This window comes from Cryptomeria japonica, chromosome 6 (genome assembly GCF_030272615.1).
Source record: "Cryptomeria japonica chromosome 6, Sugi_1.0, whole genome shotgun sequence".
Taxonomy (NCBI): domain Eukaryota; kingdom Viridiplantae; phylum Streptophyta; class Pinopsida; order Cupressales; family Cupressaceae; genus Cryptomeria; species Cryptomeria japonica.
The window spans coordinates 117081798-117225976 of record NC_081410.1 but is presented as its reverse complement, the minus strand read 5'-3'; the positions used below and the strand labels follow the sequence as shown (position 1 = coordinate 117225976).

The 144179-nt window shown below is 37.3% G+C and overlaps 2 protein-coding genes across 6 annotated transcripts; one reads left to right on the top strand and one right to left on the bottom strand.

Moving 5' to 3' along the window:
• Positions 1 to 84339: 84339 nt before the first annotated feature.
• LOC131074809 (phosphoglycerate mutase-like protein 1) lies at positions 84340 to 134773 on the bottom strand. 4 transcript variants are annotated; one of them, XM_058011498.2, is made up of 12 exons: positions 134468 to 134773; positions 134138 to 134215; positions 125141 to 125227; positions 124881 to 124941; positions 123399 to 123506; positions 122727 to 122806; positions 122358 to 122520; positions 121956 to 122030; positions 121665 to 121753; positions 96852 to 96971; positions 85071 to 85115; positions 84340 to 84938 (listed from the first exon to the last, which is right to left on the bottom strand). In XM_058011498.2, exons 4-12 carry the CDS (start codon positions 124938 to 124940, stop codon positions 84815 to 84817), a joined length of 864 nt encoding a protein of 287 aa, XP_057867481.2. In that variant the 5' UTR covers position 124941; positions 125141 to 125227; positions 134138 to 134215; positions 134468 to 134773; the 3' UTR covers positions 84340 to 84814. The 4 variants fall into 4 exon arrangements, with proteins under 4 accessions (XP_057867481.2, XP_057867480.2, XP_057867478.2 ...); XM_058011497.2 differs by lacking the exon at positions 134138 to 134215; XM_058011495.2 differs by lacking the exons at positions 134138 to 134215; positions 134468 to 134773 and adding an exon at positions 125543 to 125853.
• Positions 91167 to 92929, top strand: LOC131074810 (uncharacterized). Of its 2 annotated transcripts, XM_059207208.1 has the most exons (4): positions 91167 to 91313; positions 91409 to 91641; positions 91735 to 92388; positions 92528 to 92929. In XM_059207208.1, the coding sequence occupies exons 3-4, from the start codon at positions 91999 to 92001 to the stop codon at positions 92927 to 92929; spliced, it is 792 nt and encodes a 263-aa protein (XP_059063191.1). In that variant the 5' UTR covers positions 91167 to 91313; positions 91409 to 91641; positions 91735 to 91998. The 2 variants fall into 2 exon arrangements, with proteins under 2 accessions (XP_059063191.1, XP_059063192.1); XM_059207209.1 differs by having other exon boundaries at positions 91167 to 91641.
• Positions 134774 to 144179: the final 9406 nt, after the last annotated feature.

Genomic DNA, 144179 nt, shown 5'->3' with positions numbered 1-144179 from the left:
GCTACTAATCCTAGCAAATATCCCTCACCCTACTCATTATAGCAAGGGTAGGTGTTTGCCTCATGCTTGTCCTTCATCTCTAGATCATGTATCTCAGTCTTTGAGGGAGTCTCCCATTAATTTGACTGTTAGTAGAGCGAAACAGGGAAAGGTGTCTATGGTTGAGCCTATAGTGGAAACTCTTGCTTCATCGGTTAGGCCTTCTTCTCTACTACTTATGATGTTGATGGCCTCTCTTATGGAGAAAGATGATATTTGTTCTTCTCAAATTTCTCTTCCTACTCCCCATCTACCTCAGAACCAACATGTCTGTGAGTGTAAGCATCATCGACAGGCAAAGGCTTGAGAACATGAGGTATCTTTGAAAGATGCAGGCAAATCTTTGGTGTCTGCTTCATCTGTGCCTACTTCTATTTTTGTTTCTCCCACTACTAGCTTAGCATATACTTCCACGCCATCTTATATGTTGCTTCTCACCGCTCTGGGATTATTGATGAGACTCACCATAAGTGAATACAGGTTTTCATCGCTCTATCCTTGGAGTTGTTTCTCATCACCTCGCTTTCAGATATCCCTTTTTTTTCTCAATTGATCAACATGTTGCATACATAGGTTGTGTCTAGTGCAACATTCTCTAGTCCACTTGCTCCACCTCCACATCTTCATCATAGCTTTCTCAAGGTTCTTAGACCTGCTATGGTTGATGTGAGGCCTTCACCAGAGTCACCTAAACACATGTTTAAGAAAATCCATGTTCTAACAAAAATAAGTTCCTATGACCTCTTTTTCTTCTTTTATACTTGTAGTGGAGAAGGCTCTGCCTTCTCCAAAAGTTACCACTACCCCTCTTTCAAAGGTTGACAATGCAACTCCCATTTCATCACCTTGGACCAAGTCACCTACCTCCTCTATGAAGGAGTTCTTGTTTGAATGTTTAGAGGACATGTTGACGTTATCAACAATCTTTACATGTGTAGCATCATAAATTGTACACCTTTAAAATTAGAATGTCAAATTCCATACTCTCCTAGCACCCATTTTAGTATTTCCCATTCCTCTATGAGTTATAAGACCTTTATTGCAATTAATTAATATTTAGTTCAATATTATGAGTCTTATTCCACTTTAATACATCATTGCACTCTTGTTGGGGTCCTTAATTCTAGGTGTGCCCTTTATCTTCTACTATCCTATTCTATCATAGATAATGTCCTATTTTAAATATCAAGGCATGTTTCCCTAGCCTATATATTATATATTGTCACACAAACTTAATTTTAGCACTAGAACCCTATTATCTTTCATTCCTAAAAGGTCCAGCTGAAAGTGTCAGAATGAGGTTGCTAAATGCCACATGATCCTACTCTTTTTGCCTTGAATTTCATGAGGATAATAAGATAGTCCTATCCTATTCAAATCTAGCTCCATGCAAAGATATGATAATTCTAAGTTATCCTTATGAAATCCGTATATAAGGCATCCCTCTCAATTCATTTCAAAATCTTATTCTTACCTCCTCATTATGTTATCATTCCAATTCAAGAGCAACACTTCAAGAGCAAATCTGATTCAAGGAGAAACAAACTACATCAAGGCATCTTCATTTATGTTACAATTATGATTTCATGATGGATTTTATGTGATTTATCATGTTATTGCATCAACACATGGAGAACCTATCCTAAGGACATTGCTTCATCAATTGAAGGTATAATCAATTCAATTGATGTATTTCAATTCAGATTTAGCCTTGTTGGATCTTGCTAAGAGATTGCTGGAATGATGTGTTGTCATTGATGTCAACATATTCTTTTGTGTATTCCAGTATTGCAATCAGATTAAATGAGTTGGTTTGGTTAGTGTGTTGCAGTTGAGTTGATGTGGTTTAATATATTTTGAGATAAGTATCTCTAGTTGATTCAACATAATTTTTAGTGGTCTGTGTGATGTTCTGATCGAGTTATGAGATCCAGTACTGAGAATGATATACAGTTGTTTTTGTTATTCAGTATTCTAGTTTGTGCTCTGAATTAATCTGGAATTTCTATATCTTTAGTTTTAGATGTATGGGATGTGTTCTGGACATTGATGTGTGTCATCGGTTCAATTGGTTCATGATTTGGATGTCCACAAACAAATCTTTCATGTTGACAATCTGTTTTATTGTTGTTCTTGAGCTTCAATGATGAGATGATGATGATTCTAGTAATTCTTGTTGTTGTGGTTCAATTCATGTTGCTTGTGACTATTTCTAGATCATGTTCTATGAGTATTGGTGGTCTGCATTGATCGTTGTGCATGTTATTGAAGATTTTCTTGGTTCGATGGTGTTCTTCGTGTTATGCAACATTCTTGGTGGTTGTAGCATGTTGCAGATGATTGAGGCATAATTATTGGAAGTGTTGCGAAATTATGGTGTTGATTTGGGTCCAGACTATGTCTTAGCCAACATTTATACGGTCTGCATATGTTGTTGTAGCATGTGAGGTTATTATTTTATAATTTGTATGGAGGATTTTTGAAATATAGGTTGATGTCGTGTATAAATAAATGTAATAATCATGTAAGATTGAGAGTCTGTGATCCTTGAGTAAGTGTATGATTGAATTGTATGTGTGAACAAGTAACTTCATCTTTCAGAAGTGTGAAGGAGAGAAGAGAAGCGTTGTAGAGTAGACTGTGTGCTTAACCAAAACTATACTCAGGCATATGCATATGCTATTTTTGTAGTTCATGTAATTTGGATTATTGTCTGAATGCTTTTGTAAGTTAGTGAGACTTAATGTAAGGTAGTGAGCCTTCCCTTGTGGTTGTAGTCTTTATTGGTTTCTTGTTTGAGCAGTGAGCTCTAGGCAATGAGCATGAATGCATGTGCATTCCCCATTGTAATATTTCATTTACTCCTAATAGGGTATTATCTCATCGTGGGTAGGTTCCCACCATGGTTTTTTCCTTAACTTAGTTTTCCATGTCAAAAATATTGGTGTTATGCGTGATATTGGTGTGGTGTTGCTTTATGTTTTAATTGTTAATTATCAAATCTGATTTGTGGTATGTTATAGAAATTTTTTGTGCAAACTAATTCACCCCCCTATATTTGTTGCATGTTACCAACAATTGGTATCATAGCTAGATCCTCTGGAAGAATCTTGACCGCTTGAGGAAGATCCAAGATGGCAACCTTTTCTTTCAAGAAGGACAACCCGAGGTTTGATGGAATGAACTACATTCTTTGGAAGACCGGGTGCAATTTTATTTAAGATGCATAGGATAAGAGTACTGGAAGGTCACTAAGAATGTATACAATGTTCTGCAGAATGGTCCTACTACTCTGGACAAAGTTAAGGAAGCAGAATATAACATTAGAGTGAAGGAAGCATTGTTGAGTGCCTTGTCAAATTTCAAGATGATGAATGTAATGGACTTAGAGACTGCACATGAGATCTGGGTAAAACTGGAAACTTTGCATGAAGGAGATAGTCATGTAAAGATTGCTAAGCTACGGAGCTTGAAAGGCAACTATGAGAACCTAAAGATAAGTGAAGATGAGAATGACAACTCTTTTATGTGGAAAGTAAACAAGCTTGTCTGTGGAATCAAATGTGTCAGTGGAGTGCCAGAAGAGTCAAAGATTGTTGCTAAGTTACTGAGATCCTTGCCTCCTGCATATAAACATAAAGTTGTTTCTATCGATGAGATCCTGACTGTGACAAATGTAACAAGAGACATGTTGAATGGTAAACTTGTTACTTTTGAGCTAAGCGAGTTTGGAGACTCCCTTCCTAAGACTGAATATGTATTCAAAGCTACTGTTTCTAGGAAGCGGAGATATGATCCGGGAGAAATTTCTATAAGAGTATATAGATATGAGAAAGAGATGGAAGATAATGCAGTCGAGGTAGGGAGATCCAATGAAGGACATCCCATCCTTGTAGCCTAACACAAACATCATGCAAGATATACCGAAAACTGGTAACACAACACCAGATAAAGCAAAAAGAACAACCGGTTGTATATGGTGAAAATGGATAACAATAATAACGATATTGAAAGGCTAAATGAATTCAACCACAAAACCCTAGCCTAACAACAACAAAGATCCACCATAACATATGAAGATTACCTAAGACAATGCAAATCAAATGAAATCACAAAGATTATACCATCACATGTCCAATAGGGTTTGGATCTCCTTTCTTCCTATCTCCATTGATCTTGCTTGATATATTTGCTCTCAGATTTTATGTGCACAAGAGCTCAACAAAGAACGGAATGTGGTTGCAAGTAGGATCACATATGCCAAGTAGTCAATTGATCAAGTAGTTATAATGATTGATTAGGGTTTGATAATGAAGGAAGCATCTCCTTATATAGAAGACACAATATAAAATGGAGGGATAAAATTGAGAGGTGTAAAAGGAGGTCGGCTATGATTAGAGGGTAGGTAAAAGAAATAATAAAATAATGAAAGGGGTAGGTAGTGTATGAATTAAGAGATGAATGACATGTGTCATGGGTAGAAAAGGTTAATGAATTAATTAAATAAATAAAGATTTATTTAATTAATAGAAGAAGTGGGATAATTAAATAAATAAGATATTTATTTAATTTAGGAAAAGGATAATTTAAATAAATAAATTTATTTATTTAAATGAGAAATAAGGCTAGAAGAGGATAAATGAATTAATTAAATAAATGAAGATTTATTTAATTAATAGAAGAATTAAGCTTAGATAATTAAATAAATAAAATATTTATTTAATTAGACATGACAATTTTAGGTGTTTACATTTTGCTCCTCTTTGAGACAATGTGGCTTGTCGCGTTGTTTCAAAGAAGATAAGATGAACTGATATAGAGTTGCCCCAAGATGGGAATGATATGCCCCCTCGAGAGATTGGATGAAAATGTCTGAAAATATTGTAGACAATCTCTCGATAAGAAAGAGAGGCTAGAATGGACTGACTAGATAAAGTGACAAAGTCACGGGATAACGAAGACTGACATGGGAAACGAGGGCTAGGGGTAGTCTATAAGATAGACCACGGGGGAAAATACATCCTCATTGTCATCTACACATCCATGAGAGCAAAGTGCAGAGCGAAAAGAGAGCAGTAGTAGTCAGCAGCGATGGCCTTCGTTCACAGATTCGACCGCGTTCGTCAATTCCAGAGGCCAGCAGAGGCAGGAGAGCCGGTAAGTATCGCAAAACCTCCTCGTACTTTGTTGCATTTATTGTTGTCATGAATGCATGGTAGATAGGGCAATAAATGCGCTTAGAATAGGGTCCAAAAAAAATCCAAAAACGTCTAGGCGCGTCTGCGTTGGTGCCAGGTGCGTCTATGATCAGGAGGCGCGTCTGTGTTTGTGCTAGGCGCGTCTATGTTAAAAAATGCATCTGTGATCAATGCGACCACATCTGTGATGTTTAGGCACGTCTGTGCCAAGAAGGCACATCTATGTTGCCCAGGCGCGTCTGTGCAGAGCATAGGCATGTCTGTGTTTGTCAGGCGCGTCTGTGTAGTCTTCAAGCGCGTTTATGTCAGGTAAGCGCGTTTGTGTCCAAAAAATGTGAATTTGTGTCTTCTAGGTCAAATCGGCAGTTTTGTGATGAACATACGTTGTCGATTGGATAAGCTGCTGAGAGGATACACTCAAGCAGGTCCTCTAGGAAAGACTAGAATAGATCAAGGCACTTTGTGATGAACAGTGAGTACCAAGATATAGTACTTTGTGATGAACAGGGAGTACTAAAATATGAGCAGCACTTTGTGATGAACAGGGAGTGCAAATGTGAGCAACACTTTGTGATGAACAGTGAGTGTCACACGTAGTACTTTGTGATGAATAGGGAGTACCACTAGGATAGAAGCAACACTTTGTGATGAACAGTGAGTGTCACTAGGATAGAATGCCATATGCATTTAGATAAAAAGTAGCATTTTGTGATAAACAGGGAATGCCACGATGACTGACATGATTGATTTGCTTGACTGCAGGAGTATTTGCCTATGTTGGAGTCACGGGAGAGATTCCCATCGACTCAGAGGTTGCAACCTGAGCTGATAGCCGAGGAGCGAGCTGCGATCGAGGCTATGGGATTGAGACATGTGTTGTATGTGCCTGAGTTTCGGGTGAACATGGGACTTTTGACTGCACTGGCGGAGAGGTGGCACTTTGAGACTTGTACGTTCCATTTGTCGATGGGGGAGATGACAGTCACCCTGGAGGATGTATATAGGATTTTGCAGATACCGATCGACGGGGAGCTAATCCCATATGATCAAGATGGAGATAGGGAGGCCCTGAGATGAGTGTTCCAGGACCCAGGACTAGAGATGAGGGCAGGGCACGTGGCTTGGGACACTATGACTGCTACAGGATTGGTGCTGCCAATAGTGATAGGAGGAGCGATCAGTGGGTTCTTGTGTCCTAATAGAGCGACACGGGGGTTGGCTGTAGGCTGGGGAGGTGCACTAGAGACACTGGTGACACAGCACACCAAATATGCTTGGGGACCGTGTGTGCTGGCACACCTCTACTATGAGCTGCATCAATTTGTATACCATGGATCAGTGGGATTGGACTGTGGGGTGACATTGTTGCAGGTGTGGGCTTATGAGCATCTGCCAATGACAAGACTGATACACTTTAGAGGCAAAGGTCACGAATGCAGTTTTGTTCACTTATACGACATGATCACGTCGCAGCCACGGATTGGCAGGTTGGAGCATTGGCGGCGAGTGATTGATGATATTGATGTGGTCATATGGAGGCCATACTTGGGATGTGAGCAGTGGGAGGATGATGCGATAGAGCTACCCTACACCTTTCGAAGCAGGTACCTGATTGGGCGTATGCCCTATGTGCTAGAGAGGCAGCTAGTGGACAGGGTTGGCAGGCAGTTTGGCAGGATTCAGCAGATGCCATGGGGTTCAGGCATGTATGCACGGACTGTGAGAGATCAGGCCCAGTTTGGGCCCCTATTATCATATGATCAAGTTGTTACACAACTGGTAGAGATGATGCCCCTACCCTAGGACATGTGGCCAGAGATTGAGGATGCCAGCATGGATGCCGAGTGCACAACATACTGGGTCGAGCATCCATTCCCATGCCTGACGGATCCAGGAGAGTTATTAGATGGAGATGGTGGTGGGGATGGGGATGATGATGGAGATGATGGTGGTAGAGGCCAACGGAGGAGGAGGGGAGTAGTTGGAGAGAGGAGGGTTGCACTGTGGAGGGAGGGTGGAGAGGACAGGCAGGCTCAGGTGGTGAGGGGTCGCGATGGATTGCCGCTACACGTGCCAACAGCATAGGGTCCCAGACAGGTGCAGGTACAGGGATAGGTACAGGGATAGATATAGGGACAAGTACCAGTACAGGCACCAGTACAGGTACCAGTATAGGCACAGGCACAGGGGCAGGCACCTATACAGTGGGAGCCACAGGGGGCTGAGGCCAAGGAGGATGAGTTGACGGAGCTGAGGGAGATCTGCCAAGGATAGGCAGATGAGATCCAGGAGTTGGAGAGGGAGAGGGATAGGCTCAGGAGGCAGCTCCGAGATACTGAGCGAGAGTGAGACCAGGCCATTCAGCGCTACACAGAGGTTGAGACAGCACTGAGGGCTGGGAGGCAGGCAGCAGAGGACACAGGGGCCGGATATGCCTATGTTCTGTGGGCCGGGGAGAAGATTGCCTACTAGTGAGATCTTTATTATGGTGCAGTGCCAGCGGATTAGCGGGTGAGGAGCTTCCATTGACCATCGCGGACAATGACAACTACGGGAGGGAGTCGGAGGAGACAGGCATCTAGTGGTGGGGTTATGGGTCCTCCACCACCACCAGATAGAGGGGACAAGAGGGATGATCCTGGAGCGGGTCCTTCAGGGGCTCAGATTCCATCAAGGCCAGGTGGCTCCGAGGGAGGGAGTTCATCATAGCTATAGAGGGCTCCCTATGTATCAGTATTGTACCATTTTTGTATGATGATGTAGACACCTTCGGGTGATTGTAGCCATATGATTTTTTTGACATCATTGTATCATGACACTTTATATATATATATGAGATGATTCATCTTTGCGGCAGCTATATGCATGTGTACCTATGTGATGAGATGTTCTTATGATGTATGTTTTATGATATGGATGCAAATATGTACATGATGCAATGCAATATATACTTTTTTTGTTCTTTTATATTTTATATGTGTATGCATGATGCAAATGTGAATGTATGAAATGCAGATGAATATGATAATGCAAATGTAAATTGTGCTAATAGGTGTTGTGTGCAAGTTGTAATGCAGTTGTGATATCTATATGTATGTATGAAATGCTTAATATGTGGTAATGCAGGTGCAACTACATGAAATGCAAATGTTTTTGGTGTGTCATTATACTTAGTCATGTGATAGCAGGCTACGCGGACTCGAGAAGGGCGATGGAAGTCAATCAAGAAAGGGGGATGGAAGATAGAAGATATGAAAGTGAAAGAGCTTCTTGTGCGTTATCATCATTAAACTTTATTATGGCAAGTAGGTTATGACAATCGAGGTATATGTTCGACCTAGAAAGTCATTGTACCTGTTTGCATGGAGATAAGACAATCATAAACAAGGAATGCCCCAGTTCACACTAGACTCATAGTGTCCTCATATCCTTGGACAAGTCATAGCATTACTAAGAGACAATCCACAGACAACAAAAAAGAAAAATAGGTGACGATACCCCATCCTCGCCTTTCTAGTCAAAGACATCCTGGAGATAGAATCTCTAGTCAGAGACATCTCGGAAAAGCTAAAAGACATGTCACCAAAAAAGATGAAATCAAAAGAAAACCAAGACTCGACACCAACATCCACTGTAGCCCTCAAGTTTAGTGTCTCTTGTCACTTCTATAAGTCTTATTTGATTGTGGTCACAATGTTTACTTTCATAGAAAGGATAGATAGCACTGAACCATATGTTGTCTGAGTTTGTTGAAAGATTTGATTTGTTAAAGCCCATTGTTGTTGCTGTGTGTCATCTGAAACTGATTGAATCCATGAAACTGATACTTTATTGTGGAGAAGATGAAACTTTATTGTGGATCTGTGATGCAAATGTTGCTTTATTGTGGATTGTGTGCGGATAGACTGAAGGAAGCTGGAAGAAACTGTACTCCTCGAAACATTTGATGTTCTTAGTTCCACACCCATCACTAGACGTAGGATTTGCCTTAGCCACAGATAGGATCTGATTTATTATGGATGGAAAGGGAGGTGAAAAGGGAGGTTTATTATGAATGGCGAACCAATCTTGGGTAGATCAATAACAAGCCATGATGGAATGGGTAAGTTTATTATGAACGAATAGGTTGTGAGTGTGTGCAAAGTGAAAGGATGAAAGTGAATCCTGAAGGAGGGAGGAGCAATGTCTCTACGCATGGCGCTGGTGACCCAGTTTTCACCATGGTACTTGCCCAGGGTGCCACCGAAGTGGTTTTCACCATTGGACGAAATTATTTCTCTTTACTTTTTTTGATTTTTCAATATTTTTTGTGTCACAAGGCGCTTGTTTGTCAGGTTTTCACCAAGTAACGATTTTTTTTTGTTTTATAATTTTTTTGTATTTTTGAATTTTTTGATTTTTTTTGTATTTTTTGAATTAGGATACTCTGAAGAGCTATGTGTAAAACTTGCGAAGGTGCATGCTGTTGATAGGATCCTCCAAAGGTTCACCTTCTGTAGTTGAGAGCTGATATGCCCCAGATCCATATGCTGCTATAATGATGTAAGGACCAAGCCAATTTGGTTCAAACTTGCCCTTCTTCTCTCTGTCTTGCTGATTTTTAGGATTTTCTCTGAGAACTAAGTCACCTACCTCAAATGTGCGAGGCTTGACCTTGTGATTGTAGCTGTGACTCATTCATTGTTGGTAAGCCTTGAGATGATTAAAAGTAGTTTGTCTTCGTTCATCCAGTAGTTCCAGTTCTTGTAAGCGAGAGACCCTATAGTCTTCATCACTGATGATGTTTTGCAAAGAGACTCGTAAAGAGGGTAACTCGACCTCAATAGGCAAGATGGATTCAGCGCCATAGACAAGTGAATAAGGTGTAGCTCATGTAGGTGTGCGGACACTTGTGTGGTAGGCCCAAAGTGTAGGATTAAGTTGGATATGCCAATTACGGCCAACATCGTTGACTGTCTTCTTTAGGATTTTAAGGATTGTTTTATTAGACGCCTCAGCTTGATCATTACCTTGGGGGTAATATGGTGTGGAGAAACGATGGGAAATATGGAAGTGGTCACAAAGTTCACAAACATCCTGATTTTTGAAGGAACGCCCGTTATCAGTGATAATGGAAACAAGAATACCGTATCGGCAAATGATATAGTTGAGGATGAATGTAGCAATCTATTTTCCCGTGACTTGTGTGAGAGGCACAACTTCAATCCATTTTGTGAAATACTCTGTGGCAATGATAATGAATTTATGACCATTGGAAGAAGGAGGGTGAATCTTGCCTATGAGATCGAGTCCCCACTGACAAAAGGGCCAAGAAGACGCAATTGGTTGAAGTTCTTGTGCTGGCGCATGTATGAGGTCTCCATGAATTTGACATTGCTTACATTTCTTGACAAACTGATATGAGTCTTTTTCCATATTGGGCCAGTAATATCCAGTCCTGATGAGTTTCTTGGCCAAGGTAGGACCACTAGCATGTGGAGCACATATCCCTTCATGTACTTCACGTAACGCAATCTGAGCTTTGTCGCTTTCTAAACATCAAAGAAGAGTGCCATCTAGACCTCGTCGGTATAGGATATCAGCTAAAATGACATATCGAGAGGATTGGCGAATGAAAGTGCGACGTTGGTTATTTGATAGATCAGGAGGTAGGGTATTGTCATGAAGGTATGTGAAAATGGAACCATATAACTGGGACTCAGGACCGACAACACATATCATCTCAGTAGGCATGATCTCATATGAAGGAACCAAAAGGTTATCCACCAAGAACTCATAGCAGGTCTCATTTGGAGGTAGATCGATCAGTGAAGCAATTGTAGCCATGGCATCTACAGCGCGATTCTGCTCTCTTGGTATCTGCTCAAAATCTATCTTGGTGAAGTGTTGTTTCAGGTCATCCACCATTTGTTTGTAAGGCATTAATTTTTCATCTTTTGTTTGGTAATCATCAGTTACTTGACGGATGACAAGTTGAGAGTCCCCCAAAACACGAAGTTCCTGGATCTTCCACTGAACTGCGATCCGTAATCCAGTTGTTAATGTCTCATATTTCGATATATTGTTAGTGCAAGGAAATGATAAGCGGTATGATTTTGGTATAGAATCCCCTTGACGAGTTATAAAGAGGATGCCAGCTCCTGCCCCATGTTGTGTGTATGAGCCATCAAAGTACAGTTGCCATGGCTTTGCATGTGACATTGTTAAAATAGATTCATCTGGAAATTCTGAACTTAGAGGAACATCATCTATCATGGGAGCATCTGCTAATTGATCTACAATGGCTTGTCCTTTTATTGCTTTTCTGTCCACATACTCGATGTCAAATTCACTCAGGATCATTACCCATATGGCTAGTCGCCCAGTAAGTGTTGCTTTATTGAGAAGGTATTTCAATGGGTCGATCCTTGCAACCAACTTGGTCTTATGAGTGAGCATGTAATGTCATAATTTCTGTGAAGCAAAGACCACGGTGAGACATGCACGCTCAATTGGTGTGTAATTTAGCTCATATCCTACCAATGTGCGACTGATATAGTATACTGCTTTTTCCTTGCCCTCAGCAATTTGTTGTGCTAAGAGTGCCCCCATTGCTATTGGAGTAGCTGATATGTATAGTAACAGAGGTTGATCTGGAACTGGTGGCATCAAAACTAGTGGATTCAGAAGATAATCTTTGAGTGTCTGGAAAGCCTATTGACAATTATCATCCCATTTGAATTTGATGTTTTTATGTAGTAGGTGCTGAAAAGGATTACACTTATCTGCAAGTTGTGCTATGAATCTTCGTATGGACTAGAGTCTGCCTTGTAAGGATCGAAGTTGACTGATATTTCTTGGTGGTTGCATCTCCAAGTTGGCCCTGACTTTTGCTGGATCAGCTTCGATTCCTCTTTTGGATACAATGAATCCTAGGAGCTTCCCGGAGGTTACTCCAAAGACACATTTCTTGGGGTTTAATCTTACTTTGTATTTTTCCAACCAATCAAAGATGACTGAAAGTATGTCTTAATGTGTATTTTTGTCTATTGATTTGCCCAAGAGGTCGTTGACATAATCTTCCATGGTTACGTGCATGAGATCATGAAAGATAGTAGTCATGGCTCTTTGATATGTAGCACCTGCATTCTTTAGCCCGAAGGGCATGACATTCCAGTAGAAAGTTCCATAAGGACAAGTGAATGATGTTTTATGTTGATCCTCGGGCACGATCCTTATTTGATTATAACCAGAGAATCCATCCATTAATGATAACATTTCATGACCTGCTGTGAGATCAACAATCAAGTCGATATTTGGTAATGGGAAGTCATCCTTTAGACAAGCTTTGTTGATGTCTCTGAAATCTGTACATATTCTGATGTTGCGATCTGGTTTACTGATAGGCACCAAGTTGGAGATCCATTCAGGATAATCAATTGGGCGTATGAATCCGACGTCCAATAATTTCTCAAGCTCTGCTTTGACTAGTAATGCCACTTGTGGATGCATCTTTCTTAATTTTTGTTTCACTGGTTTTACCCCCGATTTAACTGTCAAATGATGCATTACCAAATCCGGATCCAATCTTGGCATATCAGCGTATGACCAGGAAAAGTTGATTTGTCATTCTTTGAAGAAACTTATGAAATTTTTAACCTTTCTGACTCCGTCAATGATTGAGCCAGGAATATGTTGTGTGGAACCTCTTCTATACCAATGTTTGTTTTGATAGTCTCCTCTACCAACATGGATGACTTTTCCTCATATGATGCTGGGAAAATGTCGAGCCTTCCATCTTCGAGTGCCTCAGAGAGGTTTTTGCCCTCAGATACGTCCTTTCTTTTTACTTTTTTGGGGTCAGACAATGCCACAGTGTGGTTTTCACCATAAGACCCTTGGTTTGTTCTTATTTTCACATTTTTGCGATTGGAAGGTCCAACACCCTCACCAAAATATGCCACGCTATTGAGTTCTATAGTGTATCCCACCTTATGGTCCCCATGGGGGGAGATCATCTCGTATGCCAAGATAGTCAATAAAAGCTTCATCATTTTGGAATGTGTCAAATTGTGCAGGTCCTTCATGATCCTAGTCAATGAGTTGGTGGTGAACAAGGGGAAGGCCTTCAATGTCTTCAAAGTTAGCAGGGCTAAGAGTGAAGATGCAGTTATATTCGGGTATGTCAAGGTAATTATCGAGGTCATCGATGGCACTCTCCTCATCAATCTCGATCGTGAGCGAATCCAAATTATCATCACTAGTAGCGCATTCTGGGACAAGTGTTCTCATCCTATGTGATTTCAACCTAGAACCTTGAGACAAGGACTGTGTGGAATCCTCATGGGTTATTTCTTGACCAACTCTGAACTTGTTATAAAATTCCTCTTCTTCTGTGGGTTCATCTGGCTCTCTGAATGTCTCGGTGAGCTCGTAGTCACTGGAGGAGTTATCTGAACTCCATTCCCATTCATTGGAGTCTGTGGAATAGCGATCCTCTTGTTGAATTTTGGCATCTTTGATTTGTAAGGCTTCTTCTATCCTTTGAGTGTGGACCTTGGAAGTCAGGAAACCAAGTCCTTTCGAGCGTTCCTTTTTAAATGTCAATTCAGGTTGTAAAGGTTCAATGATGCCTTCCTTTCGTAACCCAAGAGGGCTTTTTCCATCATACTCGAATTTTTGTAGAATTTTGAAGCCTTTGCCATATTTCTCACATGGTAGATTGATGTGATCTTGTGTGTCATCTCCAATGTCTTTGTAAAGCATTTTGTATAGATCTTCCTCTTCCAGTTCGCCCCATCTTTGAAAGGTAGTAGGGTCCCATTTAAGTACCATGATGAATACTTGCTTGTTAGGATGTGGTCTTCCATATTCTTTTGGGGAACTCATGACTTGTCGTAAGTACATGGTCTGATTTAAAGTGTATTCCCCCATGCCTTTGTCTTGAAACTTGCCTTTAATCTCACCTTGTTTTGATGTCGAAGGTTTTAATGACTCAGGATCAATGTATGCCAAAGAAGGAACAACTTCGTGATTACTGGGAATGATGGTCTCAGTTTTTGATCTAAGATTATTGCAGTATATAAACGGATCAGGATCACCATTAACTGTTACTTCCACTCCATTGTGAGGAAACTTAATGCATTGATGATATGTAGATGGGACTACCCTCATTTCATGAATCCAAGGACGTCCTAGCAATATATTATAAGTGAGATCTAGATCCAGGACTTGACAAACCACATCCTTCGTAACTGGCCCAACTCTGAGAGGTAAGGTGACTATGCCCTTGGACGAATGTTCTTCATCATCATATGCCTTGATGGTGATTTGATTTGTAGAATTCACAGCTTTATCAGAATATCCCAATTGTTTAATTGTGCTCAATGTACAAATGTTTAGACCTGCTCCTCCATCTATCAGGACTCGTTTGATTCGATGTTTGTGTATGAAGGCTTCAATGTGTAATGGTGCATTATGTGGCTGACTTACGGAGGCGTCATCGGCTTCTGTGAACGTGAGAGAGTGTGGAATGGAAAGGTATCCCACCATGGCTTGAAACTAGTCCACATTTAGATCAGTAGGAACGGCAGTGTCTCTTAAGATTTTGTCAAGAATGGCTTTATGAGCGGGGGATATGCATAATAGCTCAAGGATGGAGATGAGCGTGGGTGTCTTCCTTAACTGTTCTACAAGGTCATACTCAGGTTTGGTTGACGAAGAAGTAGTGTTTTTAGTTGGAGCACCTTGAAAAGTAAATTTACCTCGGCGAGTTGTGACATGACATTCAGAGGTAGGTTCGGAAGAAGATCCAACGCCTTTCAGAATGATCCTGGGTCTCTAGATAGAATTATCAAGGGTTTTATCCTTGATGATAATGGTAGAGACATAATTGTCCATCGAGATGTGATTGATAGTTGAATCATAGTTGTAGGATGCTCTGGTATAGTTGGTTTGGTCCTCTATGGCTTTAGCTTTTCCCTTGTCATGCTTTGGAAATGGTTCCTTGAACATTTCATGTTCTTGATTAGATGAATGTCCCTCAATCTCAATATCACCTCTATCAATGAGATCTTGTATGATGTTCTTCAGTCGATGACAATTTCCTGTCTTATGACCTTTGCTCTTATGAAATTCACAATACTCATCATCATTCCACCAATTTGGTTTAACCTTTGGCTCATATGGAGGAAAATCTGGAACTGTGATTACCTTGTTTGCCACTAGCTTTTTGAAAACTGACTCAAGTGGTTCTCCCAAGGGAGTGTACTTCCTTCATGATCTGGAAGTTGTTTGAGTATTCACTTGATTGTTTGTAGAACTTGATCCCGAAAAGATGAATTTGGGTCGCACTGTGTTGGCATCAACAACACCATCATTGACTGTGTTCTTGTTTTTGTTCCAAAATCTCGGCTTGTCTTTTCCCTTAAAGTCATCTTTGTTTTCCTTGAATATCTTAATGACTCCTTGTTCAATTAGGACCTTCTCTTTTGCTAAGCCTTTTTCAATGACGTCCTTGAAGGTGGACAAACAAGCTTTCCTTAGATCATAGCCAATGTCTTTGTTAACATTCTGGGTGAACATTTCTACCATTTGTTTTTGTGGAATTTCACAAGAGCATCTGCTGGCTAGATTTATCCATCTTTGTAAGATGATGCAAAAGACTCTCCCTCTTTTTGCTTGGTGTTGCACAAAGTAGTGACCGGTATGTCTGTCTCTATGTTGTAGGAGAAATGTTGGATAAATGCCTCTGCTAAGTCACCCCATGACTTAATTTCAGGTGGGAGTTGGGAGAACCATTCCATAGCTTGATCACCTAGGCTTTGTGGGAATAACCTCATCAAATATGTCTCTTCTGCTGCTACCTCAATGCAAGCTGTGAAAAAATGTCTTATGTGTGCCTTAGGATCCCCTTTTCCTCTATACTTATCAAATTTAGGCGTCACAAAGTGTGTAGGAAAAGGAGGCATTGGAATGCTCTTGTCAAATGGATAAGGACATATGTCTCTCATTGTGTATGTTGGCTTCGGTGTATTTATGTCCTCCATTTTCTTTTGTAAATCCCTGATTTGTTGTTCCAAATTGCTCTTAGGTGGACATTGACTTCTTGGACCATACCCCCTGCTTGAGGCACCAATTGGAGGAGGAGCATGTTGCATATATGGATGATATTGATCATACACATGTTCATATGGAGGAGGTCTATAGTGATGCTGCATATATGGACCACTTGGTATAGATTCATGTTGAGGAATGCCATATCTATTTTGTCCGTGTATACCATACTCTACGGGCATGTCATGTTCTAATGTGTTGCCCCCAAATTTGACACGGGGTTTCCTTGTGTCCAAATTTTGAGCATGCCTTTGAATATCCAATTGCTTTGGTGGTTGATCCTTAGCATTGGTATGTGATTGAGCATATCTGTCTGCATAAGACTTCCATAATGGTCTGCGAAGGTGAGTATCATATACTTGACCATGTGTATGTAGGACCTCTAGTTTTTGAAACAAAGATGATGGTGATTCAGGTACCATATGTGGTCCTCTATTGCCTCCACTATTAGGCCTTCTTTGATCCATGTTGGAGTGAGGTTGTTGCAAAGGTTGATTTTCCATTATTTGAGACATGTCAAAATCATGATGTATCTTGGCTCCACTTTGTGCCATCATTTGTAAGAAGTATTGTCTATCCCTTCTCATTATTTCCTCAACCAATCGATTGAAATGGGGATTCATAATGGAGTCTTCCACATCTACTGAATGTATAGAAAATTTGTCCATATTGTCATTATGTGTAGCATTGTTGTTTGTAGTGTCCATGTTCTCAACATTTGGAATGTTTCTATAGGCATCCATGTCAGGTAATGTAGTATGATCAGAATTGAAAAAGATATCATTCTCATACTCATAAGAACTCATGTTTGCGGACTCTTGAGCCTCCTTAGTTTCTCTCCTATATTTTTGAAGATGGGTTTCAACCATGAACTAGGTATTGACCGAGATGTGTGAGACTAGATGAAAAATGGAAAAAGTATGGAAGACCAAGAGTTGGATGGAATGTAAATGAATCTGAAGTGTACTTGCAATGTCCAAAGTGTAAGACCAAGTATGTATGTAGTAGAGTAGGTGTGACTTCCAAAGAGAGGATAGTTTCTCTTGATGAGGTAAGTTAACCTTGACTCTAAGTAAGACCAAATGAGACCCAAAGGTAAGAAACCTTGATGAGGGACCACTTAGCAAAGTGTTGTTGTATGTAGTGTGTTGACAAAGTATAGTGAGGACAAGCAAGTGACCTTTTGATTCAAGTTTAGACAATTGTGAATGTAAAGTGAGATGTGAAGAAATGATGGACTTTGTGAGACCCAAAGACAGGTTGAATGCTAAATGAAACCCTGGAGAAATGACCTAGGAAGCTCAAGAATTTTGAAACTGACTGTGTTTGTTTGCTGGACTGTAACAGTTTTTCAATTCTGAACACAGACGTGCCTGTATACTTCACAGACGCGGTTTCCTGACATAGACGTGGCTTTGTTCAACATAAACACGCTTCTGATTTTTTTTGCAAAGTGTAATGTTGATTCTGTAAACACAGACGCGTTTCTGCCCTTCAAAGACGCGGTTATACAACACAGACGCTATTATGTCAGACACAGACGTGTTTCTGCAAAATTTATGCAATCTTTTCCAATCTGTGAAGTCGTTTTGTTGTAACCAATTCTGACTGTTTGACTTTTTTTCGTGACAAGAGGACACAGTGTTATTGAAGACCTAATGTTTGCAAGTGTCTAGACTCCAAAATGACTCCAATAAAAAGTGTGTTGTTTGATGTAAAAATGTTTTGCATACACTTGAAGACACAAAAGACACAATGTTTTGCTATTTGGTCTTGAATGTTTTTGAATGTTTAAAATAAGTCAAGCACAATTCTTATGGCTGGCCAAGACAATAGTTGTTAATCCCACATGGGGTTTTACCCCCGAGGCTACGCTATTCAGAGCGGATACTTACATGCTTGACCTCACTGGCTCCACCCTCGGCACTCACTTCTCGGGTCAGCCAAGCATTAGTCCCCATGAAAACTCCCCGTGGCGAACTTTGTATCTCTACTAAGAACTGTATGTGTGTGGGCCGCTACCAGAGGTCCGACCTCCTGCCCCAACAACTAGAAGGATTTGGGCTTCTAAAACAAAAAGGTGCTAGTAAGGGCATCTGCTCGTGTGGCCATACATGTGGCACTTTCAACTCTATAAATACAGAAGGCTCCCAGCCGGTAGGGGTTACGCCCTACAACTGATCAAATAAATTTGATCAAACGGGTTTATGGGGAGACATAGTGTCGGTATGAACTAATCAGCACACGTTATTCATAGTTTTCACCATGAATACATTATTTATAGTGGTTCAGAAGAGGTGGGTTTTCCTCACTACCACTTGGGTCGTTCTCTTCTCACTAGTAGTCCTAATGACCACACAGGAAGACAGACCCTCTAAAGATTAAACAAAAAGAGCCTATTGCTCAAGACACAAAAGACAATGATTCAATTTTAGCGCACCAATTGAAGTGTTTGCTAGTCTATGAAAACAAGGCACACAATAAAAATCCAAAAAACCCTTGCCAAGGACCTGCAACAAAGAGTTGTTAGTAGTTTGGATTGTTTCAAATAATCACCCCTTCCTGCAAGCACACAAGTTAGGTAAATTTTAGATCCAAAAGACTTTGTGAAAATAGGGGCCTTCAACCAAACGATTTTGCTTTCAAGACAAGCTGCACCAATTTCGTTAGCTAGATTTGAAAATGTTAGCTCCAAATAAACCGGATCTGAAACTTTAAATGCAAAACCCAAAACTGAATCAATAACTCAAAATTTGAAATCAGTGAACATAGACGTGATTACCCTCAACACAGACGCAACTTCCTGACGTAGACGTGGTTCTGTGAGACACAGATGCGGCTCCAGAATGCAGACGCGACCTCTAGACACAGACGCGGCTAAAAACACCGCAGACGCGACTTAATAACACAAACGCGATTCTCGGAACTTGCAAAATAAAATACTGCCAATAACACAGACGCGATTCCAGATGTCGTAGACGCGCCATAAAATAAAAAATGCAATCCGAAAGTACGTAGACGCAATAATATCAAAATGTTGTCAAAAACGTCAGATCTGCAACTTCAAAACACAAAATCTGCAACAAGGATGTTAAATGCAAAAGGGACAAGAGTCCCACCGGGCGTGCCAAAATGTATATGGTGAAAATGGATAACAATAATAACGATATTGAAAGGCTAAATGAATTCAACCACAAAACCCTAGCCTAACAACAACAAAGATCCACCATAACATATGAAGATTACCTAAGACAATGCAAATCAAATGAAATCACAAAGATTATACCATCACATGTCCAATAGGGTTTGGATCTCCATTCTTCCTATCTCCATTGATCTTGCTTGATATATTTGCTCTCAGATTTTATGTGCACAAGAGCTCAACAAAGAACAGAATGTGGTTGCAAGTAGGATCACATATGCCAAGTAGTCAATTGATCAAGTAGTTATAATGATTGATTAGGGTTTGATAATGAAGGAAGAATCTCCTTATATAGAAGACACAATATGAAATGGAGGGATAAGATTGAGAGGTGTAAAAGGAGGTCGGCTATGATTAGAGGGTAGGTAAAAGAAATAATAAAATAATGAAAGGGGTAGGTAGTGTATGAATTAAGAGATGAATGACATGTGTCATGGGTAGAAAAGGTTAATGAATTAATTAAATAAATAAAGATTTATTTAATTAATAGAAGAAGTGGGATAATTAAATAAATAAGATATTTATTTAATTTAGGAAAAGGATAATTTAAATAAATAAATGTATTTATTTAGATGAGAAATAAGGCTAGAAGAGGATAACTGAATTAATTAAATAAATGAAGATTTATTTAATTAATAGAAGAATTAAGCTTAGATAACTAAATAAATAAAATATTTATTTAATTAGACATGACAATTTTAGGTGTCTACACCAGTAACAACACAAAATACATAACCGGTAAATAGTATGAACAATTATTATAGCAGTTTGAAGAATTACATATGTCATATGCTAGATCGTGGTCTAGGATACAAACAATTCTTCCAACACGCATATAAGATCTGCAGATCATCTACACATCAAATCAGCCTTCGGAAATAGTCTGTCGATTCAACACTAATCCAGACCTCAGCCCTTCCAGCTTCAGTCCACCTGACCAAAATCTCACCCGTTCTACATCTTCACTTAATCTCTAAACTCTATCTTCTATCTTCTATCTTTTTTCCTCTCAAATGATTCACAAAATTGTTAGGCCCAATATGGAAAGCTAATGTACTGAGAGGGGAGGGGTGAATCAGTACTTCAAATCCTTTATTCAACAATAACTTTACTATTATGCATAAACCACAAACTATTGTAACATAACATAAAGCTAAAACAAATAAATAACAATCATACATGATTCACTCCATAACACATATATTTTGGTTACGCAGAAACTCTTGGTTAGAAAGAAAAATTGTGGTGGGGATGGCCCCCACAACTTCACTACTGCAATAATAAAGGTTGCTCGGTTAGAGCTACATGTTTAGCTATTTCTGATAGCTTACCCTGTTAGGAGTATCAAGATCGTTAGATCTACCTTGCTAAAGGATTTTACAACACTTATTCTAAATGTTGCACCTGGTTAAAGGCTCTACAATTTATAGACTTTGTTAGAGTCTTTTACCCTGTTAAAGGTTTCTCTTACAACTCAAAATATTACAATAAAATCTTTACAAATATCTGCAACTTTACATCTGAAATGTTATAGCAGATTCTATGTGCCCAAAATGAGATTACCTTGCTTATAGCATACCTCGGTAACCCGTAAACCCTTCTGTTTACTCTGTTCCTTGACTGTTCTCTGAAATCCTTCTCGGTGACCTTTGTGTCTCTAACAGTCACAATACTCAGTGCTTCCTTGCTTCATATATCTCTCTATTTGATCCTTATATTATGTTGTATAAATAGATCTCTTATGTCGGTGATCTGTTCATTGCATCGATCTTACAAACATGATTTATCGAATGAATAACCATACAAAATATTTCATTGGATAGATGACCTCAAGATCATACAAAATCTTTAAGTGCAATTTCCAATGTGATAACGGTTCTTTGTTCCTCGATCTTGTAACACATTTCCCATGTGTGTCTAGGTTCAATGAATCTGGTAACATGTTTCACTCGGTGTGTATTCACTTGGTATATCATTTTTGTTGCTCAGTAGACATAGAGTGTTACTTGGTAGACAGCTCAATGTATACTAGGCTTTGTGACTACTTTATTCTATAACCGACTGCTCTGTGCTTACCGACTGAATATTTTGGTAGTAGTAACCGACAAGAGTATATAGTGTTTATGGTGAAAATGAAAATAACAATATTGAAAGACTAAATGAATTCAACCACAAAACCCTAGCCTAACAACAACAAAGATCCACCATAACGTATGAAGATTACCTAAGACAATGCAAATCAAATGAAATAACAAAGATTATACCATCACATGTCCAATAGGGTTTGAATCTTCATTCTTCCTATCTCCATTGATCTTGCTTGATATATTTGCTCTCAGATTTTATATGTGCACAAAAGCTCAACAAAGAACGGAAATGTGGTTGCAAGTAGGCTTGATTGCATATGCAAGTTTGAAAGCGTAGTCAGGGGTTGAATGCATAGTTGAGTAGAATGATTAGTTAGGATGCATAGGGTTGATAATGAAGAAAGCTTCTCCTTATATAGAAGACACCATATGAAATGAAGGGATAAGATTGAGAGGTGTAAAAGATAAATGATCGGCTATGATTAAAGGGTAGGTAGTGTATGAATTAAGAGATGAATGACATGTGTCATAGGTAGAAAAGGCTAATGAATTAATTAAATAAAAAAAGATTTATTTAATTAATAGAAGAAGTGGGATAATTAAATAAATGAAAGTATTTATTTAATTTTGGAAAAAGATTATTTAAATAAATAAATGTATTTATTTAAATGAGAAATAAGGCTAGAAGAGGATAAATGAATTAATTAAATAAATAAAGATTTATTCAATTAATAGAAGAATTAGGCTCAAATAATTAAATAAATAAAATATTTATTTAATTAGACTGGACAATTTTAGGTGTCTACATTTTGCCCCTATTTGAGACAATGCAGCTTGTCGCGTTGTTTCAAAGAAGATAATATGAACTGATACAAAGTTGCCCCAAGATGGGAATGATATGCCCCCTCAAGAGATTGAATGAAAATATCTGGAAAGATCGCAGACAATCTCTCGATAAGAAAGAAAGGCTAGAGTGGACTGACTGGATAGGATCGAGTGACAGAGTCACGGGATAAAGAAGACTGACTCGGGAGACTAGGCTAGGGCTAGGATAGTTTATAAGATAGACCATGAGGGGTTGACATCCTCATTGTCATCCACACATCCAAGAAATCAGAGTGCGGAGAGATAATAGAGCAGCAGCAGTCAGCAGCAATGGCTTTGGTGCATAGATTCGATCACATTCGTCGATTTCAGAGGCTAACAGATGCAGGAGAGCCGGTGAGTACCGCAAAATCTCTTTGTACTTTGTCGCATTAATTGTTGTCATTAATGCATGTTAGGTAGCGCAATAAATGCATGTTTAGGTAATGTCAAAAATGTGTAGCCGCGTCTACGTTGGTGCCAGATGTGTCTGTGCCATAAAAAGCGTATGTGCCAAATGTGAGCGCGTCTGTGTTATGCAGACGCGTTTATGTTATGTGGGCACGTCTGTGCAGGATAGGCGCGTCTGTGCAGGGCATAGGCACGTCTGTGCATTTCAGGCGTGTCTATGCAGAGCAGGCGCGTTTGTGTCAAAAATGTACATTTATGTCTTCTAGGGCAAATCGACAGTTCTGTGATGAACATACATTGTCGATTGGATAAGCTGCTGAGAGGATACACTCAAGTAGGTCCTCTAGGGAAGACTATGATAGTAGATAGGGCTAGGATTGACAATTCTATGATAGAACATACATTGCCAATCAGGAAACTACTCAAGAGGATACACTCAAGCAGAGCCCTAGGATAGGATAGATTGAGGCACTTTGTGATGAACGGGGAGTACCAAGACATAGTACTTTGTGATGAACAGGGAGTACTAAAAAGAGCAGCACTTTGTGATGAACAGGGAGTGCAAATATGAGCAACACTTTGTGATGAACAGGGAGTGCCAATATGAGCAGCACTTTGTGATGAACAGGGAGTGCAAAACATGTAGTACTTTGTGATGAACAGGGAGTACCACTAGGATAGAAGCAACAATTTGTGATGAACAGTGAGTGTCACTAGGATAGAAGCAACACTTTGTGATGAACAGTGAGTGTCACTAGGATGGAAGCAACACTTTGTGATGAACAGTGAGTGTCACTAGGGTAGAAGCAACACTTTGTGATGAACAGTGAGTGTCACTAGGATATAGTATCATAAGCACTTAAGATAAAAAGCAGCATTTTGTGATGAATAGTGAATGCTACTTTGACTGACACAATTGATTTGCTTGACTGCAGGAGTACCTACCTATGCTAGAGTCATGGGACATATTCCCATTGACTCAGAGGTTACGACCAGAGCTAACATTTGAGGACCGAGCTGCCATTGAGGTTATGGGTTTGAGATTCATTCTGTATGTGCCTGAGTTTCGGACGAACATGGGATTGCTGACTGCATTAGCTGAGAGATGGCACTTTCAGACATGCACATTCCATTTGTCGATGGGTGAGATGACAGTCACCTTGGAGGATGTGTATAGGATACTGTGGATATCGATCGATGGGGAGTTAGTACCCTATGAAAAAGACGGAGATAGGGATGCACTAAGACGAGTGTTCCAGGATTCGAGACTGGAGATGAGGGTTGGACACGTGGCTTGGGATACCATGACATGAACAATATTAGCACTACCAGTAGTACTGACAGAAGTGATTAGTGGGTTCTTATGTATCAGTTTTGTACCATTTTATAAGATGATGTAGATACCTTCGGGTGATTTTGTAGCCATATGTATTTTGACATCATTGTATCATGACACTTATGATTATATATATGAGATGATTCATATTTGCGGCAGCTATATGCATGTGCACCTATGTGATGAGATGTTTCATGATGTATGTTTCTATGTGATGGTTATGATATGGATGCAAATATGTACATGATGAAATGCAATATTTTTTTTGTTCTATGTTTTTAATATGTTATGCCAATGCAAATGTGAATGTATGAAATGCAAATGAATATGATAATGCAAATGATTATTTACATGATGAAAATGTAAAATGTGCTAATATGTGTTGTGTGCAGGATGTGATGCAATTGTGATACCTATATGTATGTATGAAATGCTTAATATGTGGTAATGCAGGTGCAACTACATGAAATGCAGATATTTTTTGGTGTGTCATTATACTCAGTCATGTGATAGCAGGCTACATGGACTCAAGAAGGACGAAGGAGGTCAATCAAGAACGGGGGATGGAAGACAGAAGATATGAAAGTGAAAGAGCTTCTTGTGCGTTATTATCATTGAGGTTTATTATGGTAAGTAAGTTATGAAAATCGAGGCATATGTTCGACCCAGAAAGTCATTGTACCTGTTTGCATGGAGATAAGACAGTTGCAAACAAGGAATGCCCCAATTCATACTAGACTCACAACGTCCTCATATCCTTGGACAAGTCATAGCATTACTAAGAGACAATCCACAGACAGCAAAAGAAAAATAGGTGACGATACCTCATCCTCGCCTTTCTAGTCAAAGACATCCTGGAGATAGAATCTCTAGTCAGAGACATCCTGGAAAAGCTAAAAGACATGTCACCAAAAAATAAAATTAAAAGAAAACCAAGACTCGACACCAACATCCACTGTAGTCCTCAAGTTTAGTGTCTCTTGTCACTTGTATAAGTCTTATTTGATTGTTGTCTGAGTCTATTGAAAGATTTGATTTGTTGAAGCCCATTGTTGTTGTTGTGTCTCATTTGAAACTGACTGAATCCATGCAACTGATACCATATTGCAGAGAAGACGAAACTTTATTGTGGATTGGTGATGCAGATGTTGCTTTATTGCGGATTGTGCGTGTATAGACTGAAGAAAACTGGAAGAAATTGTACTCCTCGAAACATGTGATGTTCTTAGTTCCACACCCACTACTAGATGTAGGATTTGTCTTAGCCATAGATAGGAGCTGATTTATTATGGATTGAAACGAGCGAAAAGAAATGTTTATTATGAATGGCTAACCAATCTTGGGTAGATCAATAACAAGCCATGATGGGAATGGGTAAGTTTATTATGAATGGATAGGTTGTGAGTGTGTGCAAAGTGAAAGGATAAAATGGAATCCTGAAGGAGGGAGGAGCAATGTCTCTACACATGGTGTTGGTGACCCAGTTTTCACCATGGTACTTGCCCAAGGCACCACCGAAGTGGTTTTCACCGTTGGACAAAATGTTTTTCTTTACTTTTTTGATTTGATTTTTTTTTTTTGTCACAAGGCGCCTATTTGCCAAATTTTCACCAAGTAACGATTTTTTTATTTTTATGATTTTTTTGTATTTTTGATATTTTTGATTTTTTTGATTTTTTGAATTAGGATATTCTGACGAGCTATGTGTAAAACCTGCGAAGGTGCATGTTGTTGATAGGATCCTCCAAAGGTTCACCCTCTGCAGTTGAGAGCTGATATGCACCAGATCTATATGTTGTTGTGATGATGTAAGGACCAAGCCAGTTTGGTTCGAACTTTCCCTTCTTTTCTTTGTCTTGCTGATTTTTAGGATTTTCTTTGAGAACTAAGTCACCCACCTCAAATGTGCGAGACTTTACCTTGTGATTGTAGTTGCATTGTTCCTTGACTGAATGATGTGTAGCTTGAGTGTATGTCTTCCTTGATAAAGGAACTGAGATAGAATTACTAGTGTGTGGACTACACAGGCCCATATGTGTGTCACCTGAAGAAGTTTGGGCATCCCTAACAACAAAGTCCCTTGAGGAAGCTCCATTAAAGGTCCATGATGTATCACCAGAAGGGAAAGGATGTACGAAACAAGTGGATGAGTGATAAAGGCTTATGATTGCAAAAAGAAGTGAAAGTAGGATAGCATGATGGAGACTTAGGATCAACAAGTATGCTTTTTGACTTGAAATTTTAGAACTTTTGCCCCTAGTTATTTTGATATTAGGGGAGATCAACTCTTGTTCTTTTTGCTTCATAGGATTTTTATCCTTGACTTTGATTTTTGGAGAGTTCAATAGCTTTTGATTTTGATTTAGACTAAAGGACTTTTCTTTATTTTTTACTTTTAGATTTTTCTTTTCAAAGCTTGATTCTTGATCCCCAATGAGTAAGGGTTTTTGTAATTCTTGTTAATCCAAGTTTGGAAGTGGAGTGGAAATGGAATGAGCAGATGATATGGTAAAGCTATGTGAGTTATCAAGAGGGCTGGTGATATGCTCAATAGATTCTTTGCTGGAACACTCTTAGGACTATTGATATCAAGAGTTGCTTGCACCACTAGAGGAGATTTGCATTCAGACTTAGTAGCCACAACACTAGGTGGTTCACACCCAATTCCTTGGTGTTGCAAGTTGTTTGTAGGTTGTTCTTGTAGACTGGATACCTTAGGAGATAGTGGGAGTTGATCAACATGAAAGATATACTCACCACATCCCATGTCTTTAAACTTGAACTTTTCTTTGATCTTTACTTGTTTTGATGTAGAAGCTTTTAAGGATTCTGGATCCACATATGCCGATCAAGGAATAGCCTCTCGATTGGCTGGAATTGTTATTTCTGATCTAGGTTGTAGATTGTTGCAATATATGAATGGATTTGAGTCAGCTTTGATGGTCACTTCAACTCCATTGTGTGGAAACTTGATGCATCGATGATATGTAGATGGGACTGCACTCATTTCATGAATCCACGGGCATCCCAAGAGTATGTTGTATATGAGATCGAGGTCTAGGACTTGACAAACTACATCTTTCGTAACTAGCCCAACTCTGAGAGGTAAAGTGATTGTGCCCTTGGATGAACGCTCTTCATCATCATATGCTTTGATGGTAATTTTGTTTGTAGAATTCATAGCTTTTTCAGAATATCCCAATTGTTTAATAGTGCTCAATGTACAAATGTTTAGACCTGCTCCTCCATCTATCAAGACTCATTTTATTCGATGTTTGTGTAGGAAGGCTTCAATGTGTAAAGGTGCATTATGTGGTTGGCTCACGGAGGCGTCGTCGGCTTCTGTGAATGTAAGGGAGTGTGGAATGGAAAGGTATCCCACCATGGCTTGAAACTGGTCCACATTCAGATCAGTAGGGATAGTAGTGTCTCTCAAGATTTTGTCAAGAATAGCTTTATGTGCAGGGGATATGCGTAAGAGCTCAAGGATTGAGATAAGCGCGGGTGTCTTCCCTAATTGTTCTACAAGATCGTACTCAGGCTTGGTTGATGAGGCAATGTTTTTAGCTGGAGCACCTGGCAAGGTGAATTTACCTCAACGAGTAGTGACATTACATTCAGAGGTAGGTTCAGAAGAAGATCCAATGCCTTTTAGGACAATCTTGGGTCTTTGGGTAGAATTCTCAGGCATTTTGTCCTTGATGATAATGGTAGAGACATAATTGTCCATCGAAATGTGATTGATAGTTGAATCATAGTTATAGGATGCTGCTTCAGTATAGCTGGTTTGGTCATCTGTGGGTTTAGACTTTCCCTTGTCATGCTTTGGGAATGGTTCCTTAAACATTTCATGTTCTTGGTTGGATGAGTGTCCTTCAATATCAATGTCACCTCTATCAATAAGATCTTGTATGATGTTCTTCAGTCGATGACAATTTCATGTTTTATGTCCCTTGGTTTTATGAAATTCACAATACTCATCATCATTCCACCAATTTGGTTTAACCTTTGGCTCATATGGAGGCAAATCTGGAATTGTGATTATCTTGTTTGCCACTAGTTTCTTGAAAACTGACTCAAGTGGTTCTCCCAATGGAGTGTACTTCCTTCGTGACTTTGAAGTTGTTTGAGTATTCACTTGATTGTTTGTAGAGCTTGATCCAGAAAAAATGATTTTTGGTCGTATTGTATTGGCATAAACAACACCATCATTGACTGTGTTCTTGTTTTTGTTCCAAAATCTTGGCTTATCTTTTCCTTTAAAGTCATCTTTCTTTTCCTTGAATATATTGATAACTCCTTTTTCAATTAGGACCTTCTCTGTTGCTAAGCCTTTTTCAATGACGTCCTTGAAGGTGGAAAAACAAGCTTTCCTTAGATCATAGCCAATGTCTTTGTTAACATTTTGGGTGAACATTTCTACCATTTGTTGTTGTGGAATTTCACAAGAGCATCTACTGGCTAGATTCCTCCATCTTTGTAAAAATGATGAAAAAGATTCTCCATCCTTTTGTTTGGTGTTGCACAAAGTGTTGACTGATATGTTTGTCTCTATGTTGTATGAGAAATGTTGAATAAATGCCTCTACTAAGTCGCCCCATGACTTAATTCTAGGTGGGAGTTGGGAGAACCATTCCATAGCTTGATCGCCTAAGCTCTATGGGAATAATCTCATCAAATATGTCTCTTCTGTTGCTACCTCAATGCAGCCTATGAAAAACTGTCTTATGTGTGCCTTAGGATCCCCTTTTCCTCTATACTTATCGAACTTAGGTGTCACAAAATGTGTAGGAAATGGAGGCATTGGAATACTCTTGTCAAATGGATAAAGACATATGTCTCTCATTTTGTAAGTTGGCTTCGGTGTATTTATGTCCTCCATTTTCTTTTGTAAATCCTTGATTTGCTGTTCCAAATTGTTCTTAGGTGGAGACCGACTTCTTGGACCATATCCCATGCCTGAGGGACTAGGTGGAGGAGGAGCATGTTGCATATATGGATGATATTGATCATACACATGTTCATATGGAGGAGGTCTATAATGGTGTTGTGTATAAGGACCACTTGGTATAGAGTCATTATGAGGAATAGAATATCTGTTTTGTCCATGTATACCATACTCTATAGGCATGTCATGAGTTTGTTCTAATGTATTACCCCCAAATATGATGTGGGGTTTCTTTGTGTCCAAATTTTGAACATGCCTTTGGATATCCAATTGCTTTGGTGGTTGATCCTTAGCATTGGTATGTGATTGAGCATATTTTTCTGCATAAGACTTCCATAATGGTCTGTGAAGGTGAGTATCATATGCTTGACCATGTGTGTATGGGACCTCAGGTTTTTGAAAAAAAGATGATGGTGATTCAAGCACAAGATGTGGTCCTCTATTTCCTCCACTATTAGGCCTCCTTTGATCCATGTTGGAGTGAGTTTGTTGCAAAGGTCGATTTTCCATTATTTGAGACATGTCAAAATCATGAGGTATCTTGGCTCCACTTTGTACCATCATTTGTAAGAAATATTGTCTATCCCTCCTCATTATTTCCTCAACCAATCGATTGAAACAAGGATCCATAATAGAGTCTTCCACTTGTGCTGAATGTATTAAAATGTTGTCCATATTGTCAATGTGTGTATCATTGTTGTTTATAGTGTCCATGTTCTCAACATTTGGAATGTTTCTATAGGCATCCATGTCAGGTAATGTAGTATGATCAGAATTGAAAAAGATACCATTGTCATACTCATAGGAACTCATGTTTGCGGACTCTTGAGCCTCTTTAGCTTATCTCCTAGATTTTTGGTAACGGGTTTCAACCATGAACTAGGTATTGACCAAGATGTGCGAGACTAGATGAAAATGGAAAGAGTATGGAATACCAAGAGTTGGATGGAATGTAAATGAATCTGAGGTGTACTTGCAATGTCCAAAGTGTAAGACCAAGTATGTATGTAGTAGAGTAGGTGTGGCTTCCAAAGAGAGGATAGTTTCTCTTGATGAGGTAAGTTGACCTTGACTCTAAGTAAGACCAAATGAGACCCAAAGGTGATAGACCTTGATGAGGGACCACTTAGCAAAATGTTGTTGTATGTAGTATGTTGACAAAGCAAGATGAGGACAAGCAAGTGACCTTTTGACTCAAGTTTAGACAAATGTGAATGTAATGTAAGGTGTGCAGCAATGATGGACTTCGTGAGACCCAAAGACAGGTTGAATGCTAGATGAAAAACCCAGAGAGATAACCTAGGAAGCTCAATAAGTCTGAAACTGACTATTCTTGTTTGTTGGACTGTAATTTTTTCCAATTTGTGAAATTGTTGTTGTGACCAAATCTGAATTTTTGACTATTTTTCATGACAAGAGGACACAATGTTGATGAGGACCCAATGTTTGCAAGTGTTTAGACTCAAAATGACTCAAAGAAAAGTGTGTTGTTTGATGTAAAAAATTGTTTTGCATACACTTGAAGACACAAAAGACACAATGTTTTAATGTTTGGTCTTGAATGTTTGATAGTTCAAAATAAGACAAGCACAATTATTATGGTTGGCCAGGACAATAGTTATTGATCCCACATGGAGTTTCCCCCGAGGCTACGCTATTCAGAGCGGATACTTAGATGCTTGACCCCACTGGCTCCACCCTCGACACTCACTTCTCAGGGCAGCCAAGCATCAGTCCCCATGAAAACTGCCCACGGTGAACTTTGTATCTCTACTAACAACCGTATGTGTGTGGGCCGCTACCAGAGGTTCGACCTCCTGCCCCAACAACTAGAAGGATTTTGGCTTCTAAAACAAAAAGGTGCTAGTAAGGGCATCCGCTCGTGTGGCCATACATGCGATACTTTCAGCTCTGTAAATACAGAAGACTCCCAGCCGATAGGGGTTACGCCCTACAAATGATCAAATAAATTTGATCAAACGGGTTTATGGGGAGACATAGTGTCGGTATGAACTAATCAGCACATGTTATCCATAGTTTTCACCATGAATATAGTTGTTTATAGTGGTTTGGAAGAGGTGGGTTTTCCTCGCTACCACTTGGGTCGTTCTCTCCTCACTAGTAGTCCTAATGACCACACGAGGAGACAGGCCCTCTAAAGATTAAACAAAAAGAGCCTATTGCCCAAGACACAAAGGACACTGGTTCAATTTTAGTGCACCAATTGAAGTGTTTGATAATCTATGAAAACAAGGCACACAATAAAGATCAAAATAAAATCCTTATCAAGGTCCTGCAACAAAGATTTGTTAGTAGTTTGGATTGTTTCAAATGATCACCCCTTCCTGCAAGCACACAAGTTAGGTAAATTTTAGATCCAAAAGACTTTGTGAAATAGGGGCCTTCAACAATGTGTTTTGTTGACCAATTCAAATATCTGATTCATCATTAAAAAAAGACCACTTGTAAAATTTCAAGAGATTTCCAGAAATGTAAGAAAATCCAAAAAAATTGCTAATTTGCTCCAAAAATTATTTTTTTATGAAAAATCATAAAAAATTCATATAAAATGCAAAATCAATCAAAAAAATCTAAAATTTTTACTGGAGAGTCTTGATGGTCTTCCAAACCTATATAAAAAAATTTCTACAACAAATCCAAGCAGTTTGTGAGATATGAGTAAAATAATGCAAAGCTCTAATTTTCAAAGATCCAATTTTTGAGGAATGATTTTGCATCAAATTTAAAATTACAAAGAATAGATCCTATGCATAATAATGAGAGATTTCCAAAAATGTAAGAAAATCCAAAAAATTCACTCATTTTTTCTCAAAACTAATTTTTTATGAAAATTCATAGAAAATTAAAATATGCTCCAATAAATCTAAATTTTTCTTTGAGAGCTCTTGATACTGTCTTCAACCTGCAAAACAACTTTGGTACAAAATTTTCAAGTCGTTTGTGAGATATGATTGAATCTCTCCAAGATCTTGATTTTGTGTCCAAAACCCTAGCTGCACAAGGTTATTCTCCAAATTGTTTTACAAAACAACAATATAGGGTTAGAAAAATCTGCAAAAAAAACACAGATCTAACAAAAATCCATGTCCCACGGGGCGTGCCAAAATGTTTATGGTGAAAATGGAAACAACAATATTGAAAGTCTAAATGAATTCAACTACAAAACCCTAGCCTAACAACAACAAAGATCCACCATAACATATGAAGATTACCTAAGACAATGCAAATCAAATGAAATCACAAAGATTATACCATCACATGTCCAATAGGGTTTGGATCTCCATTCTTCCTATCTCCATTGATCTTGCTTGATATATTTGCTCTCAGATTTTATATGTGCACAAGAGCTCAACAAAGAATGGAAATGTGGTTGCAAGTAGGCTTGATTGCATATGCAAGTTCAAAAGTGTAGTCGGGGGTTGAATGCATAGTTGAGTAGAATGATTGGTTAGTCAAGATGCATAGGGTTGATAATGAAGAAAGCATCTCCTTATATAGAAGACACCATATGAAATGAAGGGATAAGATTGAGAGGTGTAAAAGATAAATGGTCGACTATGATTAAAGGGTAGGTAGAAGAAATAATAATATAACGAGAGGGTAGGTAGTGTATGAATTAAGAGATGAATGACATGTGTCATAGGTAGAAAAGGCTAATGAATTAATTAAATAAATAAAGATTTATTTAATTAATAGAAGAAGTGGGATAATTAAATAAATGAAAGTATTTATTTAATTTGGGAAAATGATTATTTAAATAAATAAATGTATTTATTTAAATGAGAAATAAGGCTAGAATAGGATAAATGAATTAATTAAATAAATAAAGATTTATTCAATTAATAGAAGAATTAGGCTCAAATAATTAAATAAATAAAATATTTATTTAATTAGACTGGATAATTTTAGGTGTCTACATATAGAATGACTTTGGACATAAAACTAATGGCAACTTAGTAAGTAGTAACAATCTCCCGTTTTGACATTAGTTGAGATGTTTGACAAAACTTCTTTCAAAGTCATAACTCAAAAATCTATATACTTACAAAATTTGACTAATCAAACAGTATATACATTTGTCAGTATATTCAGATATACTCCCCTTATCAATATACTGTACAAAACTCTGATTATGCATGCGCTGTGATCAATATTTTGTATTAACTGCTTAGTTCACTGCTCAGTTTGTCAAAATTAACTGTGCATTTGGATACTTTGTTCTGCTCGGTATACTCCCCCTATATACTACACTCCCCCTTTGATACTTTCATACTATACTCCCCCTTTTTGACAAACATCAAAAACTTAGTTACCATTCGGTGGAGGCAACTGGTCAAAAATGGATTTATACTTTGTCCTTGCATCGGTGAGAGCTGCAGAGAGGGCATCCTTGACACTATCCATGAGTGAATTCTGAGTTGTAATGTCAGCTAATAGTGAAATTAGTCCATCTAAGGTGCTTCCCTTTGGTTGAGTGGATAGGGAGGTGGCCTTGTTGATCTGTTCTTGGACTGAGGACAAGTGTGGAATGAATAAGGTTTGAAGAGTCATAATATCCATTCTTATTTTGTGCTCTTCATTCCTAAGTTCCAATTGTTGAGCCATGAGCTTTTGTAACTTTGTATAGAAATGCTTAATAGAATTAGGCTCAATGGTCAACTTATTTGAGAGATCGGTGATCTCTTTCTCAATCACTTCTATTTTAATTTTGATATCTTTAATGAATAAAGAGAATGTATAGAGTTTCTGAAATAAATAAAGAATGTGCTTGAGTTGAGGGGACAACTCAGCAATAAATTTGACAAGTTTTACTTTGCCAATAGCAATAGCTTTCTATACCTCTTCAATCATTTTTGCAGTGAGCTCTTTGTCCTTTAACTTGCTCAAGTATTCAGATGCGTCTACTCCAGATGTCTCTATTTTAGTTAGGAGTTCATCTAGTTGAATATGGATGACTGCATCTTTTGTCACTGTAGCTTCAGGTAGCATATCTGTTAATAGTGCTTTCACCTTCTGAAGTACCTTGTTTTTCTTTTGAATAGCCATTTGTTTTTCCTGTTCTGCTTTGGCTTTGCATAGTTCACCGAATTCAATGAGTGCTTGCCCTTTTAATTTGGATATGTCTACATTTGGCAACACTATTGATTTTGACAAATCTAATTTGAAACTATGCTTTTTCATTTTCTTTTCTTTTCTTTTCACCGGTTGAACTAATACAATGGCTTGGGAGGCTTGTTGACCCTCGATAGGTTGCTTGGTAGAGGCAACACTTTTGTCAATTTCTTGAACCGCTGATATAGCCTTCGATGAATCCTTGCTCGGGGTCTCAGTTGTAACATTTTCAGTGCTAGAAGGAGCTTGAGAAGTCTGTTCCCCGGCTGCCTGAGAAGTAGCTTCTCCTTCTGTAGACTTGTGACCCTCTGTACCTTGTTCAGTATCCTGAGGGGCCTCGGTTGAAATAGGCTGAGTGACCAGAGGGTAGGGCTGAACTTGTTCCAAAACTGACTCACTGGATACCAGTTTGGCATATGCATTCCCTTCTATCATTTCTTGTTCTTGTGCCTTGGTGTCCATGATATCCTCGTCAATTTGTATAGTGTCAGTAGGGTCTTGCTCAGTGATATAAAGATCTTGCTCGGTGACATCAACTATTTCAACTTCAACTTGCTCACCAGCATTCTTGATTCGAAAGATTTCCTGCCATTTTTCCTTGGTCTCATTCTCTACATCCAGATAAAGGCCATTCATCAATTTCAAGGCTCTTTGCTTGACTAGGAAGTTTGTGTGGTAGTTTTTCAGATGTTCATTGATCTCATCTACCGACATGTCCGGAAAGAGATGTACCAGACTTCTTTCTCTCATCTTATTTTCTGATTCCATGGCATATTTCCACCTGTTATCAATATGTGAATACAATTCTTTTGGAAGAGAATTAGTTACTTCCAATGGGACCAATCAGAAGTTCAGAAGAGTGCAGATTATGGCTTCTTCAATTTGTCTCTTTTCTGCATCAGATTTGGAGTCATATTTTACATATCTGAATGCTCCAAATCCACCATATTGCTTCAGATTAGCACAAAAGTTATCAACACTATGTTCTTCTTCCTTTTTACTATTGACAATCTGAAATTTACTTTTGTCTTCAGATTCGGTGTCACTGGACTCTTTAGTCAAAATGAGTCTCTGAGTAGATTTCTTATAAGTTTTTGTTACCTTTGGTGCGGCAACATTCTTTGGTTTCTTACTCAGTGACACTGCAGATGATCTTGTGTTTGGGCGCTTTACTGAAGGAGTCGGTGATACCTTTGATGTATCTTGTTTCTTCCTTTTCAAAACTTTCCCTTCAGGCAACTCAGTGCTCAATGTAATAGCTGCCTCTTGGGCTTCAGATTCCTCCTCGGTGATGACTAGAGTTCCCTTGACAGGTGTGGAGGAAGAACCTTCTCCAAATTTCTCCGTTAATGCCTTGATCATTTTTGTTCCTTTTTTTGTAGCCTTGGGTACTACAATGCTCATCTTAACTTTTTCTTTAACTTCTTCATAGGTTCCATACCTAATTTCTATAGCATGCCTTGGAAGTGTAAGAAAAGCATCTATCTGATGTTGTGTGATGTCAAAATCAATCTCATAACCCATAAGTGGCAAAGATTGAGTTCTCGGTTCCACAGCATTAACATAGCAATAGTCGGTGTCTACTTCAAAGCATATATCATCCTTGTATTTCTCTACTAACTGGGGTGGAATTCTATACCTGTTATGCATATTTTCCTGAAACTTGCTAAAGTAATCATCCATAATATCATTAAAATTATCACCTAGCCATTTGATGAAGTCATTGATTTGATGGGTGATTGGTCGGTGTAGCTCCCAAACTACATTACCGACTGATGGAAAGAATTTCTCAAAATAGAAAAACATGCATACCAAAAGTGATCCAAACTTCAGTGTGTTAGCTGAGTTGTTCTTCTTCAGCTTCCTTATGGTGTTTAGATTCTCAAACAGGTTTTTCAACAATACTTCGCATAGATCAATTTTCATTCCCTTCTTCACAATTTTATATGTTAAATCGATTGCTGCATAGGGTACACTGTTTTCCCTTGCCGATTGAAAGAAACAATAACTTATTACTCTAATGGAAAACTTCAGCTCTGCATCTATGACATTGTTCAATTTCAGTCCTCTGCAATCAGATTCAACTCCGGTTAAAGTCATCAATTCCTTTTGTGATATCATTTTCTGAGCTCGGGCATGATAAAAAATAGGGTAACCGGTGATCAAGTGAATGATTTCCTTGGTGATCTTGAATGGTTGCTCCTCTAACCACATGAAATCATCATGAACTCTGCTCAGAGCAAACTTGACCCACTAGGGTTTGAAGACTCATGGGTAGGTTAGGGATTCAGTCAATCCCTTGATTTTAATGTGTTCATACTTGCTATCCAATTTCCCATCGGTACACAATTTATCATATGTGTCCTTGATCTCAACATGACACTTAGTGAAGAATCTGACATCCTCAACTAGTAAAACCCTATCCAAAATGAGTGAAAATATAGTTTTATCATTTGATTCAGATGCTACTTTGGGAGTTAGAGAGTATTTCAATGAGGGCTTTTCAATGTTCTCAACAACAACAGGCTTCTGGATCTTAGGTGCCATTGCAGATTTTGGATAAATACTTAACAAAAGATCCTTAGGTTTGAAAACTTTTAAATGGCAGATGCTTTCCACTTAACAAATGTAAAACAAATATTCACAACTGATATGATCGGTAAACTAGCTTGACAATGCATTGTGATTGATGTAAATACCTTGAATTTCACTTCGGAGGAGGTTCGATCGCCTTTGAATCACTTTGCTCTGCTTTCTTGAAAACTTGGTAAGTGTAAAATGACCGCGCAAAAGCTTTAAGTACACAATATACCTTATCAGGCTTCGTGCAGTTAGGTCAGAAAACATTAAATGCACTCGGTACTACTTCCTTTTTATGCTTTTACCGAGTAGCCAGACTTCCTGTACTTACCGACTAGACAGGCTTCCAAAAGACTTGATAAAATTTCAAATTTCCTAATGCATCTTTAGTTATGCAGATTTTGAATTAAGTACATGACAAAATAGGAACTGTTAAGATTTAACCTTGAGAGAATGCAGTCCCTTCATACCTTTACCGATTAATTTGGAATAGGTGCACCTAACTCGGTAGATAAGGTGCTTTCTTCATTTGACACAATTTCCTTCTTTTTCCAAATCATCTGTAATTTGCCTTTTATTTCCTCAGTGTCTCCTCTAGGTTGATCTCTGCAATCTCTAGCCAAGTGTCCAACTTTGTGACAATCAAAAACATGCCATACCAGGATTTCTCCATGATCTTCGGTTGTTCATTCCAAACCTTATAAAGCAGTCAGCACTTATATGTCTATATCTTCCACAGTGTTCACACCATATCCTTGTATTGTAATCCCATGGTACTGTAGAATACTATCGGTTAGGATCTGTGTGTGTTCGGTAGCCTCTAGTATTTGCTCGGTGTGCAGACCACATATAGTTATTTTGCTTAAACCAACACTTCTCGGTACTATGTCCATATCTATTGCAGTTTTTACAAAACCCTTTGAATTTCACCTGCTGATAATTGCTAGCAGACTTTGTCCTACATTGGTTAGATGTGCAACCATATTTATTGCAATTGTGACAATAACCATTAGACCTAGTGACATTCGGTTGCTTACCTTTTCTGATTTGGCACATATTAGCAGTATGTCCTTGTTTTCCACAGTAGTTGCAAATAAGTTTCTTTCCTTTGATGTTCTTCTTGTTTCCAACTTGCTTTGATGATTCTCCTTTCTCAGTAGTGTGGATTCCCTTTTAGGTAGTCTTTTCCTTTGTAACCGAGTCCTGCAACTTTGTTGGGTCTTTTTGTATTCAGTTGTTCATCCAACATCTTTGATGCTTCATAACTCTTTTTTAGTGTTTCTTTGGATTTCTTCTCTATTTCAAGTTCATCGGTCAATCTTGATAGTTCAAGTTTTAATGCTTGATTCTCATCATCTTTCAGATTTGCTTCATGATGTGCATAACCCAATTGATCTGACAGATTTTGTTGAATCCCAGTCAACCTTGTGATTTCATCATTCTTTTCAGATACTAATGCTTCAAGCTATTGTTTTTCTCTTTCTAGATCTCTTACTTTATCCTCGGCTGTCCTCAATGCATCAAGATTTTCAGTCATCTGTGTGCTGAAATGTTCATGTCCTCTTTTCATTTCTTTTAGTTGATCAGTCAATGCTTTGTTCTTTTCTTTCAGTTCTCCAATCATCTCTTCAGTCTCTTCAGATATATTGTTCTCAGATGATGTCTCAATTTGTTCCACTAACTCTTGAGAGTCCTACAAATCATCAGACAATCTTCCTCTGACTTTCAATGATTTTTGCATTTGTCGTTGCATGTCTGCAATCACATGATTAACATGATCCAACTCTTCTTGCAGATACACAATTCTCTAAGATTGTTTATAGCCTTCCATTGATAAGATCTTTTTCTTTAGGTTGTTAATCCCTTTTCCAATATTGAAGCTCTGATACCAATTGTTAGGCCCAATATGGAAAGCTAATGTACTGAGAGGGGAGGGGTGAATCAGTACTTCAAATCCTTTCTTCAACAATAACTTTACTATTATGCATAAACCACAAATTGTTGTAACATAACATAAAGCTAAAACAAATAAATAACAATCATACATGATTCACTCCATAACACATATATTTTGGTTACGCAGAAACTCTTGGTTAGAAAGAAAAATTGCGGTGGGGATGGCCCCCACAACTTCACTACTGCAATAATAAAGGTTTCTCGGTTAGAGCTACATGTTTAGCTATTTCTGATAGCTTACCCTGTTAGGAGTATCAAGATCGTTAGATCTACCTTGCTAAAGGATTTTACAACACTTATTCTAAATGTTGCACCTGGTTAAAGGCTCTACAATTTATAGACTTTGTTAGAGTCTTTTACCCTGTTAAAGGTTTCTCTTACAACTCAAAATATTACAATAAAATCTTTACAAATATCTGCAACTTTACATCTGAAATGTTATAGCAGATTCTATGTGCTCAAAATGAGATTACCTTGCTTATAGCATACCTCGGTAACCCATAAAGTAACTCGGTAAACCCTTCTGTTTACTCAATTCCTTGACTGTTCTCTGAAATCCTTCTAGGTGACCTTTGTGTCTCTAACAATCACAATACTCAGTGCTTCCTTGCTTCATATATCTCTCTATTTGATCCTTATATCATGTTGTATAAATAGAACTCTTATGTCGGTGATCTGTTCATTGCATCGATCTTACAAACATGATTTATCGAATGAATAACCATACAAAATATTTCATTGGATAGATGACCTCAAGATCATACAAAATCTTTAAGTGTGATTTCCAATGTGATAATGGTTCTTTGTTCCTCGATCTTGTAACATGTTTCCTATGTGTGTCTAGGTTCAATGAATCTGGTAACATGTTTCACTCGGTGTGTATTCACTCGGTATATCATTTTTGTTGCTCGGTAGACATAGAGTGTTACTCGGTAGACAGCTTGGTGTATACTAGGCTCTGTGACTACTTTCTTCTATAACCGACTGCTCTGTACTTACCGACTGAATATTTCGGTAGTTGTAATGTTAGTTAACAGATTTGTCTTTTATACATTATATTCTTAAATCTCTATATGCCCATTAATTAAAAGACAAAAGAAACTAACAGTTGGATAATTCTAGGAAATAATTATCCTCTGCATACAGGTACAGCTCCCCAACAAAGAATGATTTTCGATCAGCTCTAATTTATTGTAATTTAGTTTGCATACTTTTTACCCGAAAGTACTTAAAGGCAGATTTATATTCACTTGTCAGCACACAATGAATATATTCTCAATTAATAACACCAATTCTGTTATGAAGTTTACAGACTTCAAGCATTTGTTTTACAGAGGAAAACGCATTCTATGTGCATTCACATATAATGAGAAGAAAAGTAACAAACTCCTTATTCAAACTAAATCCACACAGAGATTATCACCTGAATCTATTAAACTCACAGATTTAATACTACAGAACTTGCAACAATTTTATTCATAAAAACTGTTCTTTTCTTTCTCAAAACATCATGAAAAACATATTTTTATCTATTGCATTCCTTTTCCCCCCAAAATCTTTCGGACCATAACAGAGTCTTTTTCACCCCTTATATAACCACAGCAAGGCTTACAATAAAAGCGAGAAACACCGAAAAACTAACTTTCCACCTCGTGAAGTTCAACAAAATTTACCAAATGAAACTGTCTTTTCCCATTATCAGAAAATAGAGCCTATTGTCTAGAAAACATGAAACAATTCTAAGAAACAGATTCTTTCTTCCAATCAGAAAATGTCGTAATGAAGTGTTGGATAACAGGCTTATGTGGAAGCCCCACTTGTGCTATACGTTGTTTCCACACCTCCTTTTCCTTGTGAACCTGCGCAACCTTATCGGAGTGGCTATCTAGATGTCCAATGCACAGGAAGAGAAGTGACTCAATTTTAGCGATAGTGGTTAGGTCATCTGAGACCAAACCTTTAGCCTCCTTCACATAGTTAATCTTTTTCTCAAAAGATTCTATTATTACTTCGACGGTTTCTAGTGTCCTGTCACTTTTTAGGCACTTAATTCCAATGCATAAGAGCTCATTTCGCATGGAGGTGGTTAACTCTGCACGTTGGTCTGCCAATTTTCTGAATTCTTCATATGCCTGTTTTATCAGTGAATTCTTCCATTCAATGTTCTTTTGGCAGACATACAAGATGCTATCATCCAGTCCTAGCACTGGTTTCTCAACTAGGAATTTCATAACTCCGTAAGTCTATACTTCTCGCATCTGTGTAGTCTTTGTTGCCCATTCCACCTCTTCATTTTTCTAATTACTTATTTCAGTCTCCAATTCCCTCATTACTTGTATTGCCCCATTATGGACTTTACTCAGGTTCCCAAAATACTCAGCTCCAGATTTCCGCATCTACTCCAACCACTCCATTACGGTCTCTATTATCAGTCTACGTTTCTGTATTTGTTCCAAGGTTTTCTGATTGACCGGGGACTTTGGATCAAATGATGTAGGCAATTGTGACAAGGGTTGAGGATTCGGACTATTTATTGCCTCAATGTACTCTGCCATTCTACGCAACATCTCCTTCATTTGATGTTTGTCCCTTTCATCTTTCCAGGTCCTTGTGATAATCTTCTTAGTTGAAGCCTCAAGATGAAGGATGTCTGTGGCATGAGTTGCAGTCCCTATGTTCACTTTTTCAACAGTAAAATCTTGAACTATAGGATTTTCTATCTTAGCATCTGTCAATGGATGTGCAATCTCTGCCACCCGATTTCCACTATCAACATCAAAATCAATTTTTGACACAGTCTTTGATTTCTTGGCTTTGAGAGTCTTTCCCAGGAACTTACTCACTATATCTTCTATCGAAATGGAGGTGGGGACTATGTTTCTCTTCTTGTTGCCAAGCATATTATCCAACCAGACTGGGCCTATACAAACTGGAGTCTTTCCAAAATTAGTTCCTGCATCTTTTCCATCTCTTATTACCATGATAGAGTCTACCTGATAGGTTTCTTGTTCTTGATGGCCGGTTTCCTCATTATCTAGATTTTGTTGCTCTGAACCTGGATTATCTTGAAGGGCATCCATTTCAAGATCAACTACTACTGTGTCTGGAGGAGAGGATCTTCTTTTACTCCTGGTTCTAGAGCGGGTAACTCTAACAGGAGTCAATTGCCCTTTGCTTTGTAATGCCCTGCTCTTCTGTTCACCTTTATCCCTTTGGTGAAAATGACTTGCATCACAAGATTGAATAAATGTATTAGAAACCAGGCTCTTAGAGGATGAAGTTGAACCCTTCTGCCAACTTTGCCTCAATCGGTGTTGCTTAAGCCATTTCTCCGTTCTTCGTATAACCATGAGAGTTCTAGTCTGAATATCTTCCTCCTCATTTTTCTCCCAATCTATCTCTTAGATTACCTCTGGCTGCTTATCTTCAACAAACTGTGAATCAATTAAATCTTTTCCATTATCCTCAATATGAGCAGTGTTTATTTCTAGGCCATACTCTCTTACTTGTTGCACAGTGAATCTTAGGTGGGCTCTTCTTCGGACCTCATACTCATCCTCACAGTTTACCCAAAAATCTTCTAGACTCGGCATATGCTGAAAATGTTCCCTAATTGTAAGATGAGCCATTGCAAAGCCATTAATATCAAAGTTAGTGCGGGGAATATACATTTTGAAATTGAACTGTTTGAACTCTAGTTCTAGGTTCAAGGCATCTGAAACACTATTGCAAGTGTAATGTGTTAGTTCAATAGGGAAAGATACTCTTGTTTGATGCTTTTCTCTGTATTTCTTTTCTATACGGGCAAGTTGTCTACTTACTTCCATTAGCACCTATCTATTGAAGACATACCTCGGCAACTTATAGGGTTCTCCTTCAAAGCCACCAACCCTCAGATAAGTGAATCTAGAAAACTGAATATAGACACTGCCGTAGGTACTTATAAACTGCATAGCTTCCTCGGTCAATCTTTAATGCATATCTCCCTTCAATTCAAATACTATCCTACCTAGGAAAATATTTTGAACTTTATAATCATTTTCTACTACCCTGTGTTGCTGTAAATGTGGATGGTACTCATAGATTTTCATATTATTCTGCCAAACTTCATGGAATAAACCTGTCCATTGTCGTATACAAGCTAAGCAATATATAACATAGGAAGACATATAGAAATTCTTGTTTCCAAAGCAGCTTAAGCCCTCATACATTCTCTCTGCAATTAACTCGGCCCAGTCTATATATCTTTTCTCACCAAAGATAACCTGGACAAAGAAATACATCCAATCCTCCCAACAATAGGCAATATGATTTCCCCGCATTCTATGTAAGGGAATGATTATATCCCTTACTTCTTGAATCATGTGATCACGGGTTAATGGGCTGGGCAACCTAGAACCTCCTTTTTGGAATTTCAACAACCAATTCCTAGCAATAACACTTCGATAATAGGCCTTTTTTCTAAGTAAAGCCCTTGTGACTTGCAAACCGTCCAGTCTTCATATTGTTCTTTCTCAGGAATTCTCATTACTGTAGCAATGGTCTGCCGACTAATTACCATCAAACTTTTCCCCTTTACATCCCTAATACACCTCTCGACGGGGTCATATCTGCTCATACATTCTAAAACTAACTCTGGACATGATACGGCAGGGGGAAATGTTGCAGCTTCAATTAACCCACTATCTAGAATCTTCTGCATTAATGGGGTATTGGCAGAATCACGTGATCTTTCATGAAATTCCTCTAAATTCACTGATGGCAAGAAGGTGTCTCCTATGTCTGGCAGGGAATAGACTAAACCAAATTTGGAGTCCGGCTGAGGTGGTTTTGGTCTCATCTCTACCCAATAACAGGAAAAGTGCACAGCAAGAAGAATGGACTGAACTAACTAAAATATTGAACAACACCTTTCAATTTATGCAATTTAACAGGGAAGAAAGAAGAACTTTGAGCTCACCTTTCATGCAGAACCGAAAATTCACACAAAGCTGAGAAAAGAAACTACCATCGTCGCCGCTACTTCCCTACTAACTGATTTGAACAAATAACTGAGGCCAATAATTTACTTTCAAAGAAATAGACTTATAACATAACCTGAAATGTCGGTTGCACGACTCTTTATGACTCCCACCTGTTAGATTATCCATGCCCATTGTGCCGAAAGGATTTGATCCTGACACCTTATTAATTCCCACGTGCCTTCTCCTTTCATATCTTTCCTCAACATGATTATCTCTAGTACGGATGTGTGTGGGAGAAAAAGTGACACTAAGCGAACATGCCCTAATCTCACTTTTAAGCACACATTTGTGGAATACAAAAGAGCCTAGAGGTATCACACAATTGGCTACTTCTTTTTGTGGAAGAGAGAGCCACGGGCTACCTATTAGGATTTCTATTCCTTTGTTGTAATTGAAAGATGAAATGATGCAAGTTCAATCCCTAACCCCAAAGTGTAAGTATGAACTAATAACAAGATTACAGAATTGAACTTAAATGATGGAAAGTTGTAAACAGAAGGATAAGACAAGAATGTAAATGCGTACCCGGAGTTAAAATCTGACTGAGAATGTTCGGGAAGGGGGAGCGGGTGCCACTGTCCTGATTCTGCCCCTGAAACTGCTCCGGAAACTGCTATTTTTGCACTCTAGAAAAGCTATCAAAAATGCTGAAAACGCTGTCTGTCAGGAGGATCAGGGCACCCAGCGCCCCTGTCCCAGGGACCAGGGCGCCCAGCACCCCTATCCTGGTAGGACCAGGGCGCCCCACGCCCCTGTCCTGGTCTTTTGCTCTGAGATTTGGTGTGAAGTTCGGTCTCCGTCTGCTTCTTCCAGATCTGTAACTTGCGGCATCGTCCGGATTCCGAAACCTGCACTTATATCTGAAAAAGTGTGGTGGGCGGCTATATAGGGTTTTGCCTTAGTCAAACCCCCGCTTCGGTGATTTCCACCTCCACGAATAGCCAAGTTGTATTGTAAAATGTATTGTGTGTGCAGACCTAGTGTGTGTGCAAGGTCCTTAAATGCAAGAAAGCAAACTAGAGCAACCTAGAAAGTAAACCCTAATTGCTTGTAAATGATAATGTAAATGCTCTAAATCAAGATGCAAAGTGATCTAAAGCATGAATAAAGGATATATTGAAGCTTATGCAAAGACATGAAAACAACATGAAATCATACCCAACCCTCAAGGGAGGAGTACAAGCCAATCTTCAGTCGGTAATCTCCTATTGTTCTTCAATGTCTTCAAAGCCCTAAATGAATAAATGAAATCAATAGATGCTTGATGGATGGATTTTGAATATTATTGAAGTCTTCAAAGATCTGCTCTTTCGCTGCATAGAAGGTCCTCGAAAGCCAAAATTCTGATCCCTTCAAATGAAGAAAGAGAGCTCTTATGTATGAAACCCTAGGTCTTAATTTCAACTTTTGGCCGACCTAGAGATTGAATCTCCCACCAATTTCTTGGGGTTAAGATTTATTTTATGATTGGGTCGTGCTCCTAAAATTTCGGGAAAAATGTCCGGGACCATGTTGCACTCCGGGCGCCATGGTCTCGACAAATTTTCACCAAATTTTCAGGACTGTCGGATATGATGATTTTAGAGAGAATCCCAAAGTTACAGCTGATTTTGAGATGTTTTGACCCCCGAAATCAAGCCCCCAAGTTCAAAATAGGGCCTAATTAGGGTTTTTGATTAAATGATGTATAGGAGGAATAAAATGAAAAGGGCACACTTTAATGAAAGGGGCCAACTTTATGATGTGGGAGATAATAAAATAGAACCTTAGACCTAATTAATTTGATTCATTAAGTGCTAAAGGGGAAATGCAATGCAAAATGCAAAATGCGCCAAGGCGGGTGCTAAACTAGGTGTGAAATTGTACCACCCTAGCAAGTGCGTACAATTTACGACGCTACATTTAGCCCCCACTTTAGCGGTCATATGAACACTACGTGCATATGCAAGCTAAAGTACAGAAAAGTAAACATTATTTGAAAAAGGATATATCCATAAGTCTGTCGAACGAAGCCCCCAGCGGTATCTGCAGTACACAGTTAGGAACCGCACCCTACAAAACACACGTTAGATCACAAAATCACCTAATGCTTACTAAGGAAGGTGATGAAAATTTGAGGGTAGCTATATGCCCCCCCCTCTTTCGGCTTGCTAATTTTAGTGAGTTGAAACAGGGTATCATGTTTACCACTTCGAATTGTTAAAGAAAATTGATGACAAATGCTCACAAGAAGATTTGATATGAGATCAAAAACTAATGGAGAATCATTTGGTAAGAAAGAGGACTAAATCTCAATTCCAACACAACAAAGAGTATGAGGATTTGAGAGTTCTCTAACACAAGATGAAGGATGTAAATGGAAACAAAATGCAAAGAGGAGAAAAGCATGAATACACACATTGGTGATCCATGAGAAGAATAGTGAGAGAGAAAACATGGACTTCTCACCCCTAGATCTTCTCTAGGTGATCCATGGGAAAAGGACATGGAAAACTAGCCCCTAGAGTCTGTCTAGGTGATCCATGTAAGGGAGGAGAGTGAGAAAGTCTAGCCTTATGCCGCTAGTTCCACTAAACCTCATGCATGTGTGTGTAAGTGAGGTTAGAAGCATCTCATAGGAGTCTATGCCCGAGTATGCTACAACCTGTATATGTATAGTACAAAAGCGTGACATCTCGCTCTAAGAGTCTGTGCTCTGGTTCCGAGAATGACCCATTGCTCAAAAAGTGTAATGTTTATGTCATAAGAAAAGTAGAACAAGGATACCTACCTTCATCACAAAAGAAGATACCCCAAAAATGCAACAATGTCATAGATCCAAGCAAGAGAGTTTCGCACTCTTTAAGCAAGGATAAGATAGTTGGAAAGGGATATCTTGCAGTATGTGTAAAGGAGATCCTTAGAGGAGAAGAGATCTTTGTACAAAAGACACCTATCCCCAAGAGGAATTGTCTTAGACAAATATAACATCTTCTAGAATAAGACAAAGAAGAGAATAAGAATGCAATACTTCCTTCTTTTGTGCGGTGAAAGTGATTCTTAATGAAGGATGACGCACTTTTTAACCCAATTGGGAGAGTGAATTCATTATGGATGTAGTTTACCAAGTGCAAAAGAGGTTGTAGTCAAGGACTTACACCTCTTGTAAGAGAGAATCCTTGAACAAACAACAACAAATGTGTACAAGGCATAACATCAAGTAATAAAGTCCACACCATCCACAAAATAGGAAAAAGTGGATCCTTAGATAAAAATAAGGAAAGATCATTGCCTCCCAAGGATAAGGACAATGAGAAGGACTTACACAATCTTCTAGGGAGAGATTTGGACATAAGAAAAAGAAGAGATGTATGAAATCACTCTTGTCTCCATAGGAACAAGAAAATTAGGCTATTATGTTGCTTCAAAAAAATATGATTGCACTTGAAATTGTACCATCATGAATGACAATGAGCCCCCAGTAAATGAGCTACCAATGTCACATAATGATGAGCAACATAACAGCCATTAATGTTATTTAAAGACATGATAGATTGAATGAGGTATTTGAATATGACATGCTAAATGCTCAACTATAAGTGAGATCAAAAACATGTATAAAGTGATAAAAATTGAAGAAGAAAAGTCACAAGAAATCTTAGAAGAGGGATGAGTGTAATTTATTAGAGCCTTATCCCTAGAGGAAAGGACTTTATGATGAATAGGAGATAAAGATTCATAAGTGGATTTTGAAATTTGAGGGGAGTCATAAAGAGATTTGTTCATCGCCAAAATTTCCTTATGAGGGGAATGAGAGTTGATAAAAGTAGAAGATGATTTAGTTGAAGTGAGATCATCATCACTACTAAATATAGCATTCACATTGAGAGATGGTCTTTTAGATGCTTTGGTATGTTTGCAGGGATTATAGCCGAGTCCAAAGGCATAATTGTGAAAATTAGTCTCTAAAGGAACTTTTATCCCTTGTTCATGAGTGCCACAACCATTTCCATGATACCCATGCTTAGCAAAAATGCGAAAACCACGACCATAACGATCAGCCATTTCAGGAAGAGAAGGTGGTTTTTCATAAGACAAAGAATCAAATTCTTCAGAATTAGAGGTGTGAGGAGAAGAAGTTTGAGAGGCGGCCACAAAATTATTTCTCATAGGTTCAAGTAAGACTGATTGATTTTTAGTTTCTTCCTTATTTTTAACTTTAAACTCTCTAGGAGGAACCCTATACTCACCTACAAAGGTGGGAGTGAAATCAAGAGATCCCCAATCATCTTCTGCGAGAACCTTCTTAGGATCAAAAGCCTTTTCATGTGTAGACTCAAGTCGAGAAGGATCTTCTCCAGGAGCTTTAGGCTCATCCAAAGAATTTTGATTATCAGAGGGTGATGATTCATCCATAGGTATCTTGTTTAACGAGTCATCACTAGAAGAGGAAGGCTTAGAAGAACTCCCTTTGGAAGTAGATGTTTGCAAACAAGCCTGAAGTTTAGTATCACCTATCAAGGTATATGTCTTATTGTTATAAATAAATTTAACTTGTCTATGCAATGTAGAGGGGACAGCTTGCATACTATGAATCCAAGGTCTCCCTAATAACAAGTTGTATGTTAGATTTCCCGACATAACATGGATAGGAGTAGGCAAAGTAACAGGTCCCACTGTGACGGGTAAGGTGATAATACCTAATGAAGACTTAGCCACATTATCAAAGCCTCGAATGGGACAAGAGTCAGGCTCAATAAGGGATGTATCCACATTCATCTTATGCAATAGATTAATGCTACACACATTAAGGCCAGAGCCATTATCTACCAGTGTTCGTCTTATAGCAGTGTCATTTATGATAACCACAATCATCAAGGGATCATATTGATGTTGAATTTCACTAGTAGGCAACTCATCTTGTGTGAACACAATTTGAGCTTTAGGATTCATCACAGAGTTAACCAAAGATACTATATTACTAGATGTATTAGGTGGAGGAACATTCAAATCTTTCAAGGCATCTTGTAACATTCCATGATGAGTGGAAGAAGTTTGGATCAAATCCCAAAGGGATATCTTAGCAGGGGTAGCTTTAAGTTGTTCTATGAGATCATATTCCTTACCGAGAACTTGTGAAATACGTGGAGCTTGCGAAAGAATTGATTGAGAAGGAGGAAGTGAAGTTGGGATAACTGGAGGAGGATTAGGTTGCCTATTGTTTCTTGTGTTATAGGTATGAGCAACCGCATGATAACTCTCTCTATTCAGTTGCTTAGCATACTCATAAGGACTCTTAGTAGAGTAACCTCCTTGCACAATAATAATAGGTTTCTTAGGAGTGCAAAAAGAATCATTAGCATAACCACCTTGAACCACTAAGATAGGCTTATTTAAAGGTTGAGAATTTTGAGAAGGACAAGCACCTTGGACAGTGAAGAGAGGTTTGTTAGGTGTCTCATTCACATGTATCAAATTGATTGAGGATGGTTTAGAGGAATGAACAAAAGTGTTGGAAGAATTATTGATAGTCTTCTCTTGCACTAAAATCTTATCGTGGATTAAATCAATTTTAGGAGAGAGACAAGGAATAGGCATTGATGTTCTAGTAGGAAGAGGAAAGGTCATATCATCCTCTATCATCAAATGATCTACATGGGGAATAAACTCTCTAGGAGAAGAGTCAACATTACTCTCTAAAGTCTCACTTTTGAGAGGGAGATCTTTGAAAGAGATGTTAACCATCTTGCTTTGAACTAGGGTTTCCTTATGAGTAGGACCAAGTTGAGGAGAGGGAGAATAATTGAGATTCAAGGAAGGTGAGAAACTATCAAGGGAGTTTTCAATCTTGATTTCATCCCCTTTGGCTAGGGGTAAAGAATAATCTATACCTTCTTCTAATGGTTCATCCCAAATAGTGAGGTTGTTGAAAGGAATGTTTGAAGTATTGTCAATTTCGGGAGAGGAGATAACATTGTTTATTAATTCCTCATCCTTAGGAGGGAGAGCATCAATAGATGTGTTAAACTCATCCTCTTTCCTCAAAATATCTTCAATATGATCTTTAGGGGAGAGATAATTAAGGAAATTGCTTATTATTTCATCTTCTTTCTCTAAGGGATGCTTATGGGTAAGACAAACTTTAGGAGAAGGGTAAGCATTTATCATTAATTCATCATCTCTAGTGGGAATTTTGTTGGAAAAGGAAATGCCATCACTAGGAAATGTAGGGATAATGTCATCTTCTTGCACAAAAGGATCCTCATGAAGGGAGTGTTTTTTAGGAGGAACATGAACATATTTCTCCAAAGATTCATGCTTAGGAAGGAGATCTTTGAAAGAAGTGTTCATAACCTCTTGTTGCACTAACATGCCCCCATTGGAAGGACCGACTTTAGGAGAAAATAATTCAATGTCCATCAATACCTTTTCACTTAGAGAGGCATAATGGAGGGAAGGTGAAGTAACATTAAGAAAGGTGTTTATGATATCATTCTCTTCCTCTAGGATAGCTAAATAGGAAGGGCACATTTTAGGAGAATTATCAAGATCACTCTTAAAGACTTCATCCTTAGAGCATGGGAGAGTCTCAAAGGGATTGGTAGAAACTCTTTTAGGCACTAAAATGTTGTTATAGATGGGGGGAGGTTCTTTAGAGGAAGGAAAAATTGAAACAAGGGAAGCTAACCCATTATCACATCTATGGAATGAATGCATCATGACAATAATTTTCCTCTTTCAAATGATAACACATGCAAAATAGAAGGAAATGTTTAATGCAAGAGCTTAGAATGTAGATTTAGAAAAATGAAATTTATGATTCAAATGAGTTCCTAAATCAGATTTGAAATTATTGATCCAATTAAGCTATCCACAAGTTCAACTTTGAATTGAAAAATTAGGGTTTTAGCAAAAATTTCCTCTAAATTTTTTGAATCTTGCAAGAAATTAAAGCTTGTGAATACAAATTTGAATTTGAAATAGAATAAACACTCAAATTTGAAAACCTAAATCATAATTAGAGAAGATTGGAGTTCACGTCAAGTTCACCAAAATGTGTGGGAGAAAAAGTGACACTAAGCGAACATGCCCTAATCTCACTTTCAAGCACACATTTGTGGAATACGAAAGAGCCTAGAGGTATCACACAATTGGCTACTTCTTTTTGTGGAAGAGAGAGCCACGGGCTACCTATTAGGATTTCTATTCCTTTGTTGTAATTGAAAGATGAAATGATGCAAGTTCAATCCCTAACCCCAAAGTGTAAGTATGAACTAATAACAAGATTACAGAATTGAACTTAAATGATGGAAAGTTGTAAACACAAGGATAAGACAAGAATGTAAATGCATACCCGGAGTTAAAATCTGACTGAAAATGTTCGGGAAGGGGGTGCGGGCGCCACTGTCCTGATTCTGCCCCTGAAACTGCTCCGGAAACTACTGTTTTTGCACTCTGGAAAAGCTATCAAAAATGCTGAAAATGTTGTCTGTCAGGAGGACCAGGGTGCCCAGCGCCCCTATCCCAGGGACCAGGGTGCCCAGCGCCCCTGTCCTGGCAGGACCAGGGCGCCCCACGCCCCTATCTTGGTCTTTTGCTCTGAGATTTGGTGTGAAGTTCAGTCTCCGTCTGCTTCTTCCGGATCTGTAACTTGCGGCGTCGTCCGGATTCTGAAACCTGCACTTATATCTGAAAAGGTGTGGTGGGCGGCTATATAGGGTTTTGCCTTAGTCAAACCCCCGCTTCGGTGATTTCCACCTCCATGAATAGCCAAGTTGTATTGTAAAATGTATTGTGTGTGCAGACCTAGTGTGTGTGCAAGGTCCTTAAATGCAAGAAAGCAAACTAGAGCAACCTAGAAAGTAAACCCTAATTGCTTGTAAATGATAATGTACATGCTCTAAATCAAGATGCAAAGTGATCTAAAGCATGAATAAAGGATATATTGAAGCTTATGCAAAGACATGAAAACAACATGAAATCATACCCAACCCTCAAGGGAGGAGTACAAGCCAATCTTCAGTCGGTAATCTCCTATTGTTCTTCAATGTCTTCAAAGCCCTAAATGAATGAATGAAATTGATAGATGCTTGATGGATGGATGTTGAATGTTATTGAAGTCTTCAAAGATCTGCTCTTTCGCTGCATAGAAGGTCCTCGAAAGCCAAAATTCTGATCCCTTCAAATGAAGAAAGAGAGCTCTTATGTATGAAACCCTAGGTCTTAATTTCAACTTTTGGCCGACCTAGAGATTGAATCTCCTGCCAATTTCTTGGGGTTAAGCTTTATTTTATGATTGGGTCGTGCTCCTAAAATTTCAGGAAAAATGTCCGGGACCATGTTGCACTCCGGGCGCCATGGTCCCGACAACTTTTCACCAAATTTTCAGGACTGTCGGATATGATGATTTTAGAGAGAATCCCGAAGTTACAGCTGATTTCAAGATGTTTTGACCCCCGAAATCAAGCCCCCAAGTTCAAAATAGGGCCTAATTAGGGTTTTTGATTAAATGATGTATAGGAGGAATAAAATGAAAAGGGCACACTTTAATGAAAGGGGCCAACTTTATGATGTGGGAGATAATAAAATAGACCTAATTAATTTGATTAATTAAGTGCTAAAGGGGAAATGCAATGCAAAATGCAAAATGCGCCAAGGCGGGTGCTAAACTAGGTGTGAAATTGTACCACCCTAGCAAGTGCGTACAATTTACGACGCTACAGGATGTCATTATTATTCATTTCCTTTGAGGTTCATCATTCAAATCCGGAATATTCCTTTATATGTTGATACTTCATTACTTGATCTTCAAAATTATCTATCCTCGAACCTTGAACCCTGAACCACTAAAAATTAGTTCGGAGGTTCAAGTTCAAGACTGCACTAGAGAACAAAACATTCAGCCAAACAAAGACTCACACTTTACGAACGCGACTCACAAAAGATTTAATACAACACGTTCGAACCTTGAACCTTGAACCACTGAAAAGAAGGTTCAAAGGTTCAAGTTCAACGACAATTATCACAAAGTCTATTGACGCCCTATTAAACACAGCCATTACTTTATAAACCGACTTTGAACTTTGAACTTTGAACCACTTTTTTGAAAGGTTCAAGGTTCAAGTTCAAGAAATACCACAAAATGAAAACTTTCTTTGGATGTGGAAAATTTAAAAGAGGAGACTAACATTGGCTCTGACTGGGGACTGGGACGGTAACGGACTAAGACCTGAACCCAAAATCTTTGGTTTTGCAAAATAAGACTCAGAAGGAAAAGATCTAAACCTCAACAAACTGAACCTATGACTAATCACAACAAAATTTTATATACAAAACCTGCAAGGGACTCCTGCTTACAATTTATTCAATTTCAAATCCTGCCCATTATAGGTCAGGGGAAGAACGGTACCATCTGGGTATGCAAGTATAAACAAATTTGGTCCTTTTACCTCATGGATGTAGAACGGCCCCTTCCAAAGTGATTCGAATTTTCTGTGGGCTCCTTTTGGTGCTTTTCTGCTGTCCCAAAGTAAAACCTGATCACCTAACATGAATTTCCGTGGTCTGGCTCTCCTGTCAAATATTTTCTTGATTCTCATCTGATGGTTTGTAATTTAATCAACCAATTTCTCTCTTTCCTCTTCAATTTTCATTAAATGCATAATTCTCCTCTCCAGAGAATCCTAAAAAATGTACATTCTCTATTACTGTTTGTAACTTTGAAGCCGCAAGTTCCAGAGGAAGTGATACCTGAGCTCCTACACCATAGACTAACTTGAAAGGTGACATTCCAATTGCTCTCTTTGGAGTGGTACGGTCTGCCCAAAGAGATTCATATAACTTTTTATGCCAATCTCTGAAATTTTCACTAACTAATTTCTTCATAATGTTTATCAGGTTTTTATTACTTGACTCCACTTGGTCGTTACCCTGTGGGTAATAATCTGAGGAATGAGCAAGCAAAATCCCATAATCATAGCAAAACATGGAAATTTCATTGGAGGAGAAATTAGTTGCATTATCAGCCACGAGTTTGTGGGGAATGCCAAAACGAACCAAAATATTTTCCTTTAGAAAATTACAGACAACCTCTGATGTAGTCTTTCTTACCGGAATAGCTTCAACCCATTTTGTGAAGTAATCGATAGCAATCAGAATATGAGTGTGTCCTGCACTTGATGTAGGCGACAATGGCCCTATGAAATCTAAACCCCACTGTTTAAATGGTTCATCAATAATCACAGGTCTGAGAGGCAATGTTGCAAGTTGAGGCTTTCCAGTGAACATTTTATATTTTTCACATTTGGCTACCCAAGCATAAGCATCTTTGAACATACCTAGCCAATAATAACAATTCCTCAGGATCCTATAAGCAATTATTGTTGATGAAAAATGACCGCCACAAGCTTCATCATGAAAAGTTTTCAACAATGGTTCTTGGAGTGGTTTATCTACACAGCGTAAGAAAGTTCCGTCCAACCCTTTTTTGTATAGCACATCATTAAAAATGACATACTTGGCAGCCTTCAATCTTAGGTTTCGCCTTTCTCTCAGGGATAAATGCACCAGACAATCTCCAAAAGTCAGATAATAGGCAACATCTGCAAACCAAGTATCTTGAAGTACAACAAACAGAACTAAGGGCAATCCCTTATTATTTTCATGTTCATTTTCTGCAAGTAACTTGCATAGACCTTGTCCTCTTACCAATTTGGTCGGCTTTATATCTAAGTCAAATTCCTGAATCTTAGAAACCCATGAGGCTCTATTATTCATTCCAATATCCTGTTGTGTTAGAATGCTTTTAATAGCAGAGTGAGGCACATATACTACTGCATGGGAATGAAGAATATAATACCTAAACTACTTTACAGCCTTCACAATAGCAAATGCCTGCTTTTCCATTAGCGAATATTTTAATTCATGTTTTTTCAATGGCACACTCATGAATGCTATGGGGATTTCTTCAGCTTCTTCATTTTTTTGAAGCAATATTCCCGACATGGTATGTTCTAAACCATAACAATAAATAATGAAATCTTTCTTAAAATCAGGATTAACAAGGGTAGGAGCATGTGCTATAGCTTTCTTAATTGCTTCAAAGGCTTTCTTTCCCTCTTCATTCCACTTAAACACTAATTTTTCACTCATTAAGTTCACAATATATTGGGTGGTCTCTGCAAAATATGGAATAAACCTCCTTAAAAAATTTACCTGCCTGAAGAAGAATCTGACTCCATTCCTGTTAGATGGCAAGCTCAGTTGCTGAATCCCCCTTACCCTTTCAGGATCTACTTTGACACCTTTTTTTGAGACAATATGACCTAGTAATTTACCCTCGGTGACACCGAACACTGATTTCTTAGGGTTTAAAGACACTCCATGCTCTCGACATCTTTGTAGTACCTATTTTAAGTCTCTTAAGTGGTCCTTTCGCCCTTTTGAAAATACCGTTAAATCATCAAGATATACAACTATTATTTTATCCTTTAGATGACCAAAAGACAAGTCCATGGCTCTCTGAAAGGTTGCTCTAGCATTGATCAGACCGAAAGGCATTCTGTTGTATGCAAAGGTACCCCAGGGAGTAATAAAGGTTGTTTTGTGCTGATCCTATTTTTGAACACTTATCTGATTGTAACCAGAAAAGCCATCTAACATAGACATCATTTCTGAACCTAAGACTGTTTGCAAAATATGATCCATTGAGGGTAAAGGATAATTATCCTTCAAATTGGCCTGATTCAAATTTCTGAAATCTACACATATCCTTATTTCTCCATTTTTCTTACGAACAAGAACTATGTTTGCAATCCAAGTAGAATGATGAATAGGATAAATAATCCTTGCTTTCAACATCTTATCTACCTCTCTAAAAATAGCATCCGCAACTTTAGGGTTGAAACCCCTTAGCTTCTGTCTAAAAGGACTCACTCCAGGCTTTAAAGGAATATGATGTTGAAAATGTCCATCTCTAAAGTTTTTCAGATCATCATAACACCAGGCAAACATATCTCGAAACTCCATTAAGAGACTTATGAATCCTTGTTTTTCCTCAAACGTACAACATTTTCCTAAGTTAACATACTTAGGATCTTCCTCTGTTCCAATGTTGACTCTTTCATATCCTTCTGTATCATGTGCTATAGGAATCTGCTCATCCTTCCCTTGCCTTAAGGCATCATGATGATCAAAAAGACGCTCCAAAGAAACCAAACCTTTAGGAATCCTATTTCCCTTTAACTGCAGTACCCCTTCATTTGCCTCTTGTTTTAAATCTGGAGAGAACTCTCTGCATTCTAAGGTTGAACCTTCAAAGAAAAAAGTTGTAAACATCTTTGCACATTGCAAGAAATTCTTGATCTGCTGATCATTTTCAAACACCTGCCAAAATATTGCATTATCAGGCACACTTGGTCGATAAATCAGTTCCACTCGATAAGTATCATCTGTAAATTCTGGATGTGGAATCAGAAGAGAAGTCGATACTGCTAGAGAATCAGCCTTAGCATTTTACTCTCTAGGAATAGCTTCAATAAAGAATGCATCAAACCCTTCAATCTCATCCCATACCCTATTCCTGTAATGCCTCAATCTCTCATTCTTAGCGCTAAATAACGCCTTGACTTGCTTCACAATCAACTCTACATCCCCTTTAACTCGTAGCAGCTTTATTCCCAATTTCTTTGCTTCAGACAGTCCTAACAACAAAGCCTCATACTCGGCTGTATTATTTGTATTCATAAATTGTAACTTAAAGGAAAATGGGATAAGCCTTCCAGAAGGAGGAATTAAAACAACCCTGCCCCTGAATTAGATGTTGAACAACTGCCATCAAACTCCATATTCCAAAGTTCATTAGCTCTTTGTGATTGGTGAGCCGAAGCTATAACCTCATTGTCAGACAAAATCATATAGTTACCAAAGTCACATTCTTGATACAAAATTTGTACTTTAGGTTCATCTGTTGGGAAAACAGTATACTTAGACTTTGGTTTTGGTTGCAAAATAACTTGTCTTTTCCCAATAGGAATGGTGGCTTGGGACCAATCCATCTTAATTTCACCACCTAGGTCTTTGCAAAAGGTCTGACTAAGTAGCATGCCATAACTTGTCGGGATATCAGCTACTAAAATAGTCAACCTAACACGTTTATCAGGATGTACAGCAAGAGTCACTTATGCATCTTTAATTTGTCCTACAAGAGGAATTTGTTCGGAATCCATGGAATAAAATCTTCCAAAGGTTCTTGTTAAAGATAACCCTAAGGCTTTAGCTACAGCAGATGGCATAATATTATCTGAGGCACTAGAATCATTTCATCAGTTTGATTACCAATAATATCAGGTGAAATTTCAGGGTTGACTGGACATGTTGACTCTTGATATTGTGGTATCGAGGCAAGGTTAACTGACTGTTGAGTTGTCCCAATTTGTACAGAAGCATTGTTCCCTTTAACAAATTTAACAAGCCTATCAAGTTCTTTAGGATTCAATTTTAGATATTTCGCTGTTGAGATTTGAATTCTAGAAGATTTACAAAATTCTATTATATCAAATGGACTGACCATATCTATAGGCTTTAACAATGGAATTTCTTGTACCTGTAAATCATTGTTGTGAGAATGAGAGAAGATCTCTTTACCTTTGAAACTTCCAGCTAAGGATGAAGAAGCCCCTTGAGACTTGATATTGTGTTGGTTTCTGGTTAAACTGCACATGAAGGATCTTCTAAGGTAACCAAAATGTCGCCTCCTCTTTTTGAATCTGACTCATACTCTAGGAAGTGTATTTCAGAGTCGCCAGGCTGCCCTAAAGATTCTTCTTCACTTACTTCTCTCAGCATCTCCTTTGAACCCATCAATTGTGTATAGCGTACCATTTCAGGACAAGAGTTTCCATCATGATCATCAGTAAGATGAAAGACACACATATTAGCTTTTAATGGCCAACCTTTGTTGCACAGGAGGTAATTGTGGTACTCTTACTCCAGTTCCAGTTGATTGATTTGGAAACCTTCTAGGAACATCTTGGTAAGGCTGAGGATATGTCACATTAGACTTAGGCAATTGTCTCTTAAGTGTTATGACATCATTCATTAACCTTTGAATTATAGGATCTGATGAAGTAATTGATGTTGAGGCTTGTGCAGTGGAGGTTTGAACTTCTCTTTTCCATTTCCCTGCTATAATTAGATCATCCTCCAATTCAATTGCTAGGGTCTTAGCAGCTTCTAGGTTTTGTACTCTCTGCCTATGGATCAAGAAACTTATCTCTGAGGGCATTGAGTTGATAAAGAAACACTTCAAATTATCACTAGAGGATCTTTGATTGACGGGGATTTTATGAAGTAACTTGTTAAATCTAGCCACAAAATCTCTCATAGTTTCAGGAATCTCTTTTTTAAGCTGCGCTAATTGAGCCAAAAGAAACTGCTCATCCTCAGCTAACTTGAACCTGGCTTCAAATTTTGTCTTAATATCTTGCCAGTTCATAATATCACCATTCGGTAAATGGTAGAACCAATCTACAGCTCCATCAGTTAATGTTTGAACAAAAAGTCTGACTTCTACATCCTCATGCTGAATTGCTAATACACCACATGCCGCATGAAAAGCATTCAATTGCTCACTAGTTGTGACTTTTCCATCTCCACTAAACTTAGGCAAGTGATCTCGTGAACTTTTTGGTAGAGGGTTTAAATTAGCCCCTAAAGCAAGTGGTCCTACAATTGGTCCCCAGGGATTATTCACAGCCATTGGTAAGATAATGTTTAAAGGCGTAGGATTGAAAACTGTAGGAAGGGCAACACCATGCAATGTCAGGGCATGACAAGTAGATGATGTGGGTATATGAGAAAAATCACTAGGAGGTCTACTCCTCGCTCTTCTTTGTGACGTAAAGGAAGTAGAAAAACTCAAATTCTGCAATTCTTGAAAAACTGAATCAATAACTCCTTCACGCCTCTGGGACCTCGTATACCTTCTGGACTCCAGTCTGTTTACAAAATATATCTCAAATGTTTTACCAGAATTAATTCTAAAGCTAATCACAAGATAGCCCTATACATCTTAGATTTTATTACTGATCTCTTATTCGACTCCCCAGCAAAGTCGCCAAAAATCTGTTAGTTAACAGATTTGTCTTTTATACATTGTATTCTTAAATCTCTGTATGCCCATTAATTAAAAGACAAAAGCAACTAACAGTTGGATAATTCTAGGAAATAATTATCCTCTGCATACGGGTACAGCTCCCCAACAAAGAATGATTTTTGATCAGCTCTAATTTATTGTAATTTAGTTTGCATACTTTTTACCTGAAAGTACTCAAAGGCATATTTATATTCACTTGTCAGCACACAATGAATATATTCTCAATTAATAACACCAATTCTGTCATGAAGTTCACAAACTTCAAGCATTTTTTTTTCGGAGGAAAATGCATTCTATGTGCATTCACATATAATGAGAAGAAAAGTAACAAACTCCTGATTCAAACTAAATCCACACAGAGATTATCACCTGAATCTATTAAACTCATAGATTTAATACTACAGAACTTGCAACAATTTTATTCATAAAAACTATTTTTTACTTTCTCAAAACATCATGAAAAATAGATTTTTATCTATTGCATTCCTTTTCCCCCAAAAATCTTTCGAAACATAACAGAGTCTTTTTCATCCCTTATATAGCCACAGCAAGGCTTACAATAAAAGCGGGAAACACGAAAAAACTAACTTTCTGCCCTGTGAAGTTAAACAAAATTTACCAAATGAAACTGTCTTTTCCCATTATTAGAAAACAGAGCCTATTGTCTAGAAAACATGAAACAGTTCTAAGAAACAGATTCTTTCTTCCAATCATAAAATGTCGTAATAAAGTACTGGATAACAGGCTTATGTGGAAGCCCCACGTGTGCTATACGATGTTTCCACACCTCCTTTTCCTTGTGAACCTATGCAACCTTATCGAAGTGGCTATCCAGATGTCCAATGCACAGGAAGAGAAGCGACTCAATTTTAGCGATAGTGGTTAGGTCATCTGAGACCAAGCCTTTAGCCTCCTTCACATAGTTAATCTTCTTCTCAAAAGATTATGTTATTACTTCGACGGTTTCTAGTGTCCCGTCACTTTTTAGGCACTTAATTCCAATGCATAAGAGCTCATTTTGCATGGAGGTGGTTAACTCTGCAAGTTGGTCTGCCAATTTTCTGAATTCTTCATATGCCTATTTTATCAGTGAATTCCTCCATTCAATGTTCTTTTGGCAGACATACAAGATGCTATCATCCAGTCCTGGCACTGGTTTCTCAACCAGGAATTTCATAACTCCGTCAATCTGTAATTCCCGCATCTATGTAGTCTTTGTTGCCCATTCCACCTCTTCATTTTTCCAATTACTTATTTCAGTCTCCAATTCCCTCATTACTTGTATTGCCCCATTATGGACTTTACTCAGGTTCCCAAAATACTCAGCTCCAGATTTTCACATCTGCTCCAACCACTCCATTACGGTCTCTATTATCAGTCTACATTTTTCTATTTGTTCCAAGGTTTTCTGATTGACCGGGGACTTTGGATCAAATGATGTAGGCAATTGTGACAAGGGTTGAGGATTTGAACTATTTATTTCCTCAATGTACTCTGCCATTCTGCGCAACATCTCCTTCATTCGATGTTTGTCCCTTTCATCTTTCCAAGTCCTTGTGATAATCTTCTTAGTTGAAGCCTCAACATGAAGGACGTCTGTGGCACAAGTCGCAGTCCCTATGTTCACTTTTTCAACAGTAAAATCTTGAACTGTAGGATTTTCTATCTTAGCATCTGTCAATGGATGTGCAATCTCTGCCACCCAATTTCCGTTGTCAACATCCAAATCAATTTTTGACATAGTCTTTGATTTCTTGGCTTTGAGAGTCTTTCCTAGGCACTTACTCACCATATCTTCTATCGGAATGAAGGCGAGGACTATGTTTCTCTTCTTGCTGCCAAGCATATTATCCAACCAGACTGGGCCTGTGGAAACTGGAGTCTTTCCAAAATCAGTTCTTGCATCTTTTTCATCTCTTATTACCATGATAGAGTCTACCTGAAAGGTTTCCTATTCTTGCTGGTTGGTTTCCTCATCATCTAGATTTTGTTGCTCTGAACCTGGATTATCTTGAAGGGCATCCATTTCAAGATCAACTACTACTGTGTCTGGAGGAGAGGATCTTCTTTTACTCCTGGTTCTAGAGTGGGTAACTCTAACAGGAGTCAATTGCCCTTTGCTTTGTAATGCCCTGCTCTTTTGTTCACTTTTATCCCTTTTGTGAAAATGACCTGCATCACAAGATTGAATAAATGTATTAGAAACCAGGCTCTTAGAGGATGAAGTTGAACCCTTCTGCCGACTTTGCCTCAATCAGTGTTGCTTAAGCCATTTCTCCATTCTTCGTATAACCATGAGGGTTCTAGTCTAAATATCTTCCTCCTCATTTTTCTCCCAATCTATCTCTCAGATTACCTCTGGCTGCTTATCTTCAACAAACTGTGAATCAATTAAATCTTTTCCATTATCCTCAATATGAGCAATGTTTATTTCCAGGCCATACTCTCTTACTTGTTGCACAGTGAATCTTAGGTGAGCTCTTCTCCGGACCTCATACTCATCCTCATAGTTTACCCAAAAATCTTCTAGACTCGGCATATGCTGAAAATGTTCCCTAATTGTAAGATGAGCTGTTGCAAAGCCCTTAATATCAAAGTTAGTGCGAGGAATATACATTTTGAAATTGAACCTTTTGAACTCTAGTTCTAGGTTCAAGGCATCTGAAACTCTATTGCAATTGTAATGTGTTAGTTCAATAGGGAAAGATACTCCTGTTTGATGCTTTTCTCTGTATTTCTTTTCTATATGGGCAAGCTGTCTACTTACTTCCATTAGCACCTGTCTATCGAAGACATACCTCAGCAACTTATAGGGTTCTCCTTCAAAGCCACCAACCCTCAGATAAGTGAATCTAGAAAACTGAATATAGACACTGTCGTAGGTACTTATAAACTGCATAGCTTCCTGGATCAATCTTTTATGCATATCTCCCTTCAATTCAAATACTATCCTGCCTAGGAAAATATTTTGAACTTTATAATAATTTTCTGCTGACCTGTGTTGCTGTAAATGTGGATGGTACTCATAGATTTTCATATTATTCTACCAAACTTCATGGAATAAACCTGTCCATTGTCGTATACAAGCTAAGCAATATATAAGTGTAACGTCACAAATTGTACGCACTTGCTAAAGCAGTACAATTTCACACCTAGTTTAGCACCTGCCTTGGCGCAGTTGCATTTTGCATTGCATTTCCCCTTTAGCACTTAATTAATCAAATTAATTAGGTCTAAAGGTTCTATTTCATCATCTTCCACATCATAAAGTCGGGCCTTTCATTAAAGCGTGCCCCTTTCATTTTATTCCTCCAATACATCATCTAATCAAAAATCCTAATTAGGCCCTATCCTGAGCTTGGGGGCTTGATTTTGGGGGTCAAAACATCTCGAAATCACCTGTAACTTCGGGATTCTCTCTAAAATCATCATATCTGACGGCCCTGAAAATTTGGTGAAAAGTTGTCGGGACCATGGTGCCCGGAGTGCACACGGTCCCGGACATTTTTCCCAAAATTTTAGGAGCACGATCCAATCATAAAATAAAGCTTAACCCCAAGAAATTGGCGGGAGATTCAATCTCTAGGTCGGCCAAAAGATGAAATTACGACCTAGGGTTCATACATAAGAGCTCTCTTTCTTCATTTGAAGGGATCGGAATTTTGTTTTCAGGAACCTCAGATGTAGCGAAAGAGCAGATCTTTGAAGACTTCAACAACATTCAACATCCCTCTTTCAAGCATTTATCAATTCCATTCATCCATTTAGGGCTTGGAAGACATTGAAGAATAATAGGAGATTACCGACTGAAGATTGGCTTGTACCCCTCCCTTGGGGGTTGGGTATGATTTCATGTTGTTTTCATGTCTTTGCATAAGCTTCAATATCTCATTTATTCATGCTTTAGATCACTTTGCATCTTGATTTAGAGCATTTACATTATCATTCACAAGCAATTAGGATTTACTTTCTAGGTTGCTCTAGTTTGCTTACTTGCATTTTAGATCTTGCACACACACAAGGTCTGCACACACATTACTTTTACAATACAACTTGGCTATTCGTGGAGGTGGAAATCACCGAAGTGGGGGTTTGACTAAGGAAAAACCCTATATAGCCGCCCAAACACCTTTTTTAGATACAAGTGCAGGTTTCGGGACTCGGACGACGCCGCAAGTTGCAGATCCGGGAAAAGCAGGTCGAGACAGCACCCCACACCAAGTTGCAGAGAAAAAGACCAGGACAGGGGCGTGGGGCGCCCTGGTCCTGCCAGGACAGGGGCGCTGGGTGCCCTGGTCCTCCTGACAGACAGCATTTCAGACAGTTTTCCAGAGTGCAAAACAGCAGTTTCAGGTGCAGTTCCAGGACAGAATCAGGACAGTGGCGCCCGCGCCCCCGTCCCGAACATTTTCAGTCAAATTTTGACTCCGGGTATGCATCTGCATTCTTGTTTTATCCTTGTGTTTACAGCTTTCCATTGTTTAAGTTCAATTCTACAATCTTGTTGTTAGCTCATACTTGCATTTTAGGGTTAGGAATTGAACTTGCATAATCTTACCTCTCAATTACAACAAAGGAATAGAAACCCTAATAGGTATCCCGTGGCTCTCTCTTTCACAAAAAGAAGTAGCCAATTGTGTGATACCTCTAGGCTCTTTCGTATTCCGTAATGTGTGTCAAAAGGTAGGATTAGGGCATGATAACCTAGTCTCGCTTTTTTCCCCACACAATAAGATAGGAAGACATATAGAAATTCTTGTTTCCAAAGCAGCTTAAGCCCTCATGCATTCTCTCTGCAATTAACTCGGCCCAGTCTATATATCTTTTCTCACCAAAGATAACCTGGACAAAGAAATACATCCAATCCTCCCAGTAATAGGCAATCTGATTTCCCCACATTCTATGTAAGAGAATGATTATATCCCTTACTTCTTGAATCATGTGATCATGGGTTAATGGGTTGGGCAACCTAGAACCTCCTTTTTGGAATTTCAACAACCAATTCCTAGCAATAACACTTCAGTAATAGGCCTTTTTTTTTAGAAAAGCCCTTGTGACTTGCAAACCGTCCAGTCTTCATATTGTTCTTTCTCAGGAATTCTCATTACTGTAGCAATGGTCTGCCGACTAATTACCAGCAAACGTTTCCCCTTTACATCCCTAATACACCTCTTGACAGGGTCATATCTGCTCATACATTCTAAAACTAACTCTGGACATGATACGGCAGAGGAAAATGTTGTAGCTTCAATTAACCCACTGTCTAGAATCTTCTGCATTAATGGGGTATTGGCAGAATCATGTGATCTTTCATGAAATTCCTCTAAATTCACTGACGGCAAGAAGGTGTCTCCTATGTCTGGTAGGGAACAGACTAAACCAAATTTTGAGTCCAGCTGAGGTGGTTTTGGTCTCATCTCTACTCAATAACAGGAAAAGTGCACAGCAAGAAGAATGGACTGAACTAACTGAAATATTGAACAACACCTTTCAATTTATGCAATTTAACAGGGAAGAAAGAAGAACTTTGAGCTCACCTTTCATGCAGAACCGAAAATTCACACAAAGCTGAGAAAAGAAACTACCGCCGCCGCCGCTACTTCCCTACTGACTGATTTGAACAAACAACTGAGGCCAATAATTTACTTTCAAAGAAACAGACTTATAACATAACCTGAAATGTCGGTTGCACGACTCTTTATGACTCCCACCTATCAGATTATCCTTGCCCATTGTGCCAAAAGGATTTGATCCTGACACCTTATTAATTCCCGCGTGCCTTCTCCTTTCATATCTTTCCTCAACATGATTATCTCTAGTACGGATGTCATTATTATTCATTTCCTTTGAGGTTCATCATTCAAATCCGGAATATTCCTTTATATGCTGATACTTCATTACTTGATCTTCAAAATTATCTATCCTCGAACCTTGAACCCTGAACCACTAAAAATTAGTTCGGAGGTTCAAGTTCAAGACTACACTAGAGAACAAAACATTCAGCCAAACAAAGACTCACAAAAGACTTAATACAACACGTTCGAACCTTGAACCTTGAACCACTGAAAAGAAGGTTCAAAGGTTCAAGTTCAATGACAATTATCACAAAGTCTTTTGACGCCCTATTGAACACAGCCATTACTTTATAAACTGACTTTGAACTTTGAACTTTGAACCACTTTTTTGAAAGGTTCAAGGTTCAAGTTCAAGAAATACCACAAAACGAAAACTTTCTTTGGATGCGGAAAATTTAAAAGAACAGACTAACAAGTAACCAACTAGAGTATATAGAATGACTTTGGACATAAAACTAATGGTAACTTAGTAAGTAGTAACAACTTCTATTTATACCATTCACAAATAATAACAACTTGATCAAGTCGGCCCAAAGACCAACCGGTTCATGAAACGTGCTAATGGTAACATGTCGGCTCAAATCACTAAGAACATCTCCAAAATGCATAAAACACCATGCAGTCCTCCGAGAACATCGGACAAGGAACAAGAAACATAAATCAACAATCCGCAAGTCACGGAAATCAACTACAACCCAATCCAACTTCTCTCAACACAATACAAGACTAACTGGTAAGAACATATCAACCGGGCCAATACCGTGGAATCAAATCCAAATGTCATGAATCTCAAATATGATAAAGACAACTAACTCAAGGGAATAAATCAAAATCCAATACGCTAAACTCTCAAACATGAAGAAATGCCATAATCTCTAAGCAATTCCACTGCTAATTGCTCAACCGGTAAGAACTACACTAGTGCTCATGTATCAAACTCTTGGGGTTAATTGAAAATTGAATCCCATCACTTGATCCGGTTCGATGATCTGTCAGTAGGTACTTGGCACGTGGATCTATTTGGGGTTTCCTTGGCGATCTGTTCAAGTCTCCACCCACTAACTGCCTCAATCTCAAGCTCTAGGATCGACGATCTACCCGTAAACCTTGCTCTGCCTCATGTTCAATGATTTGACTATAGCTTCTGGTTGCTTCAACTTCTTCTCCAACCAATCAGTGCATAACCAGGTCATCCTCCAACAACAGGTTCACAAACTAGCTCTGATACCATTTGATGTAGTCAAGGTAGGGAGATCCAATGAAGGAAATCCCATCCTTGCAGCCTAACACAAACAACATGCAATATATATAGGTAACCGATAACACAACACCAAATAAAGTAGAAAGAACAACCAGTAACATCACAAAATACATAACCAATAAACAGTATGAACAGTTCTTAATAGTTTGATGAATTACATATGCCACTTGCTGGATCGCAGTCCAAGATATAAACAATGCTTACAACACACATTAAGACCTACAGATCATCTCCACATCAAATCGGCCTCCGGAAACAGTCTGTCAGTTCAACCCTAATCCGAACTTCGGCCCTTTCGACTTCAATCCACCGAACTATAATCTCATTGGTTCTAAATCTTCTCTCGATCTCTAAACTTTGTCTTCTATCTTTTGTCTTCCGTCCTCTCAAATGATTCGCAAAACTTTTATTTATACCATCCGCAAATAATAACAACTTGATCAAGTGGGCCCAAAGACCAACCAGTTCATGAAACATGCTAACGGTAACATGTCGGCTCAAATCACTAAGAACATCATTAAAATGCATAAAACATCACGCAGTCTTCCGGGAAAATAAGACAAGGAACAAGAAACATAAATCAACGATCCGCAAGTCACGGAAATCAACTACAACCTAATCCAACTTCGCTCAACACACTGCAAGACTAACCAATAAGAACATATCAACCAGGCCAATATCGGAATCAATATCTTACTGGAATCAAATCGAAATGCCATGAATCTCGAACATGATAAAGACAACGAACTCAAAGGAAGAAATCCAAATCCACAATGCTAAACTCTCAAACATGCAGAAATGTCACGATCTCCAAGCAATTCCACTGCTAACTGCTCAACCGGTAAGAACTACATTGGTGCTCCTACATCAAAAGATTAAGAAAGAGAGCTTGAGGAGCTTGAAGGACTTATTGCCAGAAGAATGCCTAAAGGTGTCGATAAGTATGAAGGTAAGTTGTCGCTTAAATTCTTTTCATGTAACAAGATAGGACATTTTGCATCAAGGTGTCCAAAAACATAAAAAATCCTAAGAAGCTATTTAAGCCATATAATCCTAAATATCAGAAGAAGATTAATATTTTGAGTGTTGGTTAGATGGTTGATAAGGGATATAACTTGCAATTCAAGAATGGAAGATGTGAGATCTTGAGTAGCTTTGGAACTAAGATTGCATCAAGAACATAGACTAAAGGTAATATCTTTCACTTGAATGCTGGCGGTAAAAGTTGTTTGATTGCTCAAATTGATGAAAGTTGGTTATGACATAAAAGGATGTGTCATGTAAATTTTGATTGGATGGTAAAGATAAGTTCTACTAGAGTAGTAAGAGATCTACCAAAGTTGATAAAGCCTTCTAACCTGGTATGTAAAGAATGCCAATTGGGGAAGCAAACAAAAGTTACTTACAAGAGAAACATTATAATTCTAATGGATTGTTGGATCTTGTGCATATTGATCGGTGTGGTCCTTCTAGAACAAGAATCTTGCAGGGTGACAGGTATTTCATATTGTTGATTGATGATTATTCAAGAATGATGTGGGTTACCTTCTTAAGGGAGAAATCTTAAGCATTGGAGAAGTTAAATATTTTCAAGACTATGGCTGAGACAGAGACTGGTTTGAAGCTGAATTGTCTGAGATCTGACAAAGGTGGAGAATTTACCTCCAGTGAGTTTAATGCATGTTGTGAAAAGCATAGAATCAAGAGACAGTTATCTACTCCAAGGACACCACAACAAAATGGTGTTGTAGAAAGAAAGAATATAACATTTCAAGAAGTTGCTAGAACCATGATGACTGAACAAAATGTTTCGCATATGTTTTGGAGAGAAGTTGTGAGTACTGCAGTATACACTCTTAACTGAGTAAATATCAAAGTTGGTACTGGTAAGACTCCTTATGAGTTATGGTTTGGTCATGCTCCTACTATTAGATATTTCAGAATTTTTGGTAGTAAATGTTGTATCAAAAGAGATGAAGATCTTGGAAAATTTGAAGCTAGATGTGATAAAGGAATCTTTCTTGGTTATTTCTACTAAAAGTAAGGCCTACCAGTGTTATAATAAAAGATTGACAAATATTGTTGAAAGTGCTAATGTGAAGGTTGATGAAGATAATATGATCAAATTAGATCTTGCGGATATGATTTAGATGATTAGGATGACAGTTTAGATAAAGGAAGACAAATGTAGACACAAAGTCAAGTTTAGATTGCTCTGAAAAGCCTGAGAATGAAGGTACAGATGTTGATATAGAAGAAAGAGTTCAAGAGCCTGAAATTCCTGAAAATTATAAAACTCCTAGGTATGTACGGTTGAATCATTCAAAAAATCAGATCATTGGTGATAAGAATAAAGGTGTGATGACTAGGAGAAGACTTGCTAAAGAAATTTGTTTGATTTCTAAGATTGAACCTAAAAGTGTTGATGAAGCTTGTAAAGATAAAAATTGGATTAAAGCTATGGGAGAAGAGTTGAATCAAATTAAGAAAAATGATACATGGATTCTTGTTCCTAGACCTAAGAATAAAAATGTAATTGGAACTAAAAGGGTATTCCAAAATAAGTTGACTGAATAGGCTGAAGTTGTTCAAAATAAAGCTAGACTTGTTTGTAAAGGTTATTCACAGATGGAAGGAATTGAATATGAGGAGACATTTGCTCTAGTAGCTAGGATTGAAGTTGTTAGATTATTTCTTTCCTATATTGGTCACAAAGATTTAAAGGTTTATCAGATGGATGTCAAATCAACCTTTCTTAATGGTGAGGTCAAAGAAGAAGTCTACATTGAGCAACTAGATGGATTTCTGCTAATAGAAGAAAAGAACATGGTTTATTGGTTGAAGAAAACATTGTATGGATTGAAGCAATCCCCTAGAGTCTGGTATGCCAGATTAAACAGGTATTTGATGAAGCTTGGATTTGATAAAAGTAATGTTGATAGTAATCTTTATTTGAACATTAATCAGAATAACATTTTGATTGTTGAAGTTTTTATTGATGACATTATCTTTGGAGGAAATGATTGCCCATGTAAGAAATTTGCTAAAGAAATGTAGAATGAATTTGAGATGTCTATGATTGGTGAAATGAAATTATTTCTAGGATTGCAAATTACTCAGTTGAATAAAGGTATTTTCATATCTGTCTAAGTATGTGAATGAACTGCTGAAGAAATTTGGTTTTGAGGACTCTAAGCCTGTTGGTACACCTATGGTGACCGGATGTAAGCTGACAAAAAATGATGATTCTCCAAAAGCTAATCATACCAAATATAGATCTATGATTGGTGGTTTGTTATATTTGACTCAGACTAGACCTAATATAATGAATGTTGTGTGTCATGTTGCTAGATTTCAAGTTGATCCTAAAGAATCTCATGTTATTGCTATAAAAGGATATTCATATATTTGAAAGGGACAGTTGATTTTGGTTTGTGGTTTCTAAGAATGATGATTTCACTTTGAGTGCTTTTACAGATGCTGATTAGGCAGGTGATGTTGATGACCGGAAGAGTACTACAGGTGGTGCATTCTTTTTGGGTAAGAAGCTAGTCTCTTGGGCAAGTAAGAAGTGGAATATAATTTCCTTATCTACTATAGAAGCTGAATACATTGTTGCTGCTAGCAATTATACTCAAGTTATTTGGATGATACAGATGCTGAAGGATATAGGAGTTATTTATGATGAGCCTATTGCTATATACTATGACAATTCAATTACCATCAATATTTCAAATAATCTAGTGTTGCATTCCAAAACAAAGCATATATCAATCAAGTTTCATTTCTTGAGAGAAAAGGTGAATGAGAAAGAAGTCAGACTAGAGTATGTATCTACAAAGGAATAGGTTGTTGATATCTTTACGACACCTTTACGAAGCCTTTGCCTAAAGATACTTTTGAGTATCTCAGAGAGAAGTTAAGGGTAATTGCCCCTCCTGATAAGAACTAAGATGCATGGATTTTCATCAGTTCGATGAACTTCACAAAGATATCTTGTGTTCTAGATTGATGAGTGAGGTTTCTACTCATGGGGATTAGTTAGTGTTGATCTATGATATTGCTATCAAGGTTCAATCGTGTAGTTTTTAAGTCAAACTCATTGACCCATGTTTCACGAGTAGTGGTTCACAAGAATCTATCTCTCATGAGAATGAATGGTCCACTTAGCACTCATTGCATCTAGGTGATTCTCATAGGGGTGACGCACTGAGACTTCTTGGGAGGTTACCCATCCTAGTACTACTCCAACTCAAGCGCACTTAACCACAGAGTTCCCTCCAAAGTTAAACCCACTTAGCTTTTGCAAAACCTTCAGCAAGTGGGTTTAACCCTAGAGGGAACTTTGTGGTTAAGCGTGCTTGAGTTTGAGTAGTACTGGGATGGGTGACCTCCCGGGAAGTTCCAGTGCTTCACCCCTGTGAGCATCACCTAGATGAAATGAGTGCTAAGTGGACCATTCATTCTCATGAGAGATGGGTTCTTGTGAACCACTACTCGTGAAACGTGGGTCAATGAGTTTGACTCAAAAACTATACAGTTGAACCCTGATAGCAATATCATAGTTTGACTTGTTGTAGAAAATACCTCCTACTTATCAGTTAGTGTTGATGTTCATACTTGTGTGTTTATCATAAGGGGAGAGAATCAATATTTGTGATGTATGTGTCTTTAGTATTGTTGTCAAAGGGGGACAGAAGCATGTGAAAAACCCTAAAGAATTATGAGTTTTGTAATTTGAATTATTTGAGTTGATGGATATTGTTGAGGGATAATTTCTTTCTTTGCATTGATTATTTTTCACATTCATATCTTGCCATCAATGCCAAAGGGTGGGATTGTTGGATGTTGCAGAGAGATTGCTGGAATGATGTGTTGTCATTGATGTCAACATATTCTTCTCTCTAGAATGATGTGTTGTCATTGATGTCAATGTATTCTTCTCTCTAGAATGATGTGTTGTCATTGATGTCAACATATTCTTCTGTGTATTCGAGTGTTGTAGTCAGATTAAATGAGCTGGTTTGGTCAGTGTGTTGCAGTTGAGTTGATGTGGTTTAATGGATTTTGAGATACGTATCTCTAGTTGATTCAACATAATTTTCAGTAGTCTGCATGATGTTCTAATCAAGTTATGAGATCGGGTATTGAGATTGATATTCAGTTGTTTGTGTTATTCAGTATTTTGGTATGAGCTCCAAATTGGTCTAGAATTGCTATATCTTTAGTTGCAAGTGTATGGGATGTGTTTTGGACATTGATGTGTGTCATCAGTTCGATTGGTTCATGATTTGGATGTCCACAAGCAAATCTTTCATGTTGACAGTCATTTTTTATGTTGTTCTTGAGCTCCGATGATGAGATGGTGATGATTATGGTAATTCTAGTTGTTGCGATTGTTGTGGTGCAATTCACGTTGCTTGTGAATATTTCTAAATCATGTTCTATGAGAATTGGTGGTATGCATTGATCGTTGTGTGTGTTATTGAATATTTTCTTGTTCCTATGATGTTCTTCATGTTATGCGACATTCTTGGTGGTTGTAGTGTGTTACGGATGATCGAGGCATAATTTTTGGAAGTGTTGCGAGTTTGTAGTGTTGATTTGGGTCCAAACTATGTCTTAGTTGACATCGCTTTGGTCTGCATATGTTGTTGTAGAGTGTGAGGTTATTATTTTGTAATTTGTATTAAGGGTTTAGCTAACCTTGAAATATAGGTTGACGTCGTGTATAAATAAATGTAATAATCATGTAAGATTGAGAGTTTGCGATCCTTGAGTAAGTGTATGATTGAATTGTATGTGTGAACAAGTGATTTCATCTTTTGGAAGTGTGAAGGAGAGAAGAGAAGTGTTGTAGAAGACTGTGTGTTTAACCATAACTGTACTCAGGCATATGCAGATGCTATTTTTGTAGTTCATGTAATCCAGATTGTTGTCTGAATGCTTTTGTAAGTCAGTGAAGGTTGTAGCCTTTTTGGGTTTCTTGTTTGAGCAGTGAGCTCTAGGCAGTGAGTTGAAAGCATGTGCATTCCCCATTGTAATATTTCATTGACTCCTAACAGGGTATTATTTCATTGTGGGTAGGTCCCCACCATGGTTTTTCGCTTAACCGAGTTTTCCATGTCAAAAATCTTGGTGTTATGTGTGATATTGATGTGGTGTTGTTTTATGTTTTAATTGTTAATTATCAAATCTGATTTATGGTATAAGTTGCAGAAAATTTTTATGCAAACTGATTCACCCCCCCTCCCTCTTAGTTTGCTACTTATTGCCGACAAGCCTTGCCCTTAAAAAACATGTTTTTTAGATCCAATTTTAATTCAAGGGTTAATTTCGTACTCAAAGTTTGTGTTTCACTTAGGCAAACCCCTACCCACAATACAATTTCCCTTCCTTTGGTGTGTACGTGACAGATCCAGGAGTTGTGAATGAAGAATCGAGGAGAGCAAACAAAGATGAATAGATTTGTCCTTCACAAATATTCTAAACACCCCAAGGGACCAAGGTGCTATAGGAGGACTAGGTCGCTACGGGAGGACAAGGGCACCTAGAACCACATGGTCTCATCTATCCTTATCTTGGCTTTAGTTATAGGTTCCCCTCTGCATCCTGGTTGTATGTCTACAGTTGTGGCTTCATATCTAATCTGAGATTTCCACACTTGTAGCTTCATATCTAATATAAGATTTCATGTACATCCTTATTATTGTCATATAGTGTACTGATCCCCAATAAGGCTACCACCTTAAGAACAGGGCAATCAGGAATTTTCATAGGCATGGGACCGAATGCAACCCGTGGGACAACCTCCAAGCTTTTAGAAGACTCTTTGATCTTATGAGGAGGGGAGAAAAGGGGAAGGACATACCAAAGCCCAAACCAAAGGACCCTAATTTAAAAGGAAACTTTAGTGAACACAGAGCTCTTAAAATACTTTAAGCATGCCATGGAATAGCATGTTGGAGAGTTCACTCATTTTCCAAAATAGGCACAATATGCGACCAATTCATTATCTTAGGGGAAGAACGGGGCACAAGAATCAATAGAGGTATAAGGTGTAGTATTTAGATCCTAGCTATGGGGTTTGCATAAAGTCCGAATAGAATCAACAACTCGATTATTTTAAAATAATATTTTATTTGTTTATTGTGAAAATGGTATAATCTAGAACCCATCTTTGTGAAATATGAAAGAGTACATGCAAAACATGATTCAGACTTCATAAAAGGGAACTAGAGAAATACGAACTAACTATTGGGAAAATTGTGTCTCAACCTTGTATTTACACGAGGTTACTATTTATAGTAAGTTTTCGTTTGAGCATGAAATGGTGCAAAATTCTCCCCAAAGCTTTGGATTGACTAGATAAGCATGTCAGTAATTTTTTGTCGCAAGATTATAGCTAGTTTTGAAGATATTAAAGTTTTTGTTTTTGGAGGGTGCGATGAAATGTTTAAATTTAATTTTGAGGACTTTAGACCCTCCGAAATGCCCTAAAAAGTGGTCATAATTTCCGTAGCAGGTTACGAGGTGATAGAGCACTTTGCGAGCTTTTTGACACTTCAAACAATTCATCAATCAAACACACGGTTCACAAATTATGGCCTCCAAAAGTTTGGACTCTTGAAATAGGAAATATAAATTGCATCAGACACAAGTAGTCGTAAAAGGGAGGAACACATGTTGATGTGTGCTTCGACACATCGTAAGGCATCTAAAATGGAGATAAGGTCGGGTCTACTTTATTGGGTGGTTTTAGCCCATGGTTTTGTAATACCATTTGACGGTTTCTTGTATTCTATCTCCTATATATGAGATGCGTGAGATAGAGGTTGTGTGTAAGAGTCTTATGGCTATTGAGTTACCTCTAAGTCTCTAATTAGTGGTACTCTTGTGAAGAGCTTGCTTTGCAAGTATATTGTAATCTATTATTGATGATTGAATAATATATTTAGCTGCTTTTGGAGTGTGGGGTTTTTCTCCTAAAAGGGTTTTCCCCACGTAAATCATTGATTTGTTGTGTTATGGTATGCATGATATTATGTTTATTTATGTAACTGTTGTAACGATTTGTAAAAAAATTTGCATTACTCTCCTCTCAAGGTTAGTGGAGCAAGTTATTCCATTACGTAACTTCCTTACACTAATAGTAACCATACATTTTCTATAGGCATAACACATTACCCACAATAAGACGAAATCAACAAGGCATAGTTTGTCTTTCATCAAATAATGAAAAGGCTTCAAATGCAAGTCACAAAATGTACAGAAAATTAAAGATGAATAATCATTTCAAAGACGGCTTAAAGCGTCTCAGAACTTTGTATTCTCGGAAGTTTTAAATTCCTTTGAAAAACCAAATCTCATAATAGCGCTCAATGCTACAAGATAAAAAAAACCCTTTTTACAAATCACTTTCTAACTTTTGTAACCATTCCCCAAAATATATCATTGCTTGTTGATAAAAATATGAAGAGACGAGGCCATAGTGGTGCTACTAACCACCTTTGCACTAGAAATATTTAGGTCGTAGATCATTCCTTGATTACCTGTATGGAAAGAATATGCCCCTTTGGTCATGATTAAGGAGACAATTGCTTGCCAATATGGTGCAGGAGTACCTAGTGAAGCTAATGGAGCACTTATCAAATTTTGGTTTGAAATGGCTTATGTTGGTCACAATTGAATAATGGACTTGTTGTATGTCCAAAGGGTGTTTTTAGTTTGTTTTAGTGTCTTTTGTGTCTTACTTTTGTTGTTTGTTGAGTTTTTGGTCTATTTTTGACCTATTGTGCTTTAAGCCTAGAATGGGCAAAATGTGGAAATATGGTCAAAACTCCTTATAAATCCTTGATAGGAATTCAAACATGTTTGTATGATCCTAGAAAACCATTACACATGGTGGAGTTAAGTCTATTTGGCTCACAAGTCAAAAATGCTCATTATACCCAAAATTGTCAATGTTGTCAAGCAACATTTTGACAATATTTGGAAATTTTATAAAAACAATGCAAAAGGTGGTTATTGGTCCGTACCTGGGCATGATTTAGGTTGTGAGTGTGTTGGTAAATAGATTTGTCACTGCAATCATTTATCTAAAACTAACCCTATTTCCCTGATGAGCAATGACAAACGTTCCAACAGTTGGAGAGATCGTTCTGTGAAACACGATCTTCCTCTGCATTTGAGAGGGGCAGCTCCCTCATATGATAGGGGTATTTAGGATTTTGTGTACTTTTAACTTGAAAGTACATAAAGGAGAAAACATAAAAGTAAAGAGAAATAAGGATAGAAACCCCAACAATAGACATACGACCATCGACTGAGATTTCCCAACATTAGCGACAAATTACAAGGGGAGTTCATAAGGTAATATGCTTAGCCATGACATGACGATAAAGAAGAATGACAAATCTCAACATACAGAGAGATAAGATACTTCAACACATTCAAATTGAGATACCAAAGGTTGCTTGTGCATCATCACATCAATCGTACAAATCACATATGCATGAAAAGACTACCAATTTGACATACGAGAAATCGGCAATAATAACACATGAATACATTTAGAACATACGAACTAAGATGTATTCTTCATTATCCATTTTGGAAATATACAAGTCCAAAATCCTTTCTATACATAGTGCAAATCAAAATGTCATTACAAGTTTCTCCTGGAATTCCAGCAGAATTTTCCCCTCTGTAAAAAGTCCTCTTATGCATTACCAATAGCCTTGTATTTATAGGCTTCCCAGAATAACCACCTTAGTAACTACCTTTAATCCTGGGTTAATAACTAACTCTTTTCTGCGTGAATTTCAAAGAGTTAGTAACCTACAATTTTATGCGCAGAAGAAGTCAACTTTCTAACCTTGGGTTACAATAAGTGACATAAGTCACTTTTTACAAAAATAATATCAAACCCACTACATTGAAGAAATAATTCGTTTGTTGATTTTGTCGAGGTGGCCTCCATCTTCATTTGCTTCATTTGATCTCGTAATCATCTCACCATCTGAATTCATGTTCAGAAAAGTTGAATTCCATGTTCCTTGATTTAATGCATTGACACCATTACTATAACATATGTATCATCAACATCAGAGCATCCTTGTGAGTTAAAGTTCAAGAGGGGTCAGATATCCTAAACAACAATGAAATCTAAAGTATTGAAAGCATTGAATGCTCTTCATTGATACATCTTGGATTTGATTTAAGACTTTGTGTAAGTTATTCCATCGATCTTGTTCCTCTTTTTATCATCCATTTTTCTATCCTCCTTGTCCATTAACATGGATATCTCTATGCCCATGTTAAGTACCCATATTGGAGGAACACCATGAAGTTGCATTTTCTTCAAAACCAAACAAGAATTCCTTTTGTGTATCTTGGATGGTAGCTAAAGTCTCTTTTAGTCTTATCCTCTCTTCTTTCTTTGTCTTCTCCTTGGAATCATTTTGCTTCTTTATATTATTGACAATGGTATCCTTGAGAGAAGGTTCTTCTTGCTCATTTTCATCTTTGACATCAATGTAACCTTGCCAATCTTGGATGAGAATGTTCATTTCTTGTCTCCATTGGGAACATACAAAGATCCAAGCCACTGATTCCAGTTTCCATTGGTTAGTATTTTCTATGCCACTCTCCATCATTTGGCTTATCACAATCCTTGCAAATTTGTGATTGTTTATATAATTTTGATGAAGTCCAGAGATGTCTCTCGCAAGGCAGCAAAATCTACGAAATGTTTCAATTTCTTCTGTACTATATTATGTCATCTTTGATAAATCTTGAACCTATTGTACACGTGTCAATAGAACTTTGAGAGGTTCCTTCTCACATTTACTTGTGGATGTTGACTGCACTCCTTTTTCGATATCATTGGTGGTGTTGACCCCAATTTAACAGAGGCCTCATAACGGTCGAGGTCACTGAGAAAGGCAACTATATGGAGCTTCTTATGTGGATCTGAGCCGTATTTGGAATCTGGGTGCCCTTAATTTTGTCATCCACCAAACTCCACCAACAGTTGAATTTTTAACCTTTGTTCATTGATGAATGTCCATTTTTTTTCTTTTGTTTTAGTGTTCTCTTCTGCAACATTGGTATCCATGAGATATCATTTGGATCTGCCAGAGATGTTGCCACCTTTTAGAGTGATTATCATTATGTTGCCTTTACTTATACTGTTACTAGTTCAAGGTAAACAGTTTGGGCCTTACAGTCATTCAGTCAAGTCCTACTAACCGAGCACGAGGTCGAGACGATGACCACTCCACCAACTAGCACGAGGTATGGATGCTTACCATCCCAACACTTAAGAAGTTTAGCAACCCATGAGCAGCACGAGGTTTGGTTCACAAGCCATATAATTCCATTTAAAGATTTAGATATAGTGACAGTTCGAAAGCCATAGTCAATAGTCATAAAGGTAATTGGGGATCTAGCCCCAGCCATGGATACAAATTGATATCGGGCCAAATCCTCTTCAAATTATTAGGCACTTCAAAAAAATTTGATTTGTATCCTTTTTATCATGTCAAAGTACCATTTGAAATTCACCCCAATTGCTCGTTTGTTTTTTAAGTCAAGAATAACAAATGATAAGCATGGTCACGGTTTGTCCGTAGAATACTCAACACTTCAAGAACCTATCATGAGATCATATCTCTTGTGACATTCCATCGAACAATTACTGTGCATCTTCAACAATCTTCAATAAAATGTAAGTGCAATATGTTTCTACGCCTTGCAAGCTGGTAAAACACAGTGCGATTGATATATGAATTGTGTATCACCAATAACCTAATGCCCCGCTTCCTCCATTTATCGTGTTTGTTTATCCAGCTTTGTACGGCTGGAAAGATGATAACAAACGTTATTGAATTTGGTTTTTACACCTGGCAATTACACTTTCTGAAAGATTAAAACTTTATAACAAATCTACAGATCTTGCGTTCATAGCATTAGATGAGATGACATCTTTTCGAGGAAACAATTCAAATGATTCACATACGATGCATATGCTTCCACATTTGGCATTCTGTCAAACAGAAAGTTATGACTTTTCAACTCGCACTTCTTATAAGAAAATAGTCAAACATTTTGCATGCTACCTCTGCTTCCACATTTGCATTCAGTGGGATGACATCTCTGAGGCATTTAGTCAAATAGTTTGCTGCCTTGTTAGCAACTTCACCAGTTCACGTGCACTGTTTGTGCTCTCCCTATGGCCACGGTCTGCATTCTGTAGATATCCAGCAATCATCGCATTTCATGAGACCACATTTCTTTGAGTAATTTTGTCAAACTATTCGCGTGCGTTGTCTGTGCTTCCATGATGTGCATTCATGTCGATCAAAGCAGCTGCAACTTCAACATCTGGTGAAACCATTTACCTTCAACGCATTGATGAACTGTTGTTTGAAGCTCGTTTTTAAATTCTTATGAAAGAGGTTAAGAATGCTCACATTTTGAGCATTTCTAACCTCTTGACAAAGTGAGACCCGCAAGGTTAGAAATGCTCAATTTTTTAGCATTCCTAACCTTTTTGTGATAGGTTAGAAATATGGGTTAGAAACGCTCAAAAAGTGAGCATTTCTAACCTTCTTGACAAAATGGTTAAGCAAGGAGGTTAAGAATGCTCAAAAACTGAGCATTTCTGACCTTCCGTTTCAATGAACAATCGAGTACATCTTGGAAACCATTGGCCACTGAGAGGAAACAAGGAAGAGTGCAACCGACGCTTTTGAACAACTTTTTAAGCATAAACGACTAGACATATTAAAATAATTTAAAATATTAAATTATTATTTGAGAAATAATTTAAATATTTTAAATATATTGCTTTGGCTGGAGAAAAATGGCATAACTTTCAAACGGTAGGGAGTTAGGTCCTAAAATTCGAAACACGTGTTAATGAAAGGGAAAAAGGTCCACACAAATATTTACACCTCATGACGAAGCCTTAAACGAGATATTTTAATCATTTGGGAGCAACAGACACCAAAAATTGAAAGTTTAAAATACGACAAAGTATGAACTGGGTTCAGGTGAAAGTTGGACCACACGATATAAAATGACGTTTAGATCTTGATTGTCAAGTGAATTCCCTCAATTTGTGATAATTTTCAAAATTCTTCCATTTTCCGGATTTTGACTAGCAAGGACCTTGGATAACGCGCTCATTACCTACACGTAAACTCTCATTGGACCTTTACTCGACATTAAGACTGATTTGAAGTTCAAATTTTATGTAGGCCAAATATGGGGGCAATAGAGTGACTATTTAAAGCCTCACACAACTTTATATCATGTTGGCATTCGAAGAAAAGAAGATTTCAATGCAAAAACTCAAGATTTTGTCATTTTTTTTACACTTGTTGCTCCAAATAGTATAGCAATCCGTACTTCCTGAGCATTTGGCCGTATTGTTTTCATTTGAGAAGTTGTGCCATGTTGTGTTTAATCTTTTTCACCTGGGTTTGTGTGCTGCTGTGAAGTTTTAGCATTGTATCAAAATTATTTTGCTTTATCCTGTTCTCGGTTGAGTAAGGATTTGGCTTCAATAATGGAAGCAACTTGATTTTATTTAGCTCTTTCTCCATGGCCTCTGAGATTCAAGTTTCTTTACAAAGCCTTCTTGTACATACAATTTTTTATTTATTGGCAATGACAAAGGAAGTGGTTTTTGTTGCTAACTAGGCGAGCTCCTATAGCCCAACTAGTGAACTTTCATGGTGAAAACAAAGTTGCTCTACAAACCCACACCAAGTGAACCTTATTTTGGTTTCCCAAGGTGGAATTATTTTTTATCAGAGCTTGTAAGCCATATGGAAGAGTGTTCCAATTGAATAATTAGTTGAGAAATGCATTTTGAGCAGCCAAAGTATTGAAATACAATGGTTTTGAGCACTTTTTCTCTTCAAACTTGGTTGCACATCAAGTGTTTGTCTTTATGCTTGCAGGGAAGGAATTTTGAAGGCTTCATAATGATGATACAGACCTTCTCAATAAATTTGGTGGTCTGAAGAAGTGTTTGGAATGGTGTTAAGGTGTTAGAAGACTTGAAACCCTTAAAAACCCTTATTTATAGGCACATATATAGGAAAGTCATTGTACGGCCCTGTCAGACCTCCGCTTAGAAAAAATTTGAAAGATCTTCATAAAGGGTATCCATAAATGCAAAGGTTTCATGAGTTTTTTTGGAATTATGTGGAGTTATAAGCATTTTAGTAGTTTTGGAGGGCTAATTGGGGCTCTTTTCTTGTAGCCCTGTTTTGAGCTTTTCCTCAAATCGGGTAAGAAGACAATTGGAAAGACCATAAAACCAAGTTGAATTAAGTCTAAAAAGATGTTATACAATGTCCTAGACCTCTTGCAACTCTTGGTGAGTGATCTTGGTGTTTGGAGCTAAGAAGCTCAGTTTCACTTTTGTGAGACTTGAGAGCAAGTTTGAGTGAAAACAAGAATTGACATGGTAGGAAGATCTCAGGGTTGATATGAAGCATAGAGAAGGAAAGACATCAAAGAAACAGTACCTAAACAAGTGACAAAACCTTCAACAATTACCTTTGAGGGAACTTGCAAGCCAAATTGATTGCAAACACACAATTTGAGCCAATTTTTTAGTATCTCCCTATCACAATATCTTTATGATTTCTTGTCTTTAAAATGCCAAAATATTCTCAATTCATGTGTGCATATATTCTCTTTGGTTTGTTGGCATGTCATTCAATTCTGCATGGTTTTTGTGACCTAACAACTGAGAATCATGTTCGCCTTCTATTAGGATGTTATTAACACACATGGACAACAATTAGAAACTTTTGGAGTCCTTTTGATTTCTCTTGGAGAAGCCTCTCTTCAAGGATGACACATTGAGAGCTTGTGGGGTTTTTTTGGAAGATCCCCACGAAGATATTTTAATTTCTAGCAATGATGATGCATGGTAAGCAGTGGGACTTTCATTTAGAAAAGAAAAAATAGTCTTCAGGTAGGAGCAAGTCCTACCATGCGTCGCGAATTACGAATGACAATTGTCACTATCTTCTTACTTTAAAATTCGGGAAACTAGCTACTATAGGAAAGTCTATATAGCCCTAACAACCAAATTACATCCTCATCTCAATCAAAAGGGAATATAATCCAATAAGCATTCAACCCTCTTCCCGATAGACTTGAGGTTGAATCTATTGAGTCCAATCTCCTTTTAATGTAATGTATCTAAAATAGGTCTAATTACTAGTTTGCATAACTAAACTTGTGAACTCCTATTTTCCTACATTACATGATCGTTGACTCTTGCCTCTCACGAGTTGTTGGATGAAAATATCGAGGCAACTTCACCCTTGGCTCTTGCTGCTAGTGAGGTGCCTAGTATCGCCCTGACAATTATCCATGTTCGATCTCATCCTCCCTCCCCATATGATCAATATTGGGAGGATGATTATTTGATGGGGGGGTTTCCACGACATTACTCTTCTTATCTTTTATATTAACATGTAAATGTTTGTGTTCCCCCATGCTTATCTATATATGTTTGTACCCTCCTAAAGGACCCAAGTTACTTCATAGGTACTTGGATACAATGGGTAACATCTCTCTTTATATTTTTGTGATCTACTCGAGGACCCAAGTTACTCTATGGGTGCTTGGAAACAAAGGATTTTATTTGTCGTTCATTTTTTCTATTTGTATCATATTTTCTTTTATATTTTGTATATTAACTTCCAACATTTAGGGATGATGCAAAATATTGGGGGCATTTAAGCCTTCTTCCATGTTGACCCAAAATTTTAATTTATCTTTGTCTTCATGTGCCTTTCTTCAGATCTGAAAACTTTAGAACCATGATGAGTAGCTCATATGTAGATATATACATTATCTGATTTCATTGCTATGAGTTCTTTAATGTCAATTAATCAGATTTTATTGATGTTGTGGGTATCATGCATCATCTGTTGCAATGTGGTGATCCATGGAAACATATAGCTATTTTGACATGATATAACATCTCTTCTCCTTAAAATGAATCACATTTCCTCTATGTAACACATCATTCTATGGGGGGTTATCATATCTACATTCACTTATCATATTTGTCATAATATTTCATTATATATTTTATCTGTTGCCTTTGTGGGGTCCAAACCACTATCTAAATTGATCATTAATCTCTTATGTGGTTGCCCTACAACATGATTTGTAGCAGTCACATGTTGTCTAATCATGTATGTATGTATACATACATATGTGTGTGTATGTATATGTACACACACACACACACGTGTGTGTGTGTTTGTGTGTGTATGTACACACACACACACGCACAAACACATATACATATATGCATATGTGTGTGTGTGTGTACACACACACGCACACAAACACATACATGTATGTATATGTACACTATATATATATATATATATATATATATATATATATATATATACCTCATATTGTGTGTGTGTGTGTGTGTGTGAGAGAGAGAGAGAGATATAGATCAGATCAAACTAGAAATTTTGTGCAACAATATGGTGATACCAAGTAGAGAAAAAATATATTGAATTTGAAAAACTTTTGACAAATAAGTCATTGGTTATCAAAGAGCTCAACAAAGATGTTTAGGTTACACTTGAAATGAGTGACGAAGTCAAACAAGACATACTCTCTAATTTTGACAAGACGTCTTGCAAAATTCTAAGTCATGATGGAGAATTGCTTGCAACAAATTCAATAGTCATTGAAATGGTATCAAGTCCTCGCCAAGTGCAAGAGTCAAAACAGTTTACTATGGATTTGCTCCATAAGTTTGTAAGATACCAAGTGTTATTCAATAAAATGCAAACTGTTCTTGAAGAGCACATGGTCATGGAGGCAACAGTAAAATATTATGATGTTATAATTAAAATTGTTACAATTGTCAGAAACACATGAGGTCCTAATCTTGATGAGTTGTAAAGATTCATCAACAATTTCCAATCTTTCAAGGCCAAAGATGGAAAAGAATAAAAAGTGTCTCATGACATTTACTCTTTATTTTATGTATTTTGTTTTTGACAAGTTATATACATAAACAAATTTTGTAATTGCATGTCTCACTTTCATTAGCGTTTTTGTAAAATGTAATTACATGTAAAACATCCACAAGTTGAATTAAATTAGGACTGTAGTTAAAATAAGTCATGGTGATTGAGAGAATTTCTCAAGTTAATTAAGATCCTCCCACCTTTTTCTCAAGGCTCCTCCCCTATATATATACTAGAGAGGGTCTCTTGTAATTTTTATCTTTTGGCAAACAAAAAAACTCTCAAAATTTGTGCACTCGTAAAAACTGAGTTTTGAAATTATAAATTGTTCTCTCCATTAATATCAAAGAGTTGGAATTTCAAACTTTGTGTTGAAACCATATTTTGTGTCATTTGCGTTCTTATGTCATATTGGAACATTCCTTTGTACTTGCTTGAATTTGTAAAAAATTGTTAAGAATTAGCTTCACTCTAAATATTTGCAAACTTTGTGTTGCAAATATCAAAAGTGGAATTAATTTAATTTGTTATTAGAATTTAAAAAGAGTTGCAAGACTTTGTGCTTGTAGTAATTCTCATCTAAAGTAACTTGAAGGTGCAACATACTTGTAGACTTTTTGTTGTTGTCTGTCATACATTGTCCTTATTTCATCATCCTGAAAAAGGTAGATAGGAGTTTAAAAACTCAAGACTTTGTGGTTGTCTGTTGTTTTTTTGTCCCGGAAGAAGTGACGAAAGTCTTTGTGCTTTCAAAAAACTTTATTTCCTCTCTTGATTTTATTTTAAAAAGTAGTTATCATTTTCTTTACAATTGTTATTACTTTTCTGTGAAGAGAAAAAAGTAGTCTATCCGATAAAAAATGGAAAGGTTGTTGTTCTATTCATATTAGATTAAATTAGTTTTAATTAGTTGTTAGAAAAAAGAGAGCCTTCCCTAAAATTAGCAGAGTTTATATTCACACTATGGCTAAAATCACAATTTTGCAAATCTTCTTGGGTGTACAAAATTTTCAACCAACGAAATAGATACTACTATTTAAAAAAAGATTTTGAAATAATTCTGTAGCAATTTTTTTCTTCATGAGATCCACTCAAAAAAGATTCTGAAACCCCTCCATAAGACTCCAACCTTAACATATCATTTTTTTATTTTTAAAGAAAAGAGCGCTCCAATTTAACTTAAATCAAACATAGAGGACTCTCCATAGATTTGATGGTACAATAGCATTGTTGTATAATGAAAACAGGAGATGCTTATAGAAAAAAAGAGAATGAAAAACATGTGTCGTTAGTTAAAGGTCACAATCATCACAAATGTCTCACGGAATTTTTTTTAATAAGGAACAGGTATTTGAATTGTGGAGATTAAACTCGAAGAAGTTTCAGCTGCTTTCCTTCGAATTCTGTCAAATTTGGCTGTGCAACTGCATTACTGCAATTTGATTTTGACACAACTAAAATCTCTCAAGAATTCCTCGGCTTTGCAAATGGTAAGCTTTATTGCAGCCTAAGTATCCAACTCGTAGCATTTATTTTGCTACCAATATGTGTTCATGCAAACCAAAATTATGACTGAATGAATTGTGTTGTCTTCATCACGAATTACTTTTAATGGAGTTCTTTGAACGCTTACAATGTTTTGGTGGGATGGTGATTATTTTGTAGCTAGTGCATATTCATTCCGTATATTCTCTACCCCATCATTGTCACTAGGGGCATCGGGACCAGTAGGAACGCACCCTGGAAAATCTGTTACGGGAACACTAGTACCAATGGCACTGTAAATAACATAAGAGTTGAATGTTAAAAGTTAAAACAATGCAAAAACCAACACAACATGACAACTTAACAGCAGGAACCAGATTGCCTAAATTAATGTATGGAATTTTGAACAAGTGAAAAATTTTCACCTTCTGTCAGAGATAACAAATGATCGAAGTTCACAATTAGCAAACCTGCATGCACAAACAAATCACTGACTAGTGTTAAGAACTTATGATAACTAGTTCAAAATCAATCTCAAAAACCAAGATTTACACATAATGCTACTATTAGTATTCATCGTAGCTGTCTGGCGAGCAAAACACCCATGATAGAACCAGCAGCAAAAAGCAGAAACCTTCATACATAAATTATTGAGAAACTATGAGCCTTATTGATGAAGCACCATCACACCTAGAGAAACAAAGATCCCAAAAGTGAAAGAACTCCCGCAAAGACCTACTAGAGGTAGCATAACTAGGCCAGTAAAAGCTCATCATTATAGCTCAAGCAATAAAACTCTTGCTGACACATCCATGCTATACTCTATTGGCCCTTATGAAAATGTAGAATTTGATTTCCACTTACTTATAACATTAAAAAAACAAAAATTCCTAGTCAGTATAGCATTTGCTAAAATGAAATTACAAAAAGATTTTAGACAAATACATGTATCTAAGAATTTTCAAGGATTAATGATAGGCAATTTAAGTGACTTATCATAAACCAAGAATCTTGGAAGGTGGACAAAGATAAAACCATCCCATTCATTCTTTGTAGCAAAGATGAATCTACACCATCCCATCAATTGCAACACTCTCTCTTAACTAATAAAGCAATTATATAAGGATGGAAAATCAAAAGCTAGAATACTTGAAATATCATAGAGAAATAATGGTCACAATCTAAGTCACAAAGAAACAAGGGAATAATTCCTCAGCACCAATATCTGCCTTAACATGCATCGAGACACCAAAAACACCTTCCAAACACGAAAAATAACAATGCCAAATCCATCACGGCAAATAAAAATAGGCATTGCAACTCCTGATCCCAAAAAACATTGTAGAATAGTGTTGAAAATAATTGAAAATGTAGAAAAATTCATGCATGATTTAAACATGATTTGAACACAATTTGGAGGTCAAAAAAATGTCACTAGTGCTGATTCATTGGCGTTATAGGGTTGTTTCTGAAGGTTAGTGCAGCATCTAACCCCTGGTTTGGTTATGTCAAACATTTAGAAAGAATCTGATTGAAGAATATTTGAAAACACATGTTGGGATGTCACCTATTCAATCTGTACCATTGTTAACCAAATTGGAAGTACGGCATTAGTTCAGTCTAGCCACAAAAAGGTATACATCTGCAAACACGATAGACTTCTACATTTCCAACAAGATGAAACTACCATAATTTTACAAATTCCTTTAACTCAAGGTAAACGCTTAAGAAAACTGGGATCCAGCTCCTAAAGGCTGGATTAAGCTAAAAATTTGATGGTACAACCAAACGAAATCTGGGGAATGTTGTGATAGGTAGAATTTTGAAAGCGCATACAAGACAACACTTGATAACATATCAGCAATATATGGACCAGAAAATCAACAACGTGGAAGAATTCCTACCAATAAGAAAAGGAATGCAAATAACAGTCCAAAAGGGTATGCCACATGTTCAAGTGGAGGGAAATTCTCAAATTGTTGTTAGACTGGTTAGCAGAGAATAAAATGCTACGAAGAAAACTTCAAAATAGCATTTATACCAGCTGCAAAATAGAGAATATTGGTGGCCACATTCAAACACTATTGAGCAACTTTATAATGACATAAAAGAAAAGAATATAATGTTGTAGCTGATTTACTTGCTAAAGTGGTTACAAACACCTATCAAGGCCAATTAAATATCTAAGTTGCCGGTTCTACTATGGGGTCGGGTACGAGTATGGGGTACTAGTACAGCAAAGAAATTTTTTTGGGGGTATGGTACATTTGGGTACAGCTGTATATAATATATATACACAAAAAAATTAAATAAATATACTTGCAAATACATGTGATATATCATATAATATTATATTTTATAATAGTAATGGCGTTTGATCTTTGATAGTATGATACTTAATCATTGATCAATGATATTATGATAGTCATAAAGATAACTGTCTAAGTTGTCAATTTTGATCTCCACTCCTAGATCCCCTCATTGTGAAGGACCCACAATGAACCCAAGGTGCTTGGGCAAGATCTTGGGCATACCAAGGCTGCTTCTGTTGCGAGATCCATACCCACACCCATTCAATATAGGATTGAGACCCCCAAGGGGCATGCCTGGTAACGTAGTTAAATATCTATGAACAAGCCAACCTTGACCCTCTATTTTTTTCTTTTCATCTCCTAGCACCATAATGACTCCACCCATCCTCTCTCCACAAATACCCTTACCTTTCCCACTCCCAATGTTACCTTTCAAATTTTAGACATCTCAACACATCTCACCTCTAACATTGTCTTTCATGTTTTGACCCTCAATTCCCATCATGTTTCCATATTGAAAGCATAGATGGTATTGATGCCTAAGTTTTCTTCATTTTCAAATTTCTCACTTGTAATAACTTTCAACAGAGCTATTTGTTAGAATGTGAATTGTCACCTAAAATTAAGGATCAAATCTAATGTTAAATGAGGTACTTATTATTAGAGAAAACACAGCTAAGTTAACCGTTGATAAAAGCAGAACTATCATCACCAACTAAAGCACTCCATTTGGTGTTATCCTACTTTTTCCAAAGATGCTCGATGATTTTATCCTAATTCATAGTTAACCTCTTGGCATGCTCTTCCTATAACAACAATTATTACACACTTTACAAGTTGTCATAGTAGCATTTTATTACATACCTTACAAGTTGGCATAGTTGCATCAGCAACTTCCATGATGCTAAGTGAGTCTTACAAATTGGTAAGTTTGATGCTACAAGTGACACTCCAAGTGAAAAACCACAAATATATGGGTGCAATAATAAATAAAGTCAATAATTAAATACTTTGAACATTATGATTGCAAGGTGTATGACACCTATCCCAACATTCTCCCACTTGTCAACTAACTTGCAAGAGCATAAAGGAAATTGCATGAAACTATAAACTAGTTGCTACAAGCTATGAGGCTAATAGACCCATTGTATCATCTAAAATTCTTTGTGTTTATAACTTTATTGGCTTTGTCAATGCATATGCAACAATCTCCAAGGTATCAACTTTCTTCAGCAACACCCTTCCATCCTCCATGCCATGAACAAAATGATATTGAATATCAATGTACTTCATATGTGCATGAAAGTTTGGGTTATTTGTCAAGTTGTTGATAATCTAACTTTACGATGGGCACTAACTAATCTATGACTCAAATCAACATCTAAACATAGTCTTTGAAGTCAAATAGACTTCATACAAGCATGGTTAGCTTCCATTTACTCTGCCTCTATAGCAAATTAAGCAATTGAAACCTATTGCTTATTTGTCCAACTCACTACAACATTGAATAGGCTAAATTATAGTCACTAGCAAACCTTTTGCTATCAACACCCTCTACCCAATATAAATCCACATATCCTTGAATATCCATTGAGTGTTGTAGGTCTCCTCAAGAATTGCCCCTCTAATAATATATATAGTATTTGGAAGTGCATCACAAATATTTGAAGAACCTTTTCACTACTACCCAACGATCCCATCCAACATTAGCCATAAAATGGCTCAAGTCTCCCACTGTTTGGGTATTGTTTGATCTGATGTAGACCATAACATACATAAGGCTTCCAATTCCACTAGCATAAGCTACAAAATTTATATACTCCTCTCTAGATGCTAAAGAACATTGCTCAACTAAAAGATTTGTTCCCATAGAAATAGCAACACCAATTTACTATCAATCATGCTAAAATGTTGTAAACAAACAACATATTTCCTCTAACTCAACCAAATTTTTCAATTAGCTCTTCTTCATCCCTACAATAAATATAGAAACTCATAAGTTTTCAATTTTAAACTATACAAAAAGTTTTGTCTTCAAATCCCTAATCATACTCTTATTGATACCAACTAATAGCTTATGATAAGTTGTAGTCAACACAATGATCTAACGTAATCCTAGTGAATCACAACCCCAAAACATATGAATCAAGCTTTTATTACCATAGTTTAGGAGACTATTTGAGACCATCCAAGAATTTCTTCAAGTGAAAAACGAACTTTTTGTTACCATTTTCAAAATATTGCTTTGGTTATAGCATACAAATCTCTTCCTCTAAGTCACCATGCAAGAAAGTTGTCTTCATGTCCATTTTCTCACCCTCAAGGTCAAACGCAACATCATAACATAACAAGAATCTAATAGATATCAACTTAGCAACAAGAGAAAATATCTCACCAAAATGTTTCAATTGAGGAATATCCTTTTGCATCCAACCATGCCTTGTATTCCTCAAACATTATCATCTAAATTGAACATACTCCTTGGAAAGCCATCAGAAACCAAGACATTCCCAACCCTCAAGCAACTAAACCAAATCACACGTTTTGTTCTTTTTCAACATAACAATTTCCTCATCTATGGTCATCTTCTAGGATTTGTGATAATTCATTTTCGTTGCCCCTCTCACAATTCCAAGCTCATCAATGTTAGTATTCAAAGAGAAAATGCATCTAAAATCAAGTGGACTATGTTGTTTGTAACTAGGGCTATATATGGGTTCGGAATGCCTTAAGGCAACATCCGAACCCCTTAGGTCTGGGCCCTATTCTAGGGTAACGTGACCCCAAATCTATGCCCAGCCCAGTCTTCACGCTATCCTAAATACACACGCCACATAATATATATATTGGCGCCAAAATTTAAAGGAGGCCAACTTGCAATTAAGAGTTAAAGGTGCGTATAAATCAGAGTTCCCAGACTCGCCGCGAGTCAGGCGAGTTCGCCGAGTTGGCGAGTCAAGCCAACCTCGGCGAGTTTTGCTGACTCGCCACTCGGACTCGACGAGTTTTGCCCAAAACTCGCCGAGTCCGAGCTCCAGGACTCGGCCGCGCGATAGGGACAATTCGGATTTAAAAAAACAAAAAAAATAAGAGCTTTTTCGAGTCAGGCGAGTTTTGCCCAAAACTCGCCGAGTCCGAGCTCCAGGACTCAGCCGCGCGATAGGGACAATTCGGATTTAAAAAAACAAAAAAAATAAGAGCTTTTTCATTTGTTTTTTTTTTCCCTTTCTCTTTGGTATAACCCTAAAAGGTCTTCTAATTGTTAGTTGTGAGAAGAAGAGAGGAAAAGTGAGAGAGAGGAAGGAAAACAAGAGGCCATAGGTTTGCAACCAACAAGGAAGAAGAGCATCAAGGAGACCACAAATCACATTGGGGAGGCCATAGGCTTGCATTGAGAGCATCAAGGAGTCCAAAGCAAGACTTCTCAACTCATTTGAAAGAGGTAAGGTAGATTTTGCTTGTTTTTTTAAGTATGTTAATGGATTTTTTTCATTTGTTTGTTAATTTTTTTTTAGTTTAACAGTTAACTTTCCAAATCTTGAATGTTTTTATTTTTTTAGCTTAATTACAATGAGAGAAGTAGAATAATGGCAAAGTGCAAACCCTACATTTTTTTAGAAAAAAATTGTAAACATGTATTTACAATTTTTTTTTTTTTTAAAGTAGGGTTTGCTGATTTTTTCTATTAGTTTATAACTTTATTAAATTTTCTTATTGCAGCAGCCTTCACGTTTAAAAAACATTCATTTTTCACAATGCCTAAAAAGGATGAGGCTTGGAAATATACTGAAGACTTTATTGGCAGACAAAAAAATCAAACAAAATGTTTTTTTTGTAAAGAAATTAATTTTGGTGGCATCAATAGATTTAAATACCATATTGCCGGCATACCTGGCCATGATATTGAGGTATGCAAATTACAAACTCCTGAGGCAAAACGTTTCTGTTATGTCCAATTAGAAACACATGAACAAGAGAAGTTAACTAAGAAGAGGCAATTGGAAGAGTTAAGTGCTATTGGCTCCCATGCACCCACATCCGCATCCACATCCGCATCCACATCCGTAGGCTGTGTTGGAGAGGGTTCTTCCATGCCTCCCTTTCACCCTAGTGCTTCTGCTAGTGCTAGTGCTTCTGCTAGTGCTAGTGCTTCTACTTCTACTCCTCCTGTGGCACTATTACCTTTGGCCCTAGAGTTCAGAAATCCAGGTTGGATAGTTATTTTGTGCCGCGTAGTACTCCTGGGGCACAACCCTCGCTTGAGGGCATGGGTTGGAACAAGGAGGTTCATGATGCTGCAAGAAAACAAATTTGCAAGTTTTGGTACTTTTGCAACATTCCATTTATTGCAGCCAGGTAATTCTTTTTGATTTGATTGCTTTAAGTTTAAAAGTAAATTTATAGTTTGAAGTTGAACTCTACTTTGTCTAATCATAATCTATTTGTGACAGGTCTCCTTATTGGCAAGGCATGGTAGATTCCATAACCATTTGTGGTGCGGGGTTTAAAGCCCCTACCGATGCTGAGTTAAGTGGCCCCCTCTTGTTACAAATGGTTGAGGATATGAAAGTTGAGCTAGAGGACCACCGACAGTCTTGGAGCCAAAAGGGTTGCACCATCATGACAGATGGTTGGACGGATAGGAGGAATAGAACACTCCTAAATTTTCTTGTTTCCTGCGGAGGTGATTGATCATGATTCATTCTAATTTGTACTTCCCTAAATGCATTGAATAAATTAAATTTTGATTTGTTGAAAGTTGAAACTCTATTTTCAGGATCCACCATGTTCTTGAAATCTATTGATGCTTCCTCACATGTGAAAAATGCCACATACTTATGTGAGGCTATTGAGGAAGTCATACAAGAGATGGGGGAAGAAAATGTGGTGCAGGTGGTGACAGATAATGCAGCAAGTTATGTTGCTGCAGGTAAATTTTGAACTTTTCAAGTCTTGATGGAGAGGCATCTATGATTATTTAAAATTTTCTTAACACATCAAAATTTCTATTTAACTTAAAATTGCTGCAGGTAAACTTTTGATGGAGAGGCACCCGAAAAATTTTTGGTCTCCTTGTGCGGCCCATTGCCTTGACCTCATGTTGGAGGATATTGGTAAGCTTGAATGGGTGAAATCAATAGTTGAAAGGGCCAAAAATATCAGCAAGTTTATCTACAATCATGCATTGGTCCTTAGCATTATGAGGCAATACACGGGGCAAAAGGAGTTGGCTCGTCCTGGTATCACGAGGTTTGCCTCAAACTTCCTCACACTGAAATCCTTGATAAAATCAAAGGCGGCTTTGAGGCGTATGTTTGTTGGTGAGGAGTGGACTTCCTCATCCTATGCTACGACCACTGCAGGGATAGATGTGGTAAATTGCATTTTTGATGAGCCAGGTTTTTGGACCCCCTGTGGAGAAACCGTGCAGGTAAATTTATTACAATTTAACATTTAGTATCTACTATTTAGTAATTTAATTTTAATTTATTAACAATTTAACTTTGCAATTTTTCTTTTTTTTTAATTTAATTTGTGACTTAATTGTTTTTGTTTAACATTATGTGTAGGTCACTGAGCCCCTCGTAGTTCTCCTACGAGTTGTTGATGGGGAGAAGCCCTCTATGGGCTATATATATGAGGGTATGGATAGGGCCAAGGAGGCCATTAGGTCCATATATGCAGGAGATGAGGATAAATATGGCCCCATTTGGGAGATTATTGATAGGAGATGGCAGAACCAACTTCACAGGCCCATCCATGCAGCAGCCTATTACCTCAATCCGGCATTTCGATTCCGTGATGACTTCAAGGCAGATGAGGAGGTTCTTAGTGGCCTGTATACAGTGGTTCAAAAGTTGTGTACTGATGGCACAGCCTCAAGTACAACGCTCCAGCTGGATAAATATAATAATCGAGAAGGGGCAATCTTCTCAAGCAGCATGTGCATAGAGGCTCGAACACAATTGTAGCCAAGTAGAAATATATGTAAACTTAAGATTCTTAAGTTTGTGGCTTATGCATTTTAATTTTTGATTTTATAATCTAGCCTTAAAGTTGGAAATGAGTTTGATTTCTTTTTCTTTTTCGTTATTTCAGATAGATGGTGGCAAATGTTTGGGCCCTCAACCCCAAACCTTCAAAAAATTGCCATCCGTATTTTGAGCCAGCCATGCAGCACTTCTGGATGTGAGCGCAATTGGTCCATGTTCGAGCACATCCACTCGAAGAGGCGTAATAGATTGTCTGTGGAGAGGTTGAATGATCTTGTTTTTGTTCATTACAACCTCCGTCTTAGGACCAGACAGATTTTGGACACTGACTCCTCTCCGATCACTTTAGTGGAGATCGATCCAGAGTCTGAGTGGATCACTGAGTCTACCGATCTCGTCTTCACTGAGGAGGACCATGAGTGGGTTGACCAGGCAGACAGAGAGGCTAAGGCTGTGGCTATGGCAGAGGAGGAGGATAGAGCACGATCCAGCACAGGCACCTCACGAGCAAAGACTATGGCTTCTCAGTCATCCAGGACCTACCTTAGACGCATTTGTAGGAGGCAGACAGGCTACTCTGAGGCTGAGGATGAGCTAGAGCCTGAGCCATAGACTTGTTTTTGTTTACATCTATATATATGTTTGGGAACATTTGATGTCATGGATTTTATATACATTTGACAACATTTATAACTCTATATATCTATGTTTTCTATTTCCTTCAACTACAATTTACATTTCTACGCATGTGATGGATGTATGTTTATGTATGTGATCAAATTAGCTTCTATTTGATGATGTTATAGTGTCTTTAAGCTTTATTCAATAATGGGTGCATGAAACAAGTTTTAAATCGTTAAAAATCTCTAAATTTCAAGGGTTTTTTATTTTGCCGAGTCATAGCCGAGTCGTCGCCAAGTCATAGCCGAGTCACGAGTCGAATCGGCCTTGCCGAGTCCGAGCCGAGTCCGAGTCTGGGAACTTTGGTATAAATAGAAGACATTTTGCAAGTCAAACTCACTCATTCATTCTGCAAGAATAGTGAATTAGCTCTGCTTAATAAGGTGCGAATACACAAGGAGGAAAGCGAAATTATTCAGACTTGTGCGAAATTGTCCAAGAGGACATAGGCTGTTTTTGGTACAGACTTGGAGAACTTAGAAGTGCAGATCTGCTATGCAAAAGGATCAGATCTGACAGAGAAGCTAAGTATTGTACTTGTGATTTTAAGAGGAGAATATATAATCTGACCTGTGGGTCTTTAATGTTGGGTTTTTCCTCCCTGGAGGTTTTCCCAGGGTATGTGTGTTTGTCTACTGGTTACTTACTTTATTTCTGATTTTACTGAATGTTAACTTATTTTGCCACAAATCTGATTACAATCTAGGGCATAATCAAAGCATATAAATCTGATTAACAAACCTAGGGTAATCTAGGATTTGTGATAATTCATTTTCATTGCCCCTCTCACAATTCCAAGCCCATCAATGTTAGTATTCAAAGAGAAAATGCATCTAAAATCAAGTGGACTATACCTTTGTGGTTGTCCTCTCTACCTAATGGACTTCTTCAATGTTTGAAGTCGAGGTTCTTCTTCCTATTGACAATCTAGAGTTTGCATCGGGGCAAAAATATAAACTTCAACTTCCACTTTCACTTCCTACCACCATTTGATACAAAGTAAAAATCCTAGCATTGAAAACATTCAAAAAACAGAAATTTTCTTGCAGCAAACCCTAGAATTAAAAAATGCATAACCTAGCATTGAAAAATTTAAAAAGACTAGTTCCAAAAATGTAGAAACCTAGCTAACATAAGTTAATTTGAATACATGTAAAAAATGTACTTATAACAAACATTTTTGAAGGCTCGAAACGATGTGAAAATGTTAAAAAAATTTAAAAAAATTGTAAAAATTTGAAAAGTAGTTAAGAAAAAGAAATATACCTGAAAAAATGTTAAAAAATCTCTAAAATCTTGCTTCCACAATCACCTAAATCATCGCAAGAAAAGCTCAAGGGGTTGTGTGAGTGATAAATGAAAGTATTGAGGGCTTAAAAACAAAAACAAAAAAAAATCTGCATTTTCACATCTAAGATGTGCAAGACACATTGCATATCATGGGCTGAGTTGTAAACTCATACTTATTGAATACTCACTGCAAGTTCCAACTCAGCTCCCTCTGCAATTTTCAAGCGCTCATGGGTTCGACAGGTTCTCTATGAGTTGATAATCACTAGGAAACCATCATTGAGAGTTCTTTTTAAAAAGCTACTTTTCATGTCTCCTTTAGAGCTCATTAATACTAGCATTGTGGACCTATTTAGAAGCCATCTTTAGGTGGGTCCAAACACTCCATTGCTTTCATTGATGAGTTTTTTCAGCATTCAATGGATCTTATGCATCAAGCACAAGGATGAAGCCTTCCTCAGGTTTAAGGAACTCAAAGCACGCTTTGAGAATCAACATGACCCATGGATCAAGAGTCTTCATTCAGATCAAGGAGGCAACTATATTAAAAAAGAGTTTCAAATTTATCTGATATATCATGTCATCTTGAGGAAAGCATGCATGTCCTTCACTATGTTAAAGCATCTCTTCATCTTTAGTCTTTGATCAGCATTTAGGGTCTTCTTTAAGGGGGGTGTTCTACAACAATCTCAATGATCCAGCTCCTTAATCAAGTTTAAGGGGGATTTTCGAGTTTATAATCTTATTAAGGGCCTTGTAATGAATTTTAGGCTAAGTGCCTTATTTATGCCAGCCTTTGTTAGATAAGTGCTAGGTCAGCTTCCTTTGGATATGTGTATTGGATGGGTATATATACACATCCAAACACATTATTTTATCAAGTATCAAGTTTTATAAAATGTTATAGGCTACATGCACAATCATATGATTTCACCTCCTTTTTAACTAGAATTACCCATTTAATTTTTGTTTGGATTTTTATTGATCCCCATCTATGTTAGTTAACTCCCTCTAATTGTGTTTTTCCAATGGCCCTGACACAGAACATAATTCTTTGAGGCTCCATACCCCTTGCATCAATGACAATAAAATCTCACTCAATTATTTACACTCTCATATACAGTTGTATGCTCTCACTCTATAGTTTTATTATGTCACATACTTGCCCGTGGATAAAAAGGAGTTACAGTTGTATCCTCATTCTACAGATATCCAGTTTCACTTTACAGTTGTATGCAATAAGATACTTGTTCATTACAAATTTACACTCTCATTCCACAACTGTTTGCAATCACACAATCTCCCATTGATAAAAAAGGTGACCATTGTATGTTGTCAGTCAACAACATATATGCTTTCGTTCTATAACTGCATGCAATCATACTTTCTTGCTACAGCTAAATGTAGTCACACATTTGCTCTTTTACAACTGTATGAAGTCCAAAAGAAATGCATGGAATTTATGAAGGTATTTAGGGAAGTTTATCAAGACCATTTGCTTTTATGTTGTAGGTCAATTTCTGTCTAGTCACAATTTATTTTTTGTCTTCTGAGGTTGTTGGTGGCATCAAAGTGCACACCTACAACAGAAATGTACAAGCTACTATGTCCAATCCAGACAAGGAATTTGCAAATTGTAAAACATTTCATCTTCTTTGACATATTTGATTGATTTATGAAAAAACAATATTTTGATCAAAATGGTGCATCCACGTACCTCTAATCCATGCATACAATGTACAAAATGATTTCAAATTTCCAAGTGACATGAATGAGTAAATTGATATCTTATTAGACTAAAATAAGTACTTGAATTCAGAATGCAAAATCATTAAAGCCAAAACTTTATTGTTTCCACATTCATGTTAACCATATACTAGATTTAACAGAAACACCTCAAAGACCAATCATTTGTACTTTCTCCACTTACGGTTTGTGAATCTCGTTTCTAATGAAGGGATGACAATCTTTTCCGAAGAGGGCCAGAGTGTGTATCAAAAGCCCACTATGTGTAACAATTGCTATTTCTTTTTCCTTTCGTGTTAATAACCTGCAGAAACAAATAATCCTCTCAGCTGGCACATAAGTAATCTTATAAGAATCATTTTCATGATATTCAGAGCCAAAATGAAAGGTACTTACTTCAAGAGCACATGGGCAAATATAATTTAACTTATTAACAATGAATATCATATAAATTTAAAATCAAATAATGTAAGTGAGGTGCCCATAATGTTCTATTTGTCCAACAATATAATAATTCAAAAAATTGGCCTCGGTGCCTTTTTTGATTTACTTTTAACATATTGGGCATTCAATTTTCATAAAACATCTTGTTAATAATTATCTCTATAAAGATTTTTTCTTCTCATTGGAATTATAATAATTGTGTCTGTGAGAATTCTGTTAGAGAATAAAACCTGCGTTGTCAAGCCTACTGAGTTACAGATGTTGTAGCATACCATTGGGCAATTCATATTTATTTATACCAAGTTAAAAATATCCCTATATTGATCAGATTCAATGTGATACAAATGGTATACCCTTCACTTATGGTGGGGCCCAGCTATTGTATTTGAAGCAACTATGCATCATTATTACTTCAGTGCCCCAACAATACCCTAGTGCCACCATCATTGCTGAAGTTGGAAGCATCACAGCACTTTCAAGCCAAGAAGTGGAAGAAGACTAAGAGTCAGAGAGTTGGCACTGCCCAGGGAACTTAGATATTTGTAGCCTAGAAGTAGGGATCTTTTCTATTCAGAGGGAAGTGATTGTAAATAAAACAGATATAATAATCTACCTGTAACATGTTCTATTTTCCAGCAATTAATATATGCCTGCAGCCTGTTTTGCAGTGTTAGAGTAATTAGGACAATTATCTAATTATTTATTAATTAAGTCCATTAATTACTTTTTCACTTAAGCTAAACTTAGGTACTTTTTCCTTTTATTAGATTGAGTTTTATTTAGCACATGTTGTTTCATTCATTATAATGTTGACACTTGTCAAGCTCTCTTTTAATCTTCTATACAAGCACAATATCAGCCGCCTTCATCTAGTACATCTTTTTCTACCACTTCAAGATTTGGACATTCTGAATCTTCATCAGCAGGTGGTGAAGACAAGATGAAGGGCCTTGCTCTCTTTGCATCGACACATTATCAATCCTCCATGTGGCTTCTTGATTCAGGAGCCTAACATCACATAGCATCATTAGAGTGTATGTTCCCTTTTTTTGAGCATCATGCATTTCTGCAGATTTTGATGGGTAATGACAATTACATGAGTGTTAATGGGAGTGGTTCTATTGAGGTTGACGGCGGCACATTTAATAGTGTTCTTTGAGTTCTTGCATTATCTTCCAATCTCCTTTCCATTTACCAAATTACTCATAGTGGGACAAGCAAGACAATTGAGTTCTTGCATAGTTGAGAGCTTGTTGCGATTGGTAGTGTTCATTATGCATCTTGATTGTATAAGTTCTCTCATTTTGCTCCCATGAGCATTCAATTCTATGACTGGCCCTACCTCTTAAGTATCAAGAATGAATTAAAAATCTGAGAGGTTTGGTCACTTGAATTTATTGTGCTTTAGTCATCCACAGTGGTTTCTAAGACTTATGTTGCACCTCCTCCACCTCCTACTTCAAAGAACAGTTCAGCTCAGTAGGTTGATCGTTCCCTTCCAATTTTAACAAAGTGGGATGAGTTCTTGCCTAATATTGCAGGGTTATTTGATACATCACACACTTCAAACATTGGGGACATGATTGAGGGTATTCCATTCCTCCTTGATGGCAGTTTGAGCATTACAATCATCCCATTTTAAGTGCCTTCAGAGGTTGTCCATCAAGTATCTTCACAATTGTCTGGATTGGCTTCACCTGATTTGGCATATCTTGATATAAACAATTGGACAGCCGAGCAATCTTCCATGGCACACATCATGAGACTATTCCTTCCATCTCCTTTCATGGAGTTGCTTGTGCCTTAGCCACTTGATTTGTTTCTTCCTAAAGGGAGGAAGGCCAAGAATCATCTAGCATTACAGCTTCTTCATTGAGGGGGATACACCGTCTCTTCTTTTCTCTTATGGGGGGAATCTTGATTGTACATATGTGACCGATTCAATACTTGGGGGACATCTTGAGTCCTTCATACTTGTCACATGTAGTTTCTTTTTCATTTATTTTTCTCTTTTAAAAAGGAGTTTTCTCCCACTGGGATTTTCTCATTTTATTCATTTGTAAGAGTTGCATTGGTTTGTACTTGAGTACCTAATCAAGCCTAGTTGTTGGGACTCATTCATGCATGCATTTTGCATTCATCATTAGCTCTTTAGCTTATCCCTAGGCTAATCTTAGGGGGGGGATGTTGGAGTAATTAGGACATTTATCTCATTATTTATTAATTAGGTCCTTTAATTACTTTTTCACTTAAGCCATACTTAGTTGCTTTTTCCTTTTATTAGATTGACCTTTATTTAGCACATGTTGTCTCATTCATTATGATGTTGACACTCGTCAAGCTCTCTTTAAATCTTTCTATAGGGTTTTGCATCTAGGGTTTCATTCATCCTTTTTTAAGGATTCATTCATTCATTATAATTATATCTCCAATCAATTGAGTGTGCAATAATACAGAATTCTCAGGTTGTTATTAAGCATATAATCTTTGCTTGATCCATTTTGTGTGATAGGTGTTTTGCATGCAAATGATTCTTGGTTCCTATGATTCTATCATCAACTCCATCATTCAACAATTAATAAAATCTAGGGTATTGTTGTCTCTATCTAAATAAACTCAACCTCAATGTTTTCATAATCAAAAAATGTGTGTGCGCTAAGTGAACTTGGGATTTGGATATGAGGACAAGAGTACCATTAATTTGACACACAATCCTCGCTTGAATCACTTCCCAACAGGATGTAAGAAGCAAAAGAACAAGACATCAATTGGAAAGATGTGATCTAATCTCTAAGCAATAGTATGCTTGACAAAATTCAAGTTGGAGTTCACAAACATTGTTCCTATAAAAGCAATTTGAATATGTACAAGCCTTCATAATGTCCTGAAACATGCTTACCAATCTACAAATTATATTATTTGCCCTCCTATACTCAAGCAGCACATGTAGCAAGGAAACCAAAACCCAAAACAGCCCTAAAGATGAAGTAACATCAAGATGAGTTCAAAATGTTTGGAAATGAAGAGTAGTCAAATTTAAACCCACCACACTAAATCCATCCTTTCCAATACAATTTGAATGAACTTAAGAAGCTTAATAATGTAATTATGTTGTTTTCTTATCATTTGAATACAATTTTATAGCATTCGTTTTTGTTTATAGTGATTTGTTGCACAAATATAATCCCAAGCCTATTTCTAAGCAAGTTCGAGTTAATGTGTGTTCTTGACATGGCATAAAAGACCATTCCCCACCTCCATTGTAGAATTTGCACAAGAATCATCATATTGAGAAAATAAAAATCTTACAATAGAGTGTAGAAATCAATGATGAGGCAGCATATTGTTTTGCAGCTCTTTTTTTATTTTTCAACAAATCCTAGTTTTCTCTCTCCTCCCTTTCCTCCTTTTAAATTTAAATAAAATGTTCTTGTTATATGTCAACAAAAAGCCAATGTGGCTACATTGAAAATCAATTTGGGGAATGTTATCTCAAGGTTTTATTAAGAATTTTTTTAGAAATCTTAAGAATATTTTGAAAATTTTCCAATTTTAGAATTTTTAATTTTCCAAAAATAATTTTCAAATAGCCATTTTTGGGCCATTTTAAAAAAATCCAGGTATTAAGCATAAACATTTTAGCTGAGTTACCAAGTTCGTGGGTTTTAGGCCCTATGCCTTAACCGGGTCCATATGGGTTCGGGTCCACACCTAGGTACGCAATAGGAAATAAAAATGTGATCATTCCCAATGAGGATAGAATTCCAAGTGTCCTCAAGGCTCTGTAGGATTACAAGAGCTAGCAAGTGCAACAACAATCTACTCAACCAGGAGATACAACCGCCACACAATGAAACCATTCATTAAGATGCCATTTGTTTACTTTGCCTTAGTTTTATTATGCTTATTTGTAAAAACTTAATCATGTATTTAAACGATTCTTTAAAAGAGTCGGTTTCTTCTAATTGATGGACAGTTGCGCTTTGTAAGTTTTAAATATGTTGGAAATGGACATTGGAAGGAATCAGCAATTTTGGTCCCCCTTATGCTATGACATATGAATCTGACTCGATAAAATTTTGAAGATCAATTGAATTTTGTCGAATTTTTTAGCTTCTCTGTCTGTGTGCATTAAAGTTGAATTTTACTTACGTTTATTGTAAATTTGAAAATTTGCACAAACTTGAATGTGATGTTCTTTTAAATGTTAGTATTCACATGAGCGTTACCCATTTTGTCAAGTAATCAGTTGGTGTTTTAGTCTATCTATTGTTCTGTCCATGCATTGGTTGTCAATCTTTAAGTTCGTGCTTATGTTTGGAATCCTCTTCTATGTTGTGATAATCTTTAACTTGGTGCTTATGTTTGGAATCCTTTTCTATGTTGTGATAATCTTTGTGTTATTGAGTTGCAATCCTAAAGCGATACATATATAATTCTTCAATTCTCTGTTATTCACGTTTGTTCTATGGTGATAGACAAATGTTAGTACAATTACTACTTTCTAGTCAAAAGTACACTTGAGTTGTTTACATATTTAAAAATCCAAAATTTTGATTGTATGAAGGGAGTTGTACCTTTCCAAATTTCAAAGGAAAACTAATTAATAGTTTACCTAACTATTTGTTAATAGTTTGTCTTTGTATTTGTGCAAAAGAGAGTCAATTTATTTATAAATTGGAAAAGACAAATCTTTAACTAACAGCTATCAAAATATCTTCATAATGTATTAAAAACACTTCTTTTTACAAACTTCAACAAAACATGCAATAGATGGATTTTGTTATAACCACAACATTATGAGTAGTTTTCCCTTGAATCACAAAATTGGCTTTCCCTTAGAGTACAAAATACATTTATTCTATTTGGATACATAATGCTTTCTTTTGGTTTTCTCTATCATTTTTCCATAGTTCACAGAGACTACCAAATCCATGTATTCTATTTGGCAATATACTTCTTTCAATTGGTTTTCTTCATCACTCCTCCATAGTTAACAAATCAAAAAATCTTTGTTTTCTCAGCAATCCATGCTCATCCAAATCACTCGATTTTCTCCATCACTCTTCCATAGTTCACAAATCCTAAAATCTAGGTTTTCTCAATAATCCAATGCTCATCCAATCACTTGATTTGATCTATCGCACAAGCACCAATGACTAGGGTGTCAAGAACTCCCAAGCATCATTAGTGTAGACCAATTTCAATTATCAAATAGCTCTATTGAGTCCTCTCATGTTTCTCATTCTTCTTTATTGTAACCATTTTAATCAGCAAGGTGTGTGTGAATGCTCATTTGAGACAATTCAACTAAGTAGACCCGGTATGTAGAGAAGTATATGTGATCACTAGGCCAATCCTATACCAATTGCACTATTCAATAAAGTTCCAACTTTCTTTTGAAGGATTGGTATCTTCATAAGATCATTTTGAAGGCCTTTACTTTTTGTGTACATAACAGTAGGCACACCTCTTATCTATTTTAGTCTGTAGATTTTTATGAGTGAAATGACACAAGGCTTTTGTACAATAATATTGGATGGAACTAATTATCATTAGAGGAGTATATTGAGGCCCTTTTCAATAAAAAATGTGCCTACCCCTATCTTTTGGGACGAATACCATCAACCAATTAAGATGGACACACTAAGTTGCTTAATAACAATGGCATTATTTATGGTCACCTTTGTCACTTTTTTGTTGGGTCCCAAAATTACCACTCACACTTCAAAAAGGATCAATTCACTTCAAGCCGAAGGATATGTCATTCCTAAAGGTGGACAGACCAACTCAACAACAAAGAGTGAGTGATGACAAGAAATTTGTTGAGTGGACAAAATATCCAGTTTTGGTGTTGTTGTCCCCATTTTTGGTTTACAAAAATGTGGGCGACTCCCTTTGAATATTTCGTTAAAATTCATGTTTTTGCATCTCTAATGCACTTTTTCCTAGGTTAAAATCTATCTTGGTTAATGTCTATTTGAGTATGCACTTTCTTTTGATTTTCCTTGTAAAGTTTATGTTGTTTTGAGTCTTGATTTTACTCTTCTTGGTTCAAAATCGAGTTTTGAAGTCATAGTACAAGTTCGGAAACTTTTAGCAAGTATTACAAGTGAACTTTATTCACTTGTAATCAATGTTGGCATTGTGATGATGTTTTGATTGTCATTGATGGACACACACTTTCTTGATGTATGAGTTATGCTCAACCGGTAATTGCTCCAACCGGTATTGTGTATTATTGAATGTATAGTCTTTAGACTATCGGTGTTTTGCAGAAAATGGTTTACCGGTCACAGATTGTATGAAGACCGCAAGCGGTATGAAGACTCCAAGCGGTATGAGGATCCCAAGCAATTCGAGGAGCTCAAGCGATACGAAGGAACCAAGTGGTAGTTAACTTTTGATCGGAACACTGTCACAGATTGTATGAAGACCGCAAGCAGTATGAAGACTCCAAGCGGTACGAGGATCCCAAGCGGTTCGAGGAGCTCAAGCGGTACGAAGGAACCAAGCGGTAGTTAACTTTTGATCGAAACACTACGATCTACCAATCTTCATTTTTGACAACCGGTAATCGGTATATTGTATTAACCGGTATTACTATGTGATGAGTTACCAACCGGTATTACTGTAATGTGTGATGAGTTATCACCCACCGACACTTTGGCGATGATTTTGTGTCATGTTACCAAATGTGTCTAGATGCAGTAAACCTAGGAACTTGTAGTCTAATCCTATTGGATCGACATGAAATCAGATTCCTTTATAAGGACATCATGTCTAGGGTTTGCATGTGAGATGTGTGATATGTGAGACATAGAAGAGAAAAGGTTATGTGCGATCATTGAAGAGAAGATTAGGTCTATGTGAAGAGATAGAGCGTGGAGATATTGAAGACTAAAGTAATGCTGAAATGCATTAACAATGAGCTGTCAAGGATCTAACTAAGCATACTGTGCTATTATCTAGATCATTCACTTGTTGATTACTAATATCTTTGACAAATCTGAAACCCTTAACCCAATAGGCCCAGCAAAGCCTTTGTAAATCCTCTAACAAGGTGGTTCACAACTGTGGATCTGAAATCCTTTTACAAGGTAGTCTTTAACAAGACTTACTGAAATCCTTTAACAAGGTGGTTCACAACTGTGGATCTGAAATCCTTTTACAAGGTAGTCTTTAACAGGACTTACTGAAATCCTTTAACAAGGTAGTCTTTAACAAGACTTATCTCCTAAAAGAGATCTAAATTCCTAACAGGATCTGTTCTGGTGAAGAACATTGTATGACCTTAACCGGTCTGGTTTTTATTCTGCAAATAGTTACTTGTGAGTTTCTGCTCACCATGGTTTTTCCCATTTGGGTTTCCACTTCAAATATCTTGTGTTATGGTGATTGTGCTTTTGTGGGTAAATGCTTTGTTTGCTATTTGGTTTGCATTTATCTTAACCGGTTTATTAGTGAATCTGTTGCACCGATTACCTGTTAAACTATTTAAGAGATTGAGTACAATATTTTTTGGTATACTAATTCACCCCCCCCCCCGCTTTAGTATTCATCAATCAAATCCATAGGACCAGATTACATGTGTAATAGGGTCTTGTTTGTTTTAAAAGAGTTGTTGTATGTGCAATCGAGTCCTCAAGACCCGATTACACATAAAGTCTTTTCCTTCTTATTTTGTAATTTACTTGTAGTCGGGTTTTAAAAACCCGAATACGAGTGACTTTTCAAATTAGTTGGAGTTCTTTTTACTTGTATCAGGTTTGGCGAAACCTAACTTTCCCCTTCTCTTTTCACCACGTCTAAATTTTTCAGCACTTTCCTTGGGGAGCATTCAAGGCGTTGTTGTTTTGGAATAGGAGTCTCTTCCTAGCATCTTTTTAAATCTTCCTATTGAGATTTTTGAATCATTTCGAATCCTTTCATCTTGGAGCTGTGGTGGGTTCGCATAAGGATTCTTTTAGTTTCTTCAATGGTATTGGCTTCAAGGTAAGCTTCCTTATTTCAAATTCGGTTGAGTCTTATGTCTTTCTCTTGCTGAGGTTTTTATATGAATGTTTGCATCTACATTTTTTTATGTTTTCCCTTGGTTGCGGAGTTTTGAACATCCAATTGCAAGCTTTTTATAGCGCCATCATTAGCAAGCTTTAATTGAACCTCATTCAAAGCATTTGTGTGTTGTTTTTTCTATTCCACTTTGCCTTTGGCCGATTGCAAGTTTTTCCGCCATTTTGAGGTATCGTTGCAAGTCTTAATGTTTTCAAGGCAAATAGATTCACTTGCAGTCGGGTCTTCAAGACCTAACTACAAGTATGAATTATATCATTCTACCCTTTTTGTAAACTTGCAATCGGATCTTCTAGACCTGACTGCAAGTGTAAAAATTATCATTGCATCTCAACTTGGCCATTCATTCCATTCGCAACCATGCTTATCCATTTTCAAAGCGTTTCCAAAAGTTAACTTGCATATACAATCGGGTCCCCAAGACTCGATTGCAAGCCCTCATTCTCATTCACTTCTCAAGTAAAACACTCATACTTGCAATCGGGTCTTTTACAAGTGCGAGTTGTGAAAGTTCTTTCACTTGCAGTCAACTTCCTAAGATCCAATTTCCTCCCCATCGCTGTCCACGCTTATCCGCAAAGCATCTTTGAGTTAGTCCAAGTTGTTTAGTGATAAAAACCCACCCAAATCTTGATGTAAGCATTGGTTTTCAAAGGTTTGAGGATTATGGAATCCCCAATGGTTGTTGAAGATGTTCTTACCCTCTAAAGTTTTCATCACAGTATTGCAGATTCCTATTCGATGACAGACGAGCTGACATCTCCTCCAAACAAGAAAATGAAATATAAGTATGTAAGATTCTGTACGTCGTACGTTCTTTTAAAACACTACTACTCCATGTACCTGATGGTTGTACGGTATGCTTCCCTATGATGTCTGTACGGTAATCCATCTCTTCTATGACGTCCGTACAATATTCTCTATCTTCAATGCGTGGAACAATGTCTTGGTTGTACAATGAGTGTTTGATGTACGGTAGTATGCTTGACCGTATTGTGGGTGTTGGACAGGATGTACGGTAGTGGGTCGTGCGATGGGTGCTGGATAGGGTGTACAGTATTGGGCCATACGATGGGTGTTGGATGGGGGTGTACGGTAGTGGGTCGTATGGTGGGTGTTTGATGGGGGTGTACGGTAGTGGGCTGTACAGTTGGTGTTGGATGGGGTGTACGGTAGTGGGTCACACATTTGGAGTTGGATGGGGTGTGTGGTAGTGGGTCGCACGGTGGGTGAATGCTCGCCAAGTTCCACCCTCGAGCCCTTCAGACACTTAATCAATTCGAAGTTGTATAGAGTAGTGGAATGAATTATTATTATTCCAAGCACAAGAGACTTAGGTGTAGATGATGAATATTCGCACATGCACAAGAAATTATATTGATAATGATCGCACAACAAATTACACAGACTCGGAACAGAAGCAAAATAGGGTGAGGAAAACTCCCACCGAAACTGCAGATGCCAAGTAGGGAGGTTCTCTCACCTTCGAAATGACAGACAAGTTTAACTCCAACTGGAATTCGCACATACAAAGAAAAATACCAAATTCGCATACCTATGACAAAGACTAACTCGGCCATATATATGGGCTCCGAGAAACTTCCCGAAGGGTTACAAACGGGTCGACGCGACCAACTAAGACTTGCCTAATCTAATTAAATAAAAGGGCCCGAAAGATTTGTTATTAAATTTGGGGCCTTACAATAAAGTAATTAAATTTATTATTATTTAATTATATCGGGGACATTATAGTCCTCTCGAGCAAAAAATTGCTTGCCCTCAAGCAATTGCAAGCTTGGAGGTTCCAGAATTTGCTCGCCTTCCCAGGTGGCATCCTTGATGGGTAGATTCTTCCAGCGCACAAGGAACTCCTTGACTATGAGTGATCTCAACCTCTTTTCTCTGACATCGATGATCTTCGTCGGCTCCAGAATTAGTTTTCGTTCTTCGTCGATGGGTGGCAGATCCTTGGACACTGTGAAGCACTGCCCAATGGCCTTCTTGAGACATGACACGTGAAAAACATTGTGAATCCGACTCCCCTCAGGAAGCTCCAACTCGTAGGCAACTTCACCCACCCTCTCAACCACCCTATAAGGTCCATAGAAACGCGGCTTCAGCTTCTCCTTATCATTTGTCTTCAAGGAGGATTGTCTCTACAGTTGAAGTCGGAGGTATACCAGACCGCCAACCTCAAAATTTCGCTCAACCCGATGTCGATCAACATACATCTTTTGCTGGTTCTGAGCCCTCTACAGGTTATCTTTGAGAGATGTCAAGATGTCTAAATTCTCCTGAAGCCAATCTTTGGCCCTCAGTGCAAGACTGTCTCCCAATGCCAGGTCAACAAATGAAGAAGGTTCATAACCGTACAGAGCTTTGAAGGGTGGCATGCCTATCAACATATGATAGGTGGTGTTGTAACAGTGTTCACCCAAATGTAACCAGCGAACCCAAGCCTTCTATTGAGCTGAGATGTAGTTCCTAAGATAACCCTCCAGCCATTTGTTCACAATCTCGGTCTGTCCGTCTGTCTACAGATGGTAGCTCGTGTTGGGCGACAACTCGGTTCCTGCCAACCGAAATAACTCCATCCAGAAGGTACTCAGTTTACGGCTATCCTTGTCATTGACTATGTTTCACGGTAGACCATGTAAGCGGAATACCTCACAGAAGAACTCGGCCACTTGAACTGCTTGGTATCGTGTGGGGATGGCAAAAAAATGTGCATACTTGGTCAAGCGGTCAACTACGACGAAAATGCAATCCTTTCCTTGCACTCTGGGGAGCCCAATAATGAAATCCATCAAGATGCTATCCCATTTCTGGTCGGGAATTGGCAGTGGTTGCAGCAATTTGGCCGGTAGGGTGTGCTCAGATTTGTTCTGCTGACAGGTGGAGCATTCCCGCACATACTGTAAGACGTGGTTCTTAAGCCCCTTCCAGGAAAACCTTTCTCAGATCTGTCTGTAGGTTTTCAAGTATCGCGAGTGTCCAGCCAAGGGAGAGTCATGCATTTCCTTCAGAATCTTTTCCTTCATCTTGGACTCGGGTACCAGATAAATTTTGTCCTTGTAGTAAATGATGTCGTCAACCACCTTGTATCAATCATTCTGCACTTGACCATCCATCAGTTCCCAGGCAAAAGTATTCTTGGAGTATTCAACCAACAGGTGTTCCTTCCAATCCGCCAAAATTTGGGATAAAGAACATATGGCAAGCCTTTTTGACAGGGCATCAGCTACCACATTATTCGTCCTCTTCACATATTCAATGTCGAAATCAAATGTTTGGACTTTGCTCACCCACTTTTGTTGTCGTTCATTCAGATCCCTCTCCTCCAAGAAACGTCACAAGCTGTTGTCGTTTATCCGCACAACAAACTTTGCCCCGACGAAGTACTGTCGAAACTTCGCCAGTGCATGCATGATGGCGAACATCTCCTTGCCGTAGATGGAGTACAACCACTCAACTCCCGAGAGCTTCCGACTCTCGAACGCAATGGGGTGATGGTCTTGCATCAACACCGCTCCAATGCCTTCTCCCAAGGCATCGCACTCCTAGATGAAAGGGTGAGTGAAGTCTAGTAGTGCCAAAACCAGACACGTACTCATAACTTCTTTTAATTTGTCAAAGGTCTATTGCACCTACACATTCCAATGGAAGGATCCTTTCTTTGTCAGATTTGTCAATGGTGCACCAAGTTGTGAAAATCCTTTCACAAACCTCCTATAATAACTGCACAATCCAAAAAATCCATGCAACTCCGAGAGAGTCTTGGGTGGAGGCCAATCCAAAATTGCCTGAATCTTCTCCTGGTGAACTTGTACCCCCTAGGCGCTGATGACATGACCCAAGTACAGGACCTCGGTCATTCCAAATTCACATTTGGACCTTTTGGCATACAATGATTGCGATTTCATAATCCCCAATACTTCATCCAAATGTCCTAGATGTTCCTCCCAAGTCTTGTTGTAGATGAGTATGTCATCGAAGAATACCAGTAGGAACTTACGTAGTTGCTTGTTGAAGATGTGGTTCATGCAGGCTTGGAAAGTGGTCGGAGCATTGGTTAATCCAAACGGCATGACCAAGAACTCATATTGCCCGTAATGGCAACGAAAAGTTGTCTTTTCCACATCTTGCTCCCTCATACAGATCTAATGGTACCCGGAGCAGAGAGCAATTTTTGAGAAATAGATTGTGCCATGTAGTTTGTCCAGCAGCTCATCAATCCTGGGAATGGGGTATCTATTCTTGATAGTCTTCTTGTTCAGTGCACAGTAATCAACACACATTCTGAGAGTTTCGTCCTTCTTCACCAGTACCATCGAGGACGCACAGGAGCTAGAGCTAGGCCGAATCCATCCTTTATCGAGGAGTTCCTAGATCATTTTCTATCTCTTATTTGAACTCTTTCTGGTGGCGGTAGGATGTGGTGATAACGGGTTTTTCTCCTTCCTCCAACTCAATGGTGTGCTCGAACCCTCGATGTGGAGATATACCAGGTGGAATGTCAGCGAAGACTAAACTATGCTTATCCAGAACCGACTGAAGTTCCTCATCCTAGTAGTAAGCCGGATGCTCTTTCACAGGTTTTGTCGAGATCAAGCAATGTGCTGCCCAGACTACTTCATCATGTTGAAAGATGGCTTCCATCCGTTTGGCGGAAATCTCCCTCAGGCCACCATTCGACATTCCTCTGAGAACCACTTTCCTGCCATCCACCTCGAATGAGAATTCCATCCTTTTGAAGCTCTGTGTGTACTGGTCGAGGGTGTCCTTCCATTGAATGCCCAATATGACATCCGTGTCATCCAGATCTACTACGAAGAAATCGTTGATCACCGTGTAATTGCCCATGGTGATGCTCAGTTGCGGAACCAAGTGAGTGCATGATAGGAGATTGCCTTTTGCCACCTTGACATCGAACCCTTCATGCTCCTTTGTACACAAACCCTTTAGGGTGACAATTGATGAGTTTATGAAGTTGAGCGAGGCCCCACTATCGAGCATAACCAAGACTCATTGCCCTTGGAGTGTACCACGTACCCCAAATACACTGCACCTTGGGGTACCCGCCAGTGTGGCAATGACCCCTCCCCTCCGTACCAATGTGGAGATTCTCTTCGCCAGGCTGGTTTCCTCAACAGATTCTTCCCTTGGTGGTTCACTTTCCTCAGGCTCCTCTTCTCCATTGGACATTACTTCAATATAGTGAATCTTTCCTTTGCCCAAACATCGATGTCCTAGTTCCCATGGCTCCTTACAGGTGAAACAAAGCTTCTTCCTTCTAAGTTCTTGTTTTGTGGCTTCATCAAGAAATGACCTCTTCGGAAAGGGTTTGTTATCCTTCTCCTTCGGAACGAAAGGTGGTTTGGTATGTGCAAAATTTTCTGGAAGAGGAAGATGTTGCCATGTTATGAGCCTTTTTGATTGCTTCGGTGAGCGTGCTGGGGTTGAACCTTTTTACCCAACCTTTCAGAGGTTCCATCAATCCGTCCATGAACAAGACCACCAATCACCACTCTAAGATGTCTGTTACCAACACGAATAGTCTCTGGAACTCTGTGATGTAACAATCCACCGGTCCCGACTGTTTTAATCGCACCAACTCCTTCAAATTGAGGTCTGGATCCTTCCCGTCAAACCGATCTATGAGCTTCTCCGTGAAGTCAGCATAGGAAGTTATCTGGTCATGGCCAAGAGTGACCATTCCATGATGCCACCATTTGTGCGCGACTCCTTCCAGGTGAAGTGTCGCAAACTTGATAGCTTCATCTTCAGGCATGGGGTTGAGTTGGAAGTAGGTATCTGCTTTTTGAATCCAAGCTTGTGCCGAGGTTGCTCCGGTCCCATCAAAGGATGACAGATTGATCTTGCCGACCTTCCGCTTGATGTCATTGTTATAGTATCCATAATAGCCCCAACTTTTGCCGCTCGAGTATTTCATCTGGAGCTCAGCATAATCCTTGAAGGATGTGTCCCCCTTGAGATTTGCATCCCTCCAATCTTGGTTCAACTGTGCTTGCATCTCCTGAAAGGTGGGTTCATTCTCTCCGCGTGGGGTTTCAGATTTTTAAGGAAAAGTCGGCATCAGCGGCCGTGAATGTGAGCGTTGGACATTTGACCTTCCAGTGACCGAATCATCGCCATGCCTATTATGTTCTCCATTTGTTTTTCCCAAGGCCAATTGTCGTAAGGTTTCCTCCATGATTTGTTGGAGTTGCTCCCCTCTGGTTATGGTGTCGTTGAGCTGAGCTTGGCTTCTGGTTAGCTCCCTTAATAGTGCCATGACTTCTCTTGCAAGATCCTTTTGTTCCCCCATTCGGTCGGTCGAACAGTAGCTCCTTCTAGTGTACACTTGCATCCACTACACGACAAGCTAGCAAGATCACAAGCTCTGATACCACTGTAAGATTTCGTACGTCGTACGGTCTTTTAAAACACTACTCCATGTACGTGATGGTTGTACGTGATGGTTGTACGGTATGCTTCCCTATGATGTCCATACGGTAATCCCTCTCTTCTGTGACGTTCGTACAATATTCTCTCTCTATTCGGAGCGTGGAACAATGTCTTGATCGTACAATGAGTGTTTGATGTACGGTAGTATGTTTGGTCGTGGGTGTTGGACAAGGTGTACGGTAGTGGGCCATACTGTGGGTGTTGGATGGGAGTGTACGGTATTGGGTTGTACGGTGGGTGTTGGATGGGGGTGTACGGTACTGGGTCGTACGGTGGGTGTTGGATGGGGTTGTACAGTAGTGGGTCGTACAATTGGACTTGGATGGGGTGTATGGTAGTGGGTCACACGTTTGGAGTTGGATGGGGTGTATGGTAGTTGGTCGCACGGTGGGTGAATGCTCGCCAAGTTCGGCCCTCGAGCCCTTCAGACACTTAATCAGTTCGAAGTTATATAGAGTAGTGGAATGAATTATTATTATTCCAGGCACAAGAGACTTAGGTGTAGATGATGAAAATTCATACATGCATAGGAAATTATATTGATAATGATCGCACAACAAATTACACAGACTCGAAACAGAAGCAAAATAGGGTGAGGAGAACTCCCACCGAAACTGCGAATGCCAAGTAGGGAGGATCTCTCACCTCCAAAATGACAGACAAGCTGAACTCCAACTGGAATTTGCACATACAAAGAAAAATACCAAATTCGCATACCTATGACAAAGACCAACTCGGCCATATATATGGGCTCCGGGAAACTTCCTGAAGGGTTACAAACAGGCCGACACGACCAACTAAGAATTGCCTAATCTAATTAAATTAAAAGGGTTTGAAAGATTTGTTATTAAATTTGGGGCCTTACAATAAAGTAATTAAATTTATTATTATTAATTATATCAGGGACATCACAAAGTATGACAAATATCAAAATGAGATTGCTCCCACTCAAGTAGTCTCTCTCATTGATGAGATCTGAGACAGAGATCGAGCACGTGGACATGTCTAAGTTCTTGGAAAGAACAAAGGGCTCACCAACACATGGGATGCAGTTGCTCTTGAATAACCATATTCATTTGGTCTCTTCTTTCCCAGTGGCTGCCCTAGAGCCCAAGTTTGTGCTTGCATGTGCCTCTCATTTTGATAAGGAGACTAGAACAATCAGAGATGATGATTGGAAAGTCATTATCAGGTTAGATGCAGAAACCATTCATAAGATCTTCAAAGTCCCCGCAACTCCTGTGTATGTAGATATCACTATGAAGAGTACTCTGGATCATTATAATCAAAGAAGATCTGACTGCATCAAGCACATCAATGCCAAGTGGCTTAATACTCCCAGGACTTGCTTTTCAAGATGGCCTAAGTTGTATCGTTGCGACTTCATTGAAGAAGTTGGTGACATGATCACTCTTCTCAGCAGAATAATGGGATTGAAACACTCTTAACATGTTTGAAATTTGGATGTACAAGTGTATTGTTATCGTGAGGAAGGGGCGATCTCACATTTTGGGGAGAAGTCATCAGCGACAACCTGTGTGAGCAGTTGTCACAAGTTCCCACTACTTTCACTTTCTATATGAATTCATACTTGGTGTATATCGCAGCGTCACTCAAACAATTTCCTAGTCTTTCTACTAAGGGTGGTAGGTCATTGGTGCCAATATGGAAGTACTATGAGCAATTGACTCTAAGGCCCAACAGGGTTTATTACGGAAGGGTGCAAGATGCGTTCTTTGGTCAATTCATGTGTCTTTTTGATAAAACACTCAAAAATAGAAGGCTCTCTGAGGCAACGTGGAAGAAAGTGAATCAATATGGGTGTTTATTCTTGCAGTTTCCAACTTTCACCTACATGAGAGTTGGATGTTTTGAAGGACAACCATACATGTTACCCCGGTATCCCACTGACAAGATCCTTTTGATGGAGTTGGCAAGACAGTGGATAGCAGTTCATGCAATACAACTTGCCAATCACAAGTTAGGTATCAATATTTCCTCACACAATCCATTGCAAATCGAACAGTATTCTTTGAACACCCCAGCAAGGGCCAACGCAATGGAGACCGAACTCCAAGAAATCAAGTTGAGGAAGTTCAAAGAGAGGAAAGATTTTGATTATCAAGGGATGAAGGACAAAATCAAGAGGGCCTTCACTCATGTTCATCGCCTCGAAGATATATGGGCCGATCTTCGCACTGAAGAAGATATTAGAAGAATGGACTATAGCAAGCTTACCCTGGAGCACATTGTAGATGTTGATTTGACTAGGATTCCAAAAGGGATGGTAGATGATGGAAAAATTCTTGATCCAAAGTACATAGAGCAAAGGGTTGTTGAAGCCCCTCTTCCTTCTCCTCAGTGGTCAAAGAAGGAATGTGATTCAATTCTTGACAAGTTTCAGCCCATTCTTGCAAACACCAATGCTTGGCTGAAAAAACAATAATGTCAAGACCATAAAGATTAAAGGTGGAGCAGAAGGTGATTCAATTGGACCTATTGGGCAAGCTCTAAGGTCAGAATCAAATCCAAAAAAGGTGCCTCTTCTTCTGGCACAAGATTCAAATTGAAGGTCAGCAAAGTTTTGGTTATTCCTCCACCAGAAGTGTCACTAAAAGGAAAGGAAAGGCCAAAAGTGCAAATACAAGTTATTGTTGCTGACAATGATACTCATGAGGAGAATACAACAAAATCACTTCCTTCCATAGGCTCAGATTCTCCTCATACAGCCCTTCCCCAATTATTGTTTGATGTACCCATGTCTCCAATTGATACGGATGTGGATTCTTTCTCTATGGAACCAAGCATATTTGCTTGTGATAGCATAGAAGTACCTATTGAGAACTCTCATAGTAGCTAAGAGAATGTCTTCGATGTGAATCCCTCATATGCCATTTTGTCTAATGTTTATTTCCCTGAGGTCGATACTTCTACCATGAGTTTTTATAAGTTCATGACAGAAGCAAGTCATGATTTGTCATCCAAACAAACACTTGTTGTTCAGACAAAGGCTCCTCCTAGAGTGACAGTTGTGGTACAAGTTGAACCTCTTTCTTCTCAAACCACAGTTGCAAACTCAAATGCGAACTCATTAGAACTACTCCCTTGGTTGAGTTCGATTATACCCAAAAGGAAAAAGCAAGAGGTCTCTCCAAACATATTTTATTTTTAGCAGCTCGAGAAACCTAAACAAAGGGTCAGTAAGAAGGCGAAAACAGTCTTGCGGGTGGTGGTAAATAGCAATAAAATGAAATATGCAGAAGTGGCGGAGCCTCTAATTGAGAAACCGCCAGAAGAAATGCAATTGTCAAACTACAGGCTCAAGAGGGTGGAACTTGGGCAACAGAGGCATTCTGGTATTATGCATGATGCCCAAGATTCAGTAGCTTCACTGGTCCAAAGCTACGATGAGCTGCTAGCAAAGAAGAATGAGCTCAAAGAGAAGAATTCACCGCTCATCACGGTGATCCAAAAGATCACAAATTCTTCAAAACAGGTTGATCCTTTGACCTCCTCCACATCTGAAGAATCTATAAAACAATTGGAGAAAGATGCTCAAAAGGCTAAAGCAGTTGATTCTTGGGTAGATCAGTTGATTAATCAAAGTACTCAAGTGGTGAAAAAAGCATTGCACATGTTGAGCAATCTAAAATAAGCAAAGGTAAAGCTTAATCAGACCTTGGAAACTTTCAACCAGAGTCTCGTTTCAATTGAGAAAGATTTGAAGAACTGGCATTAGATGGACCAAATCAAACTGGAAATTCTATGCAACAATATGGTAATTCCAAACAGAGAAAGATACATAAAATTTAAAGAGCTCATGGCAAATAAGTCATTGGTCATCAAAGACGTGCAAGCTACCCTTGAAATGTGTGATGAAGCTGAGCGAGATACCATCTCCAGTTTTGACAAAGTATCTTGCAAAATCTTAAGTCATGATGGAGAGATACTCGCTGAAAATTTGATTCTTACTGATTTAGTGCCGAGCCTTCGTCAGGAGTTGGAATCGGAGCAATTTGCTATAGCTTTGATCCACAAGTTCGTGAATTACCAAGTGTTCTTTGATAAGATGCAAACCACTCTTCAAAAACACAGAGAGGCAGGAGTTAGATACTTTGATGTCATTGTCAAGACAGTTGTCGTTGCCAAGAATACAACAGGTTCAGATCCTGATAAGTTGCAGAGATCCATCAGCAATTTCCAATCCCTCATGGCCACAAATGGAAAAGAATAAAAGTGTCTTTCAACACTTACTTTTTGTATATGCATTTTGTTTTCGACAAATTACATGTAATGTCAAGATTCATGGTTGCAAGTGAACTTTCACTTGAAATTTTGTAAATTGTAATTGCATGTAAACAAATTATAAGTTGGTTAACAATAGAGCTGTAATTTGAATATGTCATAGTTAGTTAGTTGTGGAAAAAGTCTTAGTTAGACTTCTCCCACATTTTGCTCTAAGCCCCTCTCCTATATATACATGAGGGTGCTCTATGTATCTTTTATCCTTTTAGCAAGCAAGAAAACTCTGTAGAATTTTGCACTCATAAAGACTTTGAGCTTTGTAGTTGTAAGTTGTTTCTTTCAAATAATATCAAAGAGTTTGGAATTTCAGACTTTGTGTTGAAGCCATACTTTGTGCCCATTGTGTTCTTATGTCATATTGAGACATTTCTTTGTACTTGCTTGAAATTGTGGAAAGTTGTTGAGAAGAGCTTCATTCAAAATATCTGCACACTTGGTGCTATGAATATTGAAGGTTGAATTAATTTAGTTTGTTATTAGGAGTTGAGAAGAGTTGCAAGACTTTGTGCTTGTAGTAATTCCCATTCAAAACGACTTGAAGGTGCATCATACTCGCAGACTTTGCGCTGCCTTATGTTGTACGTTGTTCTTATTTCATCATTTTGAAAAGGGTAGATAGGATTTTAGAAACTCAAGACTTTGTGCTTGGTTGCTATTTTCCCGTCCCGGAGGAAGTGACAGAAGTCTTTGTGCTTTCAAGAAACTTCATTTCCTCTCTTAGTTTTGTTTTAAGTTGTTATAATTCTTTCAAAATTGTTGTTTGAACATAACCTTTTCTGAAAAAAAAGGAAAGGTTGTTGTCTTACCCATATTAGATTAAATTAGTTTTAGTTAAGTGTTAGAAAAGGCGAAGCCTTCCCTAAATTAGGAGTGTTTATACTCACGTGTTGTGGTTGAAACCACAATTTTGCACATCCTCCCAGGTGTACAAAATTTTCAACCAATAGGCTCATCTAAACCTAGAAGGAATAGACAAACTGCAGCAGAATCCAGATGTACATTTTGACCCCAAAATTCTATCATTGGATTAACAACTAACCTACTATTATAGCCTATATTTAGCTGATAAAATCATTATTGCAGCATTGCATGATGGGGGTATGCAAGACATGACTCTCCTAGGGTGGAGATCTTTCAAGGCTCACTACAAATGTTTCCCTCATTAAAATTTTGAACCATGAAATGCATACATATCTATTTCCTACTCCTAAACTATTGCTTAAACATGTTGTTCATTTTAAGGTGCATAGAGGGTCAAACACTTTCGTGACCAGTGCCTTATATTGGATTACAAAATCACAATAGACCATAGAAGACAACACACAAAAATAACAAAAGAGATACAATATAAGCAACTAAACATACTTAGTAATCACTATCCAAAGTTCCAGAAATCCACTTGTAATAAGAAAATGACCATTACACACAATCTACAATGTATTAAAGTGCTACACCACTTATCAAGTCAATATTACATTCATAGCAACAAATGTGGAGAGAGAAAACCCTACATTAAGAACATATCACACTTCCTCACTCAAAAATCTTCCCAAAGATCACAACTGACCAAGGTGACATTCAGTTACAATATCTACCACAAATGACCTATTTCTTTATGATTTTCCAAATGAGCTGCTCTAATGGCAACTAGACATGTAAAGATTGAAACCCTAGATCTTGCTCTGCATTGCAATCCCATGAGAACGGAGAAATGACCAACCTTTGTTCTAGAAAACGAATTGGTATAAATAGAACACTATCAAGAAATTGACTTAAGATTGCACTTCATTAATTTTGCATGTCGAACAAGCTGATATCTTGCAAAAGCTGCTAAAATGGTGGCTTGGAGCTTGTGTGAAAATTAATCACATAAAAAAAACAGCTATGTCAAGATGGTAAAACAGCTATGTGGAATAATTGTGCATCTAGAAATTCCTCATTCACCCCCTCGACAAGTTCTTCCAACATAATTTGAGATACTTGGTTGGCTATCAATCTTTTTTCAGGCCTAATGACAATCCTGAGACTAAACTCTTATAAGAGCAATGACCACTTCCTTATAGGGCCTTGAATAATGAGCTCATTCATGAGATACAACAATGCCTAGTGGTCCATAAAAAATGTGACAATGTTGCCAATAGATGGTTTTAAACTTTCTGGATAGAATAGATCATGCAAAGAGCCTCTCTTTCAATTGTTCTATAATTTTTTTCCGCCTTAGAGAGAAAAGGACTTGCAAAAAATATAGTGTGATCTAGTCAATGAACTCCTACTTCAGCCAAGGAAGCTCCAATTGCAAAATTAGAAGCAAGAATATGCACATACCATTCTTTATGCCAATTAGGACACAACAAGGTAGGTGAAGTGATTAAACATATCTGCAATTCCTTAAAGGCTTGCTCTTGTTAGAGCATCCAATGGATAAGATACTTGTGCAAAGTTTTTAATAAATTGTCCATAGCACCTTCATGGTCTAAGAAAAATTTTACCCTAGGCACATCACTCGGTGCTTCCATCTCCACAATGACCTTGATTGTGTTCTTCATTCCAGATTTACACACAATGTGTCCAAGAAGCTTCAACTGGGGTACAATCAACCTGCATTTCTTTAGATTTAAGACTAATTTTGCTGCTCACATTCCCTACATTCTGTGAAAGCCTCTAAATGTATCTCTTTTATACTATAGATAGAGCTGTCATCTATTCTGGCTTTAAAATTCCCATTTACCATCTTGTCGAAGATATACAATGTGATCTATTGAAAGGTAGCTAAAGCATTGCGGAGTCCAAATGGCATATAATTATCTGTGTACAATAAGCAGAGGCCCCAGGAGTATTCCACAACTGGGTAGGTAAGGACTACTCAACACAAAAAAAAAATCATACAGGTATAACACAAGGATGAATGCATGTGTTCGCTGAATAAGGCCAAGCACATGCCAAAAAAGTAAAAGTTATTGTTCTGGATTTATATCCTTTTTTGGGATATACTGTAATTAATTTTAATGTATAACAAAACTTGGTTACAAAAAGTTGTCAATTTTTCCACAATAAGCCAAAATGAAAATTTTCAGATTTTTGCAAGAAATATATTTCAGAAGCTACAAAAACTGATCTGACTATTAACAGAGAACAGAAAGAAATAAAACATATTTTTCTTTTTGTAAAAAAACATAGAGAACAGTGTAGTATCTGGTACTTCTTCCTTTCATGCATGGATAAACATAGAGAACAGCAATTTATAGCCTATATATGCCCACAAAGTAACTTTTGGTATAAGAAACTAGAAGGGTGGGTGAGAGTCACTTTTCATGCAGTGTGTTGATGTTGCATGCAGCAGAGGTGGAGAGATGACATTTGTCCAGAATTTTTTTCCTTGTACCATGAAAATTTGCCTGTGTTGAGATTTCTGCTCGAGTGGCCACACACTTCGCCATAAGATCGTCATCAACATGCTCTTAGATTATTGCAGCAATTTGCCTCTTAAGACTTAGCTGATTCGGAGAGTTATGCCACTAATAGCAAGGATTTTTCATGCTGCTGCACAACCCTGCTTAAATTTTCCGTCCAAAAATTCATTTTTTTCATTTTTTCATATAGCTTTCAGGGATAATTGAATAGTCTAGACAAGACAATTAGAACATAGGGATTGTCCTCCTATTGTCCTTGAGCACATTGTGAAGTGCTTTGTGCTCTTTAATAATGTGCCCAAGGAGTCCAGAGGAGAGTGGTGAAAGAGGTAATTTTGGGTATGTTAGGATATAAGCTTTTACGTGGGATGAAATTGCTTGGTGTTCACAATTATGAGAATACCAAGGACGCCTATGAGTATGGATTTACATTGGTGGAGAGAGACCGTGAATGGAAAAGGCCAAGTAAAGCTGCCTAGTTATGTTGAAAAGTGCAGGGCTGACCCCAAACCCCATTAAGGTGTCTGTGAGGGAAAATGGAATTCTTCCTCCTTTTTAAACCAAATCAACATAAGTTATTATGCATACAGATGGGACTGGCCTTAAGGAAGTGTAGATAGAAAGTGACTTATGCTTCGAATTGGCAATAGGGGTACCCTCTATAAACTGAGTGACATTCAGTTCTCAGAGCTGATAATTAACTTCTTTGTAGTTGTTGCAGAGGTTGAGTGTCTTTTGTGACAGCCATGTCTTCCTCCTCCAAGCTGATTGATCGTATCTGCTGTTCTCCAATAAAATGTGCTTTGTGGTAGAAACTTTGATTTTCAGCTAGCTTGCAGATTTTCTCTCCTTTGTCCTACTGATATAGATTTTGGAACTACTATTGGCTGCGGGATGAGGAGGAACCCTGCATCTATATATAATCCCTTTTAGTTTATCTTACTTACACTTAGAAAAGGCTCTAGTGAAGCAGATCATCTAGTGGCATGATAGTCGCTGACTTACACTCTGCTGTGCATTTGATTCTTTGGCTGCCAGCCCTATGTCAACTGTAGGGCAAGGTCCTAATAGCTGACTATTAATGATGCCCATTTATGTCGAGTGTCAGAGCTAGTAACCCAATCTGTAAAATTAAACATGGTTGTGCTAATATTTGACAGTTCAAACTATAAGTTCGATCTGCTATATTAATGATGATCTGCAGGAGACAGAGATATCACGTTACAAGGAGAAACTCAAACTGATTGCTGTTCGAATAATGCAGACTTGAAGATGACAGCGAATTCGGAGAGGAAGGAATACGATCTGGTGAACAATGCGTAATATGCCTGTGTCTTCAATACGATGTATTGCTAATATGGACTGCTGTAGATGATGGGTTAAACCCGATATATTAGATGTGAATGTATATTGTTTCTTTTGTCACTAATAACGCGACCTGCTGAGGGAGAGACCAATCCTAAATACTTGACACGATGTCCCTTAATCATCACGACTTATTCCAATCATCACGCCTCTTCCCTCAGATCGGTTAGTTAATATAACTTAATCAACACGTCTTATAATGAGTTAGTTGATTTGTTTTGACATAGGATCGATTCATAAATTAATAGATTCATATATTAATCAATTCATAGAATCGATTCATATATTAATTGATTCACTTACGATATATGTTAATTATTATTTTATCACAAAATAATATAACCAATTGGTAAAACTTAATTGTCTAAGGCCAATTAGGCCAATTAGACAACTTAGTTGACTCAGTCAGATCAGTAGATTACCGACAGACGCTATACTTCAACAATATATGTTTGGTAAATGAATAAAATTTGTGTAGAAACCACACCTCATTATGTCAATTATCATCTCAACGACTGCAATTTAAGACATTATTTATTGGTACCCTTAGTGTTAATTTGTTTTGTTGTGTTGTATTACTGTGTATCATAGCTTATAAGAAATTCAGGAGGGCAACGGATCTGGTCTACATTTTACTTTGTCATACTATAACGATAATAAATATTCTGCATCAATATGATGCCCTCGTGAGCAGCAGTTTCATCTTCAAAATTAGCTCCTTAAAGACTAAAGTACAACATTCAACTTTTTGTATTACTTTGTTAAAACTAACTGCAATGCCATCTTTGGCAGATGCATAAGTTATTCTAGGATTCCATGAGAGGACTGAATAATCTGTGCACATATATATAATGTATTCTGCTGCCAAATTTCTAGGGTTTCACATTGCGTTTGTGGATAAAAGTTTGACAGGGAATATCATTCATACAAACCAGTTAAGAAAAGCTCTTCCACGAGCCGCAATTTCATATTCTTTTTCTCTAATATCTGGCTTCCACAAAACATCTTCATCTGTTTCTACCTACATAAAGTGATAAGAAAGGGTCTGGATTTCAACTCTCATTGTTAAATGAAATATAAAATACAACAAATCAGAATACCATACAACTAAACCAAAAGACAAGAAGAAGCCATCATCTGTGCTAATATAGAAATAGTCATAAATATGGAAGAAGCCATTTCTAAGAACAGCAAAGTTAAACTTAAAGCGCTTGATATCTTACCAAAGAAAAATCAATGCTAGGGAAGAGGGTTTTATACTCACTGACGCTTTTCCTCTTGTCACATGGATTTAGTCCCTGGGGAGAATAAGGATATTATAACCTAAATCGAGTATGTTGACAAATCAGAGCCTCCCCTCTTAAAGCCTATTATATTTAGAAGGTTAAACCTCCTATAACTCTAATCATAATAAAAATGCTACAAATGCATCTCACAGATTATCATGCTATATTAGCATAATAATTATATATAAGTAGTTGTGATCAACTGGCATCAGAGCATTTTCTGATTTGTCCCATGAGAAATATTTATCTAGTATACTTTAAAGTGGAAGGATCAATAATTAGATAAGTGAATTAAAAGTTAGAAATTAAAAAGAAATAAAGGTATAATCATACACTTACCACACCTTCTCGACAATATTCCACAGCTACAATAGGTGGATAGTTTGAAGTTGAAATTGCAGTGCGATCACTCTTGCCACTACCAGCAACCATTAATGGAGGAGATGAATCAGAATCTATATAGCCTCCACCACCAAAAACACCTAATGCTGTTTGCATAGTCCTGTGATGAAATTTCAAGAAATGCACCATGTAGTGTTCAAGATTAATGTTCTAGGTCAAAGGAAACTAACTTTGTCTTACACAATGAGTGAGATCACAGACGTTTCTTAACCTTATGGCCCACAATCGCATGCCTTATGAGACTTTTTACATTAGAATTAGGAAAAAAAAACAATAGAGAAATTAGCATGCTAGTCATTTTAGTACCTTGTCAAAGGAGAAGTCACGACCAGCTCAATGCTAGACGCAAGACCACTATTAGCAACATGCGTACGAAGTTGGTTAACCTGTTTTTGATACTGTAAGTTAGACATCATTTTTAATGTATTATGCACAGCAATGCTTTATAGTTCTGAAAAGATCCATATGCTAATGAACGGATTTTCTCCTTTTTAAAAGTGTTGAGATCAAATTCAGTGCAAATAATAGTAAGATGATTGGCCCTGCTGACAGAACATTTTACTGAAAAGTTAAATTGCCTCTTGCATGCTCTATAAATGTACCATACCGTTCATAAAGGACAAAAGCCTAATAACATAGAGAAGATACAACTCTATTGTTTTGCCCCAGACTCGTAATGTCACTTTAAAAGCAAACACAAAAGTCAGCTGTGTAATCTGTATATACATGTCACTCAGCATGGAACTACACTAAAATATATCTAAGAAACAGAAAGTATATGCTTGTGCCCATCTAACATCTACATAATAAGGTACTAGTCAATCGACTCATATTCAGTTTGCTTCTCAAGTACTGGAAAGCATATCATCCTTGAGTTCATATTTTGATTCCTAAGCCTATTGTCTAACCTATTTCTGATTTCCATGTGATATATTGTAGATTAAGACCTTATCAAGGCTCTAAAGAACACACACATACCTGCTGCCATCCCAAAGGAGTGAGGCTTGCATCGACAAATTCATAGGACAAGTATGCTTTATCGTCTTTTTCTCCAGCCACATTGTGATAACCCTGTGCATGCCTTACCTAAACAAATTTTGAAAACATGTGGATCCCTATCAGTACAGTGCATTTTTTTATGAATTAGTTTAGTACATATTATTTTCATTTTGTATAAATAAGTATACCATAACCAAAAAAAGTGGGTCGAACAAATTAAACCTTGTTACGTCAAGTCATGTTTTAAATTTAGGTTATTGAATCAGAATGGGTACTTAGGTACGATACAGCAAAAGAAATTTGAAGTATATATAAAAAAATTCAAATTTAAAATTTAATATCATGAATTTACAATTTTTAAATTGTAAATTGTAAACTATTTCACTTTGAAAAGATTCTTATATTATTGGATAAATTATCTTGAAATTCCTTTTTGATGTCGGATCTCCTACTATGAATCTTGACTAGGAAGCTAGCAGTTTGATTAATCCTAGCTTCATCAAAAAATCGGTGCATGTTGCTAACCTTCAAACTGTTTTCATACTGAATACGGATATCCTCGTGAGTTGTGCATTCCTTGATGAAGTGACATTCCATCTCTACCACTCCCTTATTACAGAATATGCAAGTTCTCTCTTCCAAAGCTTCTTTGCCTATCTTCCACCATCTAAGATGATATGATCATGTCTTCAATTGTGTAACGAACAACCTTGCTTTTCCTTTAATAGCCAAACTGAATTGAGTTGTGATGACTATTCGAGCACCTCCCCTTATGATCTATAGATGCACATGGCGAAGCGAGGTAGGGCAATCCATAGGGCATTGGGTAGAGATTTCAGTTTCTCTCTTTCATTCTTCCTCTCCACACTGCTTCAATGACTTCCTTGGCCCTCACCATGAAATCAGTGAAATAAAATGATGGAGAATGGAGAATTGTATTGTGAATAGAGAATGGAGCATTTTTTAATGTGAAATTTCTTGCATTTTCCTTGCACATAAAATGCAAACTAATGCAATCGTTTAGTGTTTGGGATGGACATTTAGGGTTTTGTCTATCACAAAGTCAACAAAATGCATTGAAAAACCTGTTGACACTGAAGTTGACAAGGATTCAGTTAGAATCACCATGTCAACATTGGAACCACCCAAGTATGCCATGTGCCATTTCACAAAGTTTTCACCTGAAAATATATAAACACTACCCGATTCCACAAACGATTCCAATCTATACCCGATTCCCATATGTCTCATGGCCAGAAATAGAGCTATATCTAGCTAATTCAGTAACATAGCCTTACACAAACATATCAAAAGAGACAAAACAACAAGTGGTTAAAACTTGCCTTACTTTGGTAATTTCTCCCGAATCTTAAAAGCAATTCTTAAACGGTTCAACATTCGAAGTTAAATTTTTGCCAATAAAAATAGAATAATTTGACCATTAATAATATATTGACTTACCATATGCAGAGTTTTGCAGTAGTGCAAAGGATATAAGCAGGAATCTGGAGTTTCAGACATTCTACAGAGATGAAATAAACAAAAAACAACAATATCGTTCAATTCAAGAGCATACGTAGCAACAAAAGGTTCTTCATTAATAACACCAACTCATTTCAAAGAGATTTACTAGTGTTCACTTTTGTAGTTTGTAACTACTGAAAACTTGCTTATTCTACACTCGGACTCCAATTTATTTTGGAAAAACTTCAATAACTTGCCTTATAGTAGCCAGATAAATAAAGTCTTTCGGACTAGGAATTTTCAGGGGAACCCCCGAATGTAATAAAACGATCCTAATGAACAACCTGCAAAAGCCAAACAAAGCCATTAAATGCAAGAATATTTTTTGATAACATAACTGTCTATCAGAGAGGGGATGACCAATAAGAATCAGCTGAAAAACCAAAACGGAAATAGAGCCTTATTGATGCTAGGACATAAAAGCATGCAGCCCATTGCAATATTTACAAAAGAAAGAAAGAGTTTAGAGAACTATGATTTCTTTATATAATAAGGAAATCCATGTCTTTCCTGGGCTGTCTTTCACACTTAATAGCAAAATTTGCCAGCCATTTGAAAAATTAATCTACAATAATTGTAGATTTTAAAGAGAAGCTCACATTCTAAAAGACCCGAGAAGACAAGGAAGTGGTGTACTCGGAAAATCCTTAGCATTGTTGGCTTGTGCTTTGGTCATATTGTGAGAGTGCAGATAGAACATTCAATATGTTTCCTATCATACACTACTCTTACTGGATTGCAAGGTTTGTTTGACTTCTTTTTTCTCGTCCCTTCTCTATTGGAACTCAGTTCTACAAAAGTCATGGAAGCATATAAGGAGGACCCGCATGGATTTGAAAAAATGTCAGCTGACTAACGTAGATTCATCGCCAATGAAGGTTTTAGACAGAAATAGCTAGATTGAGTGTTTTTAGCTCACAATGCACTCCATTTAAATATGGAAATGGCTATTTAGTCTTTAGGATGCACCAATGTACTATTACTTATACATTGATGCATTTCTAGGGATTGAATAGTTTGCTTTCTTTAAATATTATTATTAGGTAACTTATGAAATCATCATTTGAGAGATTTTACGTATCACCATTTCCAAGGCTCATCTTCATGGGAGAAAAGCTTTAATTTTTAGGTTCAAAGGATATAACATCATAGACCCCATATAAACATAATCTAATGAGAATCTTTTTACACGTGAGCTTTTCCACAATAAATATTTCCTTATCAAAAGAATCACAATGTGATTTCCTGATTTGCTTAAGATAAGATCATCATATATGTTAGGATTCTTATATGTTTTTCAATCTCCGTCACTTCTTTTTCCCTGTTTCAAGTTATGTTCTTCCTTTGAAATGATTTTGGCCTCGATACAAATACGCTATTTTATGTTATGCATAGGTACAACGATGGGTGACTTTTGTACGCCGTTATGTAGAATGTTATTTTCATGTTCATTAACTCTGACTTGGATTAACCTCCTCGTCTCGCCAGCATAGTCCGTTTATCCCACATGAAAAACACACACGGTAAACACCCTTTTGTAGTTGAGAATCGACGGGATTCTTTCCTGATTAAACATTGCTTCTTTGGGTGTTCCGAAGTGTGAAAGTCGTTCTTAAATTGTTCTATTTTTTATATTCCATTTTTATTGTGGGTAAGGTATTGTATGTTTTGTATATTAAAATATTTTATTTTATAAATAGGTATTTACTATTTTACAGTGACAGTAAGGTATGAACATTGAAACATTATGCTGTGATCATATAAATAAAAATTAAAGTATGTGTATTTAAAAAATATCAATTTCAAATTATTTTAAAGATATAAAAATATATAGTATTTTTTTTAATTATAGCAATTTTTTTCAATTTTTGTTTTTTAATCATTCATGTACTTATATTTGATTTGAATCTTGATGGATGGTGTAATCAAGGAATATATCATCATTCTTATCAATCGTGTTCAGCCACTTATAGTACAACCTTTTGATAAGAAATTGTTTTAAAATTACTATTTTACTTACTTAAGAGATACTCTCTTTTATTAAAAAATTCTAAATTGTCAAATGACTCAAAAACTAGGCCAATTTTGGATATGAAACACTGCGAAATAAGCATATGCATAGAATCATAACAAAACTATGTAGGGTTCGCAGAATGAACTGTCTTTACTCAATCAATAGGATCCACATCAACTTGTCCTACATAGGATCTAGATCTATACCGACTCCCTTTGTAACGATTATTGCAAAACCTCAAACCATATCATTATTATATTTACGCCGAAGGTGTATTACACTCACATAATGGATGCACAAATATGTGTTAATAAAAACTAGAATCATTAAATTTGACGTGTTTGTGACACTTAAACATATGAAAAGCAAAAAATATATTTTATTTATTCTCTCCTTTCAACTCCCACTCACTGTGAGTTTAACTATTAATTAATTCTATCTATCTCCATCATACTAATAGTTAACTTCGTAATTATGTCAATCTAATATTATAATAATAATATAAAGATATGATAATATTGTAATAATAATAATAATTAGTCTTAATAGATTTTTTTGCAGTTCGATAGAAATATAAAAAAATAAAAATATAGCAATATCTTAATAAAAATTTAATAATGATTACAATATCATAATATAATAATATAATATTTTTTAAGTGGAATAATTAACAAATATGATATCTTTTGGCATACTTAACATATATTTCTCTAAAAATAGATATACTAGTTTTTTAGTACAAACATATTCAAATGCACCCAATTTTATGAAAAAAATTGTCATACCTAGCATACATGTATCCTACCCCATTCACAACTTAGCTTCTTTGGTTACTACATGAAAATATAAATTGTTATTTTTATTAAAGAATTATTATATATTATTACATTGTTCAGTAAATTTTAATTTTAATTTTAACTTTTAAATTAATTATTTTATTATATTTTTTTTTAACTATTTTTTTAAATTATCCCTATCAAGTTTCTACAATCTATATAGTGGTTAAATTATTTTTGAATTCGATTGTGTTAAGAATATCCCAAATCACACCTGATCCGAGAGTAAAAAAAGAAAAGGTAAATAAATATTATTTTTGTAGTTATATACTTAAAATTGATCTCAAGGGAATCTCGTCCTCAAAGGATTTTAGTAAGCGATAGATGGTTGCAACTGTAAAAGCATAAATCGTGAAAATTTTACAATCAATCGCAAAAACCTTGAATGATAGGGTTTCGCATTTTTTTAAATTACAATATTTTAATAGCTAGGAGAATCTAACCGCCCAAAATCGTGTTACATATCCATATTTTCACAAATAGGTGCCTGAAAAAACAATAAATGCATTCCCAGTTCAAAGGGTTCCCTGTAAATTTGGCGTCTGGCCTGTAAAAAGAATAATACGGCAGTTCGTGGGTCATTTGCCCCCGTCCAATCTATGGTTATTCGCAGAAACGTGTCTATATATGTACGGCGTGTTCGTTGCCTATCTCCTAGGAAGCAATCGCTTTGGGGGGTTCCTCGCCCTATTTTTGGGATGAAGCAATTGCTGCTGGCCCCCACTTTACGTCATCTCTCCCTTTCATAATTTGACTAGATCAGCCTACTTTTATGAATATAAATTGAGTGACTATTTTTTCATTAATTGTATCCACAATTTCCTTTATATTATTTTTAGTTGCAAGTGTCCATACATCTCTTTAAGCTCGTAAACACTTATATTCAATGGTGTTGCCCGTATTGAATTTAATCAGTATGATCTCTTTGGTTTCCCCTAGTCTCTTGGGTGTGGTAAATTCCTCTCCCAATACATTCCTTTAGGAGACCATGTTATCCTTATAGCTTGTCTAAAAGCCATTATTATAATCTTCTCCACTATCTCTTCAAAGACAATCTTAATGCTTTAAAACTTTTTTTTATGATAAGATTTTATATTGTCTACAAGATTATTTTGGAAATTGAGCTTTTTTAAATGAAAACCAAGGACTACGAAGCATCAATTTCATCAAAGTTGTCATGAGCATGATTCCAACCTCCTCCCTTATGATGTCAAGGCCTTGCACTCAACAATCACCACTGGGCTCATTCAAAACCATTCATCTTCAAGGCTCTGATAACTCTTGTTAATATACAAAACCCTATTAAGAGTTAGGTTGGAAACATTTAGAACATTAGCAATCTCCTTATAATGTTGAGGTCTTGCATTCAACAAGACTTGATCCCTTGTGGGTTCATTCAAAACCATTCAACTTAATCTATAGACCAAAGGATCACTGATTGACACTCTTGTTAATATACATAACCTATTAAGCGTTAAGTTGGAAACATTTAGAACCCTCATAATCCCCTTATGATGTTGAGGTTTTGCATTCAACGAGACTTGATCCCTGCTAGGCTCATTCAAAACCATCCAACTTCACCAATAGGCCAAAGGACCATTAGTTGACAACTCTTTTTAATATACATGACACATCAAGAGTTAAGTTGGAAAGATTTAGAACATTAAAATATAATCAATCATATCTTGAAATTCTTGGTCTGCAACAATATTGGACTAACTATCAATTACCTTGAAAAGAACTCGAATTATTAGTATGCTCATTCCGCCAAAGTTTCCATAGACACAATCCCAACCTCATCCCTTATGATGTTGGGGCCTTGTACTCAACAAGACTTGATCCTTGGTAAGCTCATTCAAAAACATTCAACTTCACCAACAAACCAAAGAATTGTTGATTGATAACTCTTTTTTAATATACATGATCTATCAAGAGTTAAGTTGGAAACATTTAGAACAAACCCAATCCCAATCTCATCGCTTAAGATGTTGAGGCTTGCACTCAACAAGACTTGATCCTTAGTAGGCTAATTCAAAACCATTCAACTTCACCAATAGACAGTGTTCTATGGATGTTGGGGACGGGGAGACGGGGGGACGTGGAGACGGGCTTCGGGGACGAGGGGACAAAGGGAAAAAGTTTCGGGGACGGGGAAAATTGGGCCTGAGAGGAGGAAACGCGTTTCCATGGAACACTACCAATAGACCAAAGAACTATTAACAGATTTTAATATACATCACCTATCCAGAGTTAAGTTGGAAAATTTTAGAACATACACAATCTCAACATCATTCCTTATGATGTTGGGAGTTTACACTAAACAAGACTTGATCCTTAGTAGACTCATTCAAAACCATTCAAATTCATTAAAAGACCAAAAGACCATTGATAGAATAACTCTTTTTAATATGCATGACCTATCAAGAGACAAAGTTTAACCTTAATCATATCGGGAAATTCTTGCCGTTCGAGAATATTGGAATAACTATCACTTACCTTGATAAAGAACTTCAATTATTAGTATGCCCATTTGTTACTTTTGGAATTCCTTGCAAATTGGTGCAATAATGGTTAGGAGGGTCCTCAAGGATAACAATCTGGACCGTGCAGCAGATTAACACAACACATTCAACACAATATGATGGAGGCAATGCATAATCAGATTTATAAAATCAAAGAAATTGATTACAAACTGTCGGCAACATGCTGGCTACAACATTCGACTCACAGGTCTAAATACAAAACATGCGTGTTATGCAACATTCGGCTCAAGCAAGAATGCGAGCCAACTCCAGAACTCCTAATCTTTAGATCTATCTCCTATCTTCTCTAAAATTGCTTACTAAATGCTTAATTACATTGATTTATATGATCAAGGATGATCCGCATCGGCCCAAGATGAAACAAATGCCGATGAACAAGATGAAACGTGTAAAACAACAAGGTCGGCCTTCGCCAAAGAGATCCCTCTGGAAAATCCAAAGGATGAAGTACAGACCCAAGAGAAGGTCAGCCACACACCAAGGAACATTGGAAACAACGAACTAAAGCTCTGCAAGCTACGGAAGAGATCCACAAGATTCGCCAATAGCAAATAGGTCCAAGCGGTTCCGATATTCTAAGCCAGAAAACTATCTTGGATTCTGGAAGCGATTACTTGCCGAGAAAAGATCCAAACATCCCGCAAACCAAGAATAAGGAAGATGAACATGCTCACAATTAGAATCCAACTCCGCAAGATCCGGTGAGCAAATGCAAAGAAACGTAGAATGAAATGTTGAACTGCAAAACGAGAACAAACTAAAAAGAAAAATGTTTTTGGTTGATGCAAAATTGCCAAGAATCGGGGATACTCTTACATCAAAATGCTTTATGTTCTGATCACTGCTTGTGCGATCATAATCATGTTGTCGAATGCCGATAGTTCCAATCTCAACACCATTTTCATTTGTGCCTAACTGAAAACAATGTCATTCCTAGTGGAGAGATATTTCTACATTCATACACCTCCTCAATTTGAGTGAGTGTGTTCTTGCTGAGATACTTTTTGAGTGAATTACAATTCTTTTATCCCTGGATTCATTTACATTTAAAATGTTGACAGAAATTCATTCAGCAGTCTCTAATAACTAACCTACAAGCCTCTTCCTCACTTCAAATCGGAGCAGCATTCAGCCTATTACTTTCTCCGTTCTCAGTTTTCCCGTGCATGGGATGTCATTCTCATTATCATACTCACTTTTGCATGCAGATTCTTTCACGATATGGCATCAATTCCAGAACAACTATTATAATTCTTATCTAGTCCAAGCATGTTTATTCGCCATTCCCTTCATTCTCAGGTTATGCGTCATCTTTACCTATATTCTCCTCCTAGGTCTTAAAATCTTAATCAATTGATTATTATATGTTAAAGCTTACAAACTTCTTGAATCTCCACCCATCTCACTCATTATCTTATTGAATTGAAAAATCCCTTTCACCGTCATTGTCCATAGGATCCCGTGAGGAACTTAAAGTCTCGCTAATCTATTCTTATATCTTTCAAAAACCTTCTAAATATCATTATCTTTACTCATAGTTGACCATGTATCTATATTGGACAAAATATCTTATCCAAGTTTCTTATAGATACCATTAACTTTGGATTTAGATTCAATAGTTCAATAACAAATCTAAATATTTCCTTGCTTTTGACGAGCCAGACTTGATGCATTCTGTCCCAATTTAAGTAAAATTTCTTAAAGAGGCATGTCTCATTGTAGATGGCCCTTCCATATAAAGATATAATTTAGTGTTTTAATGTCTAATAGCTTGCTTCTGGGATCATTATGTGAAAGTTTCCAAGTTCCAAACGAAACCCAGCTTCAAAGAAAGAGAAATTTCCAAGAAAAAAATATCTCAAAAGAAAATAATGACAATGATTCCCAATAAATATGAAATGTTATGGGAATATTTGCCTATATTATTTTAAGCTCCTTCTACAATAGCAAATCTCACTCTAAATATTCCAAAAATCAAAATGTGGTTCCTGCAACTTCAAATCTTTGCATATATCCCTTTATGCTCTCTCTACAATAGCATTGCTCTTGATAAAGTTAAAGGTCTCAATGAATCACTCAAAATAAGGTCATCATTTTTATTCATACACGTCTTTATGTTTCTATAAAGAGATTAACTCAGCGGGAAAACATGTAGAGCAAAAGGATTCAAGGTGGATGGAAAGCCTTATATTCACTTCAAAACAGATGTAGAAGAGATGAACTATGAGACTAGAAAACTAAAAAAACTTTTTTTGGGCTTCTTGTGATTCCGGTGGTACTATACGAATGTGAATTATGGGGCAGCAGCACTTCAGCAAGAAAACGGAGACAAATAGAGAGAGTACAAAAACATTTCATTATGACTAGCCTCAAGATTAAATCATCTATCCCATACGAAATTGTCCTAGCGGAAGCAAGGGCATTTCCTATTGAAGCATCGGCTATGTTCTAACTGCTAAGTTATTTAAGAAGATTAGAAAACATGGAGATACATCACTAGCCAAAAATGGCAGCAGGAGAGAAACTAGACATAAGGAAGAGCACATGGATGAAACAAAACATTAAAAGGATGAATAAGTGGGATATTAACATAAAAGATTGTCCAAATAACAATGGAGAAATAAAAAGTACATGCAAGAAAAATTCAAAGAAAACATGTGGTCAGGACAAATAGGGAGGAAAAAGGAATATTATATCAAATATTTCAATCCCACACATGACTATACACAAAAGAACTACATAGGAATGGACATAAAATGCAAAGCAAAAATGTTAATTGCTCAAATAAGGACCAACTCACATCAACTTAGATGCGAAACAAGAAGATGGATTACACCTAAAGAGGAATGGAAAGATAGAAGATGTGGATATTGCACTCGAGTAGTGGTGGTAAAAGAATGGTACTACATCATGGAGTGACCAATCTACAATGATATTTGGATTGAGACACTAAATGTAAATACCTTCAGTAACTTGTTAGATGAAGAAAAGATAACAAGAGTTGTAGATTTCCTAATCAAGATACACAATAGAAAATCCAAGATACAGAAGGAAAAAGAAGTTTAATAGTCACAGTATTTTATTTGAACTTTCTAACTATCCATGGATCCCAGAGATTGTTTGACCTTATAGACGTTATTAAAAATATACATCCATTCATTCTATTGCTTCTCTTCATATTCATTTTAAGTATCCTTCAATCGCAATATTAATTTAATGTTATCAAGTTCTCAGCAAGGGAAGATGATATAACTTGGATTTACTTTGCCCATCTCACCAAAATGTGGTCTACCACGTGAACAATTATATAGTGAAGAATAAAGTCACTGACCTGTTTAAATAAGGCAAAGCACAAAGAAAAGAGGACAACAAAGAGGACAACTCTGGATTAAAAATGCCCTTTCGTAGGTCAAAGTAAGATGTGCATAGGTACATGCTTACCATGTTTTGGGATGTATATTGCAAGAGAATTCACAAAATAAAAATCTTTGTTAACCAAGTTGTGTTGACTTGAAAGGGAAAAAATATTAACAATATACGCTTCAGTTCCAATTAGATAGAACTCATGAAAATGAATCAAAGGTTAAAACTCAATGAATTATTCTTCTTGATCAATTTGTAAACTAATGACTACTATTGTTAGAACCTCACAAGTTAATAATCAAAATCTGTGATACTGAGGAAAACCCTACTAAAGTCTAATAGAAATATTCGACGTGGATGATTATCGGCAAGCATTATAGATGCTTTAAGTAATCATGAAAAGAAAAATTTAATGCGGGGGGAAGGTGGATGGAAGACCATAATTTATCGATCAAGACCCTTCCCCACTTTGACTGGGGAGTCCCCTCTTGACTCTGGCTAGATGAACGACCTGCCCTGCAATGCCATGGAAGTTCCTAATTCAACCTAAGTGATCCATTGTTTTCAACAAAATTTAACAAACCATACCTTTCTTTCATAGGAGACAGAATGTGCAGCTAATTTTTTTTTTTAAATATCTAAAACAAGAAAACCCTACAAGATAGGTTTTCAAACTTTTGACGAACCATCGCAAATTAAGGATATTTTTTGCGTAAAATGTTAAAGAGAAGAACAACATTATAAAGGAAAAGAAAAATGACAGCTAACCTGTAATAATGGAGACCTGCAATGTATGAAAGCTGAGATTGCCGTTGGTCGAACAAATTAGAAGAATACAGAGGACAGGGTGTGTCGAATGAACTTGAGTATCAAACTTTCTAAAAATTATCTTAATAACGGAGAAGTACAGAATGGAGCCGCCTAGAGTCCAGTCAAAACTGTTTACAGTTGCAACCAGAACATATTCAATTTCGTCCATGGCCTACCGTGAGCAGAAGGGGCAGGGTTTTGCCGGCCGTATGCAGACAGCAGGCAAATGCACAACAATAAAATAGGGCAGAGTGATCAAATAAGGACGAGGTGAAAGGCAAACAAAATTGGGGATTTATTTTTTGAAATACTTGTCACTGGCGGGAACCTTGAGTAATTGCAATCTTTCAAAAAGAATTTTTTTTTTTTTAACGATATTTTTTATTATTCCTTGAAACAAGAAATTTAAAAATACTAGCATTTGTATCAAAGAGAGGTGCAATGGTTAAGAGGATAATAAAATATATTTGAATAATATAGGGGAAAGGACCCAGTAGTTGAGCATGTACCAATTGTTGTGAGGGTTGTTGATACCTTTTGTTCCAAAAATTGAACAAATAAAACCTATTGTTTGAAACAAAAAATATCAATTTTTGTTAAGAAATGTACTAACAGTTGTTAGGAAATGTACCAATAGTTGTTAAGAAATGTACTAATATTGTAAAAAGTAACCAATCATGTGATGCCATGTCAGCTGCACAACTATTGGGGTCTCTTTTGCACGCCTATTGGTCTCACTTTTTTTGGGGGCTGTTTTGGACACCTTGGCAAAAAACATGCTGATGTGGCATCATATTTGATGATGTGGCCCTGAAACCTTAGTTATAAGCAGGGGACTTGCCAAGTAAGCTGCTGTAAAAAAATCAGACTGATTTGAAATTTCCAAGTAGAATTTTGAAAAGCGCGAAGTTAGGGTGTGCAACTACTGGATCCTTTCCCCTATTAGAGAGTACAAATTACAAAATATGAAAACTACATTTATTAGTGATAATTATTTATAATATAAATGAAATGATTAGTTTGAAGAAATTTGTTGGACTTGAATTCTGCAAAATGAAATTTCAAGAGAGTTAAATTTATGTATTAGGGGAAGAGCACCAATAGCCGTCATAGCTAACTTCGCGCACCCACAGATCCTAAACAGTACATCGAATTTTGATTTTTTTTTTTTTAGTTGTCTTGGTATGCGACTTAACTGCTTATAGCTATTGATCTGGCTTTTGGGTAGTAACGATGCACGCTATGGAATCAGTTATGCGCACAAAGGTCAAAAAGTACACATTTCAAAGTGTCGCCAGATACCTAACTAAAGATGTTCCAGTAACCGTCAACTCAAAATCACTAGTACTTGTTGACAAATGTCCCAATAGTGGTGCACAAATGTTCCAATAGTGGTACAGAAATGGGACAAATGTTCCAATAGTTGTGCACAGATGGACCAGTTAATTACAAAAAATGATCAGCTATTGGTACAAAACAAATTTATTAATGGTGTTTTCACTATGACGGCTATTGGGGGGCCAACATGACAATAAGGTGACGGTTATTGGAACTATGTTATCTATTGGTACTCTTCCCCTAATGATAATTATTTATAATATAGACGAATTGATTACATTAAAGATGACCTTGTCATTTGTTGGACTTGATTTCTACAAGATGGAATTTTGAGAGAGTAAAATTTATGTATTAATGTCGATCTTTTGAAGATGACCTAAATTCTAGCTAATATGAATTTCTTTGTTTCTTGTTTCTCTACTTTCTCATGCCTCTACATGTGTATCGCATAGGCAACAATAAGGAGTTGCCAACAATTCCTGACCATCTCTCAAAGGAAGGCAAGAGTTTTGTGAGGCTTTGCTTACAAAAGAATCCTATGAACTGTCTCACAGTTACACAACTCTTAGAGCATCCTTTTGTGAAAATGCAACACCATTTGTAAGACTGGACCCTGGCACAAAATCCATGGAAACAGAGGCATTGTCCTCATCTGCTAGTAGCATTAGAACTTTGGTATGCACCCTATGTTATAATTGACATCTTTTAGTTGGCTCAAATTCTTTTGTCATTTAGAGTTTATGGTCTACATGTTTTCTGAGTTGTGTAATGAATTCTAAACAAGGGCATCTAGTTTCCTCTCAATTTCACATTCAATTATCTTTCTTACCTTTTTCATGTGGTTTTTTTTTCATTTGGGAATATAATTGGTATTTTCGATATATATTGTTGAAGGTTTCACTTATCTTACAAATAAGTTGCTTTCACTAATATTTGTTTTGATATTATGATCGCTCTATTCTTTTTATCTAATAGTTTTGTTATATTGAGTTTAAACATTGATTGGTACAATTATTTCGGTAGTACTTCATTCTTTTCATTTGACACTGGACATAACTATTTCTCATTTCAAAATAAGGTTCAAGGTTTAGTATGTATCTCTTTTGAATAATATTATTCTTATGAACTTTTAAGGAACCAATGGTGTCATTGAAAACTTAAGTTTGGAAATAATCTTTTTTCAGCTTGTAATAGATTATTAATTATATGAAGAGAAATTTTTCATTTAAATGGTAGAAGCTAGAAATTTACTTTATGTGAAAATTTACAAATATAATTGAATAAAATGTGAATAGAACAAAACAATAGTTCATATGATTAGTCTAGTGTGCTTATTTGAAAATTGGACAATTACTCATGTTTGCAAGAATTAGTTCATAAAGATTTTCTTCCTTCTAATTTCTTTGTTCCGAAATGAAAATTTGCAAATTAGATTTTTTTTTTTGCATCGTTTTCACTTATACTTGCATTGTTGATCTTTGAGCATTAATTTTGGTTGTTTGATAACTTATTTATTTGTAATCACTCAAATTTATGCATTTGCACTTTGATTTAAATATTTTTGGTTAGAATTTATAATGATTTCTTATGAAAAATGATCTTTAAAAACAATAAATAATCTTGTATAGTAATGAAGGGAAGTTTCAAATATATTATATATTATTTTGTTAATATTATGTGCATAATAATTGTCAGCTATCTTTTTTCTGAGTAACGATGGCCTACACTAAACTATTATTATGCATATAATCTAAATCAAAATAATGTAACTTGTCATTTTCTAAATGAATTTTTCATTTAGTGTTATGGGACAAAGATATGTATGTCACATTAATAGTTTTTAAATTGTAATGCCTAACAAGATCCAAAATGTGTATTGCTATATGTGATTAGAAAGATTTAAAATGTCATACATTTCACTTTTATAACTAAAAATACTACCTTAAATTTGAAATGATTTTGACCTCATTTTGTTATGGTGTTTTAGACGACTTAGGAACATATATAGTATCCATGTTGCTCTTAACCCATATGAATGGTAACTTTAGTGTTGCTAAATTTGAATGGGGGGGGGGAGAATACTTATGTCATTTATAATTTTATGCAGATGCATGTACCTAGCAATTTTGAGGTCACACCTATTTGATGTTCTCACCCTACCTACTATGGACCCCCGCAACAACGGATTCATATAAAAGACATACAAATGCAGAGAAAAACCTAAATTTAAAAATAAAACCTAAAACAAGACATAAAAAGATAACGAATGATTAATATTATTTTATTTTATTATAAAAGCTCTTTGATTCTTTTAGTGTAAACATATATATTATACATGCATATGCACACTTCTAGTCAAATTTAGGTTTTTGCATCAGGTGTTACATACGTTTACCCCATGTATCCCCTAGGCCATGGTTTTTGGCTTCTTTCTATCGGCAATAAAGCTTCATTTCTCCTACACAGTTAAGGTAATAAGCATTAGAGATCTCAAATAATGGTCATTTGTTGATATGTCATAGGTATTTCAATTGGATTTTGGATTTTTACAAGTTGTAACGTAAATTCTTATCTAAATGTAATGGTTGTAATTAGTTACTTCTTACAATTTACATTTTCTAATTGTTTTCTACACTATGATGTTCAAAAATTATGCAGTTCTACTAAAATTGTTCTTGGTTATTAAAATTAAATGAACTTATATTTGTATTTCAGCAAAATTCTACACATCATCCTACACATTCAAGACATCCCTATTTGGTTGAGGTAGACCACTCAACATCACGTTCAAGAATACAATCAACCTACCACCCTTCAAGGTTTCCACCTTTTCATATGTTGTACTATGTTGATGTCTTTCTATTTCTAATTATCAGTAAGAACTTTTTTCTCGAAATTAAATACTTATTCCGTAGCGATCAATTTTGCGCATGGGAATATTTTCTTTCGAGTATCTCCCTCTGCAAGTCTATTGATCCAACCATAATCTTCCAATTATAGATATGACACCATGTTCCCTTCTCTTATATTAATGTGTCAATTCTTAGATCAAGCTCCTCAACTCCCCTAGAGGTTATGGTGCTATACCATTACAAGCGAGTGGAAGTGCGAGATAGACAATGTATGTGCGAGAAAATTTTGGTTTCATACCCTAAATGATGATTGGAACATACCCTATTGGTATTGGGGATTGTACTAACTCTAGGCCTAATTTTATGTGGAAGTGTAGGCACTTCTTACCCAAAAGGGTCCTTGAGACTACGTAATCATCTAGTTGTAGAAAGTGATTGAAGGGTTGTCTGAGGCGATGCATCTAAAGTTGGTTCCCAAGCCATTATCTGCATTTACTACAAATAAATTTGATTTATGAAATCTTGCTATCATGCCAGACCAAATCTCTACAATTTCAAACTACCATAAAACAAAGAATAGTCTCAAACTCTAAAAATTCACCTTCAATTCTATTGTCATGTCCAACTTACTTAGTCAATCATATTAATTGTTCACCCGGTTTGCAAGTTTGTTTTTTTAACAATGATATTGGTTATTCATCGAAATATAGTGTCGAAAAAGATTTCAGCATCAGACATCAGAGATCAGACAAATCTGGTGGGATTCCCCGCCTATAATAGCCTATTGACTAAAAATTGATCGTAAAAACAAGTAATTTATTGGCATGTAATAAGAATGTTTCTATTGATTTCAATCATCTAGAATGTGAGGAAACATAGTTTGTCGTGAACTGAAACAGTAATATTTTGATATAATTATAAGTGAAATATTATTTTATGGATAAGATAAAAAAATCCAGCTAATTTTTTTAGTGAGTATAAAGAGGGTAAAAATTCAAACAAATAAAGTCACATTTTAAAGAAATGAAAGACATAGCGAAAGCGATCAAGATTAAAATGAAGATGTCTATTACTGATATCAACTAATGTTGTCTACTCATATCAAGCACCATCTCCCATTAACATATGTATATGTATGAGAGTTATTAAAGGTCAACAATGGGTTGGAATGGATAGAAGGTATGGAGTAAGAAAACAATTTTAACCTACGTAAAATTAGAAACAAACTAAAAATTAGAAGATGTTAATTAAAGGTTAAAAGCATAAATAGTGTTACTTTGATAGACCTGTTGGTAGAAAATTTTGTAAATTAGGGAAGTTCACAAAATTGTGGTTTCAGCCACAGTGTGTGAGATTAAAATCTCTCCTTGTTATAATGGAAGTCTCCCCCTTTCTCTTATTACTCTAACTTGAAACAAAATTCTAACTACTAAGCTTGTTCTAATCTTGGGTGTTACACCATCTCATTTTCTTTTTTTAGAATAGATGATTATTTGGTGCAGCCATGATCTGGTGGGTCCTCAAAGAGAACTAGTCAGATCATGCAGCAAGAGTAACACAATAGAAGCAACAACAAAACATAGATAAAATGCAAAATCAAATATCTACATTATCATAATATCATCATGGAATATATGGTAATCAACCGGTTACATGCAAGCTAACATGCTAGATTACAATTCATCTGAACCTCCACGAGGCATCCGAATTACAATTCCAGAAGCTCGATACTCACAACCTTCGAACTGCCTCCCCAAGGATCACATACAACAATATGTATACCCTCTGAAACATATTTGGGTCGACCACAATAGATTACATTTATAAGGACATGAAAATGAAACGTGCAAATGGGTTGGTCCCAAGAATGAAAGGAAAATCCTTCGGAAAAGAACAACCAAGGAGTGTGGATCAAAAGGAAGGTCAGACATGGACTCAATAACATCGAGCAAGGCACCAAATAGATCCGCAAACCAAGAAATTTCTCTGCATGAGAAGGAATCACCAATACAGATAATAAGCTCAAAATTGTTCTGGAACCAGGAAACAGTCACTCTAGAAGGAATAACTCTCCATAAAAAAATCCAAATGAACTAACAATCTGGAATGATGAACAAAAGCAAGCCTGGAAACCAAAAATCTGATCCGCGATGAAAAAGAACCATCTACCAGAACACACTGAAGGAAAACACAGAAAACTACTATCAGAACTGAACAAGAACAAAACTAAAGAAATATCTTTGGTTGATGTAGGATTTCTCATAGACCGGGGATGCTCCTGCATCAGACACCCTAGGTAGAAAGAGATGTTCCATGAGGGGAAACTCATGAACATCAAAAATGATTCGAGATATAGACTCCATGCTCATTTCTGATCCAAACATCTTCTTTGTTTGCAAACCTCTTCCTTACCTCCTCCAAAACCTCAACCGGATTCCCTAACTCCTGATTCTCGTTATTTCTCTTTCCTTGCTTCAGACCTGCACGCTATCTCTAACCGATACTTTCTTTCTTCTGCATCTTTGTTTTATTTCTGCCGCAAGACTTCATCTGATTCGCCACCATAACCTTACTATCATTTGATTCCTTCTTGCTATTAGACTTATCTATCAGGCACTTCTGCAAATTCATACCTCCCTCCAGTATCACCTCTGCAATCGGTTTCTCAGCACTGTAACTTCTCTCAAGGCTCAAATTCCTCACTTCCTTCTCTTTTTCCCTCAAGGAAGCCAATGTGAACTTTTGCCCATCCTTCTCAATAGTGATTAGGTTTCTTCTACATTCATACATAGCTCCTCTATCAAACTGCTAAGGTCTCCCCAACAAAACATGACAAGCACTCATAGACAAAACATCACACAAGACCTCATCCCTAAAAGGTCCAATATTGAAATTCACCAAACACTACTCCTTTACTTCTAAATGTTGATCATCCTACAACCAACTTATCTTGTAAGGACAAGGGTGTTCGAACCTCTTCGACCCGAGATTCTGTAGCATCTACCTAGATGCCAAATTATCAATACTTCCATTATCCATAATAACATTACAACACCAAATTTACACACAGTCCAGAAAAGATTCTTCCTCTGAGTAGATCCAGTATCATTGTTCTACTCCATCAAGACTCTTCTAAACATAAAGGATTCTCCCTACTCTGGCTCCAACACATTTTCACTGGTAACTCTAGCTTCTTGATCCTCATTTGCCACACAATTTATTGCCATCCCTTGCTTGCACTTAAAATATCTATGTCTGGTTTCTCCACACTTGAAATATTTGCCCAAGAATTCTCTACTGCTACTGCCACTGCCTTTTTCTATGTGTCTTCTGATTTGGTTCTTTACTCCACTTAGGTTTTGATTCTTCTTCAACATTTCGCTTCTCTATGTTGCCACTCATCTGTCCTTTATATCTCTCCTTTTATCTAGGGTTATTTTGTTGTCTTCTTTTCACTTTCTCCTCAGCCTTCAAAGCATATTGGTAAGCCTCTATAACTGTAGAAATCTTCAACATACTCATCTCATCCTGAATGTTAAATGCAAGTCCATTTATGTACCTAGCCACCTTCTCTCTATCCATCTCTCTATGTCCAGATCTGATCATTACCTAGTAGAATTCCTCGGTACACTCCTTCACACTCATTTTTCTCTCCTTCAGGTTCAATAACTTCTTGAACAACTCCACCTCATAGTCTCCCATAATGAATTTAGTCTTCAATCTTGCTACCATCTGCCTCCATTGGGTGATCTTCATCTCACCATTCTCAACTCTATCTCTCTGCAACTCCTTCCACCACAAAGCAGCATGCCCTTTCAGCTTAGTCTGTGCCAACCAGACTCTCTATGGGTCCTTAATATCCTCAAACTTGAAATAGTCCTCCAACTCTTCGATCTAATTGATCATATCTTCTGGATTCAGTGTCCCCAAAATGCTCAAAACCTCCACTTTATTAACTTTACTCACTTACGCCACTGCTCTCAGAAATCTTTATTCTCTTTCATCTTCTAGTCTTTCAGCTTCCTCAACCTCGAGCTCTTCTCTAGCTTCTTCATACTTATCCTCATACTCCAGGTTCCTTCGCAAACCATCCAATGCATTCCACATCTTGTTCCTCATCTCATTCTTGAAATCCTCCATTATTTGCTCTACCCTTCGGGGATTCATTCTTCTTGGCAACATCTCCTCCTTTGCTTTGGTGCAACTACCTCAACTCGATGATCTGACTACCAGTTTTGATTGCCTCACACTCGGTGATCTATCAAACATACTTGTAGCCTGCCTCCACTCAGCGATTTGTTCACCCAAAGGAATGCCTCAAGGTTCGCAACCAACTCTTTCTCCATCAACAGGTTCATAACCAACTGTGATACCACTTGGTGCAACCATGATCTGGTGGGTCCTCAAAGAGAATTGACCAGATCATGCAATAAGAGTAACACAATAGAAGCAACAATAAAACATAGATAAGATGTAAAATTATATATATGCATCATCATATTATCATCATAGAACATCTGGTAATCAACTGGTTACATGCAGGCTAACATGCAAGATTACGATTCATCCAGACCTCCAAGAGGCATCTAGATTATAATTCCAAAAGTTCAATACTCACAATGTTCGAACTGCCTCCCCAAGGATCACATACAACAATATATACCCTTCAGAACATATCTAGGTCGGCCACAATAGATTTCATTTACCAAAATAGGAAAATGAAATGTGCAAATGGGTCGGCCCCAAGAATGAAAGGAAAATCCTCCGAAAAAGAACAACCAAGGAGTGTGGATCAAAAGGAAGGTTGGCATGGACTCAATAACATCGAGCAAGGCACAAAATAGATCTTCAAGCCAATAAATTGCTCCGCATGAGAAGGAATCACCAACACAGACAATAAGCTCAAAACTATTATGGAACCAGGAAACAGTCACTCTGGAAGGAATAACTCTCTGAAAAAGAATCCAAACGAACTGACAATCTGGAATGATGAACAAAAGCAAGCCTAGAAACTGAAAATATGATCCGCAATGAAAAAGAACCATCTAATGGAACACACTGAAGGAAAACACAGAAAACTGTTACTGGAACTAAAAAAGAACAAAACTAAGGAAATATTTTTGGTTGATGTAGGATGCTCCTGCATCATTATCCTTTTTTTTATTTTCAGAAAAGGATATTATGATTTTAGAGCAACAATGATTTAAACAATTTCAAAATTCCTAAGAAACAACTTAGGAGCACATATAAGAGATTCACAAGTAAGAAGCAAAGTTTCTATAAAAGCACAAAGTCTTACATTGCTTCCCGGAACGGGAAAATAATGGTGAAGCTCAAAGTCTTCAACTCACTATTATCTTATCTACCTTTTTATAATATTTTTTGTAACCCAAGCAACTTTCTTTAAATATCAAAATAAAGCTCAAAGACTTTATGATGGTATTTTTATGCAAAATTACAAGATATATTACTCCAAGTTA

What these genes read in the sequence shown, in the direction of transcription:
- LOC131074810 (XM_059207208.1), top strand. Translation starts at nt 91,999, where the DNA reads ATGGAGAGGCACCCGAAAAATTTTTGGTCTCCTTGTGCGGCCCATTGC. An exon ending in CCTGTGGAGAAACCGTGCAG is followed by an intron (nt 92,389 to 92,527) that starts GTAAATTTATTA and finishes CATTATGTGTAG; the next exon opens with GTCACTGAGCCCCTCGTAGT.
- LOC131074809 (XM_058011495.2), bottom strand. Translation starts at nt 125,643, where the DNA reads ATGTTCTATCTGCACTCTCACAATATGACCAAAGCACAAGCCAACAAT. An exon ending in CTTCTCGGGTCTTTTAGAAT is followed by an intron (nt 125,228 to 125,542) that starts GTGAGCTTCTCT and finishes TGGCTTTTGCAG; the next exon opens with GTTGTTCATTAGGATCGTTT. An exon ending in ACTGCAAAACTCTGCATATG is followed by an intron (nt 123,507 to 124,880) that starts GTAAGTCAATAT and finishes AAATTTGTTTAG; the next exon opens with GTAAGGCATGCACAGGGTTA.